The 144,179-nt window shown below is 36.9% G+C and overlaps 1 protein-coding gene, 1 long non-coding RNA gene and 1 other non-coding gene across 4 annotated transcripts; 1 reads left to right on the top strand and 2 right to left on the bottom strand.

The window, feature by feature from the left end:
• Positions 1 to 52,771: 52,771 nt before the first annotated feature.
• On the bottom strand, positions 52,772 to 52,842 carry TRNAG-CCC (transfer RNA glycine (anticodon CCC)). The gene has a single exon. It is a non-coding gene; the product is annotated as a tRNA-Gly (tRNA).
• A 1,147-nt stretch (positions 52,843 to 53,989) lies between these two features.
• On the bottom strand, positions 53,990 to 109,605 carry LOC149813255 (Tetratricopeptide repeat (TPR)-like superfamily protein). 2 transcript variants are annotated; one of them, XM_089991673.1, is made up of 5 exons: positions 109,448 to 109,602; positions 107,617 to 107,727; positions 78,876 to 79,000; positions 57,391 to 57,637; positions 53,990 to 54,445 (listed from the first exon to the last, which is right to left on the bottom strand). In XM_089991673.1, exons 1-5 carry the CDS (start codon positions 109,566 to 109,568, stop codon positions 54,222 to 54,224), a joined length of 828 nt encoding a protein of 275 aa, XP_089847799.1. In that variant the 5' UTR covers positions 109,569 to 109,602; the 3' UTR covers positions 53,990 to 54,221. The 2 variants fall into 2 exon arrangements, with proteins under 2 accessions (XP_089847799.1, XP_089847800.1); XM_089991674.1 differs by lacking the exon at positions 107,617 to 107,727 and having other exon boundaries at positions 109,448 to 109,605.
• Positions 109,606 to 122,735: 13,130 nt separating this feature from the next.
• LOC149813254 (uncharacterized) lies at positions 122,736 to 144,012 on the top strand. The gene is made up of 2 exons (XR_016428246.1): positions 122,736 to 123,019; positions 143,811 to 144,012. It is a non-coding gene; the product is annotated as an uncharacterized LOC149813254 (long non-coding RNA).
• Positions 144,013 to 144,179: the final 167 nt, after the last annotated feature.

The raw sequence follows: 144,179 nt of genomic DNA, 5'->3' as shown, positions 1-144,179 counted from the left end.
CAGATGTACAAACAAGGATGTACAAACAGCATTCCCTAAAGCTGACTCTAAATGCAATAATTTTGAAATGGCTTGTAGGACCTTAATTCTAACTCTAAGATTTAGATCATCTGATTCCAATCAAGGTATGTCGATATACTCAAGCCGAAGCTCGAAGTACGTGGCATATAAAAATATTTCTTCGGTTCTAAGGTAAAGGCTTCCCAACATCCTTGAGCGCCTACTGATATACCTCGGACTATGGCCCTTAGGTATGTGGTAGGGGGGCGCGAACCCAAATAAGTGGCCCAGTTGTGAGGCTCTCTTCCGAACTACGGTTCAGTGAGACAACCCAGCAACGTGAAGACCGGGACAATATAGGTAGGGATGTTTTCAAAAACATGTTCAAATGCAAGAAATTAGAAGGCTCTAATGCAAGTCCTAAAGAGATAGAATTTAAATGAAGAGAAGCATACACTTGCATACATTGTTTGGATTCAATCCCTAGAATTGAGAAGAGTTGTATTTAAGACGTAAGTCTAATGTGAACATGGAATAATCTCCTCAATATGGTCCTACCAAACCATACTTAAATCATATATGCAATGATGTCAGCTTAGGATAGAGTCTAGGCTCCTAATGTCTGCATGGAAAATGAAGCTGACATGTATAGAATAAAGACTTAGATAATATCAAAGCAAAGCAAAGGCATGCATTCAACTGAACGAAGACATGTCCCATCACGGTCGCCAAATTTGTGATCATCGCAAAATTTTTCCTCTCTTGGTTTCTCTCTCTCTTCCTTCTCTTTTCCTTTTTAACCTCTATTTTCCCTTTTTGAAGGGGAAAATAAAAGACAGAAAAGAAGAGAGAAGAGAGAGAGGAACTCTTTTGCGGGGTCTCACTTGACCTTAATTTGAAAATATTTAAGAAAATAACTCGCCTCCGTTTTTGAAATATTTGCGGGAAAAATTAGGAGACGGGATTCGCTCGTCGGTACGAGGTTCGATTGTTCCTTGCGCCTTTACCAGGGGTAATCGAACCAAGGATCAAATTTATGCCTTTTTGCTTTGCCTAAATATTATCTAAAAATTTATTCTAAGTCTAAAAATGCACAAAGAGTCATGCTTGTGCAATGCAAGGGTGTATGCTCTTTTGAAAAGAATGATTTGGAAATCTGAGATTTTCCCAAGTAAAAATGAAGTAAATGTGATGAAGAAATGATTTGAAATAGTTGAATTTAACTTAGAACTTTGAGATAGATCAGGAAAGAGACTTGAAATTCTAAGTCTCTGAAGTAATCAGAGTTTGAGAGAATAAATCTTGACTTTTGAAAAAGAATGATTTGAGGTTTTGAGATAAAAGGAAAAGAAAGGAAGTTTCAAAGTCAGAAATTGGACTTTGAATCTGGATTTAGGAGAAGAAATGAATATTTGAAATGGAATTAAATTACAGGTTTGAATTTTGAATTTAGAATGGGATTCGAGAAATCCAAATGGAGTTTGAAAAATATAATTGGATTGAAGAGATCTAGATGGGATATGAAAATGGAATTGTTTTTTTTTTGGAATTTGGGAATCAAGATAAACTTTGGATTTTGAAATCTGGAATGAAATTTGGATTTGAAGTCTGAGATCAAAGATTGGATTGGATTGGATCCGGAATCTGGAACCTAGAATGGAATTTGAATCTGAAGTCTGAGATCCAAAAAGTGGAGTGGGATTTTGAATCCTAAATGGAATTGGATCTGAAGTCTGAGATCCAAAGTGGAATTGGGTTCTATGATCTAGAATTGGATTTTTTGAAGTTTGAATTTAGAAGATGAATCAGGAATTTCATAGTTAAATTGAGCTTTGAAATTTGGGATGTTAATTTGAATTTGAATTTGAATTTGAATCCTGAAAATGAATTTAGAATTCCAAAGTTGAATTCGAACTTTGAAATTTGATTTAAAATTTAGAAATTGAATCTTGAAAAATGAATTTCAAAGTCAAATTGGACTTTGAATTTGAAGTTTGAATTTGGAATCAAAAGATGAATCAGAGATCTCAAAGGTAAATTGAACCTTGAAATTGAATTTGGAAATGGAATTTTGAATATAAAATTGAATTTGAAATCTCAATGTCAAATTGGATTTTGAAATCGAAATTTAAATCTTTGAAATAAGATAGAAGAATGAATTGAAATAGAGATTGCGGAAAGATATTGGAGACTACTTGGATTTTGGAAAAAAAAATTGAAAGTATGATGTTGTTCTATCTTAAATGATGAATGAATTTAAAGAATTTGAAATTGGATTTGAAAATCTTATTTCATTCTTTAAGTGAATAAAAATAAGATTGAAGATATAATACATTCCTGACTATGGTCATTGAATGTATTATATAATAATCTATATTTAAATTCAAATGAAGAATAGAACATATTTTTGTGCCTTTATAGAGTTTAAAATGAAATTAACTCTTAATATATCCTGACTATGGTCATTGATATATATTTTGAGTTAATTTTAAGTTAAACTCTGATAAAAGAAGAAAATATTTAGAAATATGATGTTTTTTAGAAAGAGATCCAGTGTGGATTCAATGTTATTCCATAAAAGATGAAAATCCTAAGTTTTGTTCACATCTTGACTATGGCCATTGATGCAAATCATCAACATAGGATTAATCACCTCCTATTAGAATGGTGCATGTGCTATTCGTGTTCCCATTCGTGAGTTTTTGCAATAAAGGAGAAAATGATATGAAAACAAGCAATTTCTAAGGTATATACATGCTCTTACATTCTAAATTAGTACTGAAAATGTAAAGTTTTCATTAACATCTAACTATTACAATATTGGAATTGAAATTCGAAATTGAAATCCCTAATCTAAGAAGTAGAACAACATTTTAGAAATATTTCCTATGAAACAAAATTAGCACACAACAAAATGCCAAATATGAAAGTGAATGGAGAATACATATGACCCAACATATACTAATGAAGAGATGTCCATGGACTTGCCTAAGGGGGATGCAAGTATTTTACAAAGAGGTATATATATACTCATGGAAAAATACAATGTATATGCTTGAGGATCATGCTTGGGCCTAATGTGAAATCTACATGCACTAACATGATATGAATGGAAGAGGTCTATAGGAAGTAGATGCAAATTTAAGCCATGAAGTAAAAAAAAATGATGGAGCTGTACCTACGGAGTAATGTTGTTTTCCATATCTAGGGTGTCACTAAATGAGTTTCTCTCCAACCTCACTCTCTGAAGAGAAGGCAAGCTGAACAAAGGTGTTGGTACTGGTCCTTTCAGTGTGCCAAATTTCATGACTAATGTTGTCAGAGACAGTATGGTTGTGAACCAAGATGGGGCTACTGACACATCAAAAGAGTTGTTGCTCAAGTCTACATAATTGAGTCTGTCGACTTAGGTATGGGACTGGTCAGCCGATTGCTTGCCAAATTCAATTCATTGATATTTGCAAGATTGTTGAGAGTGGATGGCACTGAACCATTCAAGAAATTCCTATCTAGTCGACTTTTGAAGAAGCAAATTCAGGGTTAGGTATTTGATAAAAAGTGAATGAAATAATGATGGTGTATAACAGGTGCTTACACTAGCATATAAACTAGTAACCAACAGGAAGAGATATTATGGACACTCACAGGACTTCAAGTGTTTGCATGAGCCCTATTGTGGAAGGGATTACTCTGGACAATTGAAAGTCTTTCCCTATATAGGGTTGGTGGGCATAAAATCAGTGACAGGAGCATCAACATCATCATGTATAAGAGATTGAGGGCATGACTGGCGCCTCTTGGCCTGAGCAGCTGCAATAAGGTTCCTCACGGATGGAGAAGATTCTGCAACCTTTGTTCCTATTAATGAACCACCAGGTTTAAAATCTTTTCCAGATTCGATAGGTTCTCTCCGTAGAACATCCTTTTCAGCACTGTGCTCTGTTGCAACTGCAATCCTGGGCTTATTTTCAATAAGCCCCTGTAGTCGTGAACTAGTTTTTTTGGGAAATTTTCATCTTTTCAGATATAACATCTATCTTATTTCTTTGTGGAGTGACAGCACGCCCACGGCCTAAACATTCCAACCAGGTTCTTTGAAGGAGAGGAAGGAGGTATGCGGCCCGTCAGCTTATTACCATTAAGCGCCAGGAAAGTAAGTTGTCCAAGATTGCCCAATTCTAGGGAGATGCTACCTTGAAGGCCCATGGATGATACTTTCAAACTAGTCACTTTGAAATTTGTGCAGTCGACTCCCTCCTCTGGTGCACCACAAGGATTTGGAATTCTCTATCTTGGTGGCGTATTCTACCATAAAGTCTTGAGGGAAAATAGCGCAGCAGCTTGGGATGCTTCACTTCTGCATTTTTGTTATTGCGCACATAAATGTCTGCATGCACACCTTGCTCTGCACATACAACCACTTTTAGTGAGAAGAGAGAGTGAATGCAGATATTTGGAACAAGGCAACTTTTTAAGCATCAATAAGAGGAACCAAAAGGGCCAGAATTCCACCAAAACAATCCACAACACCAAAGAAATTTTTTATTTTGTGGATTACAATTCATGAGTACACGCATAGAGTCATCCAAGTCTGAAGCATATGAGCTGCTTAACTCAAATAATTCTATACATTCTATTCCACTACCTATCACCGGTAAGGCTATTCAATTGCACATATTTTCAGGATGCTACCTCAATTTCAAAGAAAGAAAAGAAAATCATTCTATGAAATAATAAAATAATGGTGATACCTAAAGATCTTTCCTTAGGGAGTAATGATGTACACCAGCTAAAATAGAAAGGCCTAAAACCAAGAAATCTTACCAAAACAAGTAGGTTGGCATCACATATACTTTAATTATCTAACTTTTCATGATATCAGAGATCTGAACACTGATTTATCCACTGCTTCAAAGACAACAAAACCAGCAACAACCCCAAACTATTTAGGTTATACCTGTCCATCAATTTGAAACATAGAAATGGGTACAGAAGTAGGCAACAAATAGTCACCAACATTAGAAACAATTGCTGCAAATGTCTCAGGCCTTCGTCACTGAGGTACAAAAGACAAGCAAAACTATTAGTAGCACAGAAAATAAATTATAACTTGAACCACCAAAGGGAAAATATTTGTTGTTGGGGTGCAATGAAAATTTGATGCACAACTTCTTAAGTTAGCAGGTCCTCAACTGTAGGCAGCAACAGTCCAGTTTACAAGCACATTAGAGTGCTTTTTGGGTGCAACGAGCTGCTAAATAGGGAAGCTACATGGCCAATGATAAAGGGTGCAGAACAGGTGCAAGATGATTTGCGAGGATATAGGGATGCAAATAATCAAATGGAAACTGGCAAATGAACAAAAATACACTTGTAATGAAGAAAGGAACACGGTGGGGGAATGAAATAAGGTGCCAATATACTCGTAATGGGTTGAAATTCACACTATGTTGCTTGGACCTATCAATAAAACAAATACAGAACAAAGTTGAAGATGAAAAACAAACCTTTAATGATTTCTCTATTCTGTAACATAATCCGGTGATTCATTCTGGTCATGATATCTCCAAAGGAAGCCTATTACTGCTGAATAATATGTTCATAGATGATACCACCAACAGAAAAGGGATGGATATAAAGGAGATTCAACCTAAGATGATTGTTGTCCATACCAATTTCATAGTAAATGTTATTTACAGCAAATATCTTAAATACATAATACAAAAAAAAAATGAATGAAAGCATGATAGGAGCAAACCAATAAGGAGGACAACGTCAGATATGAGACTATTTACTCATTAACTCACTTGAACCTTGACCCAACTAGTTATTAATCAAACCAAAGTTAGAGTATACAAAAAGGAAAAATATGTATATATATATATATATATATCTACGGTTACCTCTAAATTTTGAGAGAACACGTCTTTCGATTCTGACGAGTCATTGCTTCTGTCACACTAGAAACTGTTACGATAATGAAGTCGTACATAATACTTCAAAGTACAAGGTTTTGATGATGAACAAGTAAATCAACTGCATTTCAGCTAAGGCAATGAAGAAATTGAAGAATTCGATGAAGAATCTTTGAAGACTTGTGTGCAAATGTAAAATTCATTTGAAGTCTTAGATTCTTGTAAGAGCCTTACTTAGAGTGCATATTTCGATTGCTTTTTACCTAAAAAGTCTTTAGAAAAACTTTTCTAAAAGAACTCTTCATGAAAATCTTTTTAGAAAACTCTTTTCTTAAATTTTCGTGTTTATCAGTCGACCAATAGACTCACCAGTCGACTAACCCTTTCGCGCCATATTTTCTAAAAAGTCGTTTTTATCAAATTAGTCGACCGGACAAAATGGTTGTTTTCTAGAAATTTTAGCAGCAGTCGACTAATGACTTTATCAGTCGACTGGACAGAACATGTGTTTTCTGGAAATTTTAGTAGCAGTCGACTAATGACTTTATGAGTCGACTGGACAGAACATGTGTTTTTTGGAAATTTAGCAGCAGTCGACTAATGCTTTTATCAGTCGACTGGACAGAACTTGTGTTTTTTACTGATGATATTATCAGTCGACTAACTTTTCTCTAGTCGACTAAGTTTCAAAAGTTCAGATTTTCAAACGGCTTGATTAACAGATCAGTCGACCGACGATAATTGTCAGTCTACTAATAACTAATTATTAGTCAACTAACTACTGTTCCAGTCGACTAATTTTGTCATTTTTCCTGAAACTTTAAAAAGGCGTGTCTTTTCATTTTTCAAACATTTTGATTGTTCAAAATGGATTGTTTTGACACTTTTTTATACCTTCGATGTATGAAAACTTTCAATTATAAATATGAGTGCATTTTACACTCAAAAGCACTATAATTCTATCAATTTGAATCAATTACTCTTTGCTTTTCACTCATATTCATTTTCTTACTCACGTGATATTTTTCACTTCAGTTTTTCACTCAAATTCTTTTGAGAGATAGTGAATTTGTGAGTAGAGTATTTCAACAACCTCAAAAGCCAATTGCATCTCATTTGCATTCAAAAGAAGGGCTCATAGGTTGTTTTGTAAGTTGTTACTTATTTCAATTTTCTGTAAAAGAAAGGACTCCTTGGTTTAAAGGAGTTGTTTGCTTTCAGTAGGTGTGTTACTGAAAGTGGAACCAGATTTGGTTTGTATGATCTTTTAGTTACACAAGGTTGATAGTGGAAATCTCAAGCGGGTTTTGCTTGGGGACTGGATGTAGGTCGAAAAAGACCGAACCAGGATAAATTATTGTGTTCTTTGTGTGTTGCTTTATGAATTGCAAAATCCATAAAAATTCTGCAGACAATTTTTAAAAGCATTATTCACCCCCCCTCTAGTGCTCGTTGCCTCGATCCTATTGCACTTTCATTTGGTATCAGAGTAGGTTTGCTATTATTTTGATTTAACCATCATCTGACATGACAACTACAACATCCCAGCACAAAGAAGGATGCTCCTTTATTCGTCCTCCTCTCTTCGACGGGACAAACTATGGTTACTGAAAAGTGAGAATGACAATATTCTTACAATCCATGAATCTCGAAATTTGGAGAGTCGTTTCAGAAAAGTACCAAATGCCATCAATTGATTTCAGTCAATGGACCGATAAAAAAAAGAAGATCGCTTCACTTAATGCCAAGGCTATGAATGCATTGTATTGTGCCATTGACAAGGTAGAGTTCAATTGCATCTCTCAATGCTCTACAACAAATGAAATCTGGCATATTCTTCTCGTGACTCACGAAGGTACGTCAAAGGTAAAGGAATCTAAAATTGCTTTTTTAGTTCATAAATCTGAATTGTTTAAAATAAAGCAAAATGAATCTATATCGAACATGGTAACAAGAATGACCGATATCACTAACACTCTGAAATCCCTTGGAAAAGAATATTTACAAGTGGATTTAGTCAGAAAAATCCTAAGGTGTTTAACTCCTGAATGGGAGAGAAAAACTACAGCTATTGAGGAAGCAAATGATTTAAACACTCTCACTCTTGAAGATTTGGTTGGTAACTTAATGGCGTATGAAGTTCAACTTCAAGACAGACAAGAAGAACCCAAGAAGAAATCTCTTGCTTTTAAGGCTACTTCTGACTCTGAAAATTCAGAAGAAGATGAAGATGAAGATATTGCCCTCATCACAAGGCAATTCAGAAGATTCATCAAAAAAGGAAGATTTCAAAGAAAGGTAAAGAAAGCATATTCTTCCAATCCAAATAAAGTCAAGTGTTTTAACTGCAAAAAGGCAGGACATATCAAGAAAGATTGTCCTCTTCTCAAAATCAAGCCCAAAGACCAATTCAAGAAGAAAAAAACATTTCAAGCATGTTGGGATGATAGTGACTCCTCTTCTGATGAAGAATCAAATGAAGAAGTCTCCAACATGTGCTTTGTAGCACAAGAAGACTCAGTAAGTCAAATTGACTATGATGATTTATTAGAAGCATTCAATGATTTATATGCTAAATTTAAGAATCTAAGTTCTAAAAACAAAGAGTTAAAAACTGAGAATTCAACTCTTGACTCTCAAAATAAAGTGTTACTTCAAGAGATAGAAGATCTCAAGAAGGAAAACTCTTGTCAAGCATTTGAGATAAAAGAAATTGGAATTAGAACCAATCTCTTACAAAAAGAAATAACTAGTCTAAAAGAAAAATCAAATGATCTTCTTTCTATAGTGACCAAATTCACAAATGGTCAAGAGAATCTAGAAAGACTTCTTGGTTCTCAAAGATGCTCGGTTAATAAAACCGGTTTGGGATATAGCTTCTTTGATACTCAAAATGGACCAAACTATGTGGTGAAGAATCAAAGACAATATTCTCAACCATTTGTTCATAGAACTAAATTTTCCAGTTCTAATAGAAATGCATTTAATCATGGAACTTATAATGCTTATAAGTCTAGACATGATTACTCTATAAATGCTAAATCTTTTTATAAAAAGAATATTTATTATCAAAGGAAACCAAAATCCAAATGGATATGGGTTCCTAAGACTAACTCTCATGGACCCAAAAATAGAAAGGGGTCAAATGCTTTGTCTTCTAATTTTGTTGTAGGTACACAAAATAAGGAGCAAATAGATATTGGAGAGCGGTTGTTTCAAACATATGACTGGAATGCCAGAGTTATTTTTCACCCTTCAAAATAAGGATGGAGGAACCGTCATCTTTGGTGACAATAACAAGGGAAAAGTAATAGGTATTGGTAATATTGGTAATCCAAAATTTTCCTTGATAGAAAATGTTCTTTTAGTAGATGGTTTAATGCATAATTTATTATCTATTAGTCAATTATGTGATAAAGGTTTTCATGTTTCTTTTGAACATGATTTATGCTTAATTTCTGATTTTCAATCTAAAAAGATCATTTTTAAAGGTATAAGAAGGAACAATGTGTATGAACTTTATCTAGACGAGTTATCCACTTTTAATGAAAAATGTCTTATTGTTTCAAATGAAATTCAATGGTTATGGCACAAGAGACTTGGACATGTTAACTTTAAAATTATTTCCAAGTTATCCAAGAATGATCTTGTTAGAGGCCTATCTAGAATACCATATAAGAAAGATCACTTATGTGATGCTTGCCAAAGGGGTAAACAAATCAAGAGTTCTTTTAAAGCAAAAGATATAGTTTCAACAAAACGTCCTCTTGAACTTTTACATTTAGATCTATTTGGACCATCTAGAATTCAAAGTTTGAATGGTAGCAAGTATGCTTTTGTTATAGTAGATGATTATTCTCGATTTACATGGGTGATTTTTCTAAAAAGCAAAAATGATGCTTTTTTCTGAATTTTCCAAACTTTGTAAAAGAATTACAAATGAAAAATCTACATCTATTATTAAAATTCGTAATGATCATGGTGGTGAATTTGAAAATGAATCTTTTCTAAAGTATTGTCATTTACATGGTATATCTCACAACTTTGCTTTTCCTAGAGCGGCTCCACAAAATGGAGTTGTTGAAAGAAATAATAGAACTTTGCAAGAATGTGCTAGAACCATGCTTCAAGATAAAAATTTTCCAAAATACTTTTGGGCTCAAGCAATAAATACAACATGTTATGTTTTAAACCGTGTTCTTATTCGACCAATCTTACATAAAACATGTTTTGAATTGTATTATAATCGTATACCAAAGATCTCATATTTCAAAATTTTTGGTAGTAAATGTTTCTTGTTAAATACCAAAGATAATCTTGATAAGTTTGATTCAAAATCAGATGAATCAATATTTCTTGGATATTCTTATAGAAGTAAAGCTTATCGTGTTTTTAATAAAAGAACATCTTGCATTGAAGAATCTTTACATGTTTCATTTGATGAGAATTGTGAGCAGGTTATACCTCTAAGCGAAGGAGAAGAAGTAATACTTCAAAAAGAACATTTGATAGAGAGTACTTCTCGAGATAATGTTCCTCTTCAACCTGTTTGGAAAGAAGTTCCCAATCATCTACATGAACAAGTTATTGGAGAAATAAAGAGTGGTGTTCAAACAAGAAGGCAATTAGAAAAATATATTGCAAATATTGCTTTCATATCTAAAATAGAACCAAAGAATATCAATGAGGCTTGTGATGATGAGTTTTGGCTTTTGGCCATGTCTGAAGAACTTAACCAATTTACTAGGAATGATGTTTGGGATCTAGTTGATAGACCAAAGGATCATCCAGTAATTGGAACAAGATGGGTCTTCCGAAATAAGTTGGATGAAAATGGCGAAGTCATTCGAAACAAAGCAAGGCTAATAGCACAAGGCTATAATCAAGAAGAAGGCATAGATTTTGATGAAACCTATACACCAGTGGCTCGATTAGAGTCAATTCGAATGATGCTTGCTTTTGCTAGTTACATGAACTTCAAGTTATATCAAATTGATGTTAAGAGTGCATTTTTAAATGGATACATCAATGAAAAAATTTATGTAGGGCAACCTCCAGGTTTTGAAAATGAGAAATATCCAGAAAAAGTCTACAAATTGAAAAGAGTTTTGTACGGACTTAAACAAGCACTAAGAGTGTGGTATGAAAGACTACGAAATTTTCTAGAACAATCTGGTTTTTCCATTGGTCGGGTAGACTCCACTTTATTTATTAAAAATCTTAATTCAGATATTCTTATTGTGCAAATTTATGTTGATGACATAATATTTGGTTCTACTAATGATTCTCTTTGTAAAGAATTTGCTAAAGCTATGCAGGAAGAGTTTGAAATGAGTTTGATGGGCGAATTAAACTACTTCCTTGGACTTCAAATAAAGCAAACTGAAGAAGGAATGTTCATCAATTAGGCTAAGTATACAAAAGAACTTCTCAAGAGATTTGGGATGGACTCATCGAAATCAAGAAGGAATCCTATGAGTACAACTACTTCTCTTGATAAAGATGAAAATGGTTAAAATATAGATACTAAGCTCTACAGAGGTATGATCGGATCTCTATTATACTTAACTGCTAGTCGACCTGATATAATGTTTAGTGTTTGTATGTGTGCAAGATTTCAAGCTAATCCAAAGGACTCTCATTTAACTGCAGTAAAACAAATTCTTCGTTATTTGAAAGATACTCCAGATTTCGGTTTGTTTTTCCCAAAATCATCTTCCTTTGATTTAGTTTCATATAGTGATGCATATTTTGCAGGAAGTAAATCTGATCGCAAGAGTACTAGCGGAACTTGTCATTTTTTAGGAAATTTCTTAGTCTCTTGATTTAGTAAAAAGCAAAATTCAGTGTCACTCTCTACAACTGAAGCAGAATATATAGCAGCTAGTTTAGCGTGTTCACAAGTACTATGGATGAAACAGACCTTAAAAGATTTTGGTTTGAATTACTCCACAACAACCATTTATTGTGATAACACTAGTGCTATAAATCTTTCAAAAAATCCTGTTCAGCACTCAAGAACTAAGCATATTGAAGTTAGACATCATTTCTTAAGAGATCATGTGTTAAAAGGAGACATTTCGTTAAATTTTATTTCCACTAATGAACAACATGCCAATATCTTCACTAAACCACTTAAAAATGAAGTTTTATGAGAATTAGGAGAGAACTCGGCATTTGCTCTTTTTTGGATTTATAAAATGCTGATTTTTTGAAGAAAATCTCAAAATCGCACCTTATTAGTCGACCGATAAAATTTAGTCTAACTATAATTTTTTTTTTAACTGAAGGGACTTGATACCCCTTGGATTTTTTTTAAACACCCGATTTTTGTAAGGGCATCGTTTCATTATTTTTTTTCGCACCTTTTCGTTTTTCTTAAAAATAAAACCCTTTGAAAAACGAAACTCTCTCTCTCTCTCTCTCTCCTCTCTCTTCCGAAAAACCCTCGGAGTGTTGTTCGGACCTCTCCTCACCGGAACCTTCTGGTCGTGATAGGGAGTCGCTAAAATCCTCTTGCAGTGACCGACGCATCTTTAGTTCTTGCCGGAATCCTCTTGTCGTGCTCAGTGCATCTTCAGTTCTTGGAATCCCCTTGTCGCGGCCTTCTCACTCGCCGTCAGCCACCGTATCCTCCTCTATTTCTGTTGCATGACGCACGGCAGCATCTTCCTCCCGCTGAACACCATTTGGAAGTCGACAACGACTTCATTCTCTGCAACTAAAATTTTTTTGGGTAAATTTGTTTCAACCATGCCTCATCAAAAGACTGCATCCGCAAAAGGTTCTCCTCCTCCTACACCTTTAGCAAAATACGGATTTTCTCTCAGATTACTCTGAAATCCTCTTTTATATGATACTTTTGGATCGGTTTCTGCACTTCCTATTTTAGCAGGCCGAAATGTCCTCTTTCACATGTTTTCTCGTTACAAAATCAGAGAATTATTTCCAGGTATTTCACATCTTTTTTATGCTTGTGCAGACACCCTTCATTATCCTTTTTTGATTCACTTGTTTTATACAAATTTACAAATTGATCATGAAATTGGAGTTCTTTCCTCTCTTGTTCGTGATGTTGAAATTGAGTTTGATTCTAAACTACTTGGACAAATCCTAGAAATTTCACCTTCAGACACTCTTTTCAATACTATTGAACTTAATGATGAAAGAATTTTTGAACAAATTCTTCTTCTTGGTGCACCTCTATGCCCTCCTTTCAAAAATACTAATCTTCAAACTCGTGCACGCATTACTGGACGAATTCTTGCCCACAATGTTCTACCTAAAACTGGTTCTTTTGATTACTATTCCACAGATTTATCTATGGCTCTTTATGTATTATTTGGAAATATTTCTGTAAATTGGGCCAACGTATATTTTACAAATTTGTGGAAACAAAAACCATTTCTTCCTTATGGATGTCTTCTAACTCGTATTTTCAGACATTTCAAAGTTCCCTTAACAAATGAAAAATATATTGAGCAAAAGGAGTTCTTTGATCAAACTATTTTTAAACGAATGAAAATCAAATATCTGCCTCCTTTAAATGTTGATCAAACTGAATCATCTAATCCTACTGAACCATCAATTTCTGAACCCTTACCATCTTCTGCGACACCTTCATCTCAAGCAAAAAGAAAGAAATTTTCTACAAGTCAAGACCATGATGAAGTTTTGCAGCAACTGGAAGCTTTGGAGCTACATCAACACACTTTTCGTGAAGATGTGACTCAACAACTTTCTTTGATTCAGAAAGACATTACTGCAATCAAGGACTTGCTTAACTCACTTTTCTGATCTTTGTTTTCTGTCTTTACTGAACTTTGATACTTAAAGGGTTGTAATATTTTGAACTTGAATTTACATTTTGCTTATACTATTTCTGCCCTTACTCTTTTTTATTATGGCAAAGGGGGAGAAAAAGATAACTTGGTGTCTCTTGGTAGACACATGATGGAAATTGCAAGAGAAAAAGATAGAAATTGAATATTGCATTATGACATGGAAATTACATCATGAGAAAGCATTGAAAAATGCATTCTTGAAAAAGTTTTAAAAATGCATGAAGTAATGATAGAAATGCAAATCAATCAATATGTGACATATGTGCTTTAAATGTACTAACTTTTAATGTTTTGCAGCATATTGATAGGGGGAGTAAAATCTCCATCTATGCATCTAAATGCTTCATCTTTGATTAAGTTTGTCATCATCAAAAAGGGGGAGATTGTTACGACAATGAAGTCGTACATGATACTTCAAAGTACAAGGTTTTGATGATGAACAAGTAAATCAACTGCATTTCAGCTAAAGCAATAAAGAAATTGAAGAATTCGATGAAGAATCTTTGAAGACTTGTGTGCAAATGTAAAATTCATTTAAAGTCTTAGATTCTTGTAAGAGCCTTACTTAGAGTGCATATTTCGATTGCATTTTACCTAAAAAGTCTTTAAAAAAACTTTTCTAAAAGAACCCTTCATGAAAATCTATTTAGAAAACTCTTTTCTTAAATTTTCGTGTTTATTAGTCGACCAATAGACTCACCAGTCGACTAACCCTTTCGCGCCATATTTTCTAAAAAGTCATTTTTATCAAATTAGTCGACCGAAGGTTTTATTTGTCAACCGGACAGAATGACTGTTTTCTGGAAGTTTTAGCAGCAGTCGACTAATGACTTTATCAGTCGACTGGACAGAACATGTGTTTTCTGGAAATTTTAGCAGCAGTCGACTAATGACTTTATCAGTTGACTGGACAGAACATGTGTTTTCTGGAAATTTTAGCAGCAGTCGACTAATGACTTTATCAGTTGACTAGACAGAACATGTGTTTTCTGGAAATATAGCAGCAGTCGACTAATGCTTTAATCAGTCGACCGGACAGAACTTGTGTTTTTTACTAATGATATTATCAGTCGACTAACTTTTCTCTAGTCGACTAAGTTTCAAAAGTTCAAATTTTCAAACGGCTTGATTAACAGATTAGTCGACCGACGATAATTGTCAGTCTACTAATAACTAATTATTAGTTGACTAACTACTGTTCCAGTCGACTAATTTTGTCATTTTTCCTGAAACTTTGAAAAGGCGTGTCTTTTCATTTTTCAAACGTTTTGATTGTTCAAAATGGACTATTTTGACACCCTTTCATACCCTCAACTTGTGGAAACTTTTAACTATAAATATGAGTGCATTTTACACTCAAAAGCACTACAATTCAATCAATTTGAATCAATTACTCTTTGCTTTTCACTCATATTCATTTTCTTACTCACGTGATATTTTTCACTTTAGTTTTTCACTCAAATTCCTTTGAGAGATAATGAATTCGTGAGTAGAGTATTTCAACAACCTCAAAAGCCAATTGCATCTCATTTGCATTCAAAAGAAGGGCTCATAGGTTGTTTTGTAAGTTGTTACTTATTTTAATTTTCTGTAAAAAAAAGGACTTCTTGGTTTAAAGGAGTTGTTTGCTTTCAGTAGGTGTGTTACTGGAAGTGGAACCGGATTTGGTTTGTATGATCTTTTAGTTATACAAGGTTGATAGTGGAAATCTCAAGCGGGTTTTGCTTGGGGACTGGATGTAGGTCGGAAAAGACCGAACCAGGATAAATTATTGTGTTCTTTGTGTGTTTGCTTTGTGAATTGCAAAATCCGTAAAAATTCTGCAGACAATTTTTAAAAGCACTATTCACCCCCCCTCTAGTGATCGTTGCCTCGATCCTACTGCACTTTCAAAAACTATTATATACTATAATGAGAACATCTGAATGAGGATTTTACCCCCACCCTCCAGTTTGAGGATGCCAAGGCACTTGTGGACATTGCAACCTGTAACCTGTTGGAGAAAAACTGGGTAGAACATGGACAATTTAGCCAAAGGTGACACAAACATAGTTTTGGGTGGTCATAAATGAGAATCAATTCAACTTGTTCTGAGAGACCGAGGGCTGCTAGGCCCCTGAATGTAGGATAAGATCCTGAACGAGATTCTGATAGAGATAGTTCAGATTCTTCAGTTCGCCTAATGGATTAGATGTCGAACTGCTGAACCGATTACCGGAGAGATCTAGAGTTGGTGGCTCTTTGTCATTTTTCAATGTAGGCTGGAATGAGTACCGAAGTAGCATTGCTTTACAACCACATAGACTGTGGTTTTGTAAGGTTTTCGATCTCTGGAAATAAATTTTTTTTTTTGGCAAACTCGGGCTGGGTAATTCTAGCGCAGATTCAAAACCATTGGCAGAACAAATCGCCATCCTCTGTCTACAGAGGAAGGAAAATGCAATGGAATGCGATGCTCATGGATGACATGAGGACCGTTATAGAGAATATTAAACAAAACCAAAAGTAAAACGATGATTCTAAATTGAGGAAAAGTAAATTTGCAACAAGGAAAGAACGGTGGCATGATGAAAAACTACATTTGATTAATATATTAGAAATTTAAACAAAGAGCCAGTCGAAAAGAGACAGCAACGTGTAATGGTGTAGATGCATATCTGAAGTAAAAAAAAATGGCAAACCAAGCTAGACGAGACATTAGTTATCACGAAAATGCAACAGAGCAAAGGGTAAATTTGAACGGATGATATATCATGAATCATAAAATGCTATCAAGAGAATAAGCAAGCTAAAACAAGGAATCAAGCGTGACTTGAAACTCAAAATGTTGAACAAAAGTTAAAATGGGGAATCAAAAGAAAAGAAAAAATGTCGTGACCATCAAGACCGACCAATCATCCAAATCAAATGGGAATCTGACAATCAACAGGTAATTGGAACAAACGAAAATGCTACTGCCACTCGGTGGTCAAACACTCATCGATTGTAAACAGAGAAAAATAAATTTACCAAAAAAACGAGAAAGGAAAAGCAACAAAGGAATGTTGGAATGAGATCATTCCTGCGTTAATATAGCAGTAGGTGGGTCGTTTCTGCTATTTGCAGGTCGACCTCACCATTGATGCTCTTATAAGCTAATGAAAGAAAAGAAATGAGGAAGAACAAAAGGAAACCGAGAGAGAGAAATGCTGGAAATCAATAGAGGGAAAAGATGTTTACAAAAAACAAAAAAAAAAGTAGAAGAAGAGAGAAGAATGGCTACTTACCCCTTTTGGATTTGTTCGTCTAAATTCCGAAGGTCCCATCATGCTTTCTCCATTTGAGAAATTCGTATGGTAGATTTCCCACTCAGGTTAGGATCAAACCTGAACCCCCTGCGAGAGGTCATAGATTTCAAAAGCTATTTCTGTCTCAGCAATGAGACGCCCAATTTCTTCCCCTTTTCAAAGCTTTAGGGAACCCTATATTTCTCCTTTCGCAAAAACCCCTTTCGGATTTGTTCGTCCAAATTCCAAAGGTCCCATTATGGTTTCTCCATTTGAGAAATCTGTATGGTAGATTTCCCCCACTCAGGTTAAGGGTCAAACCTGAACCCCCTGCGAGAGGTTATAGATTTCAAAAGCTATTTCAGTCTCAACAATGAGACGCCCAATTTCTTCCCCTTTTCAAAGCTTTAGGGAACCCTATATTTCTCCTTTCGCAAAACCCCTTTCGGATTTGTTCGTCCAAATTTTGAAGGTCCCATTATGGTTTCTCCATTTGAGAAACCCGTATGGTAGATTTCCTATTTAGACTAAGAGTTAACCCGAGACCTCGCTTCGCGAGGTATCTTCCTTTCAGGTTTGAGTAAAACCTGAGTCTCGTTCCAACAAGATTCCTCGTTCTAACGAGATGTTTCCTTCCAATCCCATCATGGTTTTTCCCATCAAGGAACCCATGTTTTGTATATCCATCCAGGATAGGATCCTACTTGAGCTTTATTTCACGAGGCATTTCCCAAAATGTACCATCAAGGTTCTCATCAATTCCTTTCTTCATTCAATACATTTTTTTTATATCTTCGTCCCATCCAGGTTAAGGGCTAAACCTGAATCACTCCAAAAGGCATATCTTGTCTCACCCATGAGACCTGATCAAAATTCTAATTTTCTACCATTTCGGGATTTTCACCCAAAGTCCCATCACGATTTTCTCATCTTCTACTCAATCATATCATCTTCGAGGATTTTGTCTCCCCAAAACCATTCAGGATAAGGTTTTAAGCCTGAGAAGTCATATTTTCAAAATAATTCTTCCACACCCAGTTCAGATCTGCTGACTGGGGCATTTTTCAAAATTTGGAGTGTTATCTTTGCCACTAAGCTCGACTTTCAACCGGCTTAGTAGCAAAGAGGGGCATCTATGAACACCCCAAATTTTTCAAAATTTTATGAAAATGATCTTTTTGCCCCTAACCCCATTTTCTGAGAAAATCAAAGCAATTTCAAAGCTAAATTTCAGTCATTCTTCAGATTTTCTGAATTAAATTCCATATTGGTATATTCAAAATTAATTCTGGATCTGAATCCAATGCTTTAAATCCATATTTCCTCCAAATCCGGATCCAAACCCATTTCTGAAGAAATTTTCTCAAAATAGCTTTTAAATTCTCAGAAAAAATCCCTTTGTAAATATTTTTGCAAAAACACAAAAAAAATAGTTTTAATCTTTGTTTTCTCACAAACTTTAGGATTTTATTCTAAAAATACAAAAAAATTGAAAGATAATGCAAAAACCAAAAAAAATGGGAAAATTATGAGAAAAACGAATGAGTTTAAACCTTTTAAGTCAATTTTGCTAAAAAAATCATTTTAAAAACACTTTTTATGAAAAACTTTTAAAGGAGCCTCTTTTTGGAAAATCAAAATTTTTTTATAAAACCAAAGCTTCACGCATAAGCTTGGTTTTTCACGAAACCCTCAGCCGCACTCTTTCCCTTTCTCTGCGCCACCGAAACCCGATCTCTCTCTGGCAGACTCTTGGCCTCCCCTCCGTCACCGCCCATCTCCAACAAATCCATCTGAAACCCTCCCCAAACCCTCGGATCAGCCACCTTCATCCTCCACCTTCGATCTCCAACGGCCCATTCCCGAACCTTTGCCCCCCTCCTTAAGAGGGGCACAACGAGGAAACCCTATGGCATCCGCTTTCACCCTTCCCCTTTCTACTTCTTCACAATTTCTTTTCCCCTCTATTCTTCAGGATCTGTTCTCATACTACAACAGCACCTAGAAACCATTGCTCCTTCTTCGGTCGAAGCCCAACAATCAGGATTAAGGAAAGCTTCTTTCCTTGTGGCGCCTTCTCTATAAGTCGGACCCCTGCAGAGCTGTAGGAGCATCTCCCCGTTGCCGATATCCATTGTTCGTCCCATTCCATCAAGTCTCACGCATCAATTTTGCTTCTCAAGGGCTATCTGTGACGCAGTTAAAGGGAATCACCCGCCATCGCCAGCCCACAGTCTCCACAGCAGAACGAAGAGAAGCTTCTCCTTCATCCCTCAGAATTTCAATAGAATCCCGGTAAGTTGCCAATCAAACTTCATCCTGATTTCTTCTCCTTTGATTTCTCTGAGGTTTTCCCATTCGCTATCTTTTCCTTTTTTTTTTTCTTCCTTTCTCTCTCTCCTCTTGTCGGATCTGCAACACCCCTTTTTTTAGAATTTTTCCTTTATAAGTTCATTTCTCTTCTGTGCCTATTTCTATAGAGCATTTTTTATTTTGTTTTCTCACTTTTTTTTCTAAGCATTAAGGACAGGATCGACCTACATCTAGTAGGATCGATCGACCTTGCATAATATCAATTGGAATGGCCCCATTCCAACATAATTTATTTTCTTTTTTTTATTTTTATTTTATATTTCATTTATATTTTGTCCCCAATCCATTCTGGTTTTATTTTCAATTTACTACTTGCATTATGATCTGATTTTATTTTCAGCTCAGTTTTCTGTTTCCATTTTGATTTCCCTGTTGTCGAGATCAATCGGCTCTTGTTGATAGAATCTGGAAGAATGTAGTGGCAATACCAAGGGTAGACACGACACCAGCCCAAAATTTCAGATACCCATGGTCATTCGAACAACATCCGCCACCCCGAAGCAAAAATATGTGGCCCATTTCATGGTTCTGATCTCGTTTCTGATAAATTGTTTTGTGAACTTCAATTTAATAGCATTTACTTGAACTACTTGTTACTCCTGGAAATACTATTAAGCGGTTCGTAATATCATGATGTTTCACACTGATGGAGTTGGCTATATGTTCCAGAATTTTCCTTTTATCAGTATTTGGGTTAGCCCATCCATGACGCTATTGTTTGGCTATTTTGATCATTGAGAGATGCTTCTTCGTGGGATGTCCAGGCATTACAAGTGATTATCATATAACTGCAGCTCTTCAGCTACCCTATATGTCAAGAATGGAAAGGCGACATCATGTCTGTGGTCCAGAGGATGTTACCTGAGTAAGCAGATATCAGGTATGGAACCTCTTTATAATCTTCGACATTTTCTCTTTTGATCTGTAAACTTACCATGATATGTTTTACTAAAGTGGATCCATGATAGATAAACCAGATTTTCCACCTGTTTTAAGTATTGCAGATATTTTCAGGAGTTATGAAATTTAACTGTTATGGATCAAGTCAATAAAATGCCACTCCAACTTCTAATTCAATTGCGGCTACTTCCTTTGCCTTGTAGTTTTCATTTTCTTTTCTGCACGGTCTTTTGGTTATACTGTTTCCTGTTTCATAATGTGGTTATTGCATTTTAGTATATCTATCACATGTATAAACACATCTTATGCTGTAAGCAAATTATCTTTCTTCCAGACATTAAATGTTTCTTGTTTAATCAGTTTCCCATTACTTATCAGTTAGGGTCTCATGTTTTGACTGGCTTGCTTTCTCTGAAATCTTGATTGACAGAAACTTTGGGCCCTGAGCAAGAATCGGCTCAGCCACACGTTGGTTCATGTGGATACAGTTCTTCTTCAGGATCAGCTTCTTACGCTGCCATGACAATTCCTCAGGTTCCTGAAGGAGGTCATCGAATCGGTGAAAAATTGCAGAGTGATCAAAACATAACTTCACAAAACATCTGCGTCAACCATGTCAATAGGCCTTGCGATCTGAGGGATTTCACGCTGAAAATTCAGTTATGGATAGTCATTTTTCACATTTACACTCATCACACCTAATAAATCCTATCTGCCAGTTGCTGGAATTGAGGTCCATATTGAATTTTTGTTTCATTTTGAAGTTCTTGGTTCTGCTGAATTCCATTCCTAAAAGCCAGGTTTGTCCTGAAATTGTTACCATGAAATGATTGCTCTATTAGAGTGTTTCTGTTTGATATACCATGGAAATGGGAGATGTTGTTTTTATCTATCGTAAGGACAGATTCGATTTTGCCATGAAAGCAAATTCAATTTTCCATAAGAACAGATTAGAATGGGTGCTAAAACCATGGCTCAGATTTACAATAAAAGGGTCATCCGATCCCGATGATTTTGAAGTGAATAGTATTCAAATTGCCCTGATCTCTATGTTTTCATTGTATTCTTATATATATATATATATATATATATATATATATATATATATATATATATATATATATATATATATATATATATATTATGTAGTTCTGTAATCATTGTGCTTATTCATTTGCAAGTTTAATTCTCTCATTCTATCATGTACCTTCATTCTTTGTTGCTCCATTTGATATCCTCAGTATTGTGTATCACTTGCATTTCCTCGGTACATCTTGCTGGTGTGAAGAGATTCCTGTAGCACACCTGTTTTATAAGGCCGGGAGGGTGTAATAGGCTTTTGCCAAGAAGGTTGTCAGGGTTGGAAATGGACTGTGTTCAGGAGCTAATAAGGTTACTTCCAGCTAAAGCAGGAGAGTGGAGTTCTGAAAGCAATGGGAATGGACAATGGTCGTACAGAGATGGTAAGTGGCGATGAGATTCTTTCGCTAGATGGATCGACAAGAAGATAGGTAAATGCAATCGCAGAAGCTGGTTTATGTGATGTTGTTGATAGCTATAGTGTCTGCTATTGGCTGTCAGTAGTTTTCTTGATTCCCTATGGATGAATCTGTATATTGGGAAGGAATCTCTAGATCAAGAACATTTTGTGTTTATGAGGAGATCAAGAAAATCATGATAGTTGGCTTCATAAAAAGGTACTTCAAGAAAGAATTCTTTGGTTTATAGCACGTTACAAAGGCAGACTCAACCCACAATATGCATTTTGTTGAGCTTTTCATCCCCGGCTTTGATCATTTCAAGAGCCCAGCACCACAGTCACTCCAGCACCTGCATTTTTATCATTTTGGCATCACCTAGCACATCTTGCAGCATGTCTGCTACATGCAACACCTGCCACAACACAACCTTCGTTACTAACACCTCGCTGCACCTCACCTCTACATTTCCACTTGAATTATCACTTCATCCACATCTAGTTATAAGATTAGTGAAAGTTTTGTTGTAAAACTGGGACTCATCGGTTTGTATGTTAGTTCTGGATAAAACAAGGAGCAGTTGGTATGCTAATCCAAAATCGGTATGTGGTTTGCTCCAAAAGGTATAATTCTGAACTAATATTTCACATGATATCATTGTCCATGCCTTCTCAGTTAGGTTTCCTTTAGTTTTAGTGTGCATATATATTCATGTATAGATCTTCTCATGTTGTAATATCTATTTTCTCATTAAATTAGGATATTAAGCACACATTTTAGCATCTATGTCCTTCTTAGTTTAAAGCATCCCTTATGCACTCAGATATATGATCTCTCCCCAGCATGATGTATTACATAACATGAGACATATGCATGAACATTTTATCATTTAATATTTGCAACATCTTTTTATAGTTGTTTGTTGCCTCGTGCTAACTCGGTCTTTGCAGGGAAGTCATGGAAAACTTGTATTGCTTTCTTAGATTATAGATTTTATTACTTCAAAATTCAATTTCAAGGATTGTAACAACTTAGATAATAAGAAAAAATTTTCATTTTCAGCATAGATTAGAATATATGAGCATGTATATCTCTTTAGAAATGATTGTTTCATGTCATTCCTCTCTTTTATTCCAAAAATTTCACGAATGGGAACACGAATGGGACGTTCACCATTTCGTAAAAGGTAATTAATCCTAAGTTGATGATTTACATCAATGGCTATAGTCAGAATGTAAACAAAACTTAGGATTTTATCTTTTATAAAATAACACTAGATCCACACTGGATCTTCTTCAAAAATCATCATATTTTCAAATATTTTTCTTTTTTTATCAAAGTTTAACTTAGAATTAACTCAAGATATATATCAATGACCATAGTCAAGATATATTGAGAGATTAATTTCATTTTAAACTCTATAAAGGCACAAAATATGTTTTACTCTTCACTTGAATTTAAATATGATTACTTTATAATACATTCAATGACCAAAGTCAGGGATGTATCATATCTTTAATCTTATTTCAATTCATTTCAAGAATGAAATATACTTTTCAAATCCAATTTCAAAAATTCTTCAGATTCATTCATCATTTAGGATAGAGTGGCATCATATTTTCCAAATCCTTTTCAAAAACCCAAGTGATTTTGAACCTCTTTTTTCAAATTTCTATTTCAAATGCCAAATCTATCTCAAATTTAAAAGTCCAATTTGACTTTGGAATCTCAAAATCATTTTATATTCAAAATTCCGATTCAGAATTTTAAAGTTCAAATTAACTTTGAAGTTTCAGAGTCATTCTCAAAATCAAAACCAAGTTTATCTTTCTCATCTCCAAATTCAAAATCAAAGTTTGAGATTGATTTGGAATCTCAACAACTTGACTCTTCTTAAATTTTAAATTCAATCTGGGTTTTCAAATCCCAGATCCATCTCCAGTAGTCCCATTTGGACTTTCAGAATCCAAATCCAAAGTTAGATCCTAATCCCAACTTGGATCCAGATTTCCAAGTGAAAATCTCCATTTTTTGGATCTCAGATTTCAGATCCAAGTTCCATCCCAAATTTTGGATCCTATTCTCCCTTGGATCTTAGACTTCAGATCCAAATTTTATTTTGGATTCCAAATTTTGGATCAATTCCATTTTAGGATCCAAAATTCAACTTCTACTTTGGATTTTAGACTTCAGATCCAAATCCATTTTAGGATCCAGAATCCAATTTCACTGTGGATCTCAGACTTCAAATCCAATTCCATTTTTAGGATCCAGAACCCAGTTCCACTATGGATCTCAGACTTCAGATCCAAATTTCATCTTGGATTCCAAATCTTGGATCCAATTCCATTTAAAATTCAGAATTCAAATTATTCCATATCTCAAATCAACTTCTATTCTCAATTCCAATTCTTAAATCCAACTCCATTTTATCCCAAATTTCAAATCCAATTCCCATTTTCGGATTCTAAATCCAGAATTCAATTTTGATCTCAATTTAAAATCCAGACTTTGGGTTCAAAATTCCATCTTGAATTCCAACTTTCAAATCAATCCCATTTCTCAATTCTATTTTTCCCACATTTCATTTTGATTTCAAACTTCAAAGTTAGAATTCAATTCCAATTCATCTCTATTCAAAGTCCATTTATGGCTTTGAAATTTTCTTTGTTCTCCTTTTATCTCAAACTTCAAAATCATCTCTTTCAAAATCCAGATTTATTCTTTTCAAAATCTAATTACTCCAAAAACTTAGAACTTTAACTCTTAAGTTCTAAGTAAGAAACTCTTTCTTCACTCCCTTATCAGACTCATCTCATAAACACTTGGAGATTTCCAAATAATTTTTCAAAAAGAGCATGCATCCTTGCATTGCACAAGCATGATTCTTTGTGCATTTTAGACTTAGAATAAATTCTTAGATAATCTTAAAGAAAAGCAAAAGGCATAAATTCGACCCTTGGTTTGATTACCCCTGGTAAAGGCGCCAGGAACGGTCGAACCTCGTACCGACGAGCGGATCCCGTCTCCCAGTTTTCCCGCAAATATTTCAAAACGGAGGCGAGTTATTTTCTCAAATATTTTTAAAATTAAGGTCAAGTGAGACCCCGCAAAAGAGTTCCTCTTCTCTTCTTTTTTTTTCTCTCTTCTCTCTTTCTTTCCATCTTTTATTTTCTTTCTTCAAAAAGGAGGAAATAGAGGTAGGAAAGGAAGAGAGAGAAACCACAAGAGAAGAAAAATTTTGCGATGATCACAGTTTTAGCGACCGTGATGGGACTCGTCTTCGTCCGGTCGAATTTAATGCCTTTTTCTTTTGCTTTGATATTATCTAAGTTTTTATTCTATAAATGTCAGCTTCATTTCCATGCAAACCTTAGAAAACCTAGATTCTGTCCTAAAAGCTGACATCATTGCATATAGGATTTAAGTATGGTTTGGTAGGACCATATTGAGGAGATTATTCCATGCTCACATTAGACTTAGGTCTGAAATACAACTCTCCTCAATTTTAGGGATTGAATGCAAAACAATGTATGCAAGTGTATGCTTCTCTTCATTTTAATCTATCTCTTTAGGACTTGCATTAGAGTCATCTGATTTATTTGCATGTTGAACATGTTTTCAAAATCATCCCTTACCTATATTGTCCCGGTCTTCACGTTGCTGGGCTGTCTCACTGAACCATAGTTCGGGAGAGAGCCTCACAACTTGACCACTTATTTGGGTTCGCGCCCCCCTACCACGTACCTAAGGGCCATAGTCCGAGGTATATCGGTAGGTGTTCAAGGATATCGGGAAACCATTACCTTAGAACTAGAGGAATATTTCTATGCCACGTACTTCGAGCTTCAGCTTGAGTATATCGACGTATCTTGATTGAAATCAGATGATCTGAACCCTAGAGTTAGGATTAAGGTCCTACAAGCCATTTGAAAATATTGCATTTAGAGTCAGCTTTAGGGAGTGTTGTTTTTGCAACTTTTTTTTGTACATCTGTGATTGTATGATATTTTATATTTCTAAAAGCCTTGGGTATATATTATTCAAAATTTTCTCTTTGCTTTTAAAACCCAGGTGTATTTTTCTTTTTTCTTCTAATTCTTTTTTATCCTGCCTGCAAATTCTTCAACTCTTAAATCTTTGCCATCTATTTTCCAAATTCCTTTTCTCTATATTCCTTACCTTCTTTTGCAATAAAACATCTTTTGTCAGGATATGTCCTTTTCAAAATTTATCTTTATTCACATTTTACTTGTCTATCCTTTTTCAGAAAAACAATGCGGTTGTCGCAAATTTTGGTGACAACCCGATCCCTCGTAATGGGATATTTTCATTTTCAGATTACGATTTCCTCCTTTATTAAAATTTCTTCCTAGATCTTTTCTAAAAAACCCATTTTTTTCCCCACAGAGAGAGCATTGGCGTTATTAGTTGATTTAGGGCAAAGATCAAAGATTGCATGGCTCTAACATCCCAGTTACAAGCAGAGAGAGTAAGGAATGGATTCTCAAAAGTTTGTCAGAGAGGGAGTTCAGGACAACAAAAGTGAGATCGATCCCGCGATATACCAATTATTCAAAAGGATGATGGTTGAGATATTGTCTGAACAAGCTAAAGCCAGTTGCGGAAAAGCTCCCATAGAAGGAAAGGCACCTGTCACTTTCCCCATGAATGAACACAGCAATATCAATGTAGGAAATTCCAAAGCCAGCAGAGGCAGCAACTTGGGAGAGTGTAAAGGCCAGATTGGGAAATATTGTGAAAACCATGATAGACCTCTTCAATACAGTCCTCAGCAAAAAAGCAAAAAGCAAGAAGAACCAAAGCGCAAGGATTGGAGCAAGGATCGAGATTTCTCAGGCTCCCAAAAGTCCTTTAAATGAACCGCCCGACAAAGTCCTCGAATACATGTTGTCTAGTGGATTACTCAGGCTCCCAAAAGCCGCCAGCCCTTCCACAATCATGAGAAATATATAGACCAATTCTGTGGGTACCATCGAGCAATAGGGCATGACACTGAGCATTGCTTCATCTTCAAGGGTATAGTTCAAGACTTCCTTGATAAGAATCTCTTTGTCAAAAAAGAAGAAAAAAGGCATCCAGATCTCCTAAACATGCAAGCTCAGTCCAGCTACCAGGCAGGGGTCAACACTCTGTGGAAGTCAAGCAAGCCGAAGAAAGCAAAGCATGAAGGTTGGGGTTATGATCGCAAGCTTACCCCTCTAGGTCAGCCAATCGAAGAAGTTCTACAATACGTGCTTGCAAAAGAGATGATCAAACTCCCAAAGCAGGATGATCCCTATGTCACCAAGGGGAAATGGAAAGATCGCTTCTGCAAGTTTCATCGAGCAAGGGGGCATGACACGAAGCGCTGCTTCATCCTCAAAAACATTATGCAGGACTACATTGATAAAGAGCTTCTGGTACCAGAGGAAGGAGAAGAGCAGCCTGCAGTTTCAACCAAACCTTTTCCAGACCAATCAGAGAATTGAAAATGCCAAGAGTTTTTCGCTTTCTTTCCTTTCTGTCAGTCGCTTTGTAGGGGCAAGTCAGCCCAGTCTTTGTGACTTCTTTTAGTTAAAATACTTGTAAATATTCAGTTCTGTTATCAACTTTTGCTTATCAAATGAAATGTCGATTTTCTTTATATCTTTGATATTCAATACTTCCTTCTTTTTGCTTTATTGGGGCATTAAATTCCTTTTCTTTTTCAAAATGCTGGACAATCCTGACATCATTCATGAGAGAAATGATATTACCTATGAGGATCTTTTAAAAATCATGACAATTTCTCATATTTTAGTCAAACCTCTTTCAAAGATCAACCCTCATGTTGATCATCTTTTATAAAAAAAAAAAATAGGTTTTCAACCATTACATTCAAAGATCACCCTCGTGTTGATCATACTTTCCAAAATTGGTTTTCAAGCCATTACGTTCAAAGATCAACCCTTCTGTTCATCACATTTTCTAAAAAGTTGATTTCGAATCATTACCTTCAAAGATCAACCCTTGTGTTGATCACATTTTCTAAAAGTTGATTTCGAATCATTATATTCAAAAATCAACCGTCGTGTTGATCATATTTTCTAAAAATTGAGTTCAAATCATTGCATTCAAAAAATCATCCCTCGTGTTGATCATATTTTCTAAAAATTGGTTTTTTAAATCATTGCTTCAAAAAAATTAACCCTCATGATGATCTCTCATTAGTGATCCTTTTTCAAAGATCAGCTCTCACGGTTAATCTTTCTTTCCAAAAATAATTTTCTCATTTTTAAGATCCCACATGCAGGCAGGATCAAATAAACTCTTTTTCTCAACTTTTATCAAAAATTTTCATTTACCAAATCTTCTTTCAGTCTTATCAGTTTTATTCATCATTATCAAAATTTTATTAAATTTTATCCACCCATTTTCTAATTCTTCTTGTCAATTCTTATCTCAAAAACCATACCCTTTCAGGTTAAGGGATAAACCTGATGCCTCTTTCCCATGAGGTATTTCTTTTTCCTTCTTCTTTTCCCCCTCCTTCAGGTTAAAGGATAAACCTGAAACCTCATCCTACGAGGTCCTTCTTGTTTCAGGATAAGGGATAGTCCTGAATGTCTTTCTTCTTCTTTTAAAGCTTCATTAATCTCTGCCAAATCTTTTTCTTTATCCAGTTTTATCAGTTTTATTTTCTTTTTCAAAATTTTGTTGATTCTTTTCTTTATCAAGCCTTTTATTAACTTCCCTTCTCATTCAGGATAAGGGATAATCCTGAAACTCCTCATAGGAGCAGCAATGCTACCTGTGAGAATTCTTTTACAAAGATAATTTCCATAAGATTTCCTTGATTCTTCTCTTTTGTCAAATCTTCCAACAATTTCTATCTTTTCTCGTCAGTTCTTCTCAAATTTTATTTTCTCCCCAGTCAAGATAAGGGGGCAATCAGATCGCATGCAAATAAATTCAGTCCTCTAAATGGTCATTCTCAATCCCAGGTCCAGTCCTTGCACTGGCAAATTTTCAAAACTCAATCTTTTGATTAAAAACTTTCTGTCAAAAACCCGAGTTTCCAGCTCGGGTTTTTCCTCTATTATTTTCGTTTGAAGTTCTGAGTTCCGACCAGGACTTCTTTTTGAATCCAATCCTCGCATTCGAAATCAATCATTTCTTTAGAAATTCGAGTTTTCAAAACTCGGGTTTCTCTTTATCTTTTATCTGAGTTCCAACTCGGGTTTTTCCTCTATTATTTTCGTTTGAAGTTCTGAGTTCCGACCAGGACTTCTTTTTTAATCCAATCCTCGCATTGGAAATCAATCATTTCTTTAGAAATTCGAGTTTTCAAAACTCGGGTTTCTCTTTATCTTTTATCCGAGTTCCAGCTCGGGTTTTTCCTCTATTATTTTCGTTTGAAGTTCTGAGTTCCGACCAGGACTTCCTTTTGAATCCACTCCTTGCATTGGAAATCAATCATTTCTTTAAAAATTCGAGTTTTCAAAACTCAGGTTTCTCTTTATCTTTTATCCGAGTTCTAGCTTGGGTTTTTCCTCTATTATTTTCGTTTGAAGATCTGAGTTCTGACCAGGACTTCCTTTTGAATCCAATCCTCGCATTGGAAATCAATCATTTCTTTAGAAATTCGAGTCTTCAAAACTTAGGTTTCTCTTTATTTGTTATCCGAGTTCCAGCTCGGGTTTTTTCTCTATTATTTTTGTTTGAAGTTCTGAGTTCCAACCAAAACTTCCTTTTGAATCCAATCTTCGCATTGGAAATCAATCATTTCTTTAGAAATTCGAGTTTTCAAAACTCGGGTTCCTCTTTATCTTTTATTCAAGTTCTAGCTCAGGTTTTTCCTCTATTATTTTCGTTTGAAGTTCTGAGTTTCGAGAAGGACTTCCTTTTGAATCCAATCCTCGCATTGGAAATCAATCATTTCTTTAGAAATTCGAGTTTTCAAAACTCGGGTTTCTCTTTATCTGTTATCCGAGCTCCAGCTCGGGTTTTTCCTCTATTATTTTTGTTTGAAGTTCTGAGTTTCGACCAAGACTTCATTTTGAATCCAATCCTTGCATTGGAAATCAATCATTTCTTTAGAAATTCGAGTTTTCAAAACTCAGGTTCCTCTTTATCTGTTATCCGAGTTCCAGCTCGGGTTTTTAATCTATTATTTTCGTTTGAAGTTCTGAGTTCCGACCAGGACTTCCTTTTAAATCCAATCCTCGCATTGGAAATCAATCATTTCTTTAGAAATTCGAGTTTTCAAAACTCGGGTTCCTCTTTATCTGTTATCTGAGTTCCAGCTCGGGTTTTTTCTCTATTATTTTTGTTTGAAGTTCTGAGTTTCGACCAGGACTTCCGTTTGAATCCAATCCTCGCATTGGAAATCAATCATTTCTTTAGAAATTCAAGTTTTCAAAACTCGGGTTTCTCTTTATCTTTTATCCGAGTTCCAGCTCAGGTTTTTCCTCTATTATTTTCGTTTGAAGTTCTGAGTTCCGACTAGGACTTCCTTTTGAATCCCATCCTCGCATTGGAAATCAATCATTTCTTTAGAAATTCGAGTTTTCAAAACTCGGGTTTCTCTTTATCTGTTATCTGAGTTCCAGCTCGGGTTTTTCCTCTATTATTTTCGTTTGAAGTTCTGAGTTCCGACCAGGACTTCCTTTTGAATCCAATCTTCGCATTGGAAATCAATCATTTCTTTAGAAATTCGAGTTTTCGAAACTCGGGTTTCTCTTTATCTTTTATTTTCTGAAGATTCGAGTTTCAGCTCGGGTTTTTCCCTCTATTATTTTTGTTTGAAGTTTTAAGTTCCGACTAGGACTTCCTTTTGAATCCAATGCTCACGTTGGAACCAATCGTTGCGTCGAGAATTCGAGTTTTCCAAACTCAAAAACTTCTCTCTTATCTTTTATCTTAAACATTCGGGTTTCGACTCGAGTTCTCTCCTCTTATTTTATCTTCCTTTCTAGATAGACGAGTCCCGACTTGGACTCTCTTCTTTTTCAAAAAACCCCAACTGCCAGGCAGGACCTTCTTCCAAATTTCAGCCTTCCGGCTAATCCATTTCAAAATTCAATAATTCAGGTTTATTCTCTTTGAAAATTCTTCCTTCCCCTTCAGGTTAAGGAATAAACCATATACCTCCTGCTAACGAGGTATTTCTTTCCTTCTTCCCCCGTTCAGGATAAGGGGATAAATCCCAATGACTCAAAAAGAGTGCAAAAAGATCATCGTGGGAAAACACCTAGATATCAAACTGGCAATGTTGTCAGAAGTCATTTTTTCTCATGCAAAATTCTTCTATCAATATCTTTTCATTACTTGCTTTTATGAAATTAAGAATATTTCTTTTATTCTCATAATCAGGGAAATGGATAGCTTCCTTAAAGAAAATCATCAGCGCTAAAAATTTGAATCTGACTCTTAGAACTAAGGAGTTAACCTCATTTGGGGGAAATGCTCTAGGTAAAAGAGGGAATATCTTTTGCACATACGTGCACATTTCCAAGCGTTTGAATCAGCTATAATTTTATTTTATTGGCAAAATTTTCTAGCTATTCCAAGAATGAAATAAACATTCAATATCCATTTTGATGCAACCTAGCGTTGTTTAAATTTCCCACAAGAGTTGCCTCTGAAGGAAGTATCTCTTCCTGTCCCATCACGGTTTTCTCATTGAAGAATTCTGTATGGACGACCCACTCAGGATAAGGGTCAAAACCTGAAATTTCTTGCGAAAGATCATTAGATTTCAAAAGCTATTTCAGTCTCAGCAATGAGAGGCCCAATTTCTTCCCCTTTTCAAAGCTTTAGGGAACCCTATACTTCTCCTTTCGCAAAAACCCCTTTTGAATTTGTTCGTCCAAATTCTGAAGGTCCCATCGTGCTTTCTCCATTTGAGAAATCCGTATGGTAGATTTCCCACTCAGGTTAGAATCTAACTTGAACCCCTTGCGAGAGGTCATAGATTTCAAAAGTTATTTCAGTCTCAGCAATGAGACGCCCAATTTCTTCCCCTTTTCAAAGCTTTAGGGAACCCTATATTTCTCCTTTCGCAAAAACCCCTTTTGGATTTGTGCGTCCAAATTCCGAAGGTCCCATCGTGCTTTCTCCATTTGAGAAATCCGTATGGTACATTTCTCACTCAGGTTAGGATCAAACCTGAAACCCCTGCGAGAGGTCATAGATTTCAAAAGTTATTTCAGTCTCAGCAATGAGACGCCCAATTTCTTCCCCTTTTCAAAGCTTTAGGGAACCCTATATTTCTCCTTTCGCAAAAACCCCTTTTGGATTTGTTCGTCTAAATTCCGAAGGTCCCATCGTGCTTTCTCCATTTGAGAAATTCGTATGGTAGATTTCCCACTCAGGTTAGGATCAAACCTAAACCCCCTGCGAGAGGTCATAGATTTCAAAAGCTTTTTCAGTCTCTGCAATGAGACGCCCAATTTCTTCCCCTTTTCAAAGCTTTAGGGAACCCTATATTTCTCCTTTCGCAAAAACCCCTTTCGGATTTATTCGTCCAAATTCCGAAGGTCCCATCATGGTTTCTCCATTTGAGAAATCTGTATGGTAGATTTCCCCCACTCAGGTTAAGGGTCAAACCTGAACCCCCTGCGAGAGGTCATAGATTTCAAAAGCTATTTCAGTCTCAGCAATGAGACGCCCAATTTCTTCCCATTTTCAAAGCTTTAGGGAACCCTATATTTCTCCTTTCGCAAAACCCCTTTCGGATTTGTTCGTCCAAATTTTGAAGGTCCCATTATGGTTTCTCCATTTGAGAAACCCGTATGGTAGATTTCCTATTTAGACTAAGAGTTAACCCGAGACCTCGCTTCGTGAGGTATCTTCCTTTCAGATTTAAGTAAAACCTGAGTCTCGTTCCAACAAGATTCCTCGTTCTAACGAGATGTTTCCTTCCAATCCCATCATGGTTTTTCCAATCAAGGAACCCATGTTTTGTATATCCATCCAGGATAGGATCCTACTTGAGCTTTATTTCACGAGGCATTTCCCAAAATGTCCCATCAAGGTTCTCATCAATTCCTTTCTTCATTCAATACATTTTTTTTATATCTTCGTTCCATCCAGGTTAAGGGCTAAACCTGAATCATTCCAAAAGGCGTATCTTGTCTCACCCATGAGACCTGATCAAAATTCTAATTTTCTACCATTTCGGGATTTTCACCGAAAGTCCCATCATGATTTCCTCATCTTCTACTCAATCATATCATCTTCGAGGATTTCGTCTCCCCAAAACCATTCAAGATAAGGTTTTAAGCGTGAGAAGTCATATTTTCAAAATAATTCTTCCACACCCAGTTCAGATCTGCTGACTGGGCATTTTTCAAAATGTGGAGTGTTATCTTTGCCACTAAGCTCGACTTTCAACCAGCTTAGTAGGAAAGAGGGGCATCTGTGAACACCCCAAATTTTTCAAAATTTTGTAAAAATGACCCTTTTGCCCCTAACCCCGTTTTCTGAGAAAAACAAAGCAATTTCAAAGCTAAATTTCAGTCATTTTTCAGATTTTCTGAATTAAATTCCATATTGGTATATTCAAAATTAATTCTGGATCCAAATCCAGTACTTTAAATCTATATTTTCTTCAAATCCGGATCCAAACCCATTTCTGAAGAAATTTTCTCAAAATAGCTTTTAAATCCTCAAAAAAAATCCTTTTTGTAAATATTTTTTGCAAAAACACAAAAAAATTAGTTTTAATCTTTGTTTTCTCACAAACTTTAGGATTTTATTCTAAAAATACAAAAAAATGAAAGATAATGCAAAAACCAAAAAATTTAGGAAAATTATTTTTAAGTCAATTTTGCTAAAAAATCATTTTAAAAACACTTTTTATGAAAAACTTTTGAAGGAGTCTCTTTTTGGAAAATCAAAATTTTTTTATAAAACCAAAGCTTCACGCATAAGCTTGGTTTTTCACGAAACCCTCAGCCGCACTCTTTCCCTTTCTCTGCTCCACCGAAACCCTATCTCTCTCTGGCAGACTCTCGGCCTCCCCTCCGTCGCCGCCCATCTCCAATAAATCCATCTGAAACCCTCCTCAAACCCTCGGATCAGCCACCTTCATCCTCCACCTTCGATCTCCAATGGCCTATTCCCAAACCTTCGCCCCCTCCTTAAGAGGCGCACGACGAGGAAACCTTAGGGCATCCGCTTTCACCCTTCCCCTTTCTACTTCTTCACAATTTCTTTTCCCCTCTATTCTTCAGGATCTGTTCTCATACTACAACAGCACCTAGAAACCATTGCTCCTTCTTCGGTCGAAGCCCAACAATCAGGATTAAGGAAAGCTTCTTTCCTTGTGGCGCCTTCTCTATAAGTCGGACCCCTGTAGAGCTGTAGGAGCATCTCCCCGTTGCCGATATCCATTGTTCGTCCCATTCCATCAAGTCTCACGCATCAATTTTGCTTCTCGAGGGCTATCTGCGACGCTGCTAAAGGGAATCACCCGCCATCGCCAGCCCACAGTCTCCACAGCAGAACGAAGAGAAGCTTCTCCTTCATCCCTCAGAATTTCAATAGAATCCCGGTAAGTTGCCAATCAAACTTCATCCTGATTTCTTCTCCTTTGATTTCTCTGAGGTTTTCCCATTCGCTCTCTTTTCCTTTTTTTTTCTTCTTTTCTCTCTCTCCTCTTGTCGGATCTACAACACCCCTTTTTTTTAGAATTTTTCCTTTATAAGTCCATTTCTCTTCTGTGCCTATTTCTATAGAGCATTTGTCATTTTGTTTTCTCATTTTTTTTCTTTCTAAGCATTAAGGACAGAATCGACCTACATCTAGTAGGATCGATCGACCTTGCGCAATATCAATTGGAATGGCCCCATTCCAACATAATTTCTTTTCTTTTCTTTTCTTTTCTTTTCTTTTCTTTTTATTTTATATTTCATTTATATTCCGTCCCCAATCCATGTCTGGTTTTATTTTCAATTTCCTACTTGCATTATGATCTGATTTTATTTCCAGCTCAGTTTTCTGTTTCCATTTCGATTCCTCTGTTGCCGAGATCAATCGGCTCTTGTTGATAGAATCTGGAATAATGTAGTGGCAATATCAAGGGTAGACACGACACCAACCCAAAATTTCAGATACCCATGATCATTCGAACAACATCCGCCACCCCGAAGCAAAAATCTGTGGCCCTTTTCATGGTTCTAATCTCGTTTCTGATAAATTGTTGTGTGAACTTCAATTTAATAGCATTTACTTGAACTACTTGTTGTTACTTCTCGAAATATTGTTAAGCGGTTCGTAATATCATGATGTTTCACACTGATGGAGTCGGCTATCTGTTCCAGAATTATCCTTTTATCAGTATTTGGGTTAGCCCATCCATGACGTTATTGTTTTGCTATTCTGATCATTGAGAGATGCTTCTTCGTGGGATGTCCAGGCATTACAAGTGATTATCATATAACTGCAGCTCTTCAGCTACCCTATATGTCATGAATGGACAGGCGACATCATGTCTGTGGTCCAGAAGATGTTACTTGTAGGTTGGGAGGATCATCGTATTAAGTATTTTATGATGTAGTCTCTCCTATGTTTCTATATCACGTACCCTGCAATGTTTCCCTACTCTTGATTTATCTGTGGTCACGGTAACAAAGTCTCTGGTGACAGATCATTGGAAAGCTTTCTTTGCTTTTTATGTTAGATCTGGATATTGTATTCTTTCACATCCCCTGGACGAGTAAGCAGATATCAGGTATGGAACCTCTTTATAATCTTCGACATTTTCTCTTTTGATCTGTATACTTACCATGATATGTTTTACTAAAGTAGATCCATGATAGATAAACCAGATTTTCCACCTGTTTTAAGTATTGAAGATATTTTCAGGAGTTATGAAATTTAACTGTTATGGATCCAGTCAATAAAATGCCACTCCAACTTCTAATTCAATTGTGGCTACTTCCTTTGCCTTGTAGTTTTCATTTTCTTTTCTGCACGGTCTTTTGGTTATACTGTTTCCTGTTTCATAATGTGGTTATTGCATTTTAGTATATCTATCACATGTATAAACACATCTTATGCTGTAAGCAAATTATCTTTCTTCCAGACATTAAATGTTTCTTGTTTAATCAGTTTCCCATTACTTATCAGTTAGGGTCTCATGTTTTGACTGGCTTGCTTTCTCTGAAATCTTGATTGACAGAAACTTTGGACCCTGAGCAAGAATCGGCTCAGCCACACGTTGGTTCATGTGGATACAGTTCTTCTTCAGGATCAGCTTCTTACGCTGCCATGACAATTCCTCAGGTTCCTGAAGGAGGTCATCGAATCGGTGAAAAATTGTAGAGTGATCAAAACATAACTTCACAAAACATCTGCGTCAACCATGTCAATAGGCCTTGCGATCTGAGGGATTTCACGCTGAAAATTCAGTTGTGGATAGTCATTTTTCATATTTACACTCATCACACCTAATAAATCCCATCTGCCAGTTGCTGGAATTGAGGTCCATAGTGAATTTCTGTTTCATTTTGAAGTTCTTGGTTCTGCTGAATTCCATTCCTAAAAGCCAGGTTTGTCCTGAAATTGTTACCATGAAATGATTGCTCTATCAGAGTGTTTTTTATTGATATACCATGGAAATGGGAGATGTTTTTTTATCTATCGTAAGGACAGATTCGATTTTTCCATGAAAGCAAATTCAATTTTCCATAAGGACAGATTAGAATGGGTGCTAAAACCCCTGCTCAGATTTACACTAAAAGGGTCAGCCGATCCCGATGATTTTGAAGTGATTAGTATTCAAATTGCCTTGATCTCTATGTTTTCATTGTATTCCTATATATATATATATATATATATATATATATATATATATATATATATATATATATATATATATATATATATATATATATATATATATATATATATATTATGTAGTTCTGTAATCACATTGCTCATTCATTTGCAAGTTTAATTCCCTCATTCTATCATGTACCTTCATTCTTTGTTGCTCCATTTAATATCCTCAGTATTGTGTATCACTTGCATTTCCTCGGTAAATCTCGCTGGTGTGAAGAGCTTCCTATAGCACACCTGTTTTATAAGGCCGGGAGGGTGTAATAGGCTTTTGCCAAGAAGGTTGTCATGGTTGGAAATGGACTGTGTTCAGGAGCTAATAAGGTTACTTCCAGCTAAAGCAGGAGAGTGGAGTTTTGAAAGCAATGGGAATGGACAATGGTCGTACAGAGATGGTAAGTGGCGATGAGATTCTTTCGCTAGATGGATCGACAAGAAGATAGGTAAATGCAATTGCAAAAGCTGGTTTATGTGATGCTGTTGATAGCTATAGTGTCTGCTATTGGCTGTCAGTAGTTTTCTTGATTCCCTATGGATGAATCTGTCTATTGGGAAGGAATCTCTAGATCAAGAACATTTTGTGTTTATGAGGAGATCAAGAAAATCGTGATGGTTGGCTTCATAAAAGGTACTTCAAGAAAGAATTCTTTGGTTTATAGCACGTTACAAAGAAGGACTCAACCCACAATATGCATTTTGTTGAGCCTTTCATCCCCGGCTTTGATCATTTCAAGAGCCCAGCACCACAGTCACTCCAGCCCCTGCATTTTTATCATTTCGGCATCACCTGGCACATCTTGGAGCATGTCTGCTACATGCAACACCTGCCACAACACAACCTTCGTTACTAACACCTCGCTGCACCTCACCTCTACATTTCCACCTGAATTACCAATTCATCCACATCTAGCTATAAGATTAGTGAAAGTTTTGTTGTAAAACTGGGACTCATCGGTTTGTATGTTAGTTCTGGATAAAACAGAGAGCAGTTGGTATGCTAATCCAAAATCGGTATGTGGTTTGCTGCAAAAGGTATAATTCTGAACTAATATTTCACATGATATCATTGTCCATGCCTTCCCAGTTAGGTTTCCTTTAGTTTTAGTGTGCATATATATTCATGTATAGATCTTCTCATGTTGTAATATATATTTTCTCATTAGATTAGGATTTTAAGCACACATTTTAGCATCTATGTCCTTCTTAGTTTAATGCATCCCTTATGCACTCAGATATATGATCTCTCCCCAGCATGATGTATTACATAACATGAGACATATGCATGAACATTTTATCATTTAATATTTGCAACATCTTTTTATAGCTGTTTGTTGCCTCGTACTAACTCGGTCTTTGCAGGGAAGTCATGGAAAACTTGTATTGCTTTCTTAGATTATAGATTTTATTACTTCAAAATTCAATTTCAAGGATTGTAATAACTTAGATATTAAGAAAAAAAATTCATTTCCAGCATAGATTAGAATATATGAGTATGTACATCTCTTTAGAAATGCTTGTTTCATGTCATTTCTCTCTTTTATTCCAAAAATTTCATGAATGGGAACACGAATGGCACGTGCACCATTTCGTAAAAGGTAATTAATCCTAAGTTGATGATTTACATCAATGGCCATAGTCAGGATGTAAACAAAACTTAGGATTTTATCTTTTATAAAATAACACTAGATCCACACTGGATCTTCTTCAAAAATCATCATATTTTCAAATATTTTTCTTCCTTTATCAAAGTTTCACTTAGAATTAACTCAAGATATATATCAATGACCATAGTCAAGATATATTCAGAGATTAATTTCATTTTAAACTCTATAAAGGCACAAAATATGTTTTACTCTTCACTTGAATTTAAATATGATTACTTTATAATACATTCAATGACCATAGTCAGGGATGTATCATATCTTTAATCTTATTTCAATTCATTTAAAAAATGAAATATATTTTTCAAATCCAATTTCAAAAATTCTTCAGATTCATTCATCATTTAGGATAGAGTGGCATCATATTTTCCAAATCCTTTTCAAAAACCCAAGTGATTTTGAACCTCTTTTTTCAAATTTCTATTTCAAATGCCAATTCTATCTCAAATTTCTATTTCAAATGCCAATTCTATCTCAAATTTCAAAGTCCAATTTGACTTTGGAATCACAAAATCATTTTATATTCAAAATTCTGATTCAGAATTTCAAAGTTCAAATTAACTTTGAAGTTTCAGAGTCATTCTCAAAATCAAAACCAAGTCTATCTTTCTCATCTCCAAATTCAAAATCAAAGTTTGAGATTGATTTGGAATCTCAACAACTTGACTCTTCTTAAATTTTAAATTCAATCTGGGTTTTCAAAACCCAGATCCATCTCCAGTAGTCCCATTTGGACTTTCAGAATCCAAATCCAAAGTTAGATCCTAATCCCAACATGGATCCAGATTTCCAAGTGTAAATCTCCACTTTTTGGATCTCAAATTTCAGATCCAAGTTCCATCCCAAATTTTGGATCCTATTCTCCCTTGGATCTTAGACTTCTGATCCAAATTCCATTTTGGATTCCAAATTTTGGATCAATTCCATTTTAGGATCCAGAATTCAACTTCTACTTTGGATCTCAGACTTCAGATCCAAATCCATTTTAGGATCCAGAATCCAATTTCACTTTGGATCTCAGACTTCAGATCCAATTCCATTTTTGGGATCCATAACCCAGTTCCACTTTGGATCTCAGACTTCAGATCCAAATTCCATCTTGGATTCCAAATCTTGGATCCAATTCCATTTAAAATTCAGAATTCAAATTATTCCAGATCTCAAATCAACTTTTATTCTCAATTCCAATTCTTAAATCCAACTCCATTTTATCCCAAATTTCAAATCCAATTCCCATTTTTGGATTCTAAATCCAGAATTCAATTTTGATCTCAATTTAAAATCCAGACTTTGGGTTCAAAATTCCATCTTGAATTCCAACTTTCAAATCAATCCCATTTCTCAATTCTATTTTTCCCACATTTCATTTTGATTTCAAACTACAAAGTTAGAATTCAATTCCATTTCATCTCTATTCAAAGTCCATTTATGGCTTTAAAATTTCCTTTATTCTCTTTTTATCTCAAACTTCAAAATCATCTCTTTCAAAATCCAGATTTATTCTTTTCAAAATCTGATTACTCCAAAAACTTAGAACTTTAACTCTTAAGTTCTAAGTAAGAAACCCTTTCTTCACTCCCTTATCAGACTCATCTCAGAAACACTTGGAGATTTCCAAATAATTTTTCAAAAAGAGCATGCATCCTTGCATTGCACAAGCATGATTCTTTGTGTATTTTAGACTTAGAATAAATTCTTAGATAATCTTAAAGAAAAGCAAAAGGCATAAATTCGACCCTTGGTTCGATTACCTTTGGTAAAGGCGCCAAGAACTGTCGAACCTCGTACCGACGAGCGGATCCCGTCTCCCAGTTTTTCCGCAAATATTTCAAAACGGAGGCGAGTTTTTTTCTCAAATATTTTTAAAATTAAGGTCAAGTAAGACCCCGCAAAAGAGTTCATCTTCTCTTCTTTTTTTTTCTCTCTTCTCTCTTTCTTTCCGTCTTTTATTTTCTCCCTTCAAAAAGGAGGAAATAGAGGTAGGAAAGAAAAAGAGAAGGAAGAGAGAAAAACCACAAGAGAGGAAAAATTTTGCGATGATCACAGATTTGAAAAGCATATTTCATTTTTTAAGTGAATTTAAGATAAGATTGAAGATATAATACATCCCTGACTATGGCCAATGAAGGTATTATATAATAATCATATTTAAATTCAGATGAAGAATAAAACACATTTTTTGTGCTTTTATAGAGTTTAAAATAAAATTAACTCTCAATATATCCTGACTATGGCCATTGATATATATCTTGAGCTAATTTTAAGTTAAATCTTGATAAAAGAAGAAAATATTTAAAAATATAATGATTTTTGAAGAGGGATCCAGTGTAAACCCAGTATTATTCTATAAAAGATAGAAATCCTAAGCATTGCCCACATTTTAACTATGGCCATCAATGTGAGACACTTGCTTAGGATTAATTACCTCTCATTAGAATGGTGCACGTGTCATTCGTGTTTCACCATTGGCGTATTTTTGCAATAAAAGAGGAAAATGAAAACAAGCATTTCACGATATTTACATGCTTAGACATTTTATCTAAAGCTAAAAAAAAATTCTTATTGATATCTAGCTATTTCATCATTGAAATCTGAAATTAAGATTACAAAACTCCCTAACTTAGGATGGAAAGCACCATTGTTATATGTTTCCTGCAAAACCAGAGTTTAGCATAGAACAAGTTTGTGAAATATTAAAAATGATGGAAAATATGAAGTAAAATCTAAATATTATGCTCATACTGAATGGAAAATGCATATAAAAATATATTTACTTAAATGGAGATGCTATGTGAATAATAAAGTATATGCTGGGATGCTAAAACATATATACAATATCCTAATAAGTTATATATATATCATCTAGAAGGGAATGTAATACTTGTATCGGGTGATAACATGAAAATGTCTATGTCAAAGTCTATATTGAACTTGTTCATGCATTCATATACCTAAATGGACACATGATTCATGACAGTGATGATATCAAGTGGAGGGAGATGCTATAAAAGGGGATTATGATATTAAAAATGCAACTGGTGTATAGTGGAAGTCACCTGGATGAAGTCACAACTGGACAGCAAAAGTGTTGTTGGAGTGAGTGTTGGAACTGTATAATGGCTGAAGTGATGGACAACACACTTTAAACAGTAAGATGATGTATATCAGAGTGAATTAAGTGCTCATTTTGCCTTTCATCATGTTGTCATAACAAGCAGAGTGATCAATAGATGTTGATGTACTACAGGGATAGCGTGGCCATCTATGTGGATGTGTTGTGCAATGAAGGATGCAAATTAGGTGTGATGGAGGTGTATGTGAGTGCTGCTGTAGAAGGTAGCTGCAGGGGGGCTCTGGTGAAAGCAGTGAAGTATATCAAGTAATGATGATGCAAATGTGAGTGATGTAATGACAGCAAACAGCAAATGAAGAGAGGTCATGACCTTTGTGCAAAAATGTAAGCATAGGGCTATGAAGGTACCACGGTGTATAACAGATGGAGGCATTATCATTCAATGGTGAATTTGCTGGCACATGTCCAGTCATTGCCATTGTGGTGGCCTTTGGATTTATACTGTTGTTATCAAAGGATGTCTGTGAATGCCCAGCAGAGGGCCCAGATCCAGTAGCAGCAGGATTTTGGATTACTTTGGTGGGGAGGGGATAACAGTTGCAACTATTGGAGCATGCACACATTGTGTATGTGTGAACTGTGGGAGATGGAGAATGGGCAAGATAATGTGAAATGGCTGTTGTGAGGTGGGGTTGCACAAGACAGGAGGTGATGAAGGTGTGTCCAGTAGGTGGGCTGAAGTGTTAGGAAATATAACAGAGATAGAAATATAGCAATGGATGCACCAGTAGTGCAGGAACGTAGATGTTTCAGCAGCATTGTCGTGTGGTAGAAATGGGCTGGACAAGTGATTAATTTGCTGCATGTGGATGCAGATGGCTTAGATAAATAGTATGACTTGCAGAACAGTGTAAGTGTATGGCAGGTAGTAAAAGTGGGGTGTGCACAGGGTGATATGTTGTAGGTAGCATGGTGGTGTTGCTGCAAATAGTACTGTAGCAGGGTGCTGGGCATTGGTGAGGTACAGGTGATACTGCAAAGGTGAGAGATGGATATGTGACAGATATGGAAGATGGTTGTTGTTGTTGTAAGCAATGCTGAAATGTACCGAAAGAAGCAACAAGGGTGTGATTGCTGGAATTGAAAGGGGTTAGCAGAAAATGCAGGTGAATGCTCAACAGAGAAGTTCTGAAATAAAACCGGTTAGAATGGTAATTGTTGTAGGTATGTATGGCAGTGGTGAATGCTATGTAATAGGTGTGAATAAATGATGTGCCATGGATGGAATCGAGTTTACTATACCTACAAATGATATGCCTATTATCACTACTACAAACCAATCAGATCGTATATTCAAGATAGCACCAATAACAAAATCCTTCTGCATTACTTTCAGTAACACATGGTTTTCCCTTGGATGCACACTCATTTTCTAACAGCCAATTCGCATAAGGGATGAAATCTGCAAGGGTATTCTCTGTCGATGATTGATTTACCATAACCCTTCAATATAACTACCTCCAAGTCATCTGTCTATTCGAGCAATATAGCCTCTGTATGGTTGAAAAGAGCATAGGCTTGATCAGTCATGTCAAGAAAAGAATCTTCTTGTTTGCAGAAGAAACCACAGGGAAGCAACACCAGCTATGGTAAGGTTTAGTGACTATCGATTAACCAATGCAGAAGAGATTTTAAATGGATCAGCTCTTACAGCAGGCTACTGACTTATCCTGTAATCCTCGCAGGTTTGGCAGGTATACAAGGCACACAGAGGTTTCAGAGAATTAAGGTTCAATCAAGGGATTGAGACATATTGCAGAACGCAAAACCTAAAATGTGATCAAGGGATTTGTCATTGAACGACACCTGAGTGTATAATTTTCAGGTATTTGATCAGTGGGTTTTAATAACCCATCGTAAATACCCCTAAAAAAAAAAGAAATTTGCATCAATGAATCAATTTTCATAAACCAATTTTTAGCAGAGCATATCACAACATTACAGTTGAATCGTCAATTCGCAAGGAATATCGATCCTCTGATTCACCAAATCTCACAATGATATCAAAATCTCACAATGAAACTGAAGATCAAAATCCTCGATAGATCCAACTGACTTCCTGGTAGACTAATTCCAGATTGATTCAACATTTATAAGAATTACCAAATATGCTGATGCTAGATAAAGAGAAAGTAGACTAACGAAGGATGTTGGGCTTAAAACTGGAACAAAACATGACAATACAGAGGAAACAATACAATGAAGAAAACAAACAAGAATAGTGAGGCTGATTTAAGACAAAGAACAAAATTAAATGGGATGAGGCGATGGTGGTAAATAACAAGAAATCTGAAATCAAAGAGAGGCGAGCATCATACGAAATAGAAAATCCAGATTCAAAAAGATAAATCGATATACAAAGTCGTGAATCAGCAAGAGAAACAAATTGAAATTCAAATGGATCATATAAAAATATTGGATCCGATAGCGTAAATAGAACATGAATTAATAAATTAGAAACGCAGAGAATTGTTGGAACCCATTAGTTCCTTTTAATATTGCATCTTACATAGATCAATGCTTGCTATATGCAAGATTGATGCTATGTGAATGCTCTAATGGAGGTAAGAATGAGAAAAATTTAAAAGAGATCAGAAACGATGGAGGAAAAGAGAAAAAGGAATATAAAATAAAAAGGAAGAACCATGAAAATAAGTGATAATGTTAAACAGAACTGCCAAAAATAAAATAAAATAAAATAGCCAAAGGGAAGATAGATGGAGACTTACCTGATGGTCTGGCGTTGCAGGAGCAGGAAGGAATGAATTATCCTTTTGCATACTGCAGAGATCCCTTGCGATCCTGCTGAGAGACAGTTGGCTTTCTCCAATTGAACAAAATGAGAAAACGAAATGAAAGGGAAGAGGGTAAAAGAGGAAAGAGGAGAAAGGGAAGGAGGAAAAAGATCGAGAGACGATCAAAGAGGGAGAGGAAGGAGAAGAGAGTCAAAGGGGACTCGAGAAGAATCGGTGAATAGGTGAATTGTGGATTTGGACGTAGTGCAAGCGAAATAGCAAGGTATAAGGAAAAAGAGAGAGAATGAAGTGTTGGAACGATATTGTTCCTTTTTGCTATAGCATAGAGATGGGTTGACGTTGCACAGGCAACTCAACACCACCGAGAATGCTGTAATGAAACCATAGTGGGAAAATTTCCAAGCAAAATAACGAAAAGGGGAAATCAGAGGAGAAATGGAAGGTGATTTACCGAATTATTTAGTGCTGCAAGGTGGAAAGGGGGTTTTCCTTCTACCAGGGGAAACTTTAGAGGAAGAAGAAGGTTGAATGATGCCTAGGCCAGCAGAGGTAGGAGATGGACGCCGAATGTATGTGAGGAATCGATGCTTCGAGGGTGGATGAAGTGGAGAACGGATGCCACTCTTCCTTTTGCATGTCCTCTTTATAGAGGGAGAGGGGGTTTCTTCCATGTGCGATGTCGTTGGCGATGGAAGGTTAAGGATGGGGGAGGTTGATCTAAGGGTTGGCGATGGGGAAGACTTCAGAAGGTGAGAACTCGAGATGGTGAGGAAAGGAGCGAGACAGAGAGGTTTTGTTGGTGATGGAGGGTTGAGGCAAAGAAGGAGGAGGATGGGCGGAAGAGAAGGAAGACGATGGAGGAGAGAGAGAGAGAGAGAGAGAGGGAGAAAGCCTTTGTAACCCTAAAAACAATTTTTTTTCGTTAAAACCCTTTTATTAAAGGACGAACCTTCATTTTTTAAAGATTTTAAAAAGGGCGGTTGTTTTTAAAAGAGTTTTCTCAAAAGAGGGTTTTAACTAACAGAAATTTCCAAAAGGGGGTTTCTAAACTATTTTTTTTGTATTTTTCTTTTCTATTTTGATTTTTTTGCTCTTTTTCTTTGTACTTTCTATTTTTTTGGTGTTTTTGAAATAGAAATTCTAAAATTAAGGGATTTTTAAACTAAATTTACAAATATTTACAAAAGAAGAGTTTTCTTGAGAAATCGAGGTTATTTTTGGAAAATTTCTTCAGAAAATGGGTTTAGATCCGGATTTTGAGGAAATGTTTGATTTCTTAACCTCAAATCGAGGAATATTGTCTTGAATTCAAATGGACACCGGATCGATTATCTGAGCATTTTAGAATTTATTTTTTGGTATTTTTGGAATAAAACTCTAAAAACTAAGGAATTTAAACTAATTTTGCAAAATTTTCAAAAAAATATTTATAAGAGAAGGGTTTTTTGAAAGTTCAAGGTTATCTTTCGGAATTTTTTTCAGAAAACGTGTTTGGATCCAGGATTTGAGAAAATATTCAAGTTTTAAACCTCGAATCGAGAAATACAGAGTAGTGAATCCAAACGGACGTCGGATGGACTGTCTGAGCCATTCCAAACTATTTTTTGGTAATTTTGTAATATTAATTTGAAAATTAGGCAACAAAGCTCATATTTGGATTTTGACAATGAATCTGGATCCGAAATCGAGCCAAATATATAAAATGAATTTAATTTCAGTAAAATCTGAGAAATAAACTGGAATTTAGATTTAAAAGTGACTCAATTACTAAAAAAATGGAATCAGGGGCAAAAATGGGATATTTATAAGATTTTGAAAATTTTGGGGTGTTCATAGGGCTCCACCCTTCGAAGAGGATGGCTGACAGGCCTTGTGGACTTTACTTCAATGCTGAAAGTAAAGTTGGGTTCAAGTGACATCATCTGCTTTTTGGGAGGACAACTGGTATGGCTCCATCTCCCTTGCTAAGGAGTTCCCTTCCTTACAATACCAGTTGGCAAAATTCAAATTCCAACGGGTAAAAGATGTTTGGTCTCGAGCAGGGCTGGGACACCCAGTTTTTACTGACAACCAGCATTAGGAATGGATGCACTTTCTTAGCCTTTAGCAATTAAATGTTGGAGGAGTGTGGAGACTGATATAAATCCTTATAGTTCTGTAATTTATCTAAATTTTATTCTTAATAAGTTTCTCTAGACTAGTTCTATTTAAAGAAGGCAATCCGTAACTCGGTGATTTTTCTCAATTTCAATAAAGAATCTCAGTATGACTGTGGACCTAGGCAACTCTTGCTGAACCACCTAAAATTATTGTTCCATGTGTGATTGTTTTTTTTTCTTCTCTTTTTATCATTTATTTCTTCGATCTATCAATAGTGTGATCTAGCGATAGTGTGTAATTGTTCCCTAACATTAAGCATGGTTGCGGATGCCTTTAAATGAAAGGCCAACAAGTCAGGATCATTTTGTTAGAGCATATGGAAAACCAGGTTCCAATCCTTTTCCTCGCAAGGCCATCTGAGGTTTTGGGCCCTCCTCGAAGGCCAAATTGTTTGCATGGCTTGTATTAATTGACAGGGTCAACACCCAAAGCCATCTTAAAACCAAGGGGATTCATATGGCAAGTTACTGCTACTTGTGTAGGTCGGATAAAGAGTCAGCCATCATCTATTTAGCCAATGCCTTGCTTTCAGTTGGTTACTTCAATGAGCCTGGCCTGACCTGCGCCTCACCCACACACCACATACAAATGGCATCAGGTTTCTCATCCTTGGCCCTTCTTCCAAGTTCAGGTATGTCAAAAATTGGTATATGGTCTGGCGTTGGTGGCTTTTCACCACTTGTTGGATCTTATGGAAGCAAAGAAACAAAAGACCGTTCTTTGACAGAACCGCCTCCCTCCTTTTCATTCACTATTCTGTCCAAAGGGAGGTTCAGTCCCTTGCTGAGATTGAGTGCCTGACCAGGACATTGCGTGGTAGCTGACCTATTTTGCTTCTCATTTTTTGTACTCTTTGCTACCTTAAGGTGATTCCTCATCACCTCATTCTCAATCAAAGTTCATCCGTTCTCATGGAGAGGGTGTTGCTTGTGCACCCCGGGAACACGCACTGTAGCTACAGTGGTAGTAGTTGTCTACCACTTTTCTAGACTACCAGGCTTTTGATTGGGTTTTCCATGTTTTCCTTGAATTAATGTGCTTCACATGCTTGATTTTATAGGTATCACCTCTTTAATCATCCTATTCCCTCACACAAATAAGCTTTTATATAGTTTAAAAATCAACAGTCTAAAATTTTCAAGGCTCAAGTAAGAAACTTGTTTTGAATCATGTGATTATGACAAATAATTAGGTTTTCAAAAGGGTCCAAAAGTCAATGGGCCACAATGTGCCAAATTTTCATAACTCAAAAGATCACATTTTACATCAGAAAAGCCCCATCCAAGGCTTGATTCTTAGCAAACAAATCATGTTGAATCTGGTTAGATTGAGTCGACACAATTTGCACCTTGATTCTTAGCTCATTAGTTCTGTACCTTCATTAGTAGCCAATATTTACCCTATATATATATATATATATATATATATATATATATATGAGCCACTAGAATATGTTAATTGGAAATATATGAACCCAATTGTAGACTAGGTATTTTCAATGCTTTTCTTGCAAACCTGACCATGTAGATGTCAGCACAACCCATTTGCTAGGAATTAACTTATTAGATTGTACATTTTTGACCGAAAAAAAAAATTTTAGATGCTCATATATTTATAAAAATTTTGAGTCATCGATTTTTAAACCTTAAAAGGTCCTTATGCATAGTAATCAGACAATTCTAAAGCCAATCCCCAATAAAATCAAGCATTTGTACAGTGAAATCCCCATAGATCACATCCATATGGTGAAATTTAAGACAAAAAAGCAAAAAAAAATCATGAAAACCTCGGTTCACACACACACACACACACACACACACACACACACACATATATATATATATATATATATATAGTTTAATATTTTATCCTAAAAAATGTTAATATTTGAAAATAATAGAACATATGTTTTAATTAAATAATCAAGATTATTAGGAAAACTTTATGATTATTTTAAAATTTGCATTCACATTAAATTTTAATAATTAAAATTACAAACTTTACTTAAAATAATTAAAGGGATTTCACAATTGTTTTAACTATAAAAGTATTTGAAGAAATTGTATTATTGTTCAAAGTCTAAGATTCTTTTTTATACTAAACTGATTGGCATTCTTATCAAAGATTTTTCTTTCATATATATGTACATATATAGCATGAACATTCAATTCTTTTGTTTAAAATGTTGCAAGGACAAGTGTTTGCTTCATACTCCCCAATGGAGTTTGAGAGCAAAGATGGCAAAACTCTCTATCAGACGCTGATTAAATATCCTTGGAGATTTGAGGAGAACGTTAAAAATGTTCTACCACAAATTTTGAAAAGCTACCATAAGTAAGATTTTTGTAAATTAAAATTTTGGTGCTCGTCATAATAAAAGCTTTCATTACATTACAAGCAAACAAAGCAAGTTATTGCTTTAAGTAGAGAGCGTGGAGAAATAATTTGGTTGATAAGTTATCAGACTTTGATCATGTGCATGCAGACACACATAATCACACCAGATTTTACGTGGTTTAGTTCTTTCAAGCCTCCATCCATGGATAGAACTCTATTTCCTGTTCAATGAACTGTAGAAAGAGAGAGAGAGGTGATGTTTATTTAAAGATTTTCAACCTAGTACAATAGAGAATATGAGTCTAAGTTTGTTTAGGACTTTCCTATCCCATTCATACAGTTTCTCAATAACATAAGGATTCCTATTACATCCAGTTTCCTTTATCCCTAAGTTACAAGATTTCCTTGCAATGAGAGCAACTTACTTAGACAAACCTTCTAATTCCTTCCTTTCTGAATTTGATTTCTTTTCAAGGTTGCTTGCTAGATGTGACTTTGAGAACGACTTTTTCTTAGTAGCCTTAACATCCACATCCACATAATACCACTTCAACAAGTTGGCCTCTTCCGGAACCATAATTTGGAAAGAGGTAGTTGTGTGGATAACGTGAGGCAAACCATGCACCATAAAGAAGATATGAAAGTGTAAACCCATTTTGGGTTGTCAGTCAATTTTGTCATGTAATTAGGAGTTGTGGGTAATTTTGTCAATGTGTGATGTTTAGAGCTTTTAAGAGTAAAGTTGAAATTTGCATAATGTAATATTGGCAATATGAACATGAAAAAAATGTTAATATGAGTTTATTATGTAAGTTACCTAGTGGGTAACTCTTAAGTCATGTAACGGGTAATGTAGTGGGACGGGTATCAAGTGTAGAGTCATTGAGATGACATGTGAAAAATTTATAAGAAAGTTATATGAGTTACGTGAGTCAAAGCATGTAGTGGTCATTGTGGTGCATGTCACTAGTAATCGAGTAGAAAGTTACCTCAACTCTATGTATACCTATAGGCCATGCATTTTGAGTATGAGTGAAGTGTATTGTCCAAATATTTTTTGAGTGTTTATCTTTTTTGAGCATGAAATTGAGTCACCTTTAATGTTTTATCTTTCAAAGTGGTATCAGACCCACAATGACATCTAACAACATACTTTAAGTTAAAAAAATTCATTTGTCTAAAGACAACTATGAGAATTGATGCATCCAAATAAAGGTTTTGTTGTGAGCTCTCAAAATTGTTAGACAGTGGTAAATGATGGGTATACTAAACCAACAAATAGCTAAGTAACAACTATCTTATTAAAGGACAATAAAAAGGTTATCAAGGTGAATAGAAAGAGAGAGAAAAAAACACTCTCTTCTTCACCTACCAAGATGTAGATGAATCTACTTTCGAGATGATTATACCGACAACAAATTCAAAGCAAGCATGAAAGATTCTCTAAAATTACTACAAGGGAGCCGAAAAGGTGTTTGACTTCAAAGTTTGAAAATCGAGTTTAAAGCACTTTGAATGAATGAAAATGAGTCAATATTGGACTATTTTTTAAGAGTTATGATAGTTTTTAATTAATTAAAAAAAATTATAAGAATTTAAGTTATGTCTGAATCATGGAAAAGATTCTACGATCTAAAATTGGTGGGGTGACACTCCGGCGAGCGTAACTAGCCAGCGAGAGCAGCTTTGCCATACATTTGTGAATGAACCAATTACCTCATAGACTAAGCTCTCTTTTTTTTTAGATAGGCAAGCTGGGGTTAGGCATACCCCGAGCCAGGATCTGGTGCCATCACATGTGACACTTTGAGTGTGCCTGTGCACCTAGCAGCCAGTGCCTCTGATCCTGACTCGGCATACCCCTACCAGTTGTTCAACGTACCACCTGCAACATCCCACCACAGGGTGAACAGCTCATATCAACCAAGCGGAGCCCTCATCTGTACCTCATAGACTAAACCTTTTTTTTTCTAATGGCAAGCTGGGGTTATTCTGACCCCACCAGTTACACTACGTACCATTGGGTTTTGAACTTGCAACGTCCCAAGACATGGTGACGCGAACTAACAGCTCCTACCAAACAAGTGGAGCCCCGTTGGTACCTCATAGACTAAGTTAACTTGGCCATTTCACTCTAATTAACCAATTACCTCAGCGACCAAGTAAACTTGGCAATCTCGGTCTATGAACCGTGCATTTGTGTTGTTTCCTTTTGTGTGTAAATTCTATCTTTTCACTGAAAATATTTAGTTTCTTTTCGTAAATATTTTTTTTTCGGGTAAGAGACATCTCCAATCAACTATTGTACAATTTGCTAACTACAAGGAATCTATTTCCTTTGTTTCACAAAAAAAAAAAATCAAGAATGTATATATTACACAAAAAGAATAAATTATTGCAAATTTTTTTTTCATAGGCAAAGCTGGGGTTAGGCAGACCCCTACCAGATATCTCTTAAGCCCCATGTGCCAGAGAGATTCGAACCTGGGCCTTCAGCTTGGCACAGGGCCCCGCTTACCACGTGGGATACGACCACCGTGGTTAATAATTCATTGCAATTGTTTTGAGTGTGTTAATCTCTTTCTCACTGTCACCAGTCCACATGAACGGGCCATTTTCTAGTGTAATATGGAAAACCATTTGGGTCGGGTATAAAAATGGGTTGAGTTCAAATGGGTTCAGGTATTCATTTGCAATACCCAATACCCGGCCCATTTTCATTATGGATTTATATTTTGAACCTGACCCGAACCCATGGGTCTGCTAAAATCGGGTCGGGTTGGATATCATCGGTTCGAGACGTTGGGTATAACCAACCCAGTAGCAGTAAGAGTTTTTTCAAAAGATGTGCCTTTTCCCTTGAAAGGGCTTTCCTTTCATGAGAATGAAACCAACAGGGCCTAGGAAAGAGGATATCTTTTCTATGAAAAAGCGGCACTTTCATAAGAAAGGCCACAAAGGTTGGTGGACGAGCCAAGCTTGAGCTCATGATAAGCCTGATCTAAATGAACCGAGTTTGAGCTGACACTTTTTCAAAAACTAAAAGCTAAAAGTACTAGGATTTGGACTCTAACCTAGTCCACCAACAGCTGGTTGGTTTACAAAATAAACATAGGTTTTTTATTTCTAAACTTATTGTTTGCAAGCCATTTGTTCTGCACTATACTCTGTAATATAAAATATATGTAAAATATATTTATTGTTAGCTAACAATCCTATTCAAGTCAAGTGAGTTGAGACTTGTTCATTGTGTTCAACTTGTCAACCCTCCTTCACGAGTCTGAACAAGCTCTTTATGATTCGAGTCATGAGCAGCTCGTTTCGTTTCCTCTTATATGGATCACTTTGAAAGTTGAGACGAAATATTAATTAAAAAAGGCTCATTTTATCAATTATTTAGAAGAGCATGCCAACTTTCATTTATTTCATTTTACCACTTATTCATTATGTATTTCAAGCAATGCTGTTAGAAGCTAAGCAGGAGGCAAATTGTTTTATCAAATTGACGTAAAAAATCAGTTCAAATTGAATCGGATCGAATTAATTTTGAATCAGTGTAATTAAAAAATTCAAATTTTATTCAAAAATTCTAGAGAAAACATAATAATAAGAAAAATATTAAAAAAAGAAAATTACAAAGATGAAGAAAATAGTGACTTACGTCTTCATGCATCTTGCTGCTAGGTTCATGAGTATGTTATTATGACACACCAATAGAATTGTAGCCCTAGTTTCCAAAAAAAATCCAAACGTGAGAGTCGAACCCGCATCGCACATCCTCGTGGACACGTATCTTTGTGACATAGTTGGCACCTGATGCTTAACACGGACCCTTTTCCTGGCATGTATCTGAATAGATGTTACGGGTGATGCAGGAGAAACAGGGATTTTGGAAAAACAAGTGGAAGAGGTTTGCATAGCTTAACCAAAAAGTCACACCAAATTAAAAGTTGGCTATATTAAAAAAGAGGAAGAAAAGTAAGCAACCGGGGAATCAAACCCCGGACAGAATCGTGGGAAGGATCTATGATACCACTACACCAGATGAGCACTTGATGACGAATGTGGGAAAAAAATATTTACTTTTAAATATGATAGTAAAAAATTGCCGACAAAAAATGCGCATCCGGGGAATCGAACCCCGGTCAGTACCGTGGGAGGGTACTATGATACCACTACACCAGATGCGCACTCGTGTTTAAATGACAAATGCAAATAATTTTTTCCTTTAGATAATATCTGACTAGACTATCCACCCTGATCACCCACCTTGGGATTCGAATACGTCATCTCTGGCCTTTGCAATTGAGTGCGCATCAAGTCGGAGGCATCTCTGCCTGTAATCCGTCAGTGCTGCCTCTGTACTGTTCCCGAATCTGATACACTCCAATTTATGTTACGGGTCAATTTTAGTGTACATAGGGATGGGAAAAAGTTTGAATATGGGTCGTTCTTGACCCGACAACAGATTCTACCTTAGGATAGTGACAATGGTCCCAAATCTGGATCCTACCCAGGCCTCATATCGCAGTCCCAAATCCGTTTATAATCAGAGTTCAGGGTGCTGGATCTGCTGGAAATGGACAAAACTCTTTGATTGTCATGGAAAAAGTAAAACAAGTCTAGACCCGGCTTCAACGTAGATTTTGGACATGTTTGTTTATGCACGATTCTGACCGGGATGTGGCTAGATGGACCATATTTGTTCTGAATCCTACCCTGGTTCAGATATGTATGCTACCCATATCTAATAACATGGGTTGGATCCGGTTCAGACCAAGGTTGGAACTCCAACAGATTGCATCCATAGCATACAATCGTTACTTATTGTAGGACATTTGTCTAAAGACATTCCTTGCTCTCAAGGACTGCTGAACTCAAACATGATAAATTTTGTAAGTCCTTATGCTTCCAAACTAGAGTCGTCAACTCCACCTAATGCCCCTTAATGCTTGTCCAAATCTGTTTTAACTGTCATTTTCGGAGCAATTATCAAAATAAACCTCAAATGATTTATCTTAAGATGGCTAAATAGCTTTTAATTTAGTTAGACTTTCTGCAGGTGTTGTTGCTAAACCATGTACCTTAGAGGACTAAAGCCTTTCAATCAGTGGTTAATGTGTATTAGAAACAATCAAGTTTCTATAACATCATTTTGCATCTGTTCCATTGACTTTCACTTCTACTAAGCTGCATGACTATTTGTTAATCTGAGTTCTCTTGATTTTGTTTGATTACAAATGAACTTTGTTGGATACATAAAAAGTTGGCAGCATTTTTGTTAATCAAGAACACCCCACCCCCCCCCCCCACCCCCCTCTCTCATATGCATAGATACAAATACGTGCATGGCCATTGCCTTGCCAACTTCAGAGGTAATGAAAACAGACAGTAGGGCAGCAGTAGTAGCAGCAACCGCAAAACAAAGCTCGTATTTGGATTCACTACTCTTTTTTATACAAGAAAAGATGGATGCATTTTCCTGACACAGTACAACAAATGGGTATCAACATGAAACCCAAGATTTTTTTTTAAAGGAAACAGAAGGGGAAATAGAAGTATAAATTGTTCACTTGCATCCAAGTTCAGCTCTCCATTCAGCATTGATTGTTGTATTCACACATAGCTTCTGTAGATCAATGTAACCTATAATGGTGTCCTCAAAGACTGCACCATCCAATCGGGCATCATCAAAGGTGGAACCAGACAGCACTGTGTTTCTAAAGACTGCCCCTTCTAAGTCGGCTTTTCCAAAATTAACCCGATCAAGAACTGCATTAGTGAAGTCTACACCTGAACAACAATATTCAGTATTGGCAGTTAAACACAACGCTCTTAACAATTAGCAAGTCAACTTGACCTGCCTCAATGGGGACCCATTTTAGTCATGTCTGACTCAAAACCAACCAAGATCAAGCTAGAATCTGCCTGTCAGAACTCCATTTTATTGCTTCATTTTTTTTACCATATGCAGTTGATTGTATTAATGATATTTCAGTCCTCATTTCAGAATTGGTAATGGTAGTAAGAAGACACAGAATTCACATCAGCATTAAAGCTCTGCAAGGATTCAACTTATTTTCCACAAGAGTGGAAACTCAATACAGGATGCAAACAATGTCTCGAGCAAACACATATGGTATTCAAAAGAATTGTCTCATCCCAAACACACAAGGGTAATGAGTAGTATAACAGGCCAACCTGGCGTTCAACAGACATATAACTCAAGTTAGTGAAAGGTAACAATTCAGGGAAGCCAAGTTGGTGAAAGTATTGCAACTTTTATTACCATCCTGCATAAAGACTCCATAAGGGCGAGTTTGAGATCCTGCACCTCAGATCCTCTGATCTGAGGTGGCATGGGCCCCACGCCAATATCCGAGCTCTCCCAAATGTTGGATCTCATATCCTTGTTTTTTTAGGATCTAAGATCCCTAGTTCAAAGAGAGAAAACGGAGGGGTTCCATTTTCAGGTCAGAGGATCTCAGATCCTCGGTTCTCAAATCCAATCCTTCAGATCTAAAAGCTGAGGTATTCAAATGCCTCATAACTGAATAGGAAACATACCTACAGTCATCTCCAAGTTCTGAGGTCTAGGTTTCGTATGAAACTATTCTAGCTAACCAAAGCATTCTCTTCAATAGACCAATCCATTGGATACAAAAGCTAGAGAAACTTGATTGACTCAACTTAGTGGCCTCACACTTGCCAAGTTGTCCACAGATACGAAAAGTAACCATGGAATCTCGGTATCTTAATCCATGTCCATTTTTTGCCAGTGACAAGCATAGGATGTGAACCAACTCTAGATGAGAAAATTGTTAAGTTGTATATATATATACTCTCTCTCTCTCTCTCTCTCTCTCTCTCTCTCTATATATATATATATATATATATATATATATATATATATATATATATATATATATATATATATATATATATATATATATATTTGTATGTATTCACATATATATACATATGTATATATATGTATCTATAATGATGTAATAGGAAAATAGTAATACACATTAGGAGTATTCTGGTCATTTTCATCCTTGTAATAGGTTGAGACCATTAGGGCATATTAGCACTTTTACTTTATTCTTTTCTTTTTGTTCTTTTCTGTTTTTATAAAGACTATTTGGTCAAATACCAAATAGAGTTGTTGGATTATTTTTTGTCCAGTCAACATAGAGTTGACTAGTCAATAGAGCTGTTGGAACAGTCCAACAGCTATATTTATAGTTGTTGGAACAGTCCAACAGCTCTATTGAGATTGCCTATGTGTATGAATAGGGGCTTTGTCTCCCTTTATTCTCTAATGCTTCTCTTAAGCATTCATGCTCAATAAGGTGCATATTTTTTATGTTCTTGTGCTCCCCTTTAATTATTTGATGTCTTGAATGCACTTAGTGTTTGTGTAGTGCCTTTGTGCTCTTATATTGTCCCTTAGTTGGACTTGTGTATGTGCACTTTGTGTTTATGATCTTGTAAGATCTTAGAGGCCCCTTGTTTTATATTTCCACATATTTCATTACAAAAATCACCTGTTATAGGCCCATTCCTATATCTCTATGTGCAGATTCTGCTACCCTATCCACTCTGTTCATGCTACAATAACATTGAGTCATTAACATGTTAACATTTTCAATCTCAGGCCACACCAGAACTCACCTTTTGAACTTTGTTTTATCCCCCATCACAACTTGGTTTCATGAAGCAGCTGATCAGCATACAAATTCCAGAACAGGGTGAGAGGCCAAAAACTGCAAGATATCTTAAGAAGCATGAGTTATACAGTTGTCTGCAGCCCTATCAACATTTGTCTGTTGATGTTTTTGCACTCTGAATGGTCCATTCAGTTTCACTTTTTTTTAATCTCATACCCTTTATGGTAATCAAACTCCGCCTGTGTTTAACTGTTTAGTTATACACTGCCGGTCCCAAGCCCGGATAAAGGAGGAGGGTTGCGTTAGGCCAGTGACAACCAGCATAAAAACTTAGTCACACCCCATGTATATGAACCACTTGGAGTTTTGGTTCATATCGCCGACCCCAATTGTTTTGGGATGAAGGCGTAGAAGAAGAAGAAGACCCTTTATGGTAATCAAAGAAGCACAAGATAGTACACATCTTCATCAACAATGGACCTACATTACAAAATGAGGCAGACTCCTAGCTAGAAGCATGAGGAAGTCCAAGTAGTCTGAGTGTTCCATGCAATAATAACCAAGCATCCAATGCACAGAGAACATGAAGGTACAGTATGACATAAATCAGATAAATCTCACTGGCTGGCTGCATAATTGAGAGAGCACATCAGGTCAGAGGCAACTCTGATGGTATACCGTCAGAGCTTCCTTGGATGCCGTTCATCCATTTGATGAATGTTAGCCAGAACACCATGGATGGATAGGTTGTCTATTAGATGGGCAAATTTTTTGAGAGCCATTCAAGTTTTAGATGAATGACATCTACAGCACAAAAAATGAATGGCTGAAACAAAAAGTTTTCGACAGTGTTCTGGCTGCCCTTCGTCAAATGGATGAACGCAATCCAAGGCATATTTGACAGTATACCATCAGAGCTGCCTCTGACCTGAAGCGCTCTCCATATTTAAGAGCTTCTGGCCAAATCATTGTTGGTGGTTACAAGGGAAAAGCAGCAATCAAAACGTCAATGAGAAGGAAATGGTTGATTGCCAAAGCACAGAAAGAAAAATATGAAGATTTTACCCTTGAAACTTGCTCCAACAGCATATGCTTTTGACATCACCACTTCTGACATATCAGCACCATCAAACTTTGCATCAGACATGAGAGCTGCTGCGAGTGATTTCCCTTTCAGATTGGATTTATCATTTGTATAATCACAAAATCGGAGGTCAATTGGCTTATCATAGACACCATTTGCTTGACCAATTGTATTGCCAACAAATGCACGCTCACAGCGATTAGGCTCTGTTGATAGTGGAGGCAGCCTCTGCAAGAAGGAGAAAGCAATTGGATGAGAAACACAAAGTAAAAGTAAGCTTGCTCATTTTTGAGAGATCATATGAATATTCATGAACTTGTCAGACTTTTGTTTTGGATAGGCAAACTAGGGGATAATCCCATGAGATTCAAACCCGATACCGTTCAGTTATGATACTGTGACCTGACCATCCAAGTATCTTATTCGGCCCCAACACCTTTCAGAATTACATTGCAAAAGAATCCAGATGAAGAAGATGAAGATACAAAAGTTGAAATTGTACCAAGCATGGGTTCTGATAGTAAAAATTTTCACCTAATGTATGCATGTATAGAGTGATTGGGTCCTCATAACGGTAGGAGGGTGAGAACAGTCTCAATTTTTCATTTTTTTTTTATACTTTTTTTGAAGTCTGAACTTATACATGTGATTTACATGTTTTGCTTAGTAGGAATTGGCTTTTGAATCATCTGATTATGACATCCAAGCAGGTTTTTATAAGGATTCAAAAATCAACAGCTTAGAATTTTTATAAATGTTAAAGCTCAAAAATCATACTTTTTCACTGAAAAAGCATGATCAAACAATCGATTCCTAGCACATGGATCATGCTGAACACATCTGTGGGGTCTGATTTATCAAACATTGTTAGGAGAACACGATGGATTCGAATAGGATCTGTAATTTCTGTATTTTGTTTGGATTGTATTGTGAAGGGTGTTTTGGTAAAATACCAAAATCCTGTGTAACCCGAACACTATATATATTCAATAACAAGAACAGCCAACCCTATTGAAGAGAATACTAGAGGTTGGCTGGCTTATTCTTCCACTTCTTCCTTCTCTTGTGTGTATCCATGAAGGCAATCTTTCATGGTATCATAGACCATCTCTTCATCCAGGTAAGTTCCTCTTAATCCAAACTCCTCAATCGCCTTCCCTTCTCTTTTCTTTTCTTGTTTTCTGTCGAGATCAGATCTGGACCAATACAGATTTGGTTCTGTTTCTTCTTTTCTTTTCTCCATTGATATATCAGAATTGATATATAAGGAGATGCATGACATGAATAGGACAAAAGTTCTCTCCCTTCCTTTTTCATCACATATTAGATCTGATCTAATCTCCCCTTTTTTTCCTCTTTGACATTGTATCAGATATGAAAATTCCCCATTCTTTCGATCCTTTTCTCCCATTCTCTTCATTGCATCAAATCTGATCAGATCAGATCTGGCCTTAGTTGTTATTGAAGTCTATGTATTATGTTGTTTTACATCAAGTAATGTAATGCCCCTTTGTATTAGGACCTAATATTTGGGGGTAATTTAGGAAGTTCATTAATTTCATTTGTTTGTATACAAGGGGGGTCGACCCCTTTATTACTCTTGAGAGGATACCCTCTCAATATAGACTTTATTGAATACAAGCCCACGATAACTTGTGTGATTCACTTTTGTCTTCTCGGTAGGCGTTGTTTGAACCGAACCCAGCCCGGTTCTCTCAAACTGGGGGACCGAGCACGTCCAAGTTAGGAGCCAGCCTGGCTCGACTACCAGGCTGAGCCCCCTGCTCCCCCGTCTCTTCTTCTTTTGTTTTGCCAGATAGGAGGCAGAACCACTGCCTCTTGTCGCTCTGTGTATTTTCTTTTCCCTGTTGTGGACCGAGGGCCAGCACCCTTCACCTCCTACCCGGCTCCTGCTCCCTCTCTCATCTTTGTGAATTTTTCGGCAAGTCGGAAGTGGGCACACCAGGCTCCAGCCTGACCGCCGAGTCCACCCCCTCTCGTTTGTCGCATAGCCCGCCGAGCTAAGCTCGGTATCCGCTTTCAGTTAGCAAGCTAAGCCTTACTACCCGCCTCTTGTAATGAGCTCGACTTAGTCCGGTTGGCTCGAACTGGGTTCGAATTCGACGTATACAACACAAAATGTTGCTTAATTTATTTAATTTAAGTTGTTGCATCGTTCTTTTTCGCAGCACGATAAAATACCTATTTTACGCACCCCATTGGTGCAATGGACGCGGCATGCGCAACAAGGCTCGAGCTCTTGATAACCTACACTCGGAATCATCAGTGAATCCGACCATCTTCGAGGTAGGGGAAAGTTGCATACGTGTGTATATATATATATATATATATATATATATATATATATATATATATATATATATATATATATATATATATATATATATATATAACTCAAGGACGTAGTTTTGTGTATCCTTCTCCGTTTAAATTTATGTCATTTACTTTGCCGCCGCGCTATCATGTGCACAGGCTACTGCTTACGCATTTATTTAGTCGAGGTACGGTTTCGTACCTCGTGCAATGCTTATGTAATTTATTTAACTCGATGTGTGATTTTGCACATCGAGTCTTGCTTTATGTCGTTTACTTTGCCGCCGCGCTATCACGTGCACGGGCTACTGCTTATGCATTTATTTAGCCGAGGTACAATTTCGTACCTCATGCACCGCTTACGCAATGTATTTAGCTCGATGTGTGGTTTCGCACATCGAGTCTTGCTTTATGTCATTTACATTGCCGCCGCGCTGTAATGTGCACATGCTTACGCTTTATGATATATATTATATATATACATATATGCAATCTTGTAAGGTATGCAGTGTCTCGTACTCTATCCTACCCTACATTACGCTTGCTCTTTTTAAAGACGCGGATTCGCATATGTCCACCGAAGCTTTAAAGAAAAAGGGATTTCTTGCAAGATTCTAGTATTTGAATATGCGTGGTTTTGGAAAGCAAAAACGAATACCTGATTGTTGCTCATTCGCATCCAAGTTTTTTTCTCAAACCTACGTAGCCCTAAGAGGTACGTACGGTCTTTTGTTTGATATCCGAATGACTTGGATACTCCTGACCTAAAACACGGGACTTTAAGATTTCTTAAGTGTTGGGCTTTTTTTTTGAGAAACCGATATCCCTTTCATCGTACCGGTACTATCAGATTCATACATGCATGGCATGTTAGTACTATGCAAAGTCACACGGACTTGGCTATAAGGTCGACGCACCCGCATCGACACGCCCCGACACTAGTGTGGACACGGGTGCGGCTTCGGACATGGGGCGGACACAGTCAACCAAGTGTCGGACTCGGTCAACGCACCGAAGCCGAGTTCGTCCACATTTTGGACTCGATCAACTTTGACCGAGTCTATTTTTGTTCATTTGTAGGGCAAAAGACGTATAAAAACTAAAAAAAAATGATCTTTTTATATATATTTTTAAATATATATATATATATAGCCGAGTCTTATTATTGTTATATATATATATAGTCGTGTCCCCTAATGGGCACAACTTTGACCGAGTCTTATTATTGTTATATATATGTATATATATATACATATATATAGTTGTATCCTCGTATCCAAAATTTTTGAAATTTCTTCGCACCCGTACCCGTACCCGCACCCGCACCCGCACCCATGTGACATAGGTACTACGATGATTGGATGAGAGGTTTATGGTAACCTCGTAGCGTGCAAATGCATAATGATAAAAAGGAAATCACATAAATGGTGATAAATAGAACAATGAGAATTTTAAATAAATGTTGGGGTTTCTTTCTGAGAAACCGATACCCCTCTCATCGTAACATGCACGGCATGTTAGTACTACGATGATTGGATGAGAAGTTTATGGTAACCTCGTAACGTGCACGTGCACAATGATGAAAAGAAAATCACATAAATGGTGATCATCGCCTTCACAGGCAAGATGCTCGAGTTGGTTTGAAAGACCAGAACATGTAAAATAGGTCATCAATTAAAATAAAACCTGACATACCCATTCGTCATTATGGTTCCGTCACAAGAGAGGATGTGATGGTACAAAAACTTCGATGGACAGGTTGTTAACAACTATACTCGAGCAAATGACTCGACGTCCCCAATCATTGGAGTTAGGGGACTGGGCTACCAAAAATTATCATAGGTGGTAGGTCTCAATGACTTATACAAAAGTATGGATGCATCCCCTTAAACGAATGGCCTCTGGAGAATTCTCTCTCGGTTATTGGTTGTCCCCTTGGGAGGGGACTCATCAAGTTGTTCGGAATATCAAAATACATAGCATAACAAACCCCCAGGCAGTCTCAGTTGTTTTTATGTTTCTCCTGTGCGTACCCTCAGGACAGTTTAATATTGAAACAAAGTTATCATGTTCATTTTACTTATTTTGCCTTGCACACCGCGAAAGGAACATCGTGTGTGTATATATATATATATATATATATATATATATATATATATATATATTAGTTTGGTTCTGAATTTTGTTAGCATGCTCATTTTGCTCACTCTTCAGAGATATCTGATAAAATTCGAACGATATAGAAACAAGATTACCATGCTCATTTTTACTTATGTTAAACTGCATATCACGAATGGAACTACGCATGTGTTAGTCTTATTCTGAATTGTTATCTCTATGTATTTACCAGATTTTTATCGATCTGATCTCGTTTCATGGGTACAGATGATAATTAGGTCGGTACGACAAGCGATGGCATGATGATATCAAGATGAGACTTTTTTCCTGACGTTTCGCTCCTGAAGACATCTTTTGTAATTTGGTAAAAGGGTTTCTTTGAAATTTCACTTTTCGTTTAAACTTTAAAACCTCGTTTTGAATCTATTTTGTTTCAATGAATGTACGGAGTTACGAATCCGTTGTGTAAAGGAAACGTTCGCAAGTAATGCGCCCAAGGTCCATTGACTTGTTATTTTAAAACACCATTTTTCTCTGAATTACTATTTAAAACTCTGATAAAAGAATGATTACAAGGCTTTCAAGATTTTCCTAAAAAGTTACTAAGTCTAGGATTTTGGGGGCATTACAAGTGTTGTATCATGCATGTATGTGTCATTTGCAGCATTAATCTTATTGTGTGGGTGTTGCTAAGCATTTTGGATTTCTCTTCGAGTGTCTTGGAGTAAAGTTTGGGTCTTTGACACGTAGATTGTGACTCTCAATATTGTGATGATTAAGTTTTGCTTATTGGGATTGTCGGGTTTACATTATTGGGTATTGTTGTTATCTCGTGTGAGGGTTATTAGAACCCTAATCTTGGTGTTTCAAGTAGGGAGTTGTTGTGAGAGGTTGATTGGGTGTTCCTTAGTAGGCTATATTGGAGTTTGTAAAACGTGATTTTCAGACCAGATTTCACAAATCTTGAAAATATGATCTGCTTTCTCATTTTGGGGTGTTTGGTTTGCATCAACAAGTATTGAGTTTGTGTGTACTCTCCCCCTATTTGGCTATTGTCTTGTTGTACTTGTCTTTGTACATTACTTTGTAGTTGGAGGTTGTAAGAATGGAGAAGAGTGATCCGATTCAAATTATTCTAGTAAAATTGAATGTAAGTAATTATGCATATTGGGCTGACTTCATGAAAGCAATAATTGTGGGGAAAGGATTGGGAGGCTACTTTAATGGCTCGAAGATAAAACTCAAGGCTTCGGATGAAGATTTTGATAAATCTATAGAAGAATGGGTCATGAACAATGCGAAAGTCAAGGCATGGATTCTCAAGTCTGTGGAACAACGAATTGCCATGAATATTTCAAAATTTCATGAGGCAAAGGAAGCTTGGGGGTATCTTAGGCAAGTCTATAGACAAAAAAATTGGGCAAGGCACTATCAACTCACTCAAGAGTTAAGGAGCATGCACCAAGGGAGCAAGTCGATTGAAGAATTTTACTTTGAAATGCAGAGAATCTGGGATGCGCTTGCTCTTATGGATGGTCAGAAGAAGTGTGAGAAATGTACTAAGTGTGAGTCTTGTATATCATGTCAAACCCTCTAGGGCTTCTTGATAAGCACAAAGAAATTGATAGAGTTATTGAATTCCTTATAGCTTTTAGACCACTGTTTGATGGAACAAGAAGTGTTATATGACATCTCATGAGTCTCCGTCATGGTAATTTCCGCATTGTGGATGGTTCCTTTATGTTTGTCTCTAAGGTAGGATCGATTACTCGTGATTCTTATTCTGATAAAAAATTTAATCTCTCAAGTGTATCATGTTCTGTCTCTTGCTATGAATCTTATTTCTATTGGTCAACTTACCAAACTTAACTATAATGTTATCTTCTTTCCTGTTGGTTGTGTTGCGCAGGATTAGTTGTCAGAGAAGAAGATTGTGATTGGCCATAGGAAAGAAGACTTATACTACTTGGACTGGATTGATATGAGTGAGAATAAGGAAGCTAGAACTGGATATGGAGCCTCGATCATAGATGAGTCGATTTTGTGGCACCAGAGACTGGGTCATATTTTCAACTCTAGGTTGCAGCTTTTGGTGTCTTCAAAAAAAATTGGAAAGTCCAAGTTAGTTGTGTCGGTAAAACTTGGTCAAAATTCAAAATAAAAAATAAAAAATAAAAATTATCAGGTTCAAGGCAAAAAATATGTCAACAGGAGAAGAAAAGCGAAAAGGGGTGCTCGGCACCCTTCTCTCCTGGCGAGCCCCAGTCTGTCAACGACAGATAGGGAAGAAAAGGGAGGAGAGGGTGCTCGGTGTGAGAAATCAGATGTGGGAGTCACCTTACTATCGTAGCAAGAGATAGAGAGAGAGGTAAGAGGGAAGAGAGAAAAAAAATGTTGGGCGTAATGTCTTCTCCCCTTTCCATTGATATTTATATGTTGTACGAGTGGTACAATACAGTACAATAGTACAATACAGTACAGTATGTTGTACAATACAGTGCAATACAGTACAATAGTACAATACAGTACAGTATGCTGTACAATACAATACAGTAGTACAATACAGTACAGTATGCTGTACAATACAGTACAATACAGTACAATAGTACAATACAGTACAGTATGCTGTACAAGTGGTACAATACAGTACAGAAATATATTCATTTACATATACATATTTAACAGCCTCCCTCAAGTTGAGGATGATCTTCAATCATGCTCAACTTGCCCTTAAGTAACCAAAATTGATGACTAACCAATCCTTTGGTGAAGATGTCTGCTACTTGGTCTTCTGATCTGACATACGAAGCCTCAATTTCTTCTGTTTCAATCTTTTGTCTAACAAAATGTTGATCAATCTCAATGTGCTTCGTGCGACAATGATGAATAGGGTTAAAAGAAATATTAATGGCACTTTGATTATCACATAAAAGCAGAGAGGAAGAGATAGGTTCATTCAACTCTTGAAGAAGATGTCGTACCCAAGTGACATCAGCTGTCCCTGCTGCCATTGCCCTGTACTCTGCCTCAGTGCTGGATTTAGCAATGGCCTTTTGTTTCTTACTACTCCAAGTGACAATATTTGGGCCAATAAAAACACAATATCCTGAAACCGACCTACGCTCATCAGGGTCCCCACCCCAATCTGCATCACAATATGTAAGTAAACGGTGTCCTGTAGTGAAGCTTTCATCTTTGTGATAGAGCAATCCATCTCCAATAGTCCCTTTCAGATATCTGAGAATACGCTTAATACATTCCATATGACAATCAGTGGGAGCATGCATAAACTGAGATGCTTGATTTACAGCATAAGCAATGTCAGGTCTTGTAAATGTAAGATATTGCAACATACCAACAATGCGGCGATATAAAGTGGAATCATGATATAATTGGCCTTCTTTTGCACTAAACTTATGATTTAAGACAGATGAGGTGCTGAGAGGTTTACAATTAATCATACCAGTGGTGTGAAGAATGTCAAGAGTATACTTGTGTTGACTTAGAGTGAGTCGATCATCTTGTCTATCGACTTCAACTCCCAAGAAGTATCGCAATGGGCCTAAGTCCTTCATCTTGAATTTGGCCATGAGTAAAGACTTGACCAAGGCAATATGTGCATCATCACTCCCAGTGATAATGATGTCATCAACATATATAAGAACCCAAGTAGTAACATGATCATTCTTATACATAAATAAAGAATGATCAAGTATACTCTTAGAAAAGCCATGCTGCTGAATTTCCATGGAGAAACTCTCAAACCAAGACCGAGATGCCTGTTTTAAACCATAAAGAGACCTTCTCAATTTACAAACCCATGTAGCCGCATCATGTTCACTATATCCAGGAGGTTGCTCCATATACACCTCTTCCTTCAAGTCCCCATGTAGGAACGCATTCTTGACATCCAACTGGCTAAGAGACCAACCATGCTGAAGTGCCAAAGTGAGGATCACACGAATGGTGCCAATTTTGACAACAGGGCTAAAAGTTTCCTCATAATCTTGCCCATATTGTTGTGTGAATCCGCGTGCAACAAGGCGAGCTTTATATCTTTCAATGCTACCATCTAGTTTACGCTTGATCTTGTAAACCCATTTAGAACCAACAACATTTCTATCAACAGGTCGAGGAACAATATCCCATGTATGACATTCATGAAGTGCTGCCATTTCTTCGTTCATAGCTTCAACCCAAGCTCGAGAATGGGCTGCCTGATGGAAAGTAGACGGCTCTTTCTCTTTGGCCACATTGGTTAGAAACAACTGAAAGTCAAGAGAAAAATTGTTGTAACTAACCCAACGATGGATAGGATGCCTTTCACGTGTGGATCGTCGAAGAGGGGGAGCCTCGTGAGATGGAGTTGAAGGGGCTCCTCGACGGGCATAAACCAAACCTGAAAACCGTGAAGGTGCATCCTGGATGATGGAGTTGTCTGCTTCAAACTGAATTGGTTCATCAACAACAGGATCTCTGATAGAGTCATATAGCAAAGTATCACAAAGCCATGGATCATAAGTAGTTTGCTCATATACCTGAGAAGTATCACAAGTGCTGAAATGGTCATCATCAAAAACAACATTTCTAGACACCTTAATCTTACCCAAAATAGGATCATAACATCTATATCCTTTATACCCATCGGCATATCCCAGAAATCTGCACTGAACTGCTCTGTCCTGAAACTTGTTACGTAAAGAATGATCCACATGGACATAACAAATGCATCCGAAAGCATGCAAATCATCATAAGAAGGGTGAGAACCGTGAAGCAAATAATAAGGAGACTGATCTCCTAATAATTCCATAGGCAACCTGTTAATGATATGCACTGCAGTGTGAAAGGCCTCAGTCCAAAGAGAGAAAGAAATATCAATATTGTGCATCATACTTAACGCGGTTTCAACAATATGCCGATGCTTACGTTCTGCTACTCCATTCTGTTGTGGAGTGTAAGGACAAGAGGAGTTACGTGTGATGCCATGGTCCTTTAAATATTCACTAAAATCATGAGATATGTATTCTCCACCACCATCACACTGGAAATAAGTGATATTTGAATTGAAAAGGTTCTGAACAAGAGCATGGAATTGTTTGAAAAGTTTGAACACTTCAGATTTAGATTTCATAAAGTAAATCCAAGTGTAACGAGTGAAAGAGTCAAGAAATAACACATAATAACGAGAGCCAGATAGAGATGAAACAGGAGCTGGGCCCCAAACATCAGAGTGAATAATTTCAAATGGCTTGGAAGCTCTTTTATTGATACTTTGAAAGGGAAGTACATGACTCTTGCAGACATTACAACTAGGACACTTATGATCTAATTTGACTTTGGGAATAAAACCCTGAGAAGACAATTTGTCAAGGAACCCTTGACTACAATGACCTAACCGACGATGCCAAGAAACTGGCTTATTACATTGCATAACAGAAGAAGACTGACTCAAATAAGCAGGAAAAGATGGAGACACGGTAGATGACGTCTTCAAAGTCCCGGGGGCTGCTTCGAAGACGTACATGTTTCCGCATCGTTCACCCTTAGCGAGCATCTTCTTGGTTCGAAGGTCCTTAAGACAAACAGAAGACGGAGTAAATTCCATGGATGAATTTGTTTCATCAACCAATTTAGAAACAGATAAAATGTTTTTCTCAATGGCAGGAGTGAGTAAGACATTTTTCAATGGTAGTGTAGATTGTCACAAAGAGAGAGATGCATTTCCAGTATGAGAAATAGGGTGGTGGGAAGCATCTCCCGTGACAATAGTGCCAGTGCCAATATAAGGAACCATGTTGGAAAGTTTACCTGCATCAGAAGTAACATGTGCGGCTGCTCTAGAATCAATATACCAAACTCCATCATCATTCTGACGCAAATTCATGTTGTTAAATGCAGTCATCAGAATTTGTTGCACATCATGTGGCAACCCTGCACTCTGTCCCTGATCAGTACCCTGATGTGCTCGAAAATTTCCCTGCGGCTGCCCCTGAAACTGTCTAACATTCATCTGTCCAGCTCTTGGTCCTGGCCTCCCTGCCTTGTTGCGATTCTGTGGGTTGTGCCAACAATCTGCTTTCACATGGCCACGCTTGTTGCAATGGAAGCAAGTAGGGACACGGGTACCTCTAGTGGCAGGTGGAGCAGTAGGAGTAGGAAGGAGTCCTCCACGGCCCATATGAGCAGCAGGTGGACGAAATGAGGTAGACCCAGATGTAAACATGACAGGATGAGGATCATCAATAAGATGATCTTGAGTCAAACTAACTTCATACTGTAGGAGTTTGGCCTGTAAATCCTCAAAGCATGGAAGTGTAGAGGCAACCTGTAATGCAGTGCAAAACATACGATATTGGGGCCCAAGGCTTCCCAATACCTGCTGAACAACATCTCTGTCAGAAACAGGATATCCAATAGCGGCCAACTGATCAATGATAATTTTGATATCCCCTAGAAATTCAGTAATGGTCTTAGTTCCCTTTCGCATAGATTGGAACTGCCATTTCAGTTGAAGTGCACGTGATTCAGAAACCTGTGAATAAGAGTGAGCAAGATGTCTCCATAGTTCTGCAGCAGTAAAATGGTCAGAGATAGTTTGTAATATACGATTAGATAACGTGGCAGTCAAATAGGCAACCACAGATTGGTCCTTCTGAAACCAAACATCATACGCAGGATTTGGAATAGTAATGCAACTCACCTTCCCATCATTACCAGTTACCTCTTGCGTAATAGTCATAGGTGGGGCGGGTGATCCCCCATCCAGATGCCCGGAAAGACCATGACTTCGGATAAACGGCAGAATTTGGCGTTTCCAAAGTAAGTAGTTATCATGAGTTAATTTGTGAGAAACAAGTTGAGAAAGAAATCCGGGGTTGATTTTAGAATCCATAAGGAAGAAGATCAAAGATGAATCAAACAACACGACAGAAATTCGTAGGTTATACGGACAAAAATTTTTGAGTTTTGGAAATCACGATTTTTTAGTTAATCGTGCAGAATGTACGATTTATCAACTATATTGCAAGAAATAGATAAGAAATCACAAGAAGTTTGAGAAAAGAGGCACTTTTGAGAAATGAGGGTTCCCAAATTTGGGGAAAACAGAAATTAGGGTTGATAAAATTGGGGATAACAGAATATGTAAGAAGGAAAAGATGCACGATATGAGGAAATGAAGAAACAACATCGAAATATAGTGATTCAACGGAGAAACAACAGAGAAAAGATGAAAAAAAAAACACTTTCCTTGAGAACGCCCAAAAACGCACGTCAAGGTCCTTAGGGGCCTTCCAGATGATCGTGATTACCACGCCCTTGGCTTTGATACCATGTGAGAAATCAGATGTGGGAGTCACCTTACTATCGTAGCAAGAGATAGAGAGAGAGGTAAGAGGGAAGAGAGAAAAAAAATGTTGGGCGTAATGTCTTCTCCCCTTTCCATTGATATTTATATGTTGTACGAGTGGTACAATACAGTACAGTATGTTGTACAATACAGTACAATACAGTACAATAGTACAATACAGTACAGTATACTGTACAATACAGTACAGTAGTACAATACAGTACAGTATGTTGTACAAGTGGTACAATACAGTACAGAAATATATTCATTTACATATACATATTTAACACTCGGCACCCTTCCTCCTGGTGAGCCTTGGTCTGCCGACGACAGACAGGAAAAAAAGGGAGGAGAGGGTGCTCGGCACCCTCCCTCCTCTCGAGCTCCAGTCTATCGGCGACAAACAGGAAAGGAGAGGAAAAAAAGAGGCGGCACCCGAGTGGTGCTGCCACCTCTAAAAAAAGATCAGCGTCCAACAGGGCAGCAACACCGAACAGTGCCACCACCACTAAGAGAAAGAGAGAGAAAAAAAAAAGGGGGGGGGGGATCGTACCTGAGGGAAAGAGAGATAGTGTCGGGCCGGGTGCGCCGGCAAGAGGAAGGAGACGAGGGGAAAGAGGGAAGCAGAGAGGCATGAGGTAAGTAGGGGGCTTCAGCAGGGAGAGAGATGAGAGGGGTGTCGGGTTGTGCTGGTGTGAGGTGTGAGCAGGGGCGCCGGCGAGGTGCAAGGACAAGGCGTCGAGGTCGTGCATCGACATGACTCAAGCAAGCGAGGGTCGGGGTCGTGCGCCGGTGAGGGGTGTCGGGAGGGGAAAGAGTTAAGGGTGGCTCGGGGTCGGGCTTCGGATGTTTTTAAAAAAAGAAAACCCCTTTGTGGGGGGTTTAAATAGAACATGAGGGATTTTGCGACCCGAATCTGGGTTGGATCCAGTCGGATCCAACCTGGATCCAAAACTTTTCTTGTTTTTTTTAAAGACATAGGTCTTACAATCACAATTTCAAATTCGGATTAGATCTAAGCATTATAGAATCCGACCTAATCAGGTATTGCTTAATCAAATTTGAATTTATATACATTTAATACAAAAGTCCATTCCAATGCAGTTTTCCATTTTTTTATTAATGCATTTAATACAGAAATCCAACCTACTCGGTTCTTCCCATTTAATACAGAATCAGACCTACTCAGTTCTCCCCATTTAATACAAAAATCCATTCCAATGCAGTTTTCGCTTTTTTTATGAATGCATTTTTTATAAAGCTTTGTACAAAAGTATAAAAGAATGTACAAGGCTCAGCTTTTTATGGCAAAGCTTTATAAAAACAGTAAAAGAATGTATGTGGCTCAGAGCATTTAATTCACAACGTTTTAAAGCTTTGTAACTGGGACAAAACTTTAAATATTTTTAAATTTCCTATGTGAAGCATCTTTTTGAGGGTACCCCTGGGGGGCTCGAGGTATTGTCGAGCTCCTTTCTTTTTTAATAGACTAAAATGGACTCAGTCAAAGTTGACCGAGTCCATTTTGGACAAAAATAACCTTGGGTGTGGGTTGACCGCACCGGGTGCCACATGACGTGGGTGTGGCAGCCTCTAAGACGAGTCCCTGTGACATTACTTCTAGCCCTTTGTGGCTTATGTGCATATCCCTTAGTGGACTTGTGTGTGTGTGTGCACGCATTCTTTCCTTGTTTCATTACAATTAGGGCCTATGGATTCTAAAGAAGCCAATTTGATTATTCTTTATTTACCTGTGTTGGGGATTATGGCATAACTATTCTTCTCATATACGTTGATGATATTGTGATAACTGGTACATGCTTGAGCCATATAAATCGGCTGAAGAGATATATGCAGGCAAAGTTCAAGTTGAAATATTTCCTATTGCGTAAAGCTGTAATTAGGGATGGTCATCTGGTATCTACACCCGCACCAATAAATCAAAGGTCAAAAGTAGACAAAGGAAAAGTTTATAAAGATCCAAGTGTAATGAAATAAGCGGAAGAAACCAAGAATGCTAAAGCATTCACTATGTCCCACACGGACAAATGCAACAAGCACAAGAGAGAAAATCCACTAAGGGATATACAAAGGGCCTTATAAAAAGGCTACACACATGAAAAATAATATCACTATTATTGAAGAGGAGCTCTCAAGAGCAATACAACATACATGGGGGGTTCTCCCTATTTATAAGAAGAGGAGACCAAAGGGGCTCCCAATAGAGTCGTTGGGAGCCCCCAACGATCACATATGTGACCGTTGGGGGCCCCAACGACTCCATTGTGGGGCCCCTTTTCGGTATCCAAAAAATACAAAAATAAAAATAAAAAGAAAAATAAAAAATAGTGAAATACGAGAAACAAAATAAGTACCCCTATGGGGTACTTTGTGAAATGACCATAATACCCCTATCGGGTATTATGGTATTATTACATATGTTTTAACACCCCCCCTCAAACTTTACGGGGGAATGACCGAAAGTTTGCCAAGGAGGAACAAGAAGCGAGGAGCAGGCAGGGCTTTGGTGAAGAAATCAGCAAGTTGATATTCTGAAGTGACATATGGCAGTGTTACTGTCCCACGAAGATATTCATCACGTACATAATGACAATCCATTTCAATATGTTTCGTCCTCTCATGGAAAGTGTGGTTGCTGGCAATGTAGATAGTACTTTTGTTGTCGCAACAAAGCTTCGAAGCCCTGGTAATTTCGACTCCCATATCTTGAAGAAGACTTCGAAGCCACACCAGCTCCATTGTAGTGGTTGCCATAGCCCTGTATTCTGCTTCAGTAGAAGACAATGAGACTTTCTGCTGTTTCTTGCACCTCCAAGCAATTAGCGAATCTCCTAGGAATACACAAAAGCCAGTAGTTGAGATTCGATCATTTGGGTTTCCTCCCCAGTCAGCATCAGTATAAGCTAGTAAATCTAAGGAAGAGATTGAGGATAGGAATAGCCCTTTAGTCAAAGTATTTTTAATATATCGAATGATCCGGAGCACAGCACTCATATGCACAGATGTAGGAGCATGCTGAAATTGGCTTGCAGAGTGCACAGCATGAGCAATATCGGGCCTGGTGATAGTCAGATAGGTGAGGGAGCCTATGAGTTGCCTGTAGGGCGTAGGATCGTCCAGCAGAACTCCATCCTCCAGTCGTAGTTTAGCATTGATAACCTCGGGAGTCTCCACCTTTTTATCATCTGAAATCCCAGATTTGGAGCATATGTCTGCAGCAAGCTTCATCTGTGACAGTATATACCCTCGAGGAGAGTATGCAACTTCTATGCCAAGAAAGTACCTGAGAAAACCCAGATCAGACATATCAAAATTATGTTTTAACATATTTTTAACTTTAAGAATACCGCTTTCATCATTGCCAGTGATGATCATATCATCAACATAAAGCAGAAGGATGATGATACTATTACCTGCATTTTTAACAAAAAGAGCAGTGTCAGTATAACATGAGCGAAATCCCAATTGTAACATGATAGCACTAAATCTATCATACCAAGCCTTAGGGGCTTGTTTAAGACCATATAAGGCTTTTAATAACCGAAGGGTTTGACCTTGGTTAACACTGATTCCCGGCGGAGGATCCATATATACTTCTTCATTCAACTGACCATTAAGAAAGGCATTTTTAACATCTAATTGGAATATAGGCCATTTCTTAGATGATGCTACCGCAATTAAAGTTCTAACGCTTGTCATGCGAGCCACGGGAGCAAAAGTCTCCTCATAATCGATGCCATATTCTTGTGAGTATCCCTTAGCAACTAATCTAGCTTTATAGCGCTCTAGGGAACCATCACTTTTTGTTTTGACTTTGTAGACCCATCGACATCCTATAGCTTTCTTATTTGGAGGAAGGTGAACTATTTCCCAAGTTTTAGCTTTATTTAAAGCATCTAGTTCAACTTTCATTGCTTCAACCCAATGAGGTATACTTTTTGCTTGATTATAATGGGAGGGTTCATAGTAAGAATGCAAGGCTATTAGACAAGCTCTATATTTAGGTGAAAGAGTTTCATATGAGACAAACCTATTAGGTGGAATTGATTCTCTAGAAGAACGCCTAAGGGAGGTTTCTTCTAGGGGTTCATTAAGCCGCAAGAATTTTTCTAAAGCACTAATAGGTTGGGCTTCCTCACGCCGAGTGTATACTTGGAGATTGTCACCATTAGTTGGTGATACATCATCATCATGAGAATCATGAGTATTTTCTAAAATTTCCGGATGACTCAAAGAGTCATCATTTGAATCTTCTAAAAGATCATTGATAAACATATAATCAATTTCATTTGATTTTTCCAATATGTCAAATCCATTTTCATCTTCTAGAAAGGTTACATCTTTGGAGACAAATAACTTATTGTTTTTATGATCAAAGCATCTATAGCCTTTTTGATTTTCACCATATCCTAAAAATACACATTCTATTGCTTTAGGTGACAATTTATCTCTTTTATGTAAAAGAACAAAGCATTTACACCCAAAAATCCGAAGACGATTGTAGTCGGGTGTCATATTAAAAAGTTTTTCATAAGGGGAGATATTATTCAATTTTGAAGATGGCATCCTATTGATTAAATAGGTGGAGGTTAACACAGCTTCGGCCCAAAAATTTTTAGGAATATTTTTAGAAATGAGTAAGGATCTAGTGGTTTCCAAAATATGCCTATGTTTTCTTTCCGCTAAACCGTTTTGTTGAGGAGTTCTTGGGCAAGATTTTTTATGACAAATGCCATGTTGTTTTAGATATGCTTGAAAATCATTTGATAAGTATTCTCCACCCGAATCGGATCTAAGAATGGATATTTGACTTTGAAATTGATTTTGAATTTTTGCATGGAATTCTTTAAAGAAGTTAAAAACTTCCGATTTAAAGTTAAGAAAATAAATCCATACATATCTAGTATAATCATCAATAAAAGTAACATAATATGAATAACCACCTTTAGATAGAACCGGAGATGGCCCCCAAACATCGGAATGCACCAATTCAAAAGGTCTTGTTGTCACAAAGGATCTAATAGGAAAAGGAGTAGACTTCATTTTGCCAAAAATGCAATCTTTGCAATTGATATCTTTTTCTTTACAAAACTTGTGTCCAAAAGGAAAAAGATACATTTTAGAGTAACTTGGATGTCCAAGCCTTTTATGCCAAGTTTCAATATTTTTGTCTTGGACATAAGTACAAAATGAGGTATTCGGAAGCATTAAATTATCCATAAAATAAAGGTCTCCCTTCCTATGGCCTTGCCCAATCCGCTTCCCGGACCGGAGATCCTGCACAAAGCACCCTTGGGATGAGAAAGATATTTCACATCCATGGTCGGCTATTTGAGAAACGGAAAAGAGGTTAAGATTTAGTTTTGGAACTATTCTAACTTTTGGAACAAGAAAATTTTGAACATTTTTAGAATCAAGAGTTCCAACACCATTTATTTTGAGAAAAGTTCCATCGGCCGTAGAGACACAAGACATTTTTGAATTGGTGTGCACATTGGTTAATGCATTTTCATGAGGGGTCATGTGAAAAGAAGCTCCGGAATCTAAAATCCAAGAGTACGTACCGGGAGGTGATGATGAGGCAATGGCGGCACCGGAGGTGGAAGAAGTGACCTTTAAGATTTGTTGAAGAGCCAAGGAGATTTGTCCAAGAGTGTCTTTGAGATCCCCGTTCTTGCCGTCATCTTCTTTGGTGGTGGATTCTTCAACGGAAGCCACCTTTGGCTTGAATTCCCCATTTAGCTTTGGGCAAACGGGTTTAATATGTCCCGGCTCATAACAATGGTGACATATAATCATTTTTCTTCCACCACTCTCTTGCTTACCAAAATGAGGTGGTTTGTATGTTTTAACATGATTGCCGGGTTTAGATACGGCAAGAACTTCCTCTATGCTTTTACCCATGCTATGCCTAGTCTCTTCTTGAGTAATCTCGGCAATAGCTTCTTCTAAGGGAGGAAACGTGGATCTATGGAGAAGTGAGGATCTCACTTGTTCAAATTCGGGACGAAGCCCAAATAAAAATTGAAACAATCTATCTTGTTCCATTTGTTTTTGTCTTAGAACCACATCCTCCATAGATACCCATTTAGGCTCTAAAAGAGCCAATTCATCCCACAAAGGATTTAGAACACTATAGTAATCTTGTATGCTCACGTCGCCTTGTTTTGTGGTTCTTACTTTTTCTTGCAAGAAATAAGCTCTTGCAAGATCCTTTTGGGTAAACATACCCTTCATAAAAAACCAAGCTTCATTTGCCCGGCGGAATTTTGCAATATTTGCACATACCTTAAGTTCGACATTATTCATAAACCATGCAAGGATTTTTGCATGGTTGCTCTCCCAATCTTCCATTTGATGATTATAATCTTCAATGGCCTTGAGACGAGCATCGCCTTCAAGTGCTTTCTCTTGATCTCCTTCCATCTTTGTGAGCTTAAGTTGGGGTTCCGGAACGGTTCCCATTACATAACCCCAAAGCTTCTTGCCTTTGAGATTATTCTCCATTGCGGATGCCCACATCATGTAATTTTTTCCATTGAGTTTGAATGATAGATCGATCTTGACTTCCATTGCTACACAAGGAAGATGTGAGAAAGAAAGGAAGTAGAGAGAGACAAGATTTTACCTTTAGAAGATCTTATGGCTCTGATACCATGTAATGAAATAAGCGGAAGAAACCAAGAATGCTAAAGCATTCACTATGTCCCACACGGACAAATGCAACAAGCACAAGAGAGAAAATCCACTAAGGGATATACAAAGGGCCTTATAAAAAGGCTACACACATGAAAAATAATATCACTATTATTGAAGAGGAGCTCTCAAGAGCAATACAACATACATGGGGGGTTCCCCCTATTTATAAGAAGAGGAGACCAAAGGGGCTCCCAATAGAGTCGTTGGGAGCCCCCAACGGTCACATATGTGACCGTTGGGGGCCCCAACGACTCCATTGTGGGGCCCCTTTTCGGTATCCAAAAAATACAAAAATAAAAATAAAAAGAAAAATAAAAAATAGTGAAATACAAGAAACAAAATAAGTACCCCTATGGGGTACTTTGTGAAATGACCATAATACCCCTATCGGGTATTATGGTATTATTACATATGTTTTAACACCAAGGACATACAGAAACATAGTGGGAGCATTGAAATACCTAACTTTCACTAGCCTAGACATTTCATATGCAGTTAACTAGGTATCACAGTTTATGCATAATCCAAAAGAAGGGTATATGGAAGCCGTGAAACTCATTCTAAGATACCTCAAAGGAACACTAAATGAAGAGTTGAAGTACGACAAAAAGACACGATAATCCTTTAATTATTGTTTGTTTCAATGATGCAGATTGGGGAGGAGATCCAGATATGAGAAGGTCTATATCGGGCTTTTGTTTCTCTTGGAAGAAATTTGATATCTTGGAGCAGTAAAAAGCAATGAACTGTAGCAAGGTCAGGAACATAAGCAGAGTTTAGCTGCAGAAATAACTTGGATAAGGCATTTACTTTTTGTGTTGATAGAGTATTGGCTGATCTATCATCTATTGTGATAACCAGAGTGCTATTAAAATTTTATTAAATCATGTTTATCATGAAAAGACGAAGCACAACCAGATAAATCAACACTTTATGAGGATAAAGATAGAGGATCAAGAAATAGAGACTCAATTTGTAGGATCAGAAAATCAAGTTGCAGATATCTTTACAAAAGGACTCACTAAAATGTGTTTTTGGTTCCTTAAAGGTAGCTGTCCATGATTAGAAGGACATGAAAAACTTGAGGGAGGCTATTAGGAGAACACGTTGGATTAGAATAGGATGTCTTTGTAATTTTTGTATTTTATTTGGATTGTATTGTGAAGGGTATTTTGGTAAAATACCAAATCCCTGTGTAACTCTAACACTAATATATATTCAATAACAACAGCAGCTGACCCTATTGAAGAGAATACTAGAGGTCGGCTAACTTATTCTTTCACTTCTCCTTTCTTCTCCTGTGTATCCATGAAGGCAATCTTTCAAACATGGCTTGGAACATTGAAAGTTAGTACTGTTTACACCATATGGATGGTTAGGAGGAACCTCTCTCTCTCTCTCTCTCTCTCTCTCTCTCTCTCTCTCTCTCTCTCTCTCTCTCTCTCTCTCTCTCTCTATATATATATATATATATATATATATATATATATATATATATATATATATATATATATATATATATATATATATAGAGAGAGAGAGAGAGAGAGAGAGAGAGTTTTAGATGTCAAAAGCACTTCCATAGTGATAAAGTTTCCCATGAGATCTCTCTTGACTCTGCCATTCCAGCAGACCAGATCCAGTAAGTCTCTCTTGTGGCTAGAAAGCTGAAGGGGAATTCATGATTGGTGCTGGCACTGCCATAAGGAACTAATTACATGATCAGGGAGTTGGGGAGTGGCCACTTTTCAACTAGTGCCATAATGGAGCTTACATCAGAAAAATAATGACTATTTCAAACAAGTTTCGTTACTGTGCTGTGCCAAATCAGGGTACCAGTAGGTCATCAATGACTCTTTTGGCTTGGAAAATGAATCTCAAACAGAGTGGAAGTTTTCTCTTTTTCATCGAATATTGTTTTTTCAACTGGAGGGTGAGCTCAGAAAATGGATCAAGATTGATCGTTTCCAGCAGGCTTAGGGACTTGCCAAGGTAGTGAGCTGGGCAAAGGATCTGTTGCACAACAGAATGTTTTGTTGAACTGTCTGCCAGATTACATTGTAGCATAACAGTTCCAACAGTCACTATCTGAAAAAGAGACAAGGAACTAGGACAAGGGAATTTACACCACTTCAAAAAGGTGCCTCTAGTACAACCATCCAACAGACGAGATATTCTATCATGATTCAGTAAGACCCGGATACCTGCCCTAAAATCTATGTTACCTGGACACTTCTAGAGGACCAACATGTCAGTGTCTGACACTTGGACACCAACACTTCTAGTCATTTCAGGGACACTTCATTTTTCAACATAAAAGTGTCACTCGGTGTTGCATGTCCGGCACTTTTGAGTGTCTTAGGCATGAAGTGTCTGATGTCGAACACTTTGTGTCAACCTTGTTTAAACCTTATTTTTTCTCCATATAATTTATTAGGTCTTAAGTCCACAAAAAATGAGTCGGCATGCCCCTTTACTATATAGAAAGGTCTCTCTCTCTCTCTCTCTCTCTCTCTCTCTCTCTCTCTCTCTCTCTCTCTCTCTCTCTTAGTTGATAAGGAGTCAAGCTAGTTGGTAAAAAGACTTACCACAGTCGAGTCCCGCTCAGTCCCATTTAAGAACTAACTCTCAATTTTCACAAATTTCATGAGCTGTGCAGTCACATACAGGGAAGGGAGAACCGAGAATGTTTCTTTTTTTCTTTTGAAATAGCTCTCTTATTTTCTACATAATTACTTTTTCTCTCTCCCTCCATATATACATATATATTTATAATTACTTATATATAGCTGTCCTCATTTAAGTTTTTCAAAACCCTCCGTGTCTGACACTTCGTACCCGTGTCAATGGACAACATAGCCTAAAATAAAAACTTAGCTTGCGACGAGACTTGCATTTACAATCAATGTATGTCACTAGCATATGCTAGAAAGATATATTTAAACCTGATTTGCACCCAAGACTGGTGAAGCGGATGTCACAGCCCAAACAGCAAGCAAACCACAAGCGACATGCTTCAGCTCTTTAAATTGGTAGAAGATTTCATAGCCGTTGATGCTTTTTAACTTTTCTGCAAACAAGAATAAATTCAATGCTCAGAGACCTCATCATTCGTTTAACCTGGAATAAAATGGACATAATCCCAAGTTGGTAACACAATAAAGAAAAACTCAATTCAGCTAGCCTAAAGAATATAATTTTAGCAAAATAAGAAGACTCTAGGTTTGAAATGCAAGTAATTATAAGGCATTCTTAAACAGTATCCATCAATATTTTGGTTAAATTGTAAAAAGAACATATTTATATTTATGTGTACATATATATGTAGAGAGAGAGAGAGATTTCAAATGACAGCACACGATCTCATTGGCTACAAAGATATCTTTTTCCACCACATGGGGTTGGTGCAATTTCTCCAAATATACGAGCATTACAAATCAAGCATGTAATACTCTCCCTTAGGTTGACAACAATATTCAAAGATTCATCTTGATGAAGTTTCTCTCCCAATGAATTAGGTATCCTAGTATTATTTTGTAATGAACTAGTCTTCAAGGGAGCAATAGCACAAGGCCACTGCCAACCCGAGCTGGCCGAGCCAGCCCAGCCGACCCAGTCGGCTGGGGCCTGACAGCCGATACACAGGCCCAGCCCGGGCCTGTGTGCGTGTGCTGTCAGGGCATGGTTGCCAGCCCCACCGTTATAGACCAAATAAAAAAAATTTATCCTTAAAACTTTTTTTTTTCTGCTGTTGGACCTGAGCCGGCTCAGCCGAGTCGCTCGGCTGAGCCCTGTGACTCAGCAGGCCCTGCCAGACAGGCTGGGTTCAGCCCAGCCGAGCCTGGGAGACCTGTTAGAGTGTTGACAGGTCTGGCCAGACCGGGAGGTCCAAAACAGGCGCACCAGGGTCCCCTAGTGACCCAGCTTACCCTCTTTAAAAACCCTGCAGATTTATATGAATGAAGGCATATATTAAAACATCACCAGATCCGTACACACCTGGATTTACAGATTTATGAGTCCATATGCATGTTTAACATTTATTCCATTCACATAGAGCTACAAACAAAATTAACACTGTACCTCTACAAAAAAAAAAAAGTAGCATGGGCATTAAGCCTAACTGTGAGTTCTTGTTCAACCCACATGCATATATATATATTTGAAAAAATACATGCACACAATATGATCTTACATATCTTTATCTTCATCCACCCATAGGAACATCGATTTCCACAAAGACGAGGCATTAAACGGATGCATATGCATTACTTAAAAATTCTGTTTTAACACAGAAATAAATATATACATAATTTTCGTTTTTGAAAGATGAAAAGAGTCAAAAACACATGCATGGAAAGGGATCCATAGATCCTATTTCGTATATCATAGAGTGATCACATAGATCTACTCTTTCACCATGATTTTTAATCATGGTGTAGCATGAGAATCGAATCGGTATTCGATTTCTCTCGAAAGATGGAGAAGATCAATGGTGGAAAAAGTGTTGTTGGAGAAGAGGAACCCTCTTCCTCTTCTTCTTCCTCCTTTCTCTCTCTCTCTCTCTCTTTTTCTTTAAGTAATGGGTGGGAGAGGGGTGACACTCCCCCCTTCTCCGGCCCTCTCTAAGAGTTTCCAAAGGATGGAAACTCTTTCTCTCTTTCCTTTGTTTCCTAATTTTTTGAAACTTTTAAAGAAAGTTTACTTTTCTTTTCTTAAAGCTTTCAACTCTTCTAAAACTCTCTTAACCCCTCTTAGGTAAGAATAGGGACTCTTTTAGAGAGTCCCACTCAGCCCAAAATTACAAATTCGGAATTAATGTTATTTAATTAATTAATTAATTATTAAATATTAACTAATTAAAATTATCTAAAAATTTTCAAAAATTACCAAATTAATCCAAGAGGCTCCCTAACCTTATTTAACCCCAAAATAAAGCTTTATATTCAATTTAAAGCTAGAAAAATGTTGGGCTTAGATTTGGATCCATATCCAAACCCATACCCAAAACAAAAATTGAAGTAAGACCTGATCAAGTCCAGATTTTCGTAGGACCTACATAGGACCCAAATCCATAAAAATTTGGATCCTAGACCTTGGATCCAACTTCGGATCCATTTCGACAAACTGCTATTCAAAAAAACGCGATTTTCGGGCCAACCGTAGCCCGAATTTAGAAAAGTAAAATATCGTTGCGCTCAGAATTTTGAGACGCATCAAACGACATATAACACAAATATCAAATTCCGAATTTCGCCCAAAAAATAACCTAAATTTTGCTTGAATTTAAAGGTCGAAAATAAAACTCTTGCTCACGCTTCGTTTGGCTCGCCTCGACCTTGTCGATGAGACCTGGGTCAAGCCCAGACTCAAAGACTTCAGTCTAAAAATGAAGCCTCAAACGATTTTTCTCCGAGACTTAGTCAAATTTTCGTCAAGATTATAAAATGACTAAGTACTAAAATACGCGATATTACAGTTTCTCAGAAAGAAACCCCAGCACTATTTAGAAATCTCAAAGTCCTGTGCTTTAGGCCGGAGATATCCGAATCATTCGGATATCAAAACAAAAGACCGTACGCACCTCTTAGGGATATGTAGGGTTGAGAAAAAAGACTTGGCTGCAAATAAGCAACCGCCAGATATTCGTTTCCGCTTTTCGAAACAACGAATATTACAAACATTGAAATCTCACATGAAATTCCCTTTTTCTTTAAAGGCTTGACGAGTATGTGCAAATCTACGTATTTAAAAGCAAGCATAATGCAAGATAGGTAGGAGTACGCAAAATTGCGTACCTTACAAAGTTGTATATGCATATATAATACATATATATCAAAACATAAGCCTCTGCACATTAGAGCGTGACGGCAATATAAAAGACAAAGCAAGACTCGATGTGCGAAACCACACATCGAGCTAAATAAACTGTGTAAGTGATGCACGATGTATGAAATCGAACATCGGCTAAATAAATTGCATAAGCAATGCACGATGTACGAAACCGTTCATCGGCTAAGTAAATTGCGTAAGCAATAGCCTGTGCACGTAACAGTGCAATGGTAAAATAAACGACATAAAGCCAGACTCGATGTGCGAAACCACACATCGAGCTAAATAAACTGCATAAGTGATACACAAAACCGTACATCAACTAAATAAATTGCGTAAGCAGTAGCCTGTGCATATAACAGCATAGCGATAAAGTAAATAACATAAATTTAAATGGACAAGAACACGCAAAACTATGTCCTTGAGTTAAAAGCATATGTATATATATATGTTAGAAGTGTTCTGGCATTTGTCCTTGTATGCAATTTTCCCCTACCTTGGAGAGTGTCGGATTCGCGAACAATTCTGAGTGTAGGTTATCAATGGCTCGTGCCTTGGTGTGTGTGTCACGTCTGTTGCATCGATGGGATGCGCTAAAGGGTATATTATCGTGTTGCGAAGTAAACGATAAAACCATTTAAATTTCATTAAAATAAGAAATACTTATGTTGTAGGGGTCAAATCCGAACCTGGTTCGAGCCGACCGGGCTCAGTACCAGAGTGAACTGAGCTGGGGCCCGGTGTTAGACAGACTCAGCTTTGTTGCATCCGGCCAGCAGAAGGCAGGGACCGAGTTAGGCTCGGTAATGATCAAACTTAAGTCGGTCAGGCCTACCCAGCATGGTTGGGCAGGCCACAGTCGGGCCAGGATCAGTTGGACCGGCGTAAACGACAGGGAAACAAGAGAGGAGTCAAGAGGTGAGCACAAGGGGGCTTGGGTCGTGCCTCGGCAAGAGGGGGAAGAAAACAGAGAGGGAGGAGGTCGTGCATGGGAGGAGTCAGGCGAGAGGGGTCGGGTGTTTGCGATAAATAGTGGAGCAGGTTATATGTTCCCCCCTGGAACACGCAGGTGCGTATTCTCGGGTCTGAATGAGCACCACGTATGTAAGCACGTGGGGCTCGTTTCCCCGTGTGTGTCTGCATCACTTAGCATTGAAGTCTGGTGTGTTTGCAAAGACTAAAGTATCCTTTCCCGCCATTAGCACCATGAAACGATGTTTCGAGTAATGTACCAAAATCTCCTCCAGCCAAAAAATGGAGGATAACCTTTTGTTTTCGCCCTAAGCAACACCTCTGCTTGAAGAGTCTCTACCTCAAAATATATCGCCCTCTCCGTTCCGGATCACTTTTACACCTCCGGAGGAGCATCCTTTGTCGTCGTCTGCTGTCGTGGGAGCAAGCTTTGTCATCGTCTGTTGTCGGAGCACCTTTTACTGTCATCTGCTGTTGGACCACCCTTTACCGTCGTCTGTTGTCAAACCACCCTTTGTCGTGCAACTAAGGATCTATCAGATATTAAATCAACAAGAGCAGATTCAAAAGTATACTCTGCAGCTGGTAGCTCCATATTCTTCTGCAGAAGTTCTGACAACAACTTTGTATCAGGGGTCAGATCCTACATATCCTTTGCAAGCAAACGAGCTCATTCGTAATGGCAACCCACTGCACCATTCAAATCGATATAGTTTCTCAGATGTTTGTTATGTTCAATATTGTTTCAATTGGTGGTTGTACATACTCATCGAAGATAAATAATTGAAGATCTTTACAAAGAATGGGCTGACCCTGCCAAAGGAAAGGTGATTCAGTTATTTGTAATAATCTTCAAGTTATTATTTACCATGCCAATAAAAGTAATGATTTATAGTATTATCATGTTTTGATGTGATTCATACGACAAATATCGTAATAATTGACACTAGCAAACACATAATATCTATTTACAACGATTCATACTTCAAATAATGTGCAGCGAGTTTAATAGAAATTGCTAACTGAGCAACGATTTGAACACACACATCGATGTACATATCGCATAATATACTACAAATTGATACGACAATTCAACATAATCACTTATTCATATTATAAATCGATACAATAAACGTAAGTATTGTTATGCTTCACAAACCCTGGACAACAGCAATCATGGTAACTTTATAAATCATAAATACAAATCGTGAAGCCTGATCTATCAGATATTGAATGACACATATTTTGGTAACAAAGCCAAATAGACACGATTTATGATTTATGAGTTATGATTTATACGTTTAAAGCAGCAACGATTTATACATTTAACGTAATAGCGATTTATGATATATAAAGTTATCAAGATTTGTACTCAAGTTTGCTAAATCGTACAACGAGGTTTACTGTTCAAGCCCAAACGTTATAATGATATGTACTTATGAAGGGTGCGATTTATACATTGATTTGTAAGTTTGAAGCAGTGATTTGTACGTTTAAATTAGAAACGATTTATATGTTTGATGCAATAACGATTTATAATTGTTGATGATAGCGATTCACGTGACAGCTATTTAATTACATATACGACGCTTTAAAGCGATTTCCATAGAAATCGCTAAATGAGCAACGATTTGAACACGCAAATGACCACCTCATGTCCCTACAATTGTTATTCCTCACGCACAGGTTTCAATTGCATACTACAAGTATCTAACCCTAAACCCTAAACCCTAAACCTAAACCTAAACCCTAAACCATAAACCTAAACCATAAACCATAAACCTAAACCCTAAACCTCAACCCTAAACCCTAAATATCTTACTAAACCCTAACGGCAAACCCTAAACCCTTAATATATTACTAAACCATAAACCATAAACCATAAACCCTTTTCCCGAAACCCTAGACCCTTTACCATAAACCCTAAATCATAAACCCTAAACCTTAAATCATAAACCCTAAACCCTAACCCTAAACCATAACCTTAAACCATATCCCCTAAATCCTAAACCCGGACCCTAAACCATAACCCCTAACCCTAAACCGTAAATATCTTACTAAACCCTAACGTCAAACACTAAACCCTTAATATATTACTAAACCTTAAACCCTAAACCCTAAACCCTAAACCCTAAACCCTAAACCCTTTTCCTGAAACCCGAAACCCGAAACCCTAAACCCTTTACCCTAAATCCTAAACCCTAAACCCTAAACCTTAAATCATAAACCCTAAACCTTAAATCATAAACCCTAACCCTAAACCCTGACCCTAAACCATAACCCCTAAACCATAAAGCCTAAATATCTTACTAAACCCTAACGGCAAACACTAAACCCTTAATATATTACTAAACCCTAAGCCTCAAACCTTAAACCCTAAACCCTTTACCTGAAACCCTAAACCCTTTACCCTAAACACTAAACCCTAAATCATAAACCCTAAACCTTAAATCATAAACCCTAAACCCTAACCTTAAACCATAACCCCTAAACCCTGAACCCTAAACCCTTAATAAATTACTAAACCCTTAACCTTAAACCCTAAACCCTTAATAAATTACTAAACCCTTAACCTTAAACCCTAAACCCTAAAACCTAGACCATAACTCCGAACCCCGAAACCCTAAACCCTAAATCCTAAACATCGTGTCGATTTATTCTTTACTAAGTCTAAACATTGTGTCGATTTGTTTAAAGTTATTTCCTTTCCGCCTTTTATGAGTCAGTCATTAGGTAAATCGTGATACGACATATCGTTCACGTAGAAAAAGCTCGTAAAAGCAAATCACGATAGGATTTTGTTCACATAGACAAAGCTGGTAAACAAAAATCGCTATAGGACAAATCGTTAACGATTTAGGTCTGTTGTTGTACAGATCTTGATAGAACACTTTTTCTATAAAACAGTGATAATGATTTGCAACTTTAACTTAATGTCTGTTGATGTACAGATCGTGATAGAACACTTCTTCTATATAACAGTGATAGCGATTTACAACTTTTTAATAGTTATCAAGTTGTAAATCGATTTGTACTTTACTAAGTCTAAACGTCGTATCGATTTGTGTACACATGCGTAGAACCCTATTCTATGTAAAACCCTAATATAGATCTGTGTAAAACCCGACCCGACCCGTTGTCCATGTCTAAAACCCTAATCTATTTAACCTCTCTTCCTCTTTTCTGCAGCAGCGCAGCTTCTTCTTCTTCTTCTTTTTTCTCCCCCGCCTTCTTCTTCTTCTTCTTCTCCCTTGTATTTTTCTTTCTTGTTTGTTCTTCTGTGTTCTTTCTACCTGTGCTTGATAGATGGGTTTTGATGTTGATAACGTAGTTGTTTCACGTCGTGAGGAAAGATCTGTTTAATCTTTGATGATGATTATGATTGTTATCTTTTGTGTATACATCGATATATTCATGACACATACGACTATGGCGTATTTGTCGTGAAGTATATCGAAGCTTACAAGAATATAACAACCATAATCATCTTCAATCGTTGCCGCCATACCGGAGCAAGCACAAATATTTTGCATGATAGATAGGGGGTGATGTTGATGTTCCTTCTAGCGGTGAGTGCCTGAGCATTGGTTTGTGAAGCATATTCTCAAGAGTGCGCTCATTTCCTGCTGCAAAGCAATTCTATGTACCGATCGCATATATATCTCTCTAGAGCTCTTGCTAGCTGGAATATGAACTTTGTGCCAGGAGTGATAACATTGGAGGATCTCTGAAAATAAAGAATGTGCAACACTCTGAAAGTAAAGAATGTTCAGTTGAGGATATTTGCATGAGAAGCAAAGAATGTGCAGCACTCATATATTTTGTAAATGAATGTGGTTGTAATGTATCGTTGAAGTTAACTCGATTTATAGTTTATTATGCCTAAACATCGTGTCGATTTGTTTATTGTATTTTTCTTTTTGCCTTTTATTAATCAGTCATTGTATAAATCACAGTAGGACATGTTCACTTGTACAAAGCTCATAAAATTAATTCGCGAAAGGACAATCGGTATCAAGCAAATCGCTTAGACAAAGCTCGTAAAGGCAAATCGCAATAGGATATTCAATGTATAAATTGCAATAGACAAAGCATAATATATTAATCATCGATACGGCAATTCAGCATAATATCAATTTCTATCGTGATTCTGTATATTGATTTAAGATATTGTTTTGATTATTAATATCGATTTAAGATATTGTTTTGATTCTAAATACCGATTTTTAAGATATCAATACGAATTTTCAAATCAATTTATGATATTGTTTTCAATCTTAATATTGATTTCTATGTTGATTCTTAATAAGGATTTAAGATATTGTTTTATTTTTAATATCGATTTAAGATACTGTATTGATTATAAATATTGATTGTTAAGATATCAATAGGAATTTACATATCGATTAAGATGTTTTGATTCCTAATATCGATTTAAGATATTGTTCTGATTCTAAATATCGATTTTAAAGATATCAACATGAATTTTCAAATCGCTTTAAGATATTATTCTGAATCTTAATATTGATTTCTATGTTGATTCTTAATATCGATTTAAGATATTGTTTTGATTCCTAATATCGTTTTAAGACATTTTTTTTATTCTATATATCGATTTTTAATATATCAATAGGAATTTCCATATCGATTTAAGATGTTTTGATTCTTAGTATCGATTTAAGATATTGACTTGATTCTAAATATCGATTTTTATCCTGATTCTGTATATTGATTTATAAGCTATCAACAGTAATTTCCATATCGATTTGTATGATATTTGATCATCTGATTGCATTATACTATGATAATATTTTCTCAACAAAGGCAGATCTTTGTGGCCGACAATGACGTCATTTTAAAATCTTTTATTATAAGGCACGAACTGCCAAAAACATGAACTGACCAAAAATCTTTGGCGGGTCCCATAAGCATTAAACTCCTCGGCTATAAAAGGAGTTCTTCGCAATATTTCCCCCTAACCGTTCCACAAAAATTTTAACGCTTCATCTTCTTTCGCCGGAGCACCTTTTGTCGTCTCGATAAGTTTTTGTGTTGTGCAGGTTTCCAATGGCTTACATTTCTAAGAGAAGAAACGTTTCGTCGTCAGCAGGAAAAACTCTTGACGTAATCGCCCAGGAGTATGCTTTGTATGAGCAAGTAGAAGCGTACTACAGAATAATGAAGATTGAGAATGATAAAGAAAGAGAGCAATTGCCGGTAAAGTATAGATCGGAGCCTAATTCGTCAGATATTGAAGATGATAATCCAACGATGAAAAAGAAGAAGAAGGATAACGAAGACAAGCAAAATGAAAGGAAGGAGGAGGATAATGAAAAAAAGCAAAGGAAACCAAGGCAAAGGAAGGAGGAGGTGGAGGATAGGGAAAAGCAAAGGAATAATAAGGAGGAGGAAGAGAAGTGAAGGCAAAAGGAGAAGGAGGAGGAGAGAGAAAAGCAAAGGAACAATAAGGAGAAGGAGGAGAAGCGAAGGCAAAAGAAGGAGGAGGAGGAGAGGAAAAAGCAAAGGAAGGAGAAAAAGGACGAGGAAGAGAAGGAAAGACAAAGGAAGAAGCAGGAGGAGGAGAGGGAAAGGCAATTAAAGAATAAGGAGGAGGAAGAGAAGGAAAGGCAACTGATGAAGTAGCAGTATTTTGAAAAGCAAAGGAAGATAAGGCAAATGAAGAAAGAGGTGGAAGAGTGAGAAATGCAAAAAAAGAATGAGGAGAGGGAAAGCAAAGGAATAATAAGGAAAATGAGGAAGAGAAGCGAAGGCAAAAGGAGGAGGAGAGGGAGAAGCAAAGGAAGAATAAGGAGGAGGAAGAAAAGCGAAGGCAAAATGAGGAGGAGGAGGAGAGGGAGAAGCAAAGGAAGAATAAAGAGGAGGAAGAGAAGCGTGTTGAGAATCTCGGTTTTGATGTCACATAATATGATACACTGTCTCAATTGATTTTATATGATATGATAATATGTTCTCTTGAAATAATGTTATATTATGACTGAATATGTTTTGCCATAAATCTAACGAGTATTTGATGCAAAGATATCTCACCCAATAAGGATGGAGACTTCCTGTTCAAGTACAACTATGGTGCAATCATACTCCTTGAAGAAAAAGCTTGATGAGTCATGCTTTCCTAAAGATCAAATGAAGAGATCGGCTACCTCAAGATGAAGATTTTTTTCTTCTTTAGAGTCATTTGTAACAGAACCTTCAGGAACTTGCATATTGCATATTACATACTCATTCATAAACACTATATCATAAAAGTATACGATAGTTTTAAAAAGCTCCTTTTTGAAAACCAATAAGTGTACCTTCTTACAACCTTTTATGAAAAAGATATTTTGTCATATAATAATTGTACCTTCTTACAACCTTTTATGAAAAAGATATTTTGTCATATAATAATTGTACCTTCTTACAACCTTTTATGAAAAAAAACATTTTGTCATTGTACCTTACACTATATACAAGACAACATGAAAAAAGGAATGTAGGAAAAAGACAAACAAACATAACATCGACTACATGGAGAAAACAAATAAAATATGTTTTTGAAAAGACTCTAGTTTCCCTCTTTAAAGAAATGTTTCTTAATACAAGAAGAAGACAAAAACATAAATCGGCTACACATGAGAAAAACAAATAAAATATGTTTTTAAGGACTCTAGTTACCTTTTAGTATAACCATAGAATATCGACTTACTTGAAGTCATCATTCTCTCTAGTTACCTTTTTTTCATAACCATAGAATGTCGACTTACTTAAAGTCATCATTCTCTCTACAAAGCATTAAATGCCTTTTGTAACAAATCCTTGTTAAATATCCTTCTCAAAGAATGTCGACCTTCTTTTGGTCCTTATTCTCTCTGGAGACTTTGAAAAACACAACATAAAGAAAACACTTGACATGACTATGTACAAATAAATATCTCAAAACACTCATAGTACTTACACTCATTTAAAGCAAAGAAGTACTAATGTACCTCAAATCATTAATTAGAATAAAGACAAAACTACAACCCAGCGTTCAATGTACTATTGTAAGAAATGGACTTTTTACATAAAATATGTATTACCTAAAACAATACAACGACTAGTGTACCCTCAATTTTACTCTTATGGAAAAAGGCATTCTCGATCTTCTCTAAAAGATATTTTTGAAATGACATAACATTTCACATTTCAAAAAGTTACAATTCCAAAATGTAACGACTACTTTTTAAAGGCTATATAAACACACTCAAACAAACTATTCACATAATGGGATGGAATAGACGTGTGAGCTTACAAAGAGAAAAATTTCTATTCGTGATTTGAAAAGAGAGCCTTGAAAAAGAAAGAGAAAAAGAAAAAGGAAGAAAAGAGAAAAAGTCAAGTCCAGCTCTTTGACAAAGAGTATCCTCTGAGTGACAAACAGAACATTCTTAGAATCCTTCATTCGTGCATTCATATCATTCTGAAGGTTCTATAAGAAGTATTGTAACTCTGTTATTCACTGTATTCCTTCTTTGTTTAAAGAAGTAGACCTCTGTGAAAGAGGGTGTTGCCCTTCTCTGTTGAGAGAAGAAGACCTCTTGGGAAGAGGGTGTGCCCCTTCTCTGTTGAGAGAAGAAGACCTCTTGGGAAGAGGGTGTTGTACTATTTATCCGGTAACTCGGATGTTATAGTGGAATCTCAAGTGGTTTGCTTGGGGACTGGATGTAGGTCTGGATATTGACCGAACCAGTATAACTTCTGTGTTTTATGTGTTGTGCCTTATTGCTTAATTATTTTATTTTATCGATCATTATCATATTTCACTATTCACCCCCCCTCTAGTGGAATTTCAAAGCGAAGGCAAAAGAAGGAAGAGGAGAGAGAAAAGCAAAGGAATAATAAGGAGGAGGAAGAGAAGCGAAGGCAATTGAAGAAGAAAAAGGAGGAGGAAGAGAAGCAAAGACAGTTGAAAAATGAGGAGGAAGAGAAGCAAAGACAATTGAAAAAGAAGGAAGAGGAAAGGCAAATGAAGCAGATTCAGGATGAGGAAGAGAAGGAAAGGCAAAGAAAGGAGAAGGAGGACGAGGAAGAGAAGGAAAGACAAAGGAAGGAGAAGGAGGACGAGGAAGAAAAGAAAAGAGAAAGGAAGAAGCAGGACGAGGAAGAGAAAGAAAAAGAAAGGAAGAAGCAGGAGGAAGAGAAGAAAAGAGAAAGGAAAAAGCAGATGATGGACGGAAGGAAGAAAGACGTACAAAAGCAGAGGAAGGAAGGGGATGAAGATGAGAAAAGTGTGACCAAGGTACGTTAATCGCTATTGTATGTCGCGATGCACTGTTGTAGGTATTATTATATATAGTAATTACTATGAATAGCGATTACTATGTATAGTGATTACTATGTACAGCGATTATTATGTATAGCGATTACTCTTTAAATCGACTACTGCGATAGCGATTAGTGCAATAACGATTACTCTGTATAGCGATTACTATGTACAGCGATTATTACGTATAGCGATTACTCTTTAAAGTGACTATTGTGCTAGCGATTAATGTGATAGCGATTACTGCGATAACGATTACTATGTATAGTGATTACTGCGATAGAGATTACTATGTATAGCGATTACTGCGATAGCGATTATTATGTATAGCGATTAACTGTGATTTGATATTTTATATTACAGGCAGGTCAGAAGAGAAGCAGAGCAGCGGTGAAAAGCTGAAAGGGCGGTGTCAGTGGCCTGTAGTTTTGTCGTGGTTTAGAAAGCTGAGTGAATATCAGAAAAAACGATTACGAAAGATGCACTTTGGCGACCTTTTGGACCAACATTATTTTGAAAATTGCTGGAACACCATGACCCACCTGGTCAATAAGTTGAACCATAAGACGAACACGTTCCAGTTTGAGGGTTTTGAGATCACCATGACCCTAGAAGATGTGGCATGGATTACGGGTCTTAAGTGTCATGGCAGTGTTGTCCTAACACGGGATTGCACGGCCCTTCTAGGAATGTCGATGGAGGAATGGCGTGAGTGTATTTCTGGTGGAGGCAATTCTTTATCGATGAAAGTTCATTTTTTCCGTAATAAATGGGAAGGTCGGTCCGCTGTATGTGCATCTGAAGCAGTTGAGCAAGAGTTGCGCGGCTTCCTTCTTTATTTTTTTGGACTTACTTTATTTTTCGATTGTTCTGGATCGAGAATAAGTTATTTGTGGCTGCAGTTCTAGAAGACTTAGATGAAGTCGACAACTGAGCATGGGGTGTTGCTATGCTCGCACACTTATACAGTCAACTTTACCGTGCAAGTAGGGGTACGAAAACCGTCCAGGGGTTTTGGCCATTTATTCAGGTATTTGTTTATTACATATTTAGTGCTTATGAACTAAGCTCGTTGAAGGTTGTAGTCTTACTAATATATTGTTTTTGTAAGCCTGGACTTCAGAGCATATTGTCGCCTTGCGTCATCAATGTGGCCCTGCGGTTTGTGGTTTTTCCATGATCGGCGCGTGGGCTTCAATAAATGTCAAGTGCGAAAATGCTCAATTCATTTTAGATGGGCTGTAATTAAATGAGGTAAATGGTTTAAAATCGTTGTAATGTTTAGCATTCTTAAGTAATCATCGCTTTATGATTTTATTTTCCTTAGTACAAATCGTTATCTCTTATGCATCTAACTTTTATTAGCGTAAATCATTATATGATTTAGCATTCTTAAGTAATCACCGCTTTAGGATTTTGTCTTCCTTATTAAAAATCGTCATCGCATTTGCATAACTTTCATTAGCGTAAATCGTTGTAATGTTTAGCATTCTTAAGTAATCATCGCTTTAGGATTTTGTCTTCCTTAGTACAAATCGTCATCGCCTTTGCATCTAATTTTCATTACCGTAAATCGTTGTAATGTTTAACATTCTCAAGTAATCATCGCATTCAGCATTTTGTTTTCCTTATTAGAAATCGTTATCGCATTTGCATCTAACTTTCATTACTGTAAATCATTGTAATGCTTAACATCCTCAAATAATCATCGCATTCGGTATTTTGTTTTCCTTAGTACAAATCGTTATCGCATTTGCATCTAACTTTCATTACCGTAAATCATTGTAATGTTTAGCATTCTCAAGTAATCATCGCATTCGGCATTTCATTTTCTTTAGTACAAATCGTTATCGCATTTGCATCTAACTTTCATTACTGTAAATCGTTGTAATGTTTAGCATTCTTAACTAATAATCGCATTCAGCATTTTGTCTTATTTAGTACAAATCGTTATCGCATTCAGCATTTTGCATGAATAATTATGTCTATATCTAAACCACAATCTCGATTGTACAGCTTGTGTGGAGACCTTATGGGGATATGGAGGACGACGAGGTTGTTGTCGAGGTTGCGAGACTGGCTGTATGCGATATTTGGCTCTTTAGCAAATGTGAAGCCGAGATGCAGCATAGTAGTCGAGTACTCCTACAAGCTGGCTTGGGACAGTCAATACCAAAATTGCCTCTGGCATTGAAAAGGAAGATGAATAGTGGTGGGGCCACAAACGTGAATTGGCACGAACGCTTCAGGGAACAATTGGATAACTGGAACAAAGGAGGTGTTCGTGCCATACCATATGATTATAAAGAACGACAATATAACTCCAACTATTTCAAACAATATTAGCAACCCATGCATGGAAATCGACAGATTAAGAAGAAGCAACCTAAAAGTGAGGTCACTCTTGTCCCCAAGCATGTCGTCCTCCAGCATAGACGTAACGTCCATCGTGTCTATTTGGCAGATACTACGATTTCATTTGTTGCAGTACACGATAAGGAGCAAACACAACTCTCGAAGGAGAAGGTATCGTCCGACCAAAGGTTTGCGATGCTGGAGAGTGAGAATAAGGAGTTACGGAAGGACGTGCAGAATTTGAGTAAACAAATTGGGTCGCTGGTTGAGATGATTACCAGTGGGTTATATAAGATCAAGTGAACGAAGAGGCCACCGAATAAAGAGACTCCACCAAGTGCAAGCAAGAGAAGAGTTATAGGTCTATCTGACTCGTTAAGCGTAAGTGAATAAACATATGTGATTTGTGTATCCCGATAATTCTATGTTGTAATTCTGACATTCTTTGTTGTAATTATATAATTATTTCCTTAATAAGTGTAACACAGAAGTGACACTAACTCTTTCATGATTTGTACTTGCGTATAGCGATTACTAGCTTAGGGTTTATTATGTATTGCGATTCTTGTGATAGCGATTACTCTGTATAGCGCTTAATATGTATAGTGTTTAGGAAGTTACAATGATTTATAATTACGTTTGCTAAATCGTATAGCGATTACTAGCTTAAAGTTTATTACTTTTAGCGTTTCTTGTGATAGCGATTATTTAATATGTCGATTACTTAGTATAGCGATTATTAAGATATCATTATTTGTACTTACGTTTGCTAAATCGTATAGCGATTAGTGGTTTAGGGTTTATTATTTATAGTGTTTCTTGTAATAACTATTACTTAGTTTAACGATTAATAGGTATAGCAATTATGCAGTTACCATGATTTGTACTTCATGTGATAGTAATTATAGTGATTACTAGTTTTGAGTTGATTATGTATAGTGATTCCTTTAGTTGCAAGAAATGTCGCATAACATTAGTATAGGGTTTAGGATCTAACACGCTACTGATGTTATGGTACGTGTCATTCATTTATACGTACTAACATCGTGTCGATGATACTAGCAAATGAAATGACGTCTTTTAATTAATGTGCAATGTAATTTATTTATTTGTTAATATCCTTTTTTCATGATTTTTGAAAATTGGCGGGTTGTGAAACGACGTGAACAATAAATGAATGAATCGCCGTGTTCCGCAAGGCACACAAGACGTTTCCTTTAATAGCATGGAACAGGCAACGTTTCATTTAAAGAAGAAAAGGAGTCTTTCCTATAACCTGCTTTGTGAGCAACGAACAGAAAAACTGACGTTTTCTCTAACCTCCTTCTAAATGCAAGTTGTAACAATGTCGAAGAAGGACGCTACAATTCAGTCGAACGTCCGCAAAAAAGAGTACCTTCGATTTTTATAACCTGCTTCAGCCTTTTTACGTCATTTACAGCTCGTTTACTGAATATAATGCTATATTTATTTTACTGAATATTCAGCTAATTTCAGTGCAGTATCTATAAAACAAGGTGCCAGAAAACTCAACAAAGTGCTCGAAGAGAACATCGACCGGATGCGAGATGAATTTGCAGAAGGACACACTATCAGTAATTTTGTACGTATGAAACCACTCTCAGTTATACATTAACGTATGCCATGGGTATGTATATTAACAAATGCACATTTGTTCTAAACAGACTATACATGATTTCATCATGTATATTCAAAGCAAGGGAAGAACCATGTCGGTCTGCGTCGTCACCCCTTATTTTAAGGTATATCGGTTATCTGATATGTTTATTTTGTCATTTTATTTACTAATGTACCTTTATATTTTAAACTTACTATTATTATTGTTCCGTTCAACAAAGTATTGTCCACCGAATTGTTAAAATGTATACTCAAAAACATTATTGTAAGTATAAATATATATACTTATATACCTAGAGATACGTATACATATGTTATATGTATACGTATCTCTATATATAAGTATATATATTTATACATTTTCCCCTTTTTACCCGAAAAGGGTATTTTAGTCCTTTTACACTTTTGCGCATATTCCATTTGGAATATGTTGTAACTTTTTCTTTATTTTTTAATTTCTTTTATTTTTATTTTTCCTTTTTGTATTTTCAAAAAGGTGCCTTGGGGGTCTCCCCAATAGAGTCGTTGGGGAGCCCCCAACGGTCACAATTGTGACCGTTGGGAGCTCCCCCAACGACTCCTTTGGGGAGCCCCCAAGCACCTCCCATTTCTTGTATAAATAGGGGTGTTCCCCCTTGTAAATTGCTAAGCTTGAGAGTCTCAAGCATTCCGTTCCTTCTATAAAATACATGCCATTGTGCATGTTTATTTTTACGCTTTTTTGCGTATTTGTTCAAGTGTTGTGAGAGTGCCTTCGTGCACATCTTTTCCATATTTTTTGTGCTCGTATGAGTATTGTCTTTTTCATAGACAATTTTACATGGTATCAGAGCAAGGTTGATTATTGAAGATCGTGGGATTCTTCTTTTTTGAGTGCCTCGAAAAACGTGCCTTCCGATCCTTGAAGATTGAAGTGGTGGATCTTTCTTCTCAAATATTTTAGAAGAATCTTGTGCAAAATTGGTGTTAGAAATATTGTGTTGGTACGCTTTTTTCTCTATCTCTCTTCTCTCTAATGGGCGAAAAAGAGTCCCATTTTGCTCTTGGTTTCAAATTAAATGGGTCCAACTATCATGTTTGGGCCGGAAATATGGAGGCTCATATAAAAGGGAAAGGCCTATGAGGATATGTTCTTGGCACTATTCCGAAACCGGAACCCAAGATTACCATAGTTAAAGAAGGCGAAATCAAAATTCTTGAGGGAGAAGAAAGAACCAAAGCTCTTGAAGAATACTCCAAGAAACACGATGAATGGGAAATGAAGAATTTCAAGATTCTCTCTTGGTTTTTCTCATCCGTAGAAACCAAGATTAATGCCAACATTATTAAATTCAAAAAGGCTTCGGAAGCTTGGCATTATCTTAAAAAAATGTACACCTCAAGGGATCTCTCTCATAAGTATTACCTTCAAAAGAAGGCTATCTCTCTCTCCCAAGGTGAAATGACGATTAGGGAATACTTTGCCGACCTTTCCTCTATTTGGGATGAGCTTGCAATGCTTGAACCTAAATGGAGTGGAGAGGCAATTGAGCTCCGTCATAAGCAACTTGAAGAAGATCGGTTCTTCAATTTCTTAAATGGGCTAAGGCCCGAATTTGAGCAAATAAGGTCATCTCTTCTCTCCTCTTTCACTCCCCCTTCTGTTGAAGATGTTCTCACCAAGTTAAGTTGTGAAGAGACTCGTATGAATTTATGTAAACAAGGACCAAATGTTCTTGCGGTCCCTTGTAATATTGAAGAACATAGTGAGGTCAATGCCGTATCAAGACCCGGAAACAATGTAAAAACCTATCGTCCCCCTCATTTTAAATTCCAAAATCAAGGTGAAAATGGTGGTCAAAGAGGAAGAAGGGACTATAGCAAAACTATTTGTCATTTTTGTAAAGAACCGGGACACATCAAACCCGTATGTCCTAAATGAAAGAGACTTCTAGCTATGGCTACTACTGGGGTACCACAGAAGGATGAGGCATCTTCAAGTGGGACCCTTTCTATAAATCAAATAGTGGAAGCCCTTCAACCTCTCCTCAAGGGATTTACCTCCGGTGCGGCCGTATCCACGTCTTCTCCTCCAGGTAAAATCTCTTGGCTTTTGGACTCTGGTGCATCTTTTCATATGTCCCCAAACTTTTTGTCACTTTCCGATTATTTGAAAAATCGTTCCCCATCTTATGTCTCCACTGCTGATGGAACCTCTCTTAAAATTAAAGGAATAGGTAATTTTGAAACTCAAGAGTTTTCTATTCCAAAAATCAGATTTATACCTAAACTTAACTTAAACCTCCTCTCTGTTTCTCAACTCACGGACCATGGCTGTGATATTAAATTCTCTTGTAACAAATGCTTAATACAGGATCGTCAGTCCGGGAAGTTGATTGGGGAAGGCTTTAGAAGAGGAGATCTATACTATATGGAATCTCTTCAAGTTCCAAAAGTTTTGTGTAATGTTGCCCGACATAAAGATATAAATGTATGGCACAAAAGACTTGGTCATCCTAATATCACCAAGTTATCATATTTACATTTTGCAAAAGACCTATGTAAAAGCTCTTTTTCTTGTAATGACTGCATTCTCGAAAAAATGCGCAGCTTACCTTTTGAGCAAAGAACTATGTTCTCTTCCAAAACTTTCGAAATTGTTCACTCAGATGTTTGGGGACCCGCACCTGTGGTTTCAAAAGGAGGTTTTTCTTATTATGTAATATTTGTGGATGACTTTTCCCGTTACTCGTGGATATATTTTCTTAAGTTTAAACATGAAGTGTTTTCATGTTTTAAAAATTTTCACTCAATGATTAAGAATCAATTCAATAGCAACATAAAGATTTTTAGAAGTGACTCTGGGGGAGAATATCTCTCCAATCACTTTAAGGTATATCTTGAGGATCACGGTATTATTCACCAAAGGTCTTGTCCTAAAACACCTCAACAGAATGGGTTGGCTGAAAGGAAACATAGGCACATTATTGAGACCACTAGGACTCTTCTTATATCTCAAAATATTCCTAAAACCTTTTGGGCCGAAGCAGCCCTTGCTTCTGTTTATTTAATAAATCGTCTACCATCTAGGTTATTAGGCAAAATATCTCCTTTTCAGATTCTACATAAGCTTGAACCTGATTATAATAGGTTAAGGGTCTTCGGATGTAAGTATTTCATACTTACAGATAAGAATGACAAGCTTTCACCCAAGGCTATCCCTTGTGCTTTTCTTGGTTATTCCGAAACTCAAAAAGGGTTTCGTTGTTACGATCTTCGTGAGGATAAGTTATATGTCTCTAGAAATGTAACCTTTTTAGAAAATGAGAGTGGTTTTGAAAAAAATGTTTCTCAACAAGAAAATTTTGATTACTCCTTATTTGACTTGTTATTTAATAATGATGACATATCCAGTGATGATGATGTATCATTAAACCATGATGAGGAAAATGACGAAGATATTGGTGAACATAATGATCCAGAAAGTAGAGTTCCAAGTGAGCCTATTACCTACTCTCGTAGAAACCAAGGCACCTTTAGAAGTGTTATTGATCAATATAGTGAACTTTCCACTCCTCTTGACCATAGAAGATCTGAAAGAAATAGAAGACCTCCAACCCGCTTTGTATCGTTTGATTCTTTTTCACCCCGATATAGGGCTTGTCTTAGTGCTATTCACTCTTATTTCGAACCAAGAAATTTTGCAGAAGCTAAAAAATGTATAGAATGGCAAGATGCCATGCAAAGTGAACTTAACGCTCTTAAAAGGGCAGGAACTTGGGATTTTCAAACTCTACCTATAGGAAAGAAAACTATAGGCTGTCGATGGGTCTTTAAAGTTAAAACTAAGAGTGATGGTTCTTTAGAAAGGTATAAAGCTCGATTAGTTGCTAAAGGGTATGGGCAAGAGTATGGAATTGATTACGAATAAACCTTTGCCCCTGTAGCTCGGATGGTTACCGTTAGGTGTCTTATTACTATTGCATCTATTAAAAATTGGAACATTTTTCAAATGGATGTTAAAAATGCCTTTTTAAATGGTGATCTTAACGAAGAAGTATATATGGATGCCCCACCAGGCATGATAATTCCTAAGGATAAAGTTCTTCGTCTTCGTAAGGCTCTCTATGGCTTAAAGCAGGCCCCCAAAGCCTGGTATGATAGATTTACCAGTGTAATGTTGGAAAATGGTTTTTCATCGTGTTATACTGACACTGCTTTGTTTACTAGAAAATCTAATGCAGGGATTGTAATTTTATTACTTTACGTTGATGACATGTTAATAACAGGTGATGATGTTCAAGGAGTCAAGGGTATTAAGTCCGTCTTGACTTCAAAATTTGAGATGTCAGACTTAGGTTTTCTGACATATTTTCTTGGAATTGAGGTTGCCTATTCGCAACGTGGTTATTTTCTATCTCAATCTAAACTTGCCTGCGAGATTATTGATAGGTCAGGTATTTCTGATGACAAAGTATGCGAAACTCCTGAAGTTGTGGGAGCAAAAATGAAGATTGACGACGGTGTTCCTCTAACCGATCCTACTCCTTACAGGCAGTTGGTAGGGTCTTTAATGTATCTTAGCATTACTCGACCCGACTTGTCACATGCTATACACATCGCCAGTCAGTTTCAGCATGCTCCTACAACCATTCATATGAGTGTTGTGCTCCGCATCATCAGATATTTGAAGGGAACGGTAAATAAGGGAGTATTTCTATCCTCTTCCTCTAAATTGAAATTGCTTGCTTATACTGACTCAGATTGGGGAGGTGACCCTAGTAACCGTCACTCCACCACTGGTTTCTGTGTTTTCTTAGGTGAGTCCTTGATCTCATGGCGATGCAAAAAGCAACAAAAGGTCTCCCTGTCATCCACTGAAGCCGAATATAGAGTCATGGCATCTACCACCATGGAAATAGTATGGATTAGAAGCCTCTTGGAAGATATGGGAGTAGTTGTCAAAGAACCAACCAAGCTTTGCTGTGACAATAAAAGTGCAATCTACATTGCCAAGAACCACACATTTCACGAGCGAACAAAGCATATAGAGATGGACTGCCATTATGTCAGGGAAGAATACTTGAAGAAAGTCATTGATCTGCCATACGTGACGTCTAAGTATCAACTTGCGGACTTCTTCACAAAAGCACTTTGTTCGCCTAGATTTCATTTCCTTCTTAACAAACTTGCGGTTATCACACCGTAAGTTTGAGGGGGGGTGTTAAAATGTATACTCAAAAACATTATTGTAAGTATAAATATATATACTTATATACCTAGAGATACGTATACATATGTTATATGTATACGTATCTCTATATATAATTATATATATTTATACATTTTCCCCTTTTTACCCGAAAAGGGTATTTTAGTCCTTTTACACTTTTGCGCATATTCCATTTGGAATATGTTGTAACTTTTTCTTTATTTTTTAATTTCTTTTATTTTTATTTTTCCTTTTTGTATTTTCAAAAAGGTGCCTTGGGGGTCTCCCCAATAGAGTCGTTGGGGAGCCCCCAACGGTCACAATTGTGACCGTTGGGAGCTCCCCCAACGACTCCTTTGGGGAGCCCCCAAGCACCTCCCATTTCTTGTATAAATAGGGGTGTTCCCCCTTGTAAATTGCTAAGCTTGAGAGTCTCAAGCATTCCGTTCCTTCTATAAAATACATGCCATTGTGCATGTTTATTTTTACGCTTTTTTGCGTATTTGTTCAAGTGTTGTGAGAGTGCCTTCGTGCACATCTTTTCCATATTTTTTGTGCTCGTATGAGTAGTCTTTTTCATAGACAATTTTACACGAATGTCATACGCGGCTGGATTTCTAGACGAAATACAATACTAGGGTGACCATGACCAAATGGCAGACTTTTTTTCAAGTGAAAAGGTTTGTGACCATATCGATTTGTAAGATGTTAAATCTATTTAAGATCCTGTTTTGATTCTTAATATCAATTTTAAGCTATCAATAGGAATTTGCATATCGATTTAAGATATTGTTTTGATTATTAATATTGATTTCTATGTTGATTCTAAATATCGATTTTTAAGACATTGTTTAGATTTTTAATATCGATTTTTATGCTGATTCTTAATATCGATTTAGGATATTGTTTTGATTCTCAATATCGATTTAAGATATTGCTCTGAATCTTAATATCGATTTCTATGTTGATTCTTAATATTGATTTAAGATGTTTTGATTCATAATATCGATTTCTCTGCTGATATCTATTTTTAAGCTATCAATAGGAATTTCCATAGCGATTTAAGATGTTGTTTTGATTCAATGTTGATTCCTAATATCGATTTAAGATATTGGTTTGATTCTTAATATCGATTTATATGTTTATTCTTAACATTAATTTTTATGGTATCAGTACGCATTTTCATATCTATTTTTTAAGATATTTTATAATCGATTTGCAAATATTGATTTTTACATTATGGCAATTGAAAAAGCATTGGGTCTTATACATGTTGGATGTACGAAAACAAAAATTATGGCTATACAACTCCTTGGACTATGACATTGGTGTAGACTGTGACATTGTGCATTTGGTAAGTTTCTATCTTTAAGATTACCGTGGCCCAGAATTTACTTGCTTTTGCATAAACCACAGGTTGGATTTTTCAAAGACATGTTGGGTGTTGACATTGGCCCGTGGAGGCTTCACGTCGCAGATGATGCTCCTTTACAAAATAATGGCGTCGATTGTGGCGTCTTTGTAATGAAGTGTATTGAAGCAATATACTATGGACGAGCGCCAGAATTCATCGTTGTATGTTGTACACTTAAACATTATTTATTAACCTATATTATTGATTACTACATTTTTATATTGTTCTCATTCCGGGTTTTTTTTCAGGATGATATACCTGGATTCCGCAAAGAACTATGCGAGGAATTGAAGGATTTTCTAGTTGAGGATGATACAAAAACCCAGACTGCAAGATTACCTAGAAAGCTACGAAGGACGGGAGGCCCCCAGAAGTAAGAAGAAGTCATTTTAAACGTCTACCTGTTCTCAAGGATAACGTGAAGATGGTTACGTTCTACTGCGGAGAAATTGATGGAGATGTAAATCATAGGATAAAGGTTGGGTGGATGAAATAGAAAAGTGCAACTGGAGTGTTGTGCGATCGTATAATGCCATTATGGTTGAAGGGAAAGTTTTATAGGATGACTATTAGGCCCGCTTTACTATATGGTACGGAATGTTGGGTTGCCAAGAGACATCATATTCAAAAAATGAGTATAGCTGAGATGCATATGCTTAGATGGATGTGTGAAAATACAATAAAAGATAAGATTCGGAACGAGGAGATACGTAAGAAGGTAGGCGTTGCACCCATTGAAAATAAGATGAGAGAGAATCGTTTACGGTGGTTTGGACATATTCGGCGAAGGCCTAATGATGCTCCAGTTAAAAGGATGGAGAAATGGGAAAATATATTAGTTAAAAGAGGTCGGGGTAGGCCTAGGAAGACATGGATAGAGATGATAGGAAAGGATATGAATGCTTTGAACCTCACCGAGGACATGGCATTGGATAGAAATGATTGGAGGAGAAGGATTCATGTGGAAGACCCAGAATGATTTTCTTTTTTGGTTCATATCGCCGACCCCAATTGTTTTGGGATGAAGGCGTAGTTGTTGTTGTTGTTGTTGTTGTTGTTGTTGTTGTTTCAATTTCCAAATTTTTTGTGTACAGACATTTATAACAAATTTTGTAAGACTGTGTACAAAATTCACATTGATCCATAAACCAAAATCAGAAACCTGGCACACGTGTGTTGAACACGCAAATCGCCACCTCAAGCACCCAAATCGCAACAATGTAAATTTTGCAACAATTTAAGATATTATATCAATTTTTGTGAGATATTGTTTTGTTTGTTAATATCAATTTGTAATATATTATGTTGAATTGCCGTATATAGATTTATAAGATATTATGTGTTTTCTAATGTTAATTTGTGAGATATTGTTTGGTTATTAATATCGATTTGTAATATATTATGCTCAATTGTTGTATATCGATGTGTAAGATATTATGTGTTTTCTAGTGTCGATTTTAATGATATTTGTAGTATGATTTCTATTGTAGAATTATAACATTACAACATAAAATTAGCGTTTAACATTTTATAGCGTGAAAATGCCACTAATTTGCTTTTACGAGCTGTGTTTCTATCGTGATTTACATAATGATTGATAAAAGTCAAATGATTTGCACAAACATTGACCGTGCAATTTTACCGCGATTTGTACTCATGCACAGTGCATTTTTTATTCAGATGTGGCTGACATAGACGTCATTGTGTAAATCGTTATACCATTGCGATTTACACAATGACGTTTGTCTTTTAGACAATGAGCTTTGTCTAATTGAATGACACGTACCATCGCGATTTACACAATGACGTATAAAGGCTACGTGCTATCGCGATTTGCTTTTACGGGCTATGTCTATGTCAACGATATTTCATAATCGCTTTTACGGGCTATATCTATGTCAATGAAGGGCGAACATTACAAGCCTTTGTTCACCGCATACATTGTTAATCCCTTTTGCGATTTTCATTCACGTAGGGTGAGCATCACAATGATTTATGAACAGTACGCGTCTCTAATCGCTTCTTGGATTTTCATTAATGAAGGGCGAACATTACAAGCCTTTGTACACCGCATGCATCGCTAATCTCTTTTACGATTTGTAAGATATTATGTGTTATCGAGTATCGATTTGTGAGATATGGTTTTGCTTGTTAATATCGATTTGTAAGCTATTATGTTGAATTTTCGTATATCGATTTGTAAGCTATTATGTTGAATTTTCGTATATCGATTTGTAATATATTATGTTCAATTGTTGTATATCGATGTGTAAGATATTATGTGTTTTTTAGTGTCAATTTTTATGATATTTGTAGTATGATTTCTATTATAGAATCACAACAAAGAATTTTAACATTACAACACAGAATTATCTATTTACAATAAAGAATTATAGAATTACAACAAAGAATTATCGATTTACAACAAAGAATTATAGAACTATAACAAAGAATTATAGAATGCTAAACATTACAACGATTTGTAAGATATGAAAGTTAAATGCTACAACTATTTTGAAGCTGAAGAATCCACACGCGATTCTTGTGTTGTGTTGCTTGCTTTTGAATTGAACAGAGCATGTCATGAAACAGAACAATATCAGACACTACATTAAGTTTAACAAGAAATGTTAACATCCTCCCAAAATTATTACATACCAAAAGACTTGTCATACTCATGCCATCGTTCCACTCAAACAGGTCGGGTAGATTGCAGGTTACAACATTGTAATGCACGTTTGTATGGTATTGCTGCATATTAGAAATTACACAAGTAAGATATTGATATATTGCACCTAATACAATTTACATAGAAAGCAATATATTGTATTACATACCGGTTTATGCGAAGGGCTCGGTTGCTTAGGGGTTGGTTATTTCTTAGACATTTTCTTGCCAACCAATTTCAGTGCACTCTTTGTCTTCCGACGACTGCGATCAGAGGAAGGTTTTCTTTTGATACCCTTTGCTAGGTGAATATTCTTATCATAATCTACAACGTTTACTCCTGACTTGTCGAAAATGATGTTTACGCTTCGGCCCAACTTCTCACAAGAGTCAGAGGAGGCGTGATTTTTACCTACGTTGTTCGATCCTGTTTTCTTAGATTGGTCTTCACGAGCTGCAACAGACTCATGGTAAATTAATTGTACTTTTTCAAGTAATTCCCTTGACACGTTTCTTATACATACATAGGCTTCTTCGCTTTTCGATGCCAAATCTGCAATATGCATAAGTGACCTACATAGTTGTTGGTAACGGGAGGCTATCTGACACTTCTCATCAACACTAGATGGACTGACATTATTTGTCTCTAGCAGTTCAATCTTTGTTTGTCTCGTCCATCTTCGCATTATATATGACTCAGGTATTTCTTGTATCTTCTCTTGATTAAGTGTCTTTAATGCATGACAACATAAAATACCTTTGAATTCAAACATTTTGCACGTACATCCAACTCTTTTGTTGACAACATTGTACGTAACATGTGCTTCTTGCCTTTTTGGATACTCTTCGCCATCCCATACAACATGGTATTTATGCACATTCTCATATTGCATACATCCTTCTTTGTTGCAATTCATGACCTGTATAACCGCTTTCTTAGTCCATTTAAATACAGTTAGTGTATACAGATCTGCAGGTCATGTCAATATTTTCATGCCCAAAAGTTACAGGGCGGGTGTTGAAGCATTTCATATCTTTTTCAAGCTCATTATGTTTAAGACCATTTACAAATAATTCATATTGTTTCATGAAACGAAACATTGTTAAACATGAATACAATGTTTTTTTCAGTGTGTCATGCATAGATTCAGCTCTTTGTGTGTTTATCATACATGCACAAAAGTATTGTCTTCCATATGCCAATGTCTACTTCTCTTTGTCTGCATATAAATGTTGTAACCACACACAGTCTTCAAGGTCGTACATCTGAATCATTTGCTCCCAATCAGACATAAAGGTGACCTCGTCTATGCTCTCAAGTATACACTGTTTAAACTTTTTATCAAACCATGTCTTCTGATTAAAAATGTGTCATATGTTCTTTGCTTCATTTTGAAAGATATGTCACAAACATAGGCGATAATATGCATATGGTCATACATGAGACATTGCAGCTGCAATTGCATGATCATCATCTATAAGTACAACTCCAAGGTGCTTCTCATTCATTGTCTGTGTAAATACTTTGAACAACCACTCAAAGGTTTCCTTAATCTGGTCATACAAAAAAGTGTCACCTAATATGCAACTCCATGAGTGATGGTTTACTTTGACAAACTGCGCAAATGGCCACTGTTCTGTATTAATCTTCACTGTCGTATTAAAAACAAGCACATCATTGAAGCATTCATAATCCACTCTTGACTTTAAATCTGCCCAAAACATATTCAGAGCATACCCATCTTCATCCAGTTGCATTGCACTAAAGAAACCAGGGTCAATGTTTGATTTTTTTTGTAAGTAATCAACTAAAGAACATATTCTTTCATTCTTCATGTTTTCTGACCTCTTCCTTCTCAAGTGGTTTCTTAGATCCATAGGTGTGAATGGTACATTCTCGCGACCATCATCTACGTGCACGCAGAAATTGTATGTCTTCCTTGGTACAATGTCGGCGGCATCATCTATTTCAGCAATTGCAGCATGCTCTTCAGTTACTTTACGATGTGACCTTAACATAGGCTAATTCATGGTTATGATCATTAATTAAAGTACGAACTACATATTTCTCATTCGGAAGTCTTCTTAACACCATTCTCATTGGACAACTGCATCTTGAATCTGGCTTGCTCCTTGTTGGATTTCCACTTGACTTCTTCCAACCTTGCTTTGAACAAACATATGTCTTTCTCACCATGACACCCTATGCATTTTTTGCCCAAAAATACCTTCTAACACTGAAGTCAATTTTTAGGGCATAATCATTGTAAAATTTGTATGCAGTTTCCGCATTATTAAACCGCATTCCCTCTACGGGAATAGAGTCAAGTGTACTATCATGTAGACTTGAGGTGCTTGCACCTTTGTCAAGTGCACTGTCATGATCGTCTACCTCATTATCGAATTGCATTTCGTTTGTTGGAATATTCAAGTCAAGATTGAATCCAATGACTGCACCCTTCTTATCATGTGCATCATTAGTGCACATATTCAATTCTTAAGGTGTGTCGATAGTACGAATGTTCGTTGCTCCATGACTTTCCAATGATTGAGATACGTCATCTTAACTGCAACTAGTTGATATGCTCGACACTGTCATGTGCAAAATATCAATTTGTGTTAGCCAACGCATACGTTTACTACAATTTATTCAAGATGCATATAATAACGACTACCGATTAATTAAGCATAATAGCTTACAAATCGATATTAACAAACAACACCATATCTAACAAATCGATACTTGAAAACACATAATATCTTACAAATTGATATACGACAATTCAGCATAATATATTACAAATCGATAGTAACAAACGAAATAATATCTCACAAATCAACAGTAGAAAATACATAATATCTTATAAATCGATATACGACAATTCAGCATAATATATTACAAATCGATATTAACAAAGAAAACAATATCTCACAAATCGACAATAGAAAATACATAATATCTTACAAATCGATATACGGCAATTCAGCATAATATATTACAAATCGATATTAACAAACAAAACAATATCTAACAAATCGACAATAGAAAACACATAATATCTTACAAATCGATATTAAAAAACAAAACAATATCTCACAAATCGTTACTAGAAAACACATAATAGCTTATAAATCGATATACGACAATTCAGCATAATATTACAAATCGATATCAACAAACAAAACAATATTTCACAAATGGACACTAGAAAATAATAATATATTACAAACAAAAAAATATCTCACAAATCGATATACATGTTACTACAACCGCAATTTATGTTACATTGCATATACTAAGTGAATGAACGATACCGGAGAGGGTAGAGGCACTTGCTCGCATCTGTAACCAAGCATTCTTGTCAACAGGTTCCAGCGTCTTACAAATGTCTTCAAGTTTCCAACCGTTGAAACGATAAAATCTACCTGGAATAACAAAACAACGCCTTAATGACACTCACGACGACATACGTTCTTCAATAATAGCACGATGACATGGAAAGGTACTCACGACGCTTTAATGGCACTTGTTGAAATATTTGTGCTTCATTGTTTTTTTCCATACTGCCTAACGAAAATGAAGAAGAGAAGACTATGAAAAGAGATGGCAAACAAACCCCCCTTGACGCCCACCAATGATCGAACTAGTCGTTTGATTTATAGTTATCTCCACGAGGTAGGAACGAACCAGGAAAAGTTTTCTATCTAATAAGTGTCTTTCTTTGCTTCTCTCTCTCCTCCTCATCTTCCTTCTTTTGCCTTTGTTTTTAACTTGTGCTACAACAAAGGCGAAACGTGCAAATGTATATACGGGGAGCGGGAGGATATTTTTGTTCAACGCATATCTATCTTACGGGAGGACATTTCCATCAAAAGCATATCTACCTTTTTTATATGTTATTTTATTATAAAGTCTTCGTGGGCAACATTAGCATATGAATTATCACGGGTCCCAAGATATTCTTCCGTACACACGGGAACACGCGAATTTGTGTTTCGGAGAGAACACACACCACCCTAAACCCCTCTCTCCCCTGGGGTTTAAATAGAAACAAGGGGGGGGGGGGGGGGGGGGAGGTTAGTGTGGACCCAGATCCAGGTTGGATCTGATCCAAAAACTATAATTTATTTTATTTTTTTTTAAAATCACGAGTGTTACAGCTTTAGATAGGAAAGGTGAGGGATGAGACACAAGAGAATGAAAGGATGATTATCTCACAAAAGGATTTCAATATATATAAGCTTACTTTTAATGGTAAAAAATAAATGTCAAACATTCACAAATAAATGTGTAACTGTTATATCCAATGGCTAGAGGCTAACGGTAGGAAAATGGTTAACACAATTAAGTGTCCAACAGTTAGATAATGGCTAGCTCATTTAAGTGCCTAACGGTCAACAATCAATTCCTCTAACAACTAATTTAGAAAGTCAAAGTCAAAACAGGCACGACTATGAGCTTAGCTTAGCTAAGTGCTTGGTCAAAGTTAAGTCAAATAGGATCAAGATTTTAAGCTCGGTGAAAGCATAAATTTGAGACACAATACCAACATGTTGTACCAACTGAATTGTCATTAAGGAACTCCAGAAGCTGGCTAAAACATGGATTGGTCCACTTCAGTTGAGTACAGCTGCTCCAAATGTTGTTGTGTATAAAAAAATAATAATCAATCCCAGTATAGGACCATAGGGACTCTAAACGATCACTAGAAATACTTTAGTGGGAGACCTTCAATTGGTGATGCATACTCCTATTCGCCATCTCATTTAATGTGTGTTACAATTGTGATTGCCAATTCACCCAGATGCCCAATTTTGTCAGACGATCATACTATGCACACGAAATCCATGAGTATCAATACGAACCCCCATTCATAAAACTCATGGGTTACTTTAGAAGAAAAAAAATCCAACTGAAATACAGCAAAAACGAAGAGGAAGTGTGCAAAACAAACAAGATCTCAACAATAAAGAGAAACCCAATTTGGGGAAGGCTAATATTTCTCCAATTCTAGAAATATATGGCAATCAAGCTCATTTTACGATCAATACGAGCAAATTCTCACGAATATAGCGCAAATCAAGCGAAAAAAATAAAGACCACGACAAAGTATGGGGGAGAAGAGAGAGAAGTTTAGTGTTTTACCTGAGAGAGCTACACGGATACGAGGATTGGGCCTCCGAAGAGGGAAATTAGGGTTCTTGATGGACGAGCTCTCGTGGAGTAAGAGACCATCTAGTGAGCGGGAGAAGGATAGGGAGGCCATTTTGTTGAATTCTTTCGATTTTTTTTCCTCCTCTTTTATCAACTTTCGTTTTCCCTCTTCTCATTTTATAAGATGGAGACAAGGATGCTCCCTTATCCAATATCCCTATGGTTAGCTCCACGTGGCATGACATGCAAGCATGGAACACCATCCGGATCTACAATGGGTCTGGATCTATCCGAGCGGGAGCCGAACCAGTAGAAGTTTTGCTTTGGGTTGTTTACAAATACATACCTTTTATTCGATAATTCAAATTCATGTCCAGAAAATTTGATAATTCAAATACATACATCATTTATTTACGTTAACCAAATCCATACCTGTGGTCAGCTTTCTAAGTTGTCGGTTCATATTCCCACTCCAAAGCTCCATTTTATCCTTATAATTTATTAAAAATGTTAGTTTTCTGCATAACCCTTTTACTGTTTTTCCAACTCTTTGCTTTTCCTCACTATTCTCACTCCAAATCTCAATTTTATCCTTATAATTTATTTAAAATATTAGTTTTCTTCTTAACCCTTTTTCTGTTTTTTTCAACTCTTTGCTTTTCTTCAGACTTCTAAAATACCACGCACCCTATCTTCTCCACTCATGCAATGAGTGTCCATCCTCCACAAGCAGGGTCAGAGGTTCGTGGAACATATGGAAGACAACGACCATGAGGTACTGGCTCTCTTCAAACATGAATTTCTATGGTGATTTTTTATTGGATGTTCTTCCTATGGTTGTGCACTGGAACTTAATTAAAATCAGGTTAAAAGGTCGGTGAAAAATTAGTGCAGATCAGAGCAAACCTGCAATTTTCTAGTTGGGCAATCGCCCACCTGAAGGTGATGACTCTTCGTTTAAAGTTGAAGCCTGCTCTTAGTAACCCACTCAAAATGGCTATTTTGATCCCTCAAGAATATGAATTGGTTGAAGTCTTCTCAACTTATACAGAGAGAGAGAGAGAGAGAGATGGATGTAGGCTGGTGTGGTGAGGAAGGGAGAGGGAGGAAAGAGAGGAGAGTGAAGGATAATGGTTGGATGGGCTGTGGCAGAGAGAGAGAGTAACGATGGTAAGATGGGTAAGTTGAAAATATTTAATGAGGGAAAATAGGCATTTTTTAAAATGCATTGACTATTAACTATGGTTAAAAGAGTAGTAGTAGTTAACATAGTAATGCATTTGAATAACTAAACATAAACTTAAGTATGCATCTGAACTATAATTTTTTTTCTGGGTAGTCATAGGTGGCCCACGTAAGGCAGGTGGTCGTGGGCCCCACAGGGGTTTTCCTTCACTTCATCAAGGGTTTCTCGTTATATATAGATGTAAACGGTTCGAATTCGGATCGGATGTAGTCAATACCATATTTGACTAATCGAATGTCGGCTAAACAGATTCATTTTCTGACTCAGATTTGGATGTGAAAAGCTCATACTAGATTCATTTTTTTGCATTAGTTTGGATGTTTTTCAAATTCGAAAGCAAAAAAAAAAAAACATATATGCATCTGATTATATTGGATGTGGTTTTAGCTTTACCAAACGCAACTAAAAGTTGGATAACAGATAAAATACGATTCATTGACATTCCAAAAAATATGCGTAGGGTTCTACATGAACCTAAGTCAGATTTCAAATCTGAATCCGACGCCTTATTCTTATGTGGAGTGTGGACTTTAAAATAAGATTTAAATGTATAATCAGATTTAATTCATATTCATCTAATCAAATTTTGTCGCATATATTATATCTACATAAGATCCAAATGGTTTGCATCATTTTTATGCCAAAGAACTTTGTTCAGAAGAAAAAGGTTTGAGTTTAAAATTCCACAGGAATGAGTGCTTTTTTCAATGATGAGAAACTTTTGCCGAAGTGAGGAAAAACCCTGAGTGGAGTCCCACGACCACCCTGCCTTGTATGACTCACCTCTGAAAGCTACGAATACACTCGTGCACTAGCGGGGTTTGAACTGGGATCTTCAACTGAAAGCCTTATATTGGCTACTACTACAGTAGGAATTATGAGTGCTTGCGGAGCACCTACTCAGATGCGTAAAGTTATGTCATAATGGGGGTGCATGGACAAGAGACACCAGTTAGACTCTCAAGTAAGATATTTCTTTTTGAAAGGCAAGCTGAAGTTAGGCAAACCCCACTAGTTATTATTTAAAGTATCATGAGTGTCACGGGCTAATTTTTGCTCAATAAGCCTATGCGGCGCGATGGTCCTCCTTACCGCCGCAAGCCTTCTACTCGCTATCTCATAACCACTTTTGCCACGGGCATAGAATAGTTCGCAACATGTAACGCGCTAGACTAGCCAGTATGGTCAGACTAACGGTCACAAGTCACTCACCAACATTTTCAATGTGCTAAATCAGAATGTTGGCTCTGTGCGCTACCCCGCGCACAGCTACCTAGCGGAAGCTCTTCGAGCGCATCTACAAATGTGTTTTATGTTATCAATGCCACTTTGTGCATAGTCGTCCAATACCAACTAAGCACTTCCCAGAAGGGCACCAACTTGCCTTAGCTTGGAATGCCATGGAGCGCATCGCAGCTCCATGCGCAAGCCAGTTGAAACCTCGCCACTGAAGGATCCAAGTCTTGCGACCCCCAGTCCGAAGACCAGCTGATGATTTCATGTCGTAGCAAAGAGCACCACCCAAACTCATTCGTTGGCGCATAGGCTCTCTCTTGCCTAGCCTTGAGTGTCTTTACTCGGTTGGAATCACCTAGTGTGACTCCTGGGGGAATTACTCCTAACCCACACGCACCCCTGTGCGTCCAATCGCCTCGCGTGGGAACCCTGCAAGTTGAGAGATTCTTAAGCAACTCTCCAAAGGCAACGCCCTCTGGTCCACTGGCACTGCTTAGCCAAACAACGCTCCACGTCTGTGCCGCCATACAGCGATGCATTAACGACGATATCGTTGTTTATCGCATGTCATGCTACCACCGCACATCACCGATCAAGCTGACGCATACCGCGCATTCTTACGCTTAATGCATTTTTCACTCAGTAGAGCTCTGCACTGCTCATGCCCCATTCCAAACTCGGTCCGGGACATGCTCCCCCACCCAAGCCATTATACGTCCTCGATAATATTGGTGTAAGTAAGAACGCAGTTAGCTTGATCTGCCAGTTCCCTTTTTGTGTTAACTTTTTGGCTAACTTCTTTTTCATCCAGCTCAACTTGTTCTGATGTCCATCCACCATCCCCACAATCTTCAATATGCCAAGTCCCATACCTTAGCTCATCTCTGGTCGCTTAGACAATAGTCTTCCACTTTCTCGCAACGAGCATTCCATGCTCGTGGAACCCCAGTGTAGTTCCAACTCAAGCAGGGCATCCTTGTCTGCATGACAAGCTTGTCGTCATTAAGCTCATGGCTGGGTTGCCTTCGAAGCTTAGCAAGGGCACTTTGAGCCCTTTGTGGTCCTCTCAGAGAAAGATGACCACCAATGTGTACCGTAGAGATCTCTATCCCTTTAGCACAACATTTACGGGTTTTTTCGATGATCCATCCAAGTCCTCAAGTGGGGAATGCTTTGCTGGAGCATTAACCCAATGTGATCCTTCAGAGTGTCTTCATGGCACTCGTCCTTCTCACATAGGCACCTTCGGCCCAATGCTACTGCGTCCTCCTCACATAGGCACCTTCGGCCCAATGTTGTTGCTCCCCTCCCGATGCCCGCATGTTGTAACTCTCTTCTAGAGTCAGCAGAGAATTTTTGCAGGGATCAACGATCCAAGAACAACAACTCTTTCCGCACACACACTTCTCAAAGAACTTTCAACTTAAGGGACCAAACCGACGAGCATCTTTGCCTAACGTGGGCACTCCGCTAACCCACAAACTTGGAAGAGAGGACAAGTTTTATCAAGTCTCCCCGACCCAAAAGGTGCAAATCCTTCCAGCTGAATCCAACGTGCATTCTCCGCATGCACAAGGCAAACGCTATGCTCCACCTGTGAGCCTAACGCACAACTGATGAGAATCTTTTTGATTTATCTGTGTTCCCTTAGCCGGCAACTGAACAACAACCTTACGCTTCAGAATATCGTGGTAAAGATGTCTCATACCATCCAACTACTACTTTGCTTCAGCGATTCGATTCATCAATCTTCAGTTACGCAATTTTGCATCGCAAGGATAAACCATCTTTGTTCCTTTCAGTGTCGCACATTAACAACAAGGTCTTCGTAAACCTTTTTTTTTTAGTGTATCTTGCTCTAGATATCGATCTGCTCTGAGTCCAATTTGTCACGGGTTAACTTTTTTGCTCAATAAGCCCATGTGGCGCGATGGTCCTCCTTACCGCCGCAAGCCTTCTACTCGCTATCTCATAGCCACTTTTGCCACGGTCATAGAATAGCTCGCAACCTGTAACGCGCTAGACTAGCCAGTATGGTCAGACTAACGGCCACAAGTCACTCACCAACATTTTCAATGTGCTAAATCATAATGTTGGCTCTGTGCGCTACCCCACGCACAGCTACCTAGCGGAAGCTCTTCGAGCGCATCTACAAATGTGTTCTATGTTATCAATGCCACTTTGTGCATAGTCGTCCAATACCAACTAAGCACTTCCCAGAAGGGCACCAACTTGCCTTAGCTTGGAATGCCATGGAGCGCATCGCAGCTCCATGCGCAAGCCAGTTGAAACCTCGCCACTGAAGGATCCAAGTCTTGCGACCCCCAGTCCGAAGACCAGCTGATGATTTCATGTCGTAGCAAAGAGCACCACCCAAACTCATTCGTTGGCGCATAGGCTCTCTCTTGCCTAGCCTCGAGTGTCTTTACTCGGTTGGAATCACCTAGTGTGACTCCTGGGGGAATTACTCCTAACCCACACGCACCCCCGTGCGTCCAATCGCCTCGCGTGGGAACCCTGCAAGTTGAGAGGTTCTTAAGCAACTCTCCAAAGGCAACACCCTCTGGTCCACTGGCACTGCTTAGCCAAACAACGCTCCACGTCTGTGCCGCCATACAGCGATGCATTAACGACGATATTGTTGCCTATCGCATGTCATGCTACCACCGCACATCACCAATCAAGCTGACGCATACCGCGCATTCTTACGCTCAATGCATTTTTCACTCAGTAGAGCTCTGCACTGTTCATGCGCCATTCCAAACTCGGTCTGGGACAATGAGATCACAGTGACAAATGTTTTTATCTGTAATTTTTCATTTTTCAAAAACTTGTGAGAAATTGAATACATTTTATAAATCTCCCATTTTTTTGGCAAAATCTTAGCAATAAAAAAAATAAATTTAAAAATATATAAATTATTTTTTATATGAAAATATTAATACAAATTATTTAAAAATAAAAAATACATGAATTTTTTCCCAATAAATAGCCATTTAAAATCATGATATTTATTTATTTTCATAAATCTTGCGATATTTTGAAAATCTTGCTAGAAATTGTTGTTTTAAACTTTCAGGCAATTTCTCGCGATATTATCATGAGATTTTCATAAATCTCGTGGTGTTTGTCACTATGCATGAGATTTTAAAATTTTTAAGTAAAATAGAACACGAGGACACATTTTTAATCACCAAAAACTCGCAGCCAAAAATGGCGTGTTCCACTGACATAGGCGTAAAGCTGCATCTGCTCAATTTGACTCGCAAGCGTATTCAGCATAGTCAGATCAATTTGTGAAACCTGTAATGGATTTGCTTATGGCAATTTTAACAGATTTGTGCTAAATGTCCAAGCAGGGATCCAATTTATTAGATCTGGTTCCTATTGGCTTCTCACATAATTGGATCAAAATTTACATTAAATACCAACGGGGCTCCGCTTGTCTGGCAGGAGCAGTTAGTGCACGTCACTTTGCGTTGGGATGTTGCAGATTCAAATCTGTATAATTGGTAAGGGTCTGCCTAGCCCCATTTTTCTCTGTTGGAAAAAAAACAAAAACAATAAAGGAAAACATCTAACCATATCTGATTCTTTGTCAGATCCAGAAATACTTGAACTTTTGCAGCAATTTGGAGCATGCAAACCCGTATCAATCATGCAACCCGAGCTAGCTCATTTACAATAAACAAATATTATTCAGTGTTAAAAATAATAGAATTTGGCCTCTAAACTTATTGGGCTAAACTCGAACCCGCTCATTTGCAAGATAATAATTGTTTCAAAACTTGCAAAGATAGGATTTAAACTCTAAATCTATTGCTTGCAAGCCAAACACTTCAACCATCTCAATTCTACAGTATAAAATACATGCAAATATATTTTTATTAATTAATCAGCTTATAAGAGCTAAGCTGAGTCGAACATTAATAATTACTTATTGCTAAGCCTACTGCATGCGGAAGTGATCTGACAAAAGTGATTTGTCCTCACCGTCCACAATATACACAAGGACCATGGGCTTGTTTGATGGCTTGTTCAAGATTGGACAAAATTAAAAAAAAAAAATGGATTATTTTGTAACAATGGTACCAAGTTCAATGTTTGTTTGGACCATACTCGGATGTTGTCTTTCAAATATCCATTGTTTGATGACGATGTGCATACAACTTGGACATACATGGATAATGGGTTAGATTATTTTATTTTGATTTATATGACCAGATCCGCCTGCCATTTTACATGTTTTAACATGTTTATTGTGAATTTTTGCCTAGATATGGATCCAATTACGAACGAATATTTAAAATCATAAAATTTTGCCTCGAATATGGATATCAAATTCGATCCAAATACCATAACATAAAAACAATACATAAAACAAATACGCAACAATTTCTCAATATCACGACATTATATTTGGTATCGAATATGGATCCAATTATGAAAGTATGTCTAAAATCATATATTTTTGCCCCGAATATGGATGTTGAATTAGATCCAAATACCATAGCATAAAAAATTGTTTAAATTTTAAAATCTTGGATTGGATGTAAAAGCTAAAAAATCTTTAAAATTTGAGTAATTTGAGAAAAAATAAGAATTGATATTTTTAATATATGAATGATTTAATCAATGTCATATTACATCTAATTATAAAAGTTTATCATAAAAATATCAAACCCTAAAATCAAATTAACTATAAAAATTAAATTATCAAACCCTATTAAATCATAAAACCTTAAAATGCAAGAAAATAAATCATAATTTAAGAAATTTTATTCAAAGCCCTAGTCAATGAAAAAAAACAAAAGAAAAACTTTAATCAATTAAAAGAAAACCCTAATCAAATTAACTATAAAGCCCTCATTTAAAAAGTTTGATTCAAAGCCCTAAAAAAAGAGAATAAAAAAAAACTAATCAAATTAACTGCAAAAAGCCCTAATTTAAGAAATCTGGTTCAAAGCCCTAATCAATAAAAAAATGTAACACCTCAGTTTTTAAAATAAAAAAATTTAGCGATTTTTTTTTAAATCCCTTTACACTATTTTTAAGAACATAGCGGAAACTCTTTTTAGATTTGGTTCAAACCTTGGGCGGGTTACAGTTACCAACACACACTAGAAAGGCTAGAATAATTGAATCAAATAATTAATTAAATTAAATACTAGTATTCAAAATATTAGAGTTTACAAGACTAAAGAAAAATAATAAAGTAAATAAAATGATTTAGTTCATCCAACAGCCTAAAGTACTATGACTCTCTTAACGCCACCATGAGTCTCTTGTCATCGCCCTCAAGCTTATTCGTTACCTGCAATATTAAAATGTAGGGGCATTAGCCACAACCCTAGTAGAAAAACACCCTACATATAGGCATGAAAATAACACAAATACACAAAGCATACATCTTTTCCAATGCAACCAAATCATAACATGTTATAGTTTATGAACTCAACACAATTAAAGATCACAACAATAATGATTTAAATATACAGGATTATACAATAACTCATCCTTACCATGAAGTAGTGTATCTGTATCATATCATTAATAATCAGAGCAATGATAAAAAAGATTCATGTATGCCAACATATGCATGAACTAAAAATTATACATAACATGCATAGAAATTTATGTTAATATTCAATGAATCATTTAATCACTGGTGAACATAATTTAATGCATTGTTTTTTTGTTTTTTCTTAAAGGATACATACTCAGGACCTAATCCTATCTCAACAATCAGATGAGAGTTTATTAGGTTGTGTATTTTAATTAACTCATTGATTCAAAGTGTCAGGCCAAACATCCACTGAAGCAGTCTTTAATTAAGAGAAAAAACTTAATAGTGGTTCAGAGAATTGATTTCTACTCTGCAGAACCTGATTGTCTACCTAGGATAAATTGATAGTCTTAGCCCCTACACCGACGACTAGGGACTCAAGAGGTGCCAATGCCCTCAAAACGTGTCAGTCGACAAGTGTACCTCTTATCCTCTCCAAAGTAGGCCATTGAAACAAATGAGCTATTAGGTATTATTTACAATAGGTTCAACTACACACTATGTGCACTCTGTACCATGTTCAACAACCCCAAGCTCCACTATGGATAGCTCAAACTACGGTCTCACAAGGCAAGAACTCACACCCCTATAGTCACTAAGGTGTCATAACATAGCTCATTTGAACCCAACTCAAGGTATGTGCTTTCTTGTAAGAAGCACCCAAGAGTCCAGTTAAAGTGTATGTGTATATGAGAATATTTAATATAGTCAAACTAAGTACTCACAAGCACTTCATTGGTTCCACCGAACCTGACTCGCATTTGAGCTCCATATATGCATGCCTCACATGACTTATAACATAACATATGTCATATATCACACTACATGATGCATGTGACTCCTTTCAATTTAGCATGAACCATAAACTTCATCGAATAACATATGCATGATTATGCATACCACTTGGCCTAATTATCATGCTTAATTCTCATGTTTAACATGCAATATCATATGCCATCATGCACAAATAATCCGCGTGCATACATACAACATATTCATGGCAAATCCCACATCAACATATACATGATTAACATCTCATATCATAATCAAGCACATGATTTTAGAAAAAAAAATTACAAGTCAAGATATTATCTAAAATCAAGAAGTGTATAACATAAGAATTTGCATGTTGTTCACGGGTTTGACAAACCTTCAAAACAAAAAGCTATATCTCTATAAAAATTCACAGTATCTTTCAAATCCAAGTGATAGATCTTAGAAAAATGATTTTGTTTGCCCGTAAAAATTCACGGACCCAAGACTATTTTTTTTTTGACAAAACCTACCAGAATCTTGCTTCCCAAAGAAGTAATCACCAAACCCAATTTGAGAGGAATGTCGTCCTCCCAATTTTTTTGGTGAAAGGTATGCTTATTAGCTTTCAGAATCATCTAAGTTTGCTAAAAAACTTTATTAAAAAACAATTCTAGATCCAGATTTTCTGCAGAATCTTGAATTTTCATGATTTATGTGAGTCTTAAAGATTTACAGAAACTAAAACATATTTTTATTTTATTTTTTTAAAATATATTCATATAATGTATATAACATATCCAAAAATCATCCATGAACTTGAAACCATTGATTTATTAGATTTTTTGTAAAATCGACTTTCAAGAATCACTTTGTACATAGGAGATAATTTCTGTCTTGGGTTGCAGCAGCCATAACCCTCACTTTCGTATCATCAATAAGGCTCAATTTTTTTTGAAACACCTCCCAAACGTCTGAAAAGTCTCTAAAAAAGAGTTTGGCCATTGGTATCTGATTTAAAAGTTATATTTATTTTACCGCAACGAGTCAACCGAGAAAATCATGATAGGATGGAAAATACAATATAAATCACGATAAAAACAAGAAAACTCAAACAATAACGTGAAATATTTATTTTTAATCATGCATCAAAACACGAACAATATCTAAATATCATCTACAATCATAAAAAGACATCACATGATCATGATACTTGCTTTGGAATCTAAACTATCAAAATAATTCATGATTTTTGCACAGAATAACTAGTTTAAGATGCTAGCATGTGAAAACACCATAAAACACATAAAATAAATTTGCAAAAACATGATTCATACTGTAAACATATGCAAAAAAGCAAATATACATCCAATCATGTTGAAAACAAAGATTTAACCATCTAAATTTGCGTAAGAACACAAAACTATGTCTTTCAGCTTACCCAATTTCCCGTTTAGCCGTTCGGGTATAGATTCATCAAAAACAATTTTGTAAATCTGTTTTAAAATATGATATTGAATTAAAAACACTTTTAAAACCTTTTTTCAAACATGTTCCAGATTTGATCCACCATGGATCAGCCTGTAGAATCAGCAAGACACACAATTTATGTGTTTGCATTCGATCTATGCTACGCGTATGATGAATCCTACCTGAAACGTGTTTTCAGATGTACCGATACCTTCGTCTCCCATCTTAGAACTTTGGAGTATCTTCAATGGCTGTTGAGAAAAGCTCTAAGAAAAAAAAAGAAGATGAAAAAAAAAGAAGATAGAGAATTATAATGAGAATGAGAGAGAGAGAGGGAGAAATAACCTTATTAATCCTCCTCGTAAGGGCCTATATTTATAAATGGGCTTAGGCAAGAGTTTCATCTCTAATATAAGATATTAGTATCTATTAATTTTATTTATTAAAAAAATAAATTATATATCCTAATTTATTAAATTTTGAAATTAATTAAGCTAGAATAAAAATATATGAACTTCTTACCCTGGCTTGGGCTCCAATGACATGGTAACCTTTCGGGAGGCCTACAAACTCAAAGACTCAACAGAATTCAACGTTTAAATAGTCGATTTGATACCCCTTGAAATGAAGATCATCATGATGGTTTTAGATTTAATCATAAGCACACAGATTGGCAAGAAAATTTAGTTGACACCGAAAAATGTTGATTTTTGACCTATAATTAGGCATGAACTTCGGTCAATGATAAAATACTCGAATTGACACCAATTTGGGTGTGTAAATAGTCGATTTTGATACCCTCAAAATAAAGAACGTCAAGGATGATTCTGATTTAATAGGTGAGCCATCGATCTGTCAATTTTTTTATTGAAACAATAATGACGTTGTTTGTAGCATCTGACCCTATGGGTCCAATCCAATGAGATTAGATCCAAATATTCTAAGTTATATTCAATCCAATTCATCCCTAATTAGATGCAAACATCATGGATTATATGCAACTTAATTGGGTTGGATCTAAAAACTATTAGTTAAATTCACTACCTAATTTAAGGTCTAAATCCATATTTTACTCAAATGCTAGGGTTTAGACCCAAAACCATTATCCATAATCTAAGCATATAAAAATCATTTGTTTTTTTGTTTAGTCCGCATAATTTAAATTTTATAATTATTTTTGCAATGTTCTTCATAACTTGAGACTTAATTTCATAATATTTTAAAATAAAAAAATCAAGAATTTCAAGAAAACTAAGAAATTACACTCATGTCATAGATGCAGATAAAGTTCATCATTTATTCATTTTAATTACCAAAGAAAAATCTCGGGTTTACAAAAAAAATTCTAATAAAATCATAATCAAATTAACTATAAAAAGCCCTCATTTAAAATTTTTAATTCAAAGACTTAATCAAATTAACTAAAAAAATCCCAATTTAAGAAGTTTGATTCAAATCCCTAATCTATGAAATCAAAGAAAAAAATCATGAAAATCAAAGAATGAAAAAAGGAGGAATAATGTCATGAAGAAGAAGAAGAATGAATGAAAATTGAAGAATAAGGGAGAGAGACAAAGAAGAATGAAGAACAAAAAAAAAAAGGAGAAAAAACCATAATCTATAAAGAACAAAGAAGAATAGAGAAGAAGAAAATGGAAAAAGAAGAAGAAGGGCGAGAGACGAAGAAGAAGGAAGAAGAAGAGAGAAAAAGAAAATTGTAAATTTTCCTATAATAACAATGTAAAGAATATTGAAAAAGCATTGCAAAAAATAAACATATTTGCGTTTCAAGAGCATTAAAAAAAAATTGAACATTATTTCATTCAGTCGTTAAACAAAATAGAACAATGTTTGATTCAACCGTTAAACAAAATGGAGCTGTGTTTTATTCAGCCATTAAACGAAAGGGCACACTATGCCTACCAGAAAAACACATCATCGATGGTTCAACGATGAATAGTTATAAAAAATATTTGATGGAAATAATTATTGGAAGGGAAGCAGGTTGGAGACCACTTGTTAGGGATAAAAGACAAAAAAAGCCTAGATTATGCGAAAATAATCAGGTTGGGGACCACAACGGGTTTATATATGAATCAAGAAAATATTTTGCAACAAATAAGTAATATTACATATGTGTCATGCTTTCGCAAATAGTTAAGTAAGATATTATCAAATTATGTTATGCGAGAACATGTAGTATATACGAATAAGTAAGATATTTGTGAATTTAGTGGGGTTTTGCAAAATAGAACAATGTTATAAATTTATGCAATAGCGTATCGTATATGTGAATAAGTAAGATATTTGCGAATTTATGGTAAGTGATAGGTGCAGTTTCACACATAAATTTATGCAATTTCGAGAAGTATATGCAAAAAATATGATATTTGCGAATTTAGTGGTAAGTGGTGGTAGAAGTTTCACAAATATATTTATATGAAAAAGCCAGATATTTGTAATTTTGGTTATTTTACTTTCATCGAGATTGCACAAATAAATTTATGCGAGCTCATAAAGTCTAATTTTGCATAAAAAAAAACTTATGATTCTATATTTAAATGGATGTTGGATATATTCGACAACCCCTATAATTTTATAATACCTAATTTCTTAGTTGCAAAAGGTAAAAGTATCCTAAAGTGTAACACATGATACTTTTGATTTTATAGGATACTTTTGATTTTGACATCAAGAAAATATAAAAAATTATAAGGTTTTTAAAAAAATCGTGTCAAATTACCTGTACGGTTATTTTCCGTTTTTGCCATGACAACTCGGTCAAATACAAAAAAGACAAAATCAAAGAAGAAAAGCCCACGACCGTCCTTCAAACCACCGCCACATGCTGACGCTACGTAAGCCTACACCCGTTGGCTCTCTCGTTACGTCCCGCTCCAAGTCCAATCTTTCTTCTCCTGAATTCCCCTCCCTGTCTTCCTCTCCTTTCGTTTCTCCTCCCCTCTCTCTCTCTCTCTCTCTTTTTTCTCCTTGGCCGGAATTCGGCGGTCAACGAGTCGCCGGAGAGGGGATGGATAGCGGAGGCTTCCTGGGTTGCGAGAAGCTAGATCAGGTGGCCAATTGGCTCGGGGCGAGCGTCGCCTCGGCCTTCTTCGCCTCGCTGCACCGGTGCTCATGCATCAACCTCAGTACCACCGACTTCGAGGATGAGGAGGAGGCTCACGACCGCCCCCTCATGCTCACCAAGCCCATCTCCCACGACTTCACGGAGATCCTGCCCGACGTCACCGTCACCGTCGCCTGACCGGCCGCTTCCTCATCAAACATGAGGGTAATTCTTCTTCTGATTCTTCGTTCTGTTGTATTTCTTTGGAAGATTGATTTTATGTGTTGTTTTTGTGTTTTCTGTTTGGAGACGACCTTTGCAGATCGCCCGAATTTCATGGGATCTTGGTTTTGCTTTAGTGTTTCCTTTTCGTTATTCCTTCAGTTTTTTTTTAAATGTCATTCCGATGATCTTTTTCTTTTCTATAAAAGATTGCGGAAAGATGAAATTAGGTTGGATGGTGTCTCGAGTATAGATAGAATTGGATTGCCTAATTGAAATCATAACATGACTTCTTGGTTCCGTCGTTGGGAATGGTTCTTGGGAATGCCTTTTGTACATCTGTTGGTTCTACACCAACAACTGGGATTGTTTTGTGATGATCTCAACCGGAAGTTGTGTCGAAATAAATCGTATGCCTAAATGGGGCATTGTCCACCGTCTGCTTGTTTCTGTTTGTAAGCTTTTTATTTCCGTTCGAGATAATTTCACATTTTCCCTTTTTCTGTTTGGGACGAGTTAGATGATCATTCTAAGAGCACTGCATTGTGTTAGTTGAATGGACGATCTGGAATACAAATTATTCTTTTCCATTTTTTTGTTTGCGACGAGTCCGATTATCATTCTAAGAGTACTGAATTGTTTTAGTTGTATGGACGATTTGGAATACAAATTTTTCTTAACCCTTTTTCTACATTCTTAAGCTTTGGTGGTGTCGATCTCCATGGGAATCGATTTTCAGTTTTTCTTTTGGTCGGTCAGTTTTTTTTGGTTTCCCGTGGCATGAAAATTGTCAACTAGGTTATGTATTTCTACACTGTAAAGGTGATCAGAAGCCATTGAACACATAGGTCACTGGAGCCCCATGGTAATTGGCTTGTGAATTTTGTTATACTCAATCAGAAATATACATTTTCATTTGATGGTCTAGATCATTGGCTTCAGCTGCTGAAAATGGAGCTCTGTGACTATGTCATGATCTGCTGATGTTTATCAAATGGAGCTGTGTGACTATATCATGATCTGATGCTTATCATCAGCGTGCACTTTCTATTTTGGAATCAGATCAGACTATTATCTCTCTTCTCTTTTCTGCTTCCTTAGAAGCGAAAAGAGAAAGTGCAGTTGTATCATTCAAATAGCAGTGTGCACTTGCTATGTTGGAATCAGATCACACTATTTGGCTTGATGTTGATACACAGAAAGGGTACTGTTTAATGCAAGATTAGGAAGAATAGAGAACATATGTCTGGGGTATAAATAAAAGACTGTTTAATGGAAGATTACAGAACATAATCATGGGCATAGTCACAAATATCAGTATCGGCTATATCTCAGCGAGGCTATTTCTCGCGATATTATAGGTTTGGTGATAAATCTCTGGGCTTAAAAACTAACTAAAATAAGTAAGAAAATATCATGTTTAGACAAAAAATATATAAATAATAAAAGAAATAAGTAAAAAACGTAAAAGAAGAAAAACATATTTAAAATGTAAAAAATAAATAAAACAATAAAACAATAAAACTAATTGATAATATCACAAGAATATCGCGATATTCTCATGATAATATCACAATATTATCAAATTGGTGATGCTTTCAAAATATTGCAATATTTTACCTATTTTGCTGAATTTACAACAATAATATCGCGATATTTTGAAAATATCACTGATATCTGTAACTATGTCACAGGGATTCGGCCAACTAGGTACCGCACCTGCATCGACGTGACGCAACGCGATGCGGGTGCAGCACCCGGTGCGGTCAACCTGACCCTGGGTCCAGTCAACGCATCCAGGGTCATTTATGTCTAACTTTTGGACTTAAAAAAAAAACTCGCCCGATGAAATGGGATGAGGAGAGGAGGATTAGGGCAATTTTTTTTTTGCCCTAATCCTCCCGACCTCTCCTCCCGACGCCGGCGAGTGCTAACTTGCGACACCCTAATCCTCCCGACCTCTCCTCCTGACGCCGGTGAGTGCTGAGCTGTGACATTCCAACGCCGGCGACTGAGGTACGTTATTCTCTCTCGTTCTCTCCTTCAATCTCTCTCTCCACTCATCTCAATCTCTCGGCTACCTCTCTGTCTATGTTTTTTTCCATTTTCATACTGTGTGCCTCTCTTTCTGTAGTCAATCTTTTCTCCCTTACTGTGTACCTCAGTCTCTCTCAATCTCGGCTAAACAAGCCCATTTTTGAAAAAAAAAATTACCCATTTTAGGAAAAACTCAATTCGGTTGGCTCATTTTCTTAAAAATCTATCTATTACATTGTTTTTACATGTATAAACTATGTAATATAAACACGATACTGTTTATACATAGATATATTATATTAGTGCGGGTGTTAGTTTTTATGATGTAGAATAGAATTGTAGATTGTTAATTTTGATTTATTTCATGCATGATGATGAATTGATTTGATGATATTATGATAATTGTTTTTTATTTCATTAGTGTTACTGTTGTTAACTGTTAAAACTGATATATATATATATATATATATATATATATATATATATATATATATATATATATATATATATATATTTGCCGCACCCCCGCACCCAAGTTTTTTGAAAGTGCTGGACCCCCGCACCCATGTGACATAGGTCCTGGGTATATAGAGGCTTATTTGAAACATGAAGAAGATTCTTCTCATCTGATGGTCAGAAGGCCATCAAGGGTCGTGCTCATGATGGGATGGGATTGGATCGATCAAGGAATATGCACATTGTGTTGAAGAGCTGGTTGTTCATGTTGAAGACAGGTGGTTTTAAGTGACGTTCTTTTATATTTAATGCTATTTGTAATTTTGCCTTTATTATGGACTTGGCTGTAATTATTTCTTTAAGCCTCTCTCTATTTAACATAGAGAGAGACTCTAATAACAAGTACCGAGTCCTCTCTTCCTGTGCAGCTGTCTCTCTCTTTCTCTCTCTCTCTCTCCCTCTCTCTTCTCTCTCTCTTCTCTCTCTCTATCTAGGGTTCAGTGCATCTTCTACATGGTATCAGAGCCTAGCCGATCGTGGGAGCGTGATCGATAGCCGATCGTGATCGTGGGAGCATGATCGAGTGTGATCAAAGCACAGTCGATCGTGATCAAACTTCTATCTAATGAAACTATTTCTCCAATCAGGTCAGCGATTAAAATTATTTTTTAAGATCTGATGAAAGATCTGGGCGTGCTGCTGGTCGTGGATGCTTGTTGTGGGTTTGGTAGCTTTTCGGGTTTTTTTTTTTTTTTCGTGACTACCTGTTGCCGAGTTTCTTCTTTGCGGTGAGTTCCTGCCGTGGTTCTTTGTTGCCGAGTCTTATTTCATTCCAGGTTGACTCTGCTGTTGGTAAGTGTTGACGAATGTTGGTTATTTCATTCCCTGGTGAGTCTGCGGTTGCTGTTGGTGATTCTGCATATGTTTGGGCTCTGTTTTTTTTGTGATTTCATGGTGTGAGACCTTGATATCGTGGACATGGGTACAGTTTGCACTTAACCACGTTAGCTCCTGTGTGTTAATCTATTTGCTTTCTGATCTGCCGTGAATGTGTGAAAGATATCAATGCTTCTATCATGATATTTCAGCCGTGAATGTGTTAATCTATCAATGTTTTGATTTCAGCCATGACACCCTGATATTTGGGCCCTGAGTGTTTTTCTGTATCGAGAGTTCATGTTGCGACTTCCTAGTTTTTTTGAAGAAACAACAATCAAACAAGTAGTGGTGTTGCTTGTGATTGAAAAATGACTGATTGACGAGTTGTATATGTCCGAGGAGCAACCCATGTTATGAACCAGGTTCTGCGTATGCAGAGTTATGTTGGTTGTGATTCACTGACGTGTTGGAAAATTTTTTTATGGTTGTGGGCTGCTGTCCCTTACTGTAGTGAGTTTTTTTTTGTGTGAACAGTTGCTGATTGTCATATCGGTTGATGTGTGGGTGGTACACACGTGTTTCCCTGAGTTGATTGGAGTCTGTCTAGTTTTTTTTTGCTGAACCAGAAGTATGGCTGAAACTTCGAAAGGTGATTCAAAATTGGAAAATATTGGAGAATATAAAGCTTTTGCCAATCCATTTTCGTACGGCTCGTCTGTAAGGTTGAATGAAACTAACTATGCTAGGTGGTCCAGAACATTTATGATGTCGGTATATGGACATCGTAGAAAACATGTCTTGTTGGAAGACGAACCCAATGAAAAGGTGGGAAAATATGTTACCTGGAATGAAGATAATGACATAGTTATGTCATGGATTATGAATAGTGTCGAACCTCATATTGCAGATGGTTTAATTTACTATAATACAGCCAGACAGATATGGGACAATCTTCGAGATACGTACTCACACGAGACTAATGTGAGTCATATCCTGCAAGTTGAACAAGAAATATATAATTTACAGCAGGGAGATCAAACCTTGGCCCAGTACTATGCCTCCGTAAAAGCTGCCTTTGAAAGACTTAATGCTCACAAACCTCTCTGCTGTTCGAAACAAAAGAATCATCAAGAACAAACTATGGTTGCTCGGTTTCTTACAGGTTTATCTTCAGAATTCTCTGTTGCAAAAGTCCAAATGTTAACTGGTTCAGATGTACCTACTCTTGCTGAGACATATAATCGTCTGAGTAGACTTGCGATCTCTCTTCCACATTCTCAGCCTGTGACTCAGTCATATGCTTTAGTTGTCTCATCTGGTTATGGGCGTGGAAATTTTCAGAACATCAGAGGACGAGGTCTCAGACTGAAATGAAATGGGGATCTTCGAAACACGAGCTTAGATTAACAAGAGCAAGTGTCAAGAATGACACTAAAGCATAACCCTTAAAAAGGGTATAACTGGAAACAAAATAAAAATAAAAATGTATTCTTTATTGATATGAAAAACCAATTGCTTAAGAAGCATTGGAGTAAAATACAAGAGGGGCTGCACCCCTTTATATACACAGCTGAAAGAGGACTCAATAGAGCTGTTGGGCACAGTTCAACAGCTCTATTAAGAGCTGTTGGACTGTGTCAGTCCAACAGCTCTATTGCTAGTCAAGTCTGGACAGGACTTGACTAGCAACAGTCATTCTAGTTCAAACTGAACTAGATGACATAAAGACAAAAAATAAAAAATAAAGGAAAAAAATTACAGAAAAGAAAGAAATGAAAAATGTATATATATATATATAATATAATATTATTATATATACATATATGTACAGTTTTACATTTTAACACTCCCCCTCAAACTTACGGTACAATGAGCGAAAGTTTGTCTAAGAGAAAGTGAAATCGGGGAGCAGCGAGAGGCTTTGTAAAGAAGTCTGCTAACTGATATTCTGAAGTGACATATGGCAGATCAATTATCCCGTGTAGATATTCCTCTCTGACGTAGTGACAATCCATTTCGATGTGTTTGGTGCGTTCGTGGAATGTTCTGTTACTGGCAATGTAGATCGCACTTTTGTTGTCACAACACATTTGTGAAGCCTTTGTTGCTTCAACTCCCATGTCAGCAAGCAGTCGTCGGAGCCAAACTACTTCCATGGTCGTGGTTGCCATGGCTCTGTATTCAGCTTCGGTGGATGAGAGAGATACCTTCTGCTGCTTTTTACACCTCCACGAGATTAATGATTCCCCTAAAAAGATACAAAAGCCAGTGGTTGAGTGTCTGTTATTGGGATCACCTCCCCAATCAGCATCAGTATATGCAATTAAATCAAGAGAAGAGGAGGAAGATAAGAAAAGTCCTCGTGAAAGAGAGGACTTGATGTATCTGATAATACGCATGACTGCTCCCATATGAACAGAAGTAGGAGCATGTTGAAATTGACTTGCTGTATGAACAACATGTGCTATATCTGGTCTGGTAATGGATAGATAGGAAAGTGCCCCGACAAGCTGTCTGTAAGGAGTAGGGTCTGCAAGAAGTTCTCCATCATCAATCTTCATTTTAACATTAACAACTTCTGGAGTGTCGACTTTCTTATCATCAGTAATACCAGACCTGAAAACAATATCAAAAGCAAATTTAGTCTGAGATAATAAATATCCTCTAGGAGAATAAGCAACTTCAATGCCTAAAAAATATCTCAACAAGCCCAAATCAGTCATTTCAAAATGAGATTTAAGAAGTGTTTTGATTGTTTCAACTCCCTGTTTATCGCTTCCGGTGATGATCATATCATCCACATAGAGAAGAAGCACAATGATCCCTGCATCAGAATTCTTAATAAACAAAGCAGTGTCAGTTAAACAGAATTGAAAACCAATATCAATCATAACACGACTAAACCTATCATACCAAGCTTTTGGTGCTTGTTTAAGTCCATAGAGAGCTTTTTCTAAGCGGAGGACTTTACCCTTAGGAATACTTAGACCAGGAGGGGGTTCCATATATACTTCTTCAACTAGCTTTCCATTTAAAAAAGCATTTTTGACATCCATTTGAAAAATAGGCCATTTTTTGATAGAAGCTAAGGCGATTAAGGTTCGGACAGTAGTCATACGAGCCACCGGAGCAAAGGTTTCTTCATAATCAATCCCATATTCTTGGGCATAACCTTTGGCTACTAAACGAGCTTTATATCTTTCAAGAGTACCATCACTCTTGGTTTTAATTTTATAAACCCATCGACATCCTATAGTTTTCTTCCCTGGAGGAAGATCTTGAATATTCCATGTAGAAGCCTTTTCAAGTGCATCTAATTCAGCTTTCATAGCTTCTATCCATTTGATATCATTTTTTGCTTGAAAATATGTGGATGGTTCTTCATATGAGTGAATTAATGCAATAACTGCCCTATATGTGGGTGAGAAAGACTCGTATGATACAAACTTTCCTGGAGGCCTCGAGATTCGGGTTGATTGTCTAGTTGGAATGTTAGAATATTTCTCAAGTGCACATGGAGGATTAGACTCTTGTCGCCTGGAATATTGAATACTAGTATCTCTATGAACTTCTTCATTTTCAACATTAAGATCAATAATTCTTTGATCATCATCAAAGTTACAGTCAAGGTCATATTCATTAGATGTTGATGTTAGATCTAGCAAAAAGGAGTACTCAGTGACGTCTTTTAATTTTCTAAAATCAAAGAAGCTCTCCTTTTCAAGAAAGGAAACATTTCTAGACACATATAGTTTATTATTTTTGAAGTCAAAACATCTATAACCTTTCTGGTTTTCAGCATATCCTAAAAAGGCACAGGGAATCGCACGAGGGGAAAGTTTATCATTTTTGTCAGTAAATATGAAACATTTGCACCCAAATATTCTTAGTCTAGAGTAGTCTGGAGAAATGTTCATAAGTTTTTCAATGGGAGTGATATTTTGTAACGAAGAAGATGGCATCCTATTAATGAGATATGTGGCAGTTAAGGCAGCTTCTGCCCAAAAGTCTTTCGGGACTTGATTTGCTATTAATAAAGTCCTAGTGGTTTCTATAATATGGCGATGTTTTCGTTCTGCCAGTCCATTTTGTTGAGGTGTATAAGGACAAGATCTTTGATGTGTGATGCCATGCAATTTAAGATAATTTTGAAAATCTGTGGATAAGAACTCTCCCCCTGAATCTGTGCGAAAAATAGTAATATCATTTTGAAACTTGTTTTTAACCATATTATGAAAAATTTGAAAGTATGAAAATACTTCAGACTTATGTTTGAGAAAGTACATCCATGTATGTTGGGAGAAATCATCGACAAAAATAACATAGTAAACAAATCCTCCTTTAGAAATTACTGGTGCAGGACCCCAAACATCCGAGTGTATTAATTCAAGTGGTCTTGAAGAGAAAAAGGTTCTGTTCTGAAATGGTAATCTTTTCATTTTGCAGAGAATACAATCTTTATAATCAAATGATTCAGAATTACAAAATTTCCCTAGATTAATGTTGGATTTTGGCTATATGTGGGTGACCAAGTCTCTTATGCCACAGTTCCAACTCTATTTTTTGAATATTATAACAAAAAGCTTTCTTTGGCATTTCCAAAAAATCCATGTAATAGAGTCCTCCTTCTCTATGGCCTTCCCCAATCAGCTTGCCTGACTGGCGATCCTGTACCCAACAACCATGAGAAGAAAAAGAAATATTACACCCATAATCAGAAATTTGAGATACAAATAAAAGATTTAAATTTAATTTGGGAACATGTCTAATTTCTGGAATAAAAAATTTTTTTGTTTTATAAATTTTTTCAAAATTTCCTATTCCTTCTATTTCAAGAGAAGTCCCATCAGCAGTAAAGACCTTTGACACACTTGTTTTATTTTTAACACATTTGGATAGACTTTGATTATTTGGGGTCATATGAAAAGATGCACCAGAGTCAAGAAGCCAAGAAATTTTACCTAGATCAGAAAAAGATGAGGCTGCTGCGCCGGTTGAAGCTTCAGATGAGGAAGAGACACCTTTGATGAGAGGCTGAAGAATCTCCATTAGTTGGGCCAGGGAAACTGGTGCATCCTGATCTTTAGGCTCCGATCCAGCAATTGCAGCTCTTTTTTCTCTCAGCTCCTTAAGTTTGGGACATTGTGGCCTGTAGTGTCCCGGTTCATGACAGTGATGACAAATAACTTTCTTCTTATCATAGTCACCATTTTGTCGGTTAAAGTGAGGAGGCCTATATGATCGAACATGATTCTCTGGTCTAGACACGGCTAAAACGGAATCATCTTCAATTTTTAAAGAACCTTTCCGGAGACGATTTTCTTCCATTGTTAACTCTTCAATAGTTTCAACAATAGAAGAAAATTTTCCCCGGTGAAGTAGGGCCGATTTAGTGGTTTCAAATTCCGGCCTTAATCCAGTGATAAACTGGTAAAAATGTTCGGCATCGAGTTGTTTCTGACGAAGCTCGATGTCTTCGGCACAATGCCACTTTGGTTCTAAAAGGAAAAGTTCTTCCCAAAGTTCGGACAACCCATTGTAATATTCACGAATAGTTTTGTCTCCTTGTGTCATCATTCGAACTTTTTCTTGGAGGTTGCACACGTGTGCAATATCTTTAAGGGAATACATATTCTTAAGGTATTCCCATGCCTTATCGGCATGATCAAATTTGGCAAGACTTGAGCATTTTTTAATGTCAACGCTATTGATAAGCCATGACATTATCTTCGCATGAGATATTCTCCATTCTTTCCATTTCTTCTCGTATGAGGCAATAACCTTGATTTTCTCTTCTTCCGATAGAGGGACCTCTTTATCTCCCTCCTTTTTAGTAAGAGATAGCTTAGGTTCCGAATCGAAACTATCCACAATCCCTCATAAGCCTTTTCCCCATATATGGTGCTTCATGATTGAAGCCCATGTTACATAGTTCGTATCGCTTAGTTTCATAGGCATGATGGTGACTTTATCATTGTCATCCATCGATTACAAGGAGAGAAAGAATAGGGATAAAAGAGAAACAAGGAAAATGAAAAAGAAAGAAAAAAAAACAATACAACAAGATGTGAAATCTTCTCCAATGAAGTGATAAAACACTTCTCTTCAAGTGGCGAACACTTTTGCAAACGGGCACGGAAACCGAGGCAGCTTTTCCTCAAGATTTAGTACTTCCGCGGCTCTGATACCACGAAATGAAATGGGGATCTTCGAAACACGAGCTTAGATTAACAAGAGCAAGTGTCAAGAATGACACTAAAGCATAACCCTTAAAAAGGGTATAACTGGAAACAAAATAAAAATAAAAATGTATTCTGTATTGATATGAAAAACCAATTGCTTAAGAAGCATTGGAGTAAAATACAAGAGGGGCTGCACCCATTTATATACACAGCTGAAAGAGGACTCAATAGAGCTGTTGGGCACAGTCCAACAGCTCTATTTAGAGTTGTTGGAATGTGTCAGTCCAACAGCTCTATTGCTAGTCAAGTCTGGACAGGACTTGACTAGCAACAGTCATTCTAGTTCAAACTGAACTAGATGACATAAAGACAAAAAATAAAAAATAAAGGAAAAAAATTACAGAAAAGAAAGAAATGAAAAATGTATATATATATATATAATATAATATTATTATATATACATATATGTACAATTTTACATTTTAACACGGACGAGGTGTGGGAGGCAGAGGAAAACTTTAATGTACATTTTGTGGAAAATATGGACATTTAGAAGATCGTTGCTGGGATAAGCATGGCGGGCCAACCCCCCCCTTCATCAAAGTCATATGCTCCTAAAGCCAATGTTACTACTCTCGAGGCAACAAAGGCACAGGAAAATATCTCTGCAAATGAAAGTAGTATCACCCTTAGTCGTGCGGAATATGATGAGCTGATAGCTCTTCGACCTTTGAGTTTCACCCCTCCTGTAGCTGGTGTTGCCTATTCAACCGGAAATCATCTTCATCCGACTGATAGTAAGTGGGTTATTGACTCTGGTGCATCCAGACATTTGTGTGGAAATTCATGTGTCTTTTCAGATCTAAAGGATATTAAGGCTCAGCTTGGAGTCTCATTAGCCGATGGGAGCTCCTCCCCGGTTGTTGGTCAGGGAAATATTTCTATATCCTCCTCATTACAGTTGAAAAATGCTCTTCATGCTCCAAACTTTCCTCAAAGTTTACTCTCTGTTAGTTGCCTTATAAAAGAACAAAACTGTAGAGTAATATTTGATCCAATGGGTTGTCATTTTCAGGATTTGCTGACGGGGAAAAAGATTGATGGAGGCTATGAAGAAAATGGAATTTACTGCCTACATCATTCAATGGGTATTGTTCATGCTGCAGTGGAACATTCATTCAGTCCTGTTCAGTGGCATCGTCGTCTTGGTCATCCTTCATTGTCAAAGCTTCGGTCGGTCTTTCCTCAGATTCCTTCCACCACATCATTTCAGTGTGAAGCATGTCAGCCGGGCAAGCATCAACGAAGTTCATTCCCTTCGAGTCAGAGTCAGTCTAGTAATAAAGTCTTTGAACTTCTTCATGCAGATGTATGGGGTCCTAGTAAGATTCCTACTAGGACTCAGTGTCGATATTATCTAGTTATTGTTGATGATTTCTCTAAGTTGTCATGGGTGTTTTTAATAAAGGAACGATATGAAGTTCCAAGTATTCTCCAATCTTTAATTCTTGAAATAAAAACTCAGTTTGAATCTATTGTCAAGATTGTTCGTACTGATAATGCTCTCGAGTTTAAATCAAAAGGTCTGTTACAATTTTACCAAGATAATGGCATCCAACCCCAAACTTCTTGTGCCTATTCATCTCAACAAAATGGGGTGGCTGAGCGAAAACATCGTCACCTGCTTGATGTTGCCAGGACCATTATGATTCAATCCAATGTTCCTGCGTTATACTGGGGTGATGCGATTACAACTGCTTGTTATCTGATCAACTGTTAAATTATGTAATCAAACTTGTAATTTCGTATATATATTTTATATATATAAGGTAATACATATACATATATATAATATATGTATATGTATTTACCAATTATATATATAAAATATATATAGTCATAGTAAGGGTAGTTTAGGAATTTTACACATATTCTTTTTCAAGAATATGTTTTTTTTGTATTTTCTTTTTCTTTTTGTATTTTTGTTTTTTGCATTTAATGCATTGTACATGCATTGGGAGGGGCCCAACCCACTAGTCGTTGGACCCCTCCAACGGTCACAAATGTGACCGTTGGAGGGGCTCCAACGACTATGTGGAGCCCCTCCCAAGGCCTCCTCCAAGCCCTATTTATATGGGCAGCTCCTCTTGTATTTTCTCAAGGGATTTGGGATTATAGCCCAACCTCTTTAGTGTTTATGAAACTTATGGGTGCAAGTGCACATTTGTGATTCGGTGTGTTGTGTTTGTTGTGCACAAGTGTTCTTGGGTGTGTATGTTCACACATTTATTCTTAAGGTTGTTGTGTTATCGACTAAAGTATCTTGTTGAAGATACTTTTACATGGTATCAGAGCCTCGTTGAAGAAGAAGAATTGCGACTCGCCTTCTTTTGCATTCCTTGGGAAGCGTGCCTTCAAGTTTTTTGAAATAAAAGAAGATCATCTTCTTCGAGCAATATTTTAGGAGCTCCTTTTGTCAAGAAAGACGCAAAAAGTAATTAAGGTACATACTATCTCTTGCATTCATTCCTCTCTAATGGGCGAAAAAGACTCCCATTTCTCTCTTGGGTTTAAGCTTAATGACTCAAACTATCATGTTTGGGCCGGTAATATGGAAGCCCATATTAAAGGAAAGGGGCTTTGGGGTTACGTTTATGGATCCATACCGGAACCGGAACCCAAAATTACCATTGTTGAAGGAGGTGATATTAAGATTCTTGAAGGGGATGAAAGACAAAAGACCCTTGAAGAGTATTCTAAGAAACATGATGATTGGGAAATGAAGAACTTCAAGATATTATCTTGGATTTTCTCATCCGTTGAGACCAAGATAAATGCCAACATCATCAAATTTAAAAGGGCTTCCGAAGCTTGGGTATATCTTGAGAAAATGTACACCTCAAGAGATCTATCCCACAAGTACTTTCTTCAAAAGAGGGCTTTGACTCTCCAACAAAATGACATGACCATTCGGGAGTACTTTGCCGAATTATCCTCTATTTGGGACGAGCTCGCAATTCTTGAACCTAAATGGAGTGGTGAGGCTATCGAATTAAGGCACAAACAACTTGAAGAAGACCGGTTCTTCAATTTTTTAAATGGCCTTAGACCCGAATTTGAACAAGTTCGGTCCTCTCTTCTCTCCGCCTTCACATCCCCCTCACTCGAAGATGTTATCACCAAGCTAAGTGGTGAAGAAACCCGTATGGGGATTGGCAAAAATAACCCTAGCATTCTTGTTACTTCTTCTACTCAAGAAGATGGTGAAATGGCTAATGCCGTGTCAAGACCGGGAAATAACATGAGGACCTATAGACCTCCTCATTTCAAGAATCAAGGTCAAGGAGGAAATGATCGGTATGGCAAAAGAGACTATAGCAAAGTAACTTGCTATCATTGTAAAGAACCCGGACATATCAAACCCTTGTGTCCTAAATGGAAGAAATTGATTGCAACGGCTATGGCATCTCAAGTTGAAGAACGACCCCCTTTATCAAGTGAGTCTCTTTCTCTTCAACAAATCGTGGAAGCCCTACAACCTCTTCTCAAGGGAGGTACTTCCAGAGCCGCTATGTCATCCTCTTCCCCCGGTAAGACATCTTGGCTTTTAGATTCCGGGGCATCCTTTCACATGACCCCTAGTTATTGCACTCTTTCAAATTTTTCTAAAAGTGCTTTTCCATCCTTTGTATCAACCGCGGACGGTACATCTCTTGAGATTAAAGGAATAGGTAATTTTGAAAAACAAGACTTCTTTGTTCCAAAAATTCGTTTTATCCCAAACCTTAACCTAAATCTTCTTTCCGTTTCCCAACTCTCGGACCATGGTTGCGATATAAAATTTTCTTCTAATAAATGTTGGATACAGGATCGCCAGTCCGGGAGATTGATTGGGGAAGGCTCTAGAAGAGGAGACCTCTACTACGTAGATTTTCTTCAAGTTCCCAAGAGTCAATTTTGCAACGTCGTCCAAAACAAAGACATTCATGTATGGCATAAGAGATTGGGTCATCCCAATATTGTTAAAATCTCGTACTTGCCTTTTGTTAAACATCTTTGTAAAAGTGACTTTTTGTGTAATGAATGCATTCTTGGGAAAATGAAATGTTTGCCCTTTCCTCAAAGATCCATGTTTACGACAAAACCATTTGAAATTGTCCATTCCGATGTATGGGGACCGGCTCCGGTAATGTCTAAAGGAGGTTTTTCATATTATGTAATCTTTGTGGATGACTATACTAGGTTTTGTTGGATCTATTTCCTTAAACATAAACATGAAGTTTTTTCAACCTTTAAAAATTTTCACATGATGATTTCAAATCAATTCAATGGATCTTTAAAAATTTTTAGGTCTGACTCTGGAGGAGAATACCTCTCAAATGAATTTAAGGGTTATCTTGAAAATTTTGGAATTCTTCACCAAAAATCATGTCCAAAAACCCCTCAACAAAATGGGTTAGCCGAACGAAAACACAGGCACATCATTGAAACAACTAGGACTTTGCTCATTTCTCAAAACATTCCAAAAAATCTTTGGGATGAGGCAGCTCTTACCTCTGTCTATCTCATAAACCGACTTCCATCGAAAAATTTAAACAAAATTTCTCCCTTTGAAAAACTGTATGATAAGGAACCTGATTATAGCAGGTTAAGGGTCTTTGGGTGTAAGTGTTTTGTTCTTACTGATAAGAATGACAAACTTTCTCCAAAGGCCATTCCTTGTGCCTTTCTTGGCTATTCTGAAACCCAAAAAGGATTTCGTTGTTATGATATCAAAAGTGATAAGTTGTATGTTTCCAGGAACGTGAGTTTTTTGGAAAATGTTAGTGGATTTGAAAGTTGTGAACCCCATAATGAAAATATGGATTACTCTTTTTTATTTGATTTACTGAATAAGGACGATGATACTAGTGATAATGAGTCAGATCAAGATAACCCAAATGAACTTGAAACCGAGGAAAACATCTCCTTGTCTCCTTCGTCACATCAACCTATTGAATTACTTAGAGACCCTATCACCTACTCTCATAGAGATCAAAACAACTTTAGGAGTGCTCTTGACAGATATAATGATGTCAGTTCCAGTGCCTCTCAGAATGAAGTGATCCCTCGTAGAACTGAGAGAAGTAGAAGGTCTCCTTCTAGGTTCATTTCCTATGACTCTTTCTCACCAAGATATAGAGCCTGCCTTAGTGCCATCCACTCTTATATAGAACCTAGAAATTTTGAAGAAGCACGTAAATGCCCTGAATGGATTAATGCCATGGACAATGAACTTGAGGCTCTGAGAAGAGCCAAAACCTGGGAATTCCAAAATCTTCCTAAAGGCAAGAAAACAATAGGGTGCAAATGGGTTTTCAAAGTAAAAACTAAAAGTGATGGATCCCTTGAAAGGTATAAAGCTCGTTTGGTTGCAAAAGGATATAGTCAAGAATATGGTATTGACTATGAAGAAACTTTTGCTCCTGTAGCTCGTATGGTCACTGTTCGATGTCTTATAATCGTTGCCTCTATCAACAAATGGAACATCTATCAAATGGATGTGAAAAATGCCTTTTTAAATGGCGATTTAAGCGAAGAAGTCTACATGGATGCTCCTCCTGGAATGGAGACTCCTAAGGGAAAGGTGCTTCGTCTTCAGAAAACACTCTATGGCCTAAAACAAGCTCCCAAGGCTTGGTATGATAGATTTAACTCTGTTATGATTGAGAATGGTTTTTCCTCTTGTTTTACTGACACTGCTCTATTTGTTAGAAAATTCAATGCAGGGATTGTTATTTTACTTCTGTATGTTGATGACATGCTCATCACTGGGAGTGATTCTAACGGGGTTAAAAGTATAAAATCTATCTTAAAAGATAAATTTGAAATGTCTGACTTGGGTTTTTTAACTTATTTTTTGGGAATTGAAGTGGCATACTCTCTTCGAGGATATTTCTTATCTCAAACTAAGCTTGCTTCTGAGATCATTGACAGGTCAGGTATTACAGATGAGAAGCTGTGTGAAACTCCTGCGGTAGTAGGAGCAAAGATGAAAATTGATGATGGAGTTCCCCTATTGGATCCTACACCTTACAGACAGCTTGTAGGGTCCCTGATGTATCTGAGTATTACCAGACCAGATATATCCCATGCAGTCCATACTGCAAGTCAATTTTAGCATGCGCCTACATCCGTTCACATGAGTGCCATCTTACGGGTCGTAAGATACATAAAGGGTACTCTAAATAAGGGAGTTTTTCTGTCCTCTTCCTCTGATTTAAAATTGATTGCTTATACTGACTCAGATTGGGGAGGTGACCCAAATAACCGTCACTCCACCACTGGTTTTTGTGTGTTCTTAGGAGACTCACTAATTTCGTGGAGATGCAAGAAGCAACAAAAGGTGTCGCTCTCCTCAACTGAAGCTGAATATCGTGCCATGGCCACTACTACCATGGAGATTGTTTGGATTCACCAACTGCTAGAAGACATGGGGATCAAAATTGAAGGACCCACCAAGCTATGCTGCGACAACAAAAGTGCAATCTACATTGCAAAGAACCACACCTTTCATGAGCGGACAAAACACATCGAAATGGACTGTCACTATGTTCGTGAAGCATATCTCCGAGGAGTTATCGACCTTCCTTATGTCACGTCCGAATATCAGTTGGCCGATTTCTTTACTAAAGCCCTGTGCGCTCCGCGGTTCAACTTCCTTCTTGGCAAACTATCGGTCATCTTGCCCTAAGTTTGAGGGGGGGTGTTAAATTATGTAATCAAACTTGTAATTTCGTATATATATTTTATATATATAAGGTAATACATATACATATATATAATATATGTATATGTATTTACCAATTATATATATAAAATATATATAGTCATAGTAAGGGTAGTTTAGGAATTTTACACATATTCTTTTTCAAGAATATATTTTTTTTGTATTTTCTTTTTTCTTTTTCTTTTTGTATTTTTGTTTTTTGCATTTAATGCATTGTACATGCATTGGGAGGGGCCCAACCCACTAGTCGTTGGATCCCTCCAACGGTCACAAATGTGACCGTTGGAGGGGCTCCAACGACTATGTGGAGCCCCTCCCAAGGCCTCCTCCAAGCCCTATTTATATGGGCAGCTCCTCTTGTATTTTCTCAAGGGATTTGGGATTATAGCCCAACCTCTTTAGTGTTTATGAAACTTATGGGTGCAAGTGCACATTTGTGATTCGGTGTGTTGTGTTTGTTGTGCACAAGTGTTCTTGGGTGTGTATGTTCACACATTTATTCTTAAGGTTGTTGTGTTATCGACTAAAGTATCTTGTTGAAGATACTTTTACATCAACCACATGCCTTCATCTTCTGTGGGTGATCAAATTCCAATTCATATCCTAAAACCCAATACCCCCCCCCCCCCCCCCCTCTTCTCCCTCTCGCCCAAAGTATTTGGATGTGTTTATCCTAAAACCCAATACCCCTCTCTTCTCCCTCTCGCCCAAAGTATTTGGATGTGTTTGTTTTGTACACAAACTTGGCCCTGACCGTGATAAATTAGCTGCTCAAGCTACAAAATGCATATTTATAGGTTATCCTAAAAATCAAAAGGGATATTGATGTTATGATCCTACTTCTCGTCGAGAGTATGTCAGTGCGGATGTCTCTTTCTTGGAATCCACTCTATATTACTCTAGTACAGGTTCCTCGCTGCAGGTTGATCCAGTTGAGTCTTGTCCATTACCTATACCTCCTTTTCCTTTGGAATTCGTACCCTCATTCCCGAACCAACCTTCATCCTTTTCCAGATTTCATAATCCTTCATTTGTATATGTGCGTAGAGATCCACCTTCGCAAGTGCCTTTATCTTCTTCTTCCCCTGAGGTAAGTTCTACTGACAATAGTGATCTTCATGATGCTGATAACAGACCTATTGCTCTACGAAAGGGGACACGACAATGTACCTTATATCCCATATCTCATTTTGTCTCTACTACCAGAATTGAAAATCAGATGAAATCTTTTATTTCAGCCTTATCTGCTGAAACTATTCCTCTGAACTATCAGCAGGCAGAGCTTGATACTCGCTGGAAGCTGGCTATGCAAGAAGAAATGGATGCTTTAATATCTCAGCATACATGGGATCTAGTTGATTCCCTAGCAGATGCCGACATTGTTGGATGTAAATGGGTATATACCATAAAATACAAATCTGATGGTTCTATTGAAAGGTACAAGGCCAGATTAGTTGCAAAAGGATACACTCAGACATATGGTATTGATTTCTTTGAAACTTTTTCTCCTGTTGCACAGATGGGTACCATTCGTCTTGTTCTCTCAGTAGCTGTTTAACATGGTTGGAACTTCTACCAATTAGATGTGAAAAATGCATTTCTATATGAGGATTTATCTGAGACCGTTTACATGCAACAACCTCCAGGATTCGCGGTTGAGGGGGAGTGTCAGAAGGTGTGTAGATTGAAAAAGGCGATTTATGGCTTGAAACAAAGTCCTCGTGCATGGTTTTAAAAGTTGTTTGAAGTGATGTCACACTTTGGCTTTAATAGGTCAGCAGTAGATCATACACTATTTATAAAGAAAACTAGCTCTGGCATAGTTGTTATGGTGGTATATGTGGATGACATCATTCTTACAGGAGATGATGTGAAAGCTATTGAAGCCACAAAGGCTCATCTTAAAAAACACTTTGTTACAAAAGACCTTGGTTCACTCAGGTATTTTCTGGGTATAGAAGTTGCCAGGAGCCGTGAAGGGATGATTTTGTCTCAACGGAAGTATGTTCTTGACTTATTAAAGGAAACGAGAATGTTGGGAGCTAAACCAACAAATATTCCCATGGACCATAAAGTTCAGTTGTTTGAAGAAGGGTCAAAACTGGTTGATAGCAAAAGCTATCGCTCCCTAGTAGGGAAGCTACTGTATGTAACTGTGACCAGGCCGGATATTGCTTTAGCAGTAAGCAAAGTTAGCCAGTTTATGGACAAGCCAACTGAGGTACACTGGAATGCAGCTATTATGATTCTCAGATATCTAAAATCTTCACCTGGAAAGGGGTTATTGTTCAGGAAAGGTGGAACTCTGAAGATAGTGGCCTATTCTGATGCTGACTATGCAGGATCTGTAGTAGATAGAAAATCTACCACAGGATTCTGTGTGTTTCTGGGAGACAACTTGATCTCTTGGAGAAGTAAGAAACAATATGTGGTTTCTAGGTCGAGTGCAGAATCAGAATATCGGGCTATGGCCCAAACAACTGCTGAATTGATGTGGGTTCGTACTATTCTTTATGATCTTCAGGTGAAGGTTTCCTCTCCCATGACTATGATGTGCGATAACAAAGCTGCAACATATATAGCGAACAATCCTGTATTTCATGAGAGAACAAAGCACATTGAGGTTGATTGCCACTATGTAAGGGATATGGTTCAAGCTGGTCATATCACTACCAGATATCTAAAGTCGGAAGACCAAGTTGCAGATATGTTTACAAAACCTCTTGCTAGACCAAATTTCTCAAAATGTTGTGACAAGCCGAGCATGATTGATATCTATGCTCCAGCTTGAGGGGGAGTGTTGAAGAAGTGTTGAAGACAAGTGTTTTTAAGTGACGTTCTTTTATATTTAATGCTATTTGTAATTTTGCCTTTATTATGGACTTGGCTGTAATTATTTCTTTAAGCCTCTCTCTATTTAACATAGAGAGAGACCCTAATAACAAGTATCGAGTCCTCTCTTCCTGTGCAGCCGTCTCTTTCTCTCTCTTCTCTCTCTCTATCTAGGGTTCAGTGCATCTTCTACAGTTCACATGTTGTGCGTTTCCACTGCATTAGTGCTATACTACTATAGCCAAATTCTGGAGGTAAGTTGGTGAAGAGGCCTATGTTAAGCAAAACTATGTTGATGCTCTGCGAGTGTGGGTTTGGTGCAGCCTTTGTTTGGGTACCAAGTGCTGTCATGCAGGTGTTACGAGGAAGAAGAAAAGTGTACAACGCCTCTGTTCCTGGAAATGATGGAACAGAGATGAGTGTTTGTCTGACTTGGTATTTAGCAAAATGTGTTGGTTGGTTTGATCAATTGCCCGTGAATGAGGTTGATTGCTAATCAGCTTGTTTTGGCTCCAGATAGGAGCAATCATATGTTTTGCAACATCACTAGGAACTTTTTGGTTTGGCTCTTGTTGTGAGCAGATGGAATTTCTTTTCTCGCCACTTTGGTTGAGACTAGGTTGTGGTGTGCAGGAGTCTATCTGTAATTAGATGACGATCAGGGTCCAGGATTGTGGTCAGCTTGTTGTCTGCCTGTTCATCAGTGCCCATTGAGCCTAAAACTCTTATATGTGTTATTTGATTCAGAACTTTCATGGATAAAAGTATGAGTAATTAAAACACGTCTTAAGATTTGTTCTTTAGCAACTTCTTTTTTCTTTTTTGTGCATAATCAAGCTGGGAGATGCACCTAATCGGGTTTGATTCTGAGATCCATATGTTGAGATAGCCTTGTTCGACTGAACCACTCTTTGATCCTTATATAGTTATTTATATCTTGAAGAATGAGGCTGGTGGTAAGTTTTTCTTTTATATATGTTTCTTAGGCCATTATATCATTTTTCTTTGATACATAAATATGATGGATTTGACTTGTCTTTAGTTGGGCTTTTTTTTTCCTCTCTGGGTAGGGGCTGTCTCAGAGGGCAAGTAACCATTTAGTTTTTCAGAAGAGAACTATATGAATGTTGAAATAAGGGACATAATCGGGTTAAGAATTATTTCATTGCCTTTACCTTTCCGAAAATCTGTTGGTATTGACTTAGATGCATTTTTGCATCAGTTTATAGCACTTGTCTGTTTGGAAATTGTGCGCTGCTCATTAAGAGAAACTACTTTTGATGTGCATTGCTCAGACGTTTGCTAGGTTAGCATCGTATAATATCTATACAGGAATAATCTGATGCCTGGAGTCAAGTAGCTTATTCCTAACCTTGGGTGAGATTCCGACTCATTGTAGTGGCCATCTTTGACTAGATTCAAATTACTCTTTTTGTCAGATCAGCAGATCTAGTATGGTTGTTTCTTCTATGGTCTGTCCTCATTTTAGCTGATCTATTCAAAAGCAGGCATCAGTTAGTGCCCTGATTTTCCCAGGGGTCTGCTCGTCATTCCTGGTTCATTTTTAATGAGTTATCTTCCTTGAATGGTGGAGAAAACGTGTCATTTATAATTGTGTTTATGTTTATTTTTTTTCCAGGATGGCATCTGTGCTTTGGGGCTTGAGACTCATAAATCAACCCGTCTTGCTGTTTCTTTGAAAGCTGTCTGTGGATCAATTCTAGTGTATGAAGTATTTTTTCTGTAATTTGTTTTGATAATGCTGGTTTTGTCTTATGACCTTGAAACAGTGTTAAGAAACTACTGCACAAGGTGATATTCATTATATAATGCATTTATGATCATATTATATGCTTGGTTTTGTATCCCTCGCTTGCTAGAAAATGCAATTTGTTTCATGGTCTTTCTTGTGTTTATGCATACTGGAAAAACATAATGTCCTAGTTGCAATCAATTTGCAAACAGGATCAGAATTATCGCTTCAATGAGAGCATCCCAGTTCAAAAAA

The sequence above is a fragment of the Nuphar pumila genome, chromosome 16 (assembly GCF_984573655.1).
Source record: "Nuphar pumila chromosome 16, dmNupPumi1.hap1.1, whole genome shotgun sequence".
Lineage (NCBI taxonomy): Eukaryota > Viridiplantae > Streptophyta > Magnoliopsida > Nymphaeales > Nymphaeaceae > Nuphar > Nuphar pumila.
The sequence above is the reverse complement of the archived record's forward strand: the minus strand, read 5'-3'. Positions and strand labels throughout refer to the sequence as shown.

Bases quoted from the DNA above. Each gene is read 5' to 3' on its own strand.
- LOC149813255 (XM_089991673.1), bottom strand. From the start codon at position 109,568: ATGGCCTCCCTATCCTTCTCCCGCTCACTAGATGGTCTCTTACTCCAC. The intron at 107,728-109,447 runs GTAAAACACTAA...TTGTTATTCCAG, and splicing joins TATCCGTGTAGCTCTCTCAG to GTAGATTTTATCGTTTCAAC. The intron at 79,001-107,616 runs GTATCGTTCATT...TCTTGTTTGCAG, and splicing joins AAGTGCCTCTACCCTCTCCG to AAAAGTTAAAAAGCATCAAC.